This window comes from Chiloscyllium punctatum, chromosome 36 (genome assembly GCF_047496795.1).
Source record: "Chiloscyllium punctatum isolate Juve2018m chromosome 36, sChiPun1.3, whole genome shotgun sequence".
Classification (NCBI taxonomy): domain Eukaryota; kingdom Metazoa; phylum Chordata; class Chondrichthyes; order Orectolobiformes; family Hemiscylliidae; genus Chiloscyllium; species Chiloscyllium punctatum.
The window spans coordinates 33,446,781-33,590,959 of record NC_092774.1 but is presented as its reverse complement, the minus strand read 5'-3'; the positions used below and the strand labels follow the sequence as shown (position 1 = coordinate 33,590,959).

At 45.7% G+C, this 144,179-nt stretch overlaps 1 protein-coding gene and 12 non-coding genes across 13 annotated transcripts; 10 read left to right on the top strand and 3 right to left on the bottom strand.

Annotated features, from left to right (window-relative positions):
* The first annotated feature begins 4,884 nt into the window (after nucleotides 1-4,884).
* On the top strand, nucleotides 4,885-5,838 carry LOC140460060 (probable G-protein coupled receptor 139). Its single transcript, XM_072554466.1, has one exon. It carries the CDS (start codon nucleotides 4,885-4,887, stop codon nucleotides 5,836-5,838), a length of 954 nt encoding a protein of 317 aa, XP_072410567.1.
* A 38,230-nt stretch (nucleotides 5,839-44,068) lies between these two features.
* trnae-cuc (transfer RNA glutamic acid (anticodon CUC)) lies at nucleotides 44,069-44,140 on the bottom strand. The gene has a single exon. It is a non-coding gene; the product is annotated as a tRNA-Glu (tRNA).
* Nucleotides 44,141-46,658: 2,518 nt separating this feature from the next.
* On the bottom strand, nucleotides 46,659-46,732 carry trnan-guu (transfer RNA asparagine (anticodon GUU)). The gene has a single exon. It is a non-coding gene; the product is annotated as a tRNA-Asn (tRNA).
* A 19,548-nt stretch (nucleotides 46,733-66,280) lies between these two features.
* Nucleotides 66,281-66,352, bottom strand: trnae-cuc (transfer RNA glutamic acid (anticodon CUC)). Its single transcript has one exon. It is a non-coding gene; the product is annotated as a tRNA-Glu (tRNA).
* Nucleotides 66,353-82,841: 16,489 nt separating this feature from the next.
* On the top strand, nucleotides 82,842-82,915 carry trnan-guu (transfer RNA asparagine (anticodon GUU)). The gene has a single exon. It is a non-coding gene; the product is annotated as a tRNA-Asn (tRNA).
* A 3,264-nt stretch (nucleotides 82,916-86,179) lies between these two features.
* Nucleotides 86,180-86,253, top strand: trnan-guu (transfer RNA asparagine (anticodon GUU)). The gene has a single exon. It is a non-coding gene; the product is annotated as a tRNA-Asn (tRNA).
* Nucleotides 86,254-89,517: 3,264 nt separating this feature from the next.
* Nucleotides 89,518-89,591, top strand: trnan-guu (transfer RNA asparagine (anticodon GUU)). Its single transcript has one exon. It is a non-coding gene; the product is annotated as a tRNA-Asn (tRNA).
* Nucleotides 89,592-92,855: 3,264 nt separating this feature from the next.
* trnan-guu (transfer RNA asparagine (anticodon GUU)) lies at nucleotides 92,856-92,929 on the top strand. Its single transcript has one exon. It is a non-coding gene; the product is annotated as a tRNA-Asn (tRNA).
* Nucleotides 92,930-96,193: 3,264 nt separating this feature from the next.
* trnan-guu (transfer RNA asparagine (anticodon GUU)) lies at nucleotides 96,194-96,267 on the top strand. The gene has a single exon. It is a non-coding gene; the product is annotated as a tRNA-Asn (tRNA).
* A 3,264-nt stretch (nucleotides 96,268-99,531) lies between these two features.
* Nucleotides 99,532-99,605, top strand: trnan-guu (transfer RNA asparagine (anticodon GUU)). Its single transcript has one exon. It is a non-coding gene; the product is annotated as a tRNA-Asn (tRNA).
* Nucleotides 99,606-102,869: 3,264 nt separating this feature from the next.
* trnan-guu (transfer RNA asparagine (anticodon GUU)) lies at nucleotides 102,870-102,943 on the top strand. The gene has a single exon. It is a non-coding gene; the product is annotated as a tRNA-Asn (tRNA).
* A 32,399-nt stretch (nucleotides 102,944-135,342) lies between these two features.
* Nucleotides 135,343-135,414, top strand: trnae-uuc (transfer RNA glutamic acid (anticodon UUC)). The gene has a single exon. It is a non-coding gene; the product is annotated as a tRNA-Glu (tRNA).
* A 4,089-nt stretch (nucleotides 135,415-139,503) lies between these two features.
* Nucleotides 139,504-139,575, top strand: trnaw-cca (transfer RNA tryptophan (anticodon CCA)). Its single transcript has one exon. It is a non-coding gene; the product is annotated as a tRNA-Trp (tRNA).
* Nucleotides 139,576-144,179: the final 4,604 nt, after the last annotated feature.

Here is a 144,179-nt window from a genome sequence, read left to right as displayed (position 1 = left end):
ATACATGGGCATATTGTGCCCAAAGTCACACAGTGGCAGATGATCAGCCATTTCGTCTCAGATTTCAGAGACTCTGTGGAAACCCTATCTTGCAGATTCGGCAGGAATTGCTTTGGAAATTATTCATCTCTTCTTGGAACGTTCCTGAAATCTCCATTTCAATCGGAATCCATGGAGAGTTTCGGTGGAATTAAGAAAAGGAAACACTTTGGCAAAATATAAGCGGTGGTATTCTAAAGTAGAGAGTGCAATATCATTTAGTTTGAGTTTGGTTCTGCGGTTTTTTTGAGTGAATATTCAGTAGGCTTCTCTGTGCATCTGAAGGTTATGGTTAACTTCAAGTTATTTCTGAAATCACAACAATTGTTTTAAAAATTGCATTTGATGTTTGGCTACAGTGAACCTTCGTTTATTTTTGATGCTTTCAACCCAGCATGGCATTGATGGAGCCTGAAAGATTTGTTGAAGAGTTCTGGAATTTGTGATTAAGGAAGAAACCCTTAACTGAGAAAGCATTACTTTCACTTGAATCATTTTTGTCAGTTCTTTCAGTTCCTTGAAGACCCTGGAACTAAGTGAATGTATAGATCCGTGCTCATGTGAAGGAAATGAGAGTTTTAGTAAATTATATTGCTTTGGAATGAAAAGGTTGTATTAGTCCCAGACAAAAGTGTTGTGACAAGAAAAATCTCTGAAGAGATTGTTTCAAGCTAATTACGTTGACACTGTGGTAGCTCCATGAAGGAACTTACTGCAGTTCCAGTTTAGAAGTGACAGTGACTAGTCATTTCACCAAGTGATAGATACAGGGATTCTCGTGTAAATATTATGTGAGAGTTGTTTTGTTTGGAACGGTACTGGGGGTCATGTTTTGTAAAATATATCAAGGTCACGTGTTTTCTTTCAATTATGGATGTTTTGAGGGGAATGAGAATGAAACAGTTCATCCGTGTTCATTGCTCTTGAATCTGCGTTTTAAGTAAGTAGTTTGATTCATTCTACTTAATCGTATTTTCTTGTGCAAATAATATTCGCAGCATTGTGTGTTTGCGATTGAGCAAGAGATCACATTATTAAATCAAAATAAGTAAGGTTATCATCCATCAAACTGGATTTGTGTTTAGGATTTGGCTTGTTCTGTAACTAATCAGCTGGTATCAGAACAGAAGTGAGGCGATTAAAGACTAATACTAACTCCTGAGGAACTGATAAACTAACCCCACTCTTCATATAGTTTGCGCCTCAACTATATCCATCCAGATCCATTATATGGCCCAAAGCCTGATCAGTCATCCACACTGAGTTTAATACCTTATCACCCATCACAAAGTTATTACTCTCTCACTCTGCACCAGAGCCAACTCAAAATAAATTCCTCAGTCCCTGCCAGATCCGTAAGACTGCAACTGCATGAGACGCTGGTTGGCTCACACACATACGGTTTTGTGCACAGTACAGGTCATCACCGAACAGTGAGGACAGAATTACTTTGAGGAGAGTAGAGAAGATATTTACAAGAATGGTGTTAGTATGTGGAAATTCCGGGGTTCAAAATCACACAACACCAGGTTATAGTCCAACAGGTTTTATTCGAAGCACCCTGAATGCTGCGGACCAGGTGCTGGAAAGGGAGATCAGAGCAGCTTGTTCGTTTTTTCAATTGATGCAGACATGAATGACCTCTTTCAGTGCCATAACTTTCGTACATTCCTGTGCTATTGCAGAAAGATTGAGGAATGTTGAAGTGAATTCACTTGGTCGGTTAAATGGCCTGTTTCTATGTTTTCCATTTCCACTGTGGATTGTTACAGGTTGTGTCCATCTTCCAGTTGTTCCCTGAAGAAGTGTTTGTAGCTTCATAACTTTAAAATGCATAAATAAATTTTGCATGGGGAGGAATACTATTAATTAAAGTTAGAGCATAAGAATTTACCAAATCATTAAGTTAATATTACTTATCTTGTTTAGTTGTCTCATTACAATGTAAAAACTTAGAAAAGAAGGATTATGAAATATTGTATTGTCGATGAACTGTTGAGTATTCAGATCATCAATTTAAACATTAATTGCCCCGACACGATAGAACACAATAGACAGTCAGAGAGACCTGATTTTTAATCATATTTCATTATACATTGGATTGGAGCTGTCACATTCAGAAATTGCAGTTGGGAACTGTCTGTTTTGATTCGCATTGCATAGATAATTCATAAAATATCAACAAGCACCTTCCAAAAACTATTTGAGTCAGGTAGTGCAGAGAATGCAATAAAAATGTCACAGCTCCCTATTTGCATTTTGTATTATTTGCTGACTGAATATCAGCGAAATTAGAACATTTGCTAAACTTGACAAGGAATTGTTCACTTTCCGAACCAAACTATGTGGGATTCAGTGAGTTAACAGATCCTCAGTTTATCATCACAGAGAGGGCTCAGATCATGGATTACACCTTTAATGATGAAACAAACCTATCTCAGCTCTGTCAGCATTGAACATCAAACAGATGCATCTTCACAATTGTAACAAGAAATGGTTTTGTAATATAGTGACAAGACGTTTCGAGGTAACCCAAATTGGAGAAAGGGAAATAATTGTGACTGTGAGAGTGGCTCCTTTTTTGAGATAGTTCGGGTGTCAACGCTAACTTCCAAAAAAATGCTGGAAGAGTAAATTTTTTTTAATGTGCTATTACATTGCTTTGGAAATTTGGGGAAAAGAAAGATCAAAGCAACACAATGTAAAAAACGGAGGAAACTGTGGGAGAGTTCACAACACAGGAGCAGGTACGTTTATAGTTTTTAGTCTTGCTGAGTTTTTGGTGTATATCTGCAATATTCAGTAGAATGAATTATTTTTGGTTACAAGTTTTATTGAGATCTGTCTCTTGATTAAAATGTAAAAATATAAAACATCAGCACTACATTAGCCGGTAGCAGTGGCCTTTACAGCAGTAAGGCTGTAGTTTGTTCTGGGTGTGTAGATTGTTAAGTTGCAAAGATGGCGTTTAGAGGAGCGATGTACTCTTCCTGTCAGATGTGGTAGAGCTATGTTTGGTCGTGAATCCTATCATATCACTTTTCAGGAGCTATGGGGTCTGATGGATGGCAGCTAAAGGAAGAGACAACAAAAGCAGACATGATCAAGTAGACAGGTTACCTCCAGGAAAAGCAGGAGAGGCAGATAGGTAGTGCAGGAGTCTCCTGTGGCTATCCCCATTTTAAAGAGATATGTTGTTTTGGAAAATGTAGGGTGTGATGGACTCTTCGGGAAATGTATCATGAACAGCCAAGTACTAGCACCAAGACTGGCTCAAATGTAACGACTGCTACGCCAGGTTCCAAGTCACCAATTGTGATAGGAGACACTATCAACAGAGGCACAGACAGTCTGTTGCCACACTGTTGCCAGGATCAAGGATATCTCAGAGAGCGTGTAGAATATTCTGAAAGGGGAGTGGGATCAGCAGAAGGTCATTGTGTACATTGGGACTAACGACACAGGAAAAAATATGGACGAAATTCTAAAGGGAGAGTATGAGGTTAGACAGGAAAATGAAAGGAGGTCCTTGAGGGTAGTAGTATCTGGATCATTCTCAATGCCATGCGCTAGTAAGTGTAGGACTAGGAGAATGGAGCAGATGAATGTGTGGCTGAGGATCTGGTGCAGGGCAGAATGCTTCACATTTTTGCATCATTGGCATATTTCTTGGGGCATAAGTGATCTGTATAACAAGGACAGATTGTAACTGAATTAGAAAACAAACTAATTTACTGGCAGGGACATTTGCTCGAGATGCTCAGGGACATTGAAACTAGTCAGGTTGGAGTGGGGATTACGGTCATGTTGGGTGAGCGGGGGTGGAATCGCGTGATCAGACCGACAGTGAGGAAAGAAATCAGCCTGAGACTGACACAGAAGGGAAAACGAGCAAGTCCACTTGTCAGGCAGACTCAAAGCAGAGAACGACACAAGACTGACAAATTAAATTCCATTTATTTCTGCACAAGATGCCGAACAGAGAAAACAGATGAACTGAGCTCGTGGTGAGGAATATGGGGCTAGGATATCATAGCAATTACACAGATGTGGTTCAGGGATGGACAGGACTGGCAGCTGACAATTGTAGGATAGAAATGCTGTAGGAAGGAAAGAAAGGTGTCAAGAAAAAAGACGAGTTGCTTTTTGATAAGGGATAACATTACAGTTGGACTTAGGGAGAATATTCCTGGGAATACATCCACGGTTGTATTAGAGTCATAACTACGCCCAGCATGGTCGGAGCAGTCGAATAAATGTTCCATCATAGATAAATATCAACACGATGATTCTCAATTCCCTTTTCAAAATCAATCCCCGTCCTTTGTTTGTAATGTTGGGGCCTTGTGCGAGGAGAAAACCGAGTTGACGTTTGGATATCATTGACAAATGTTCCGAGGGATGTGTTCTGGTGAAGAATGATTGCATTAACGATGTTTCTCTCTCCACAGATGCTGCCATAGCTGTTGAGCTTCGCCTGTGATTTCTGTTTTTTTTATATATTTCTGGTATCCACAGCACTTCTATTGATTATGTGAAAATGTTTCACTTCCCAAACTACTTCCCAGAAGTACTTCTTAGAATTGTGGAACCCGCCTGTACTGAAGAGGTGCACCAGTCGTCAAGCTTGTGCTATCAAGGCTCGATGAAATCTGGTCTTGTCCCAGGTAGTTGTTAAAGGTTGTGAGGTTTCCTACATCAACAACCCTCCCAAGCACTGAATTATCAGAACACACACCACTCTCTGAGTGAAAGACCTTTCCTCAAATCCCCTCCAAACCTTTTGCTGTTCACCTTAAAATTTATGCACTTTTGCCATCTGTCAATTCTCTGTCCCAGTTAGATATGGAGATCTTCCATAGCTGTCTGGGCAGAAGTGGAGAATGCTTGATCAGTGACTTCCGATTTATATTTTATATTCTGCCTCTTTCAGTTAATTTCCTGCTGATGTTTGTTCTCTATCGGGGAAAGTGTGGCCTCTCTAACTGCACAACCCGCTGCCTGCTGGCTATGGCAGCCTCAGATCTACTGTTCATTTTCACTGAGATCATACTGTGGCGATTGAAAGTACTTTACTACCCAGGGTGCTTCCTGGACATCACCCCTGTGTGCAGTGCTGTCTATGTCCTGCTTCGTGCATCCACAGACTGTTCCGTCTGGTTCACTGTCCTTTTCACCTTTGATCGTTTTGTAACCATTTGCTGCTTGAAAATGAACAGAAAATATTGGACAGACAAAACCTTGGCTGTGGTTCTGGCTGCAACAAGCATTCTACTCTGTTCAAAGAATGTTCCCTTCTATTTTCGGTATAGACCTGGGAGGATATTTAACAATGTTCCAAAGTACTGCTTCATAAAGTCAAGTTACTTTACTGATCTAAGGTGGCGAGGGTTTCAGTGGTTTGATATCAGTTTAACGCCTTTCATCCCATTCATGTTGATTCTGTTGATGAACACTCTGACGGTCAGGTACATTTTAGTGGCCAGTCGAGTCCGCAAGAGCCTGATGGGTCAGAGCAAAGGAGAGAGTCGCAAAGACACAGAGATGGAGAGCCGGAAGAAGTCGGTGATTTGCCTCTTCACCATATCCATCAGCTTCATACTTCTTTGGGGAGTGTACATTGCAACCGTCTTATACTTCACCATTAAAGCAAGAGGTCCTTGGAAGAACGTTTACTTTATATGGACCGGAGAAATACTTCTGGATTTAAGCTGCAGCACAAACACATTATTTTATGCAGTGACTGTGCCCAGGTTTCGTGATAAGTTCAGGAATGCGGTGCAGCAACTGGTCACGTAAATTCTTCACTTAGGGTGGAAAGAGGATAGAAAGAGGCTGGTAGAGAGATTTGATATGATGGACTGGCTGTGAGTGATCGGTTCAGCTCGAACACTGTATCTTCATGGACTGTCCTTTGGATGAGTGTTATAGACCGGAAGAATGTGGTCTCTGCATTCCCCCTGCAGGGGAAGAGGGAGAGGGACAGAAACGGACCCTCCTGCACCACGATGATTGTCAGACTCTCCCTATTCAGCTCCCAATAAACACTTTATTACAACAAAGGAAAGGCTCCGGGTGTTGGTGATCCTCTCATCTGAATTGGCGATTGGAGATGAGCATTTGTATTGAAAGAGAGTTTATTCAGTCCACCTCCTGTCTACTCTCTTCAAGGGGTCTTTGCTTTCTCTCTCTCTCTCTCTCTCTCTCTCTCTCTCTCTGCCTCTTTCTGTCTGTGTTTGTTCCTCTCTTCCTCTCTCCACTGTTCCTATCTCTCAGAATCCTGCTCAGTCTCTCTGTCTCTCTCTCTCTGTCCGCTCTGTGTGGCGCTCCCTGTCTGTATCGTTCTCTCTCTCTCTCTCCACCTTTTTATCTGTTTGTCTGTCTCTCCATCACCCTCGATCTATCCTTCTTTGTCTTTCTGTCGATCTCTTTCTCTGTCTCTCTGTCTCTCCTTCTCGCTCTCTGTGTCTTTTTCTCACATTGACCATGCCAGACACTTGTTGTCTCAGTTCAGCACATGCTCACGTGCATTGACTGACCTCACTTCCCGATCACTCCGTTCACTGATCTTTCCACAGGCAGTGATTTTGCAAAGTTCAAAGTGCACAGATACAGCCAGCAATACCTTGACACATTACTGTAAGTAAGTCGGCTGGTCATCTCCCTTTCCTATCTCCGTGGCTGGGCGGGAAGTGTGTTCATGCGTTTACCTTTCAGTGCGTGACGGTGTTTGTGTGTGTCTGTGTGTGTTGCGGGGGGTTCATTGCCTTTGTGGGGATGTCACTCTGTGTGTGTGTCCCTTGATTTTTGTCGTTGGATATGTCCCTGACTGTGACACATTATGAGTGTGTTTATGCATCTGAGTGTGGGTTTCCCTTTGTGTGTATTTCTGTGAAAATATATTCATGCGTTTATGTCTTTGGGAATGTTATTCATTCTGTATGCGAGTGTTTCTGTGAAGTGAGTGTTTTTTTATGTGGGTCTATATTACTGTGCCTCTGTGACTTCATAAATGTTTGTGTTTTACATATGTGCATCTGTTGTGTTTGTGTCTGTGCATATGCTGTTTGTGGAGTTACATTCCTTTGACTGAGTGTGTGCGTGCGCGTGCGTGTATGTGTGTTTCACTGTCAGCATGCCATGATTGTTCTGTGACTCCGTGTGTGTCTCTCTGAGTGCCATTGTGGGGGTGCGGGTGTGTATCTGCCTGGCTGTGCTCTTGTTTAATCAGGTGAGTGTGTTGTTCAGACTGTGTTTTGCTGTCTGTTCGTGTGTCAAGATCTTTCTGTGCCCCCAGCAGGATCTCTCTGTGCCTCTCTACGTTTATATCTCTGTTTGTTTCTGAGTGTCGCTCTGTCTGTATCTAATTGTGGTTGTGTTTCAGTAACTGTGTTTGAATGTGCTTGTGTGTATGTATAAGACGTTTCTGTCAATATTTGCAGATTGGTGTGTATTGTCTCTTACTCTAAGTTCGCTTCTATGAGCGTGAGGCTGAGGGTGTGATTCTGTGTCTGTGAGTATATGTGTTCTTAAATCACAGCATGAATGGTTTTGTGTGTGTGATGTGTGTGCATTCAGCTAGATATGGGTGTGTTCCTATATGTATAAGGATGTCTTTTTTCTGGTTGTGTGTGTGTGCATGCATGCAAGTGTGAGTAGGTGTTTCTCCCTTCAGCACTCTGATTGTATTCTTGTGTTTGTTATCAGAGTGTGTGAATGTTTCTGCAGTTTTTGTGCAGGTGTGTTCCCACATTTTGGTTTGACTGTGTTATTGTGCGTGATTTCATGTTTGGGTTTGTGCGTGTATGTTTGTCTTTGTTCATCAGTACGCTCATGTTTGACTATTACTGTGGATGGGTGTGCTTCTTCGTGTTCGCCTATGTGTGAGGATGTGGGTGTGTTTGTGTGTGTTCCTCTATGTGTGGTTCTATCTTTGTCTGAGAACCTCTCCTGTAAAAAGACTAGAGAAACCTAGAGTAGGTCACGCTTCACAAATTGCTTTCAACGGCGTATTTCTGGAAGGCTGTGAAATATCTCAATATAAGTACGTCTGCCTCTTGCACCCTGAAAGCTGAACTGTTACTTCCGTTCAAAGAACTTAGCCTAATGAACGAAACAAGATAGTGGAATGTTCGATGAAATTACGGGTTCTTTCTGATTAGGCCTTACAATGTAGGAACAGAATTAGACCATTCAGCCTACTCAGCCTGTTCTGCCATTTGATCATGAAGGATCTGTTTTTCAATTCTATTATGCTGCCTTCTTTTCATAAATATCACTTACTAATCAGGAACCAATATCTTTCACATTTAAATACATTTGTAATGAATCAGGCCAGACCCTCTCCAAACATTTCAAGATGGCAATCCAGACCCTAAATTTTCGACTTGTTTTGAACAGGTGGAGAGTCGATATTCCAGGAGTGATGCAGGTGGTCAAAACCCCTTGTTTTCAAGTAAACAGAATTTATTTACAGAGTACCAAATGAAACACAAACAAAAGAGAACAGAATACAGAATAACATTAATTGATCTAATCCAAAAACCCAATAGACTATCCCAATTTAACGATTGTTGCACATTCCTCCAACAATCCACATAAACATCCCATGGCAAAACGGGTAAATTCAAACATAGCGTTTTACAGAAGAGAAGTCAGAGAGAGATTCAGCTTGGCACAACTTGTTCCATGTTGCTGTTCCTTCTACCAGCAGTCTAAACAAAACTAACTGTTTGCTAACACCAAACCAAACTGAACTAAACCAGAGGTAGGTTGAGCTAGTTGAACTGGCCACTTCCCATTCATTGTATAAGTGCTCCTTTTGCGCACTTGAAAGCCTAATACCCGAGGCATTATCTGTTAGATACAATCAAATTGGTCCTACAACCCATCCAAACTAGACACCCCTGAACCCCAGAGTTTCTGACCACACTAAAAAACAAAAGGACAACATAACCTTATGAAAGGAGCAGCATCATAACATCTCCCCCTTCCAAAAAAGTGAACCATCAATATCCAAAGATGGCTTTTTTTACAAGGCCTTAATCTTTAACTGTTTGTGCAATACAACACCCATGTGGATCATATTGACAATAACAATGCAACCCTTCACTACGATTTTCTGTTTCAATCTGTTTCCATCTTGCTATTGAGCACTTTGTTTCTCTTTCAAGTCTCGACAATCACATTTTCCCATCCTGTCACATACACATTTTCAAATTGAATGCCTGCAATAACAAACTCCCTCCAAACAGTCTGGAATTTTAGTCCTTAAATTTCAGTGCAGACTTCAATGGGTTATGATCAGTATGTATATTTGACTCAGACACGTTACTTGTAACATAAAAGTTGAAACGATTTAAAGCAAACACCAATCTCAAAGTCTCCTTCTCAACGTTCGAGTAATTCTGCTGACGTATGTTCAAATTCCTGTTGAAATACCTGAGATGTCTTTCAATCTTCTCATCATCTTCCTGTAAGAATAGAGGACGAACATCCAGATCACACGCATCGATAGCCACCTTGAATAGATTTGCATTATTCAGGATGTCTAACCCTGGAGCAGTGGTCAACAAAACTTTCTGACAGTTCCCTGTCAACGAAAACTTTTTGCCGTTCTTTAGTGATTCAGTGAGTGGAGAATCCACACTGCTAAATTTGGTGTGAATTTCCAGTAAAACCCATTCCATCCCAGGAAGTTTAGTATTGCTCTTTTTGTTGATGGTATGGGAAACTCCCTAATTATCTTTGCTTTTAATTCCATGTGGTCGTTTGTCCACGCCAAATAACATGGACCACGAAGGTGACTGGGACTTTGCCACATTCACGTTTAGTCAGTGTCATCACCACACCTGTCTCCCAAAGTCAATGTAACAATTCTGTTAAAATTTATCAAATGTTTCTTCCATGTGTGACGAAAAATCACTAGGTCATCTATATATAAATATATAAATATTATATATATATATAAAATTATATATATATATATATATATATATATATATATATATATATATATACACACACACATACACACACACACATATATATATATATATATATAACAATGCAACCTTATTGAAATAACCTTATTGGTTAGGCTCTGAAATGTGGCTGGCACATTTTTCATACCAAATGGTATGACTTTATATTGATAAGGGTCATTTTGCATGACGTAAGCTGAAACTGTCTTCACTCTTTCAGACCAAGAGTATCCTCTGAGCAAGGCCAAGTTCAAAATATAAGTTGCTTGTTTCACCTTCAGTGAATAATAGGGAAGGCAAATGGGAGGTTGGTTTTTAAATGGAGTATAGAAGTAGGGGTGTTATAGGTTCACACCTATATCAGACACCAATTAGTCCACAACTGAACACTGGGAAGAATTTTGGGCCTTTTAGTTAAGGAAAGTTATACTGGCATTGGAGGCAGTCCACAGAAGTTTGACCAGGATGATATCAGGGATGGAAATAATGTCTTATGAGGAGAAATGAGTAGGTTGGGCCTGTGGTTAATACAAGTTAGAAGATTTCGAGGTAACTTTATTGTCACAAACACGATTATGAGGAGACGTGACAGGCTAGATGTGGGAACGTTTCCCCTTTTGGGTGAGTTTAGAACCAGAGGGAATAACCTGCAAATAAGGGATTGGATGTTTAGGACAGCTGTTGAGCCTGGATTGTTAAGTGCATTCAAAACCAAGATTTTTTTTATATCAGAAAGGGAATTGAGGATTATGGGGAAAGCGGGAAAGTGAAGTTGATGCTTACCAGAACAATAGTGGGAGACAAAGTGCGACATCCCATGAATGAATAAAGGAAAATAGTCAGGAGAAAATAGTCATTGAAGGGAAGATTGGGATCTAGTGATAATGGTTGAGCAACCTGGAGATCTAGATCTTCTGAATACACAAATTCAAATCCCATCATGGCTGCTGGTGGAATTTATGTTCAGCTATTAAAAAGATCTGCAAGTGAAAGTTTCTCTCGGTCCTGGCAACCAGGAAACAGTTATTCACTAAAATAATGAATTGCAGATGTTGGAGATCAGCCACAAAAGGCAGAATTGCTGGGGAAACGCAGCAGGTCTGGCAGCATCTGTGGGGAGAAAACAATTAATGGTTTGAATCCAGCCAAGTTTTGAAGGACCACTGGACTCAAAGCAGTAACACTTGTCTCTTCATAGATGCTACCAGAACTGTTGTGTTTCTCCAGAAACTGTCCTTTTTAGGTCAGGAAATCTCCCATTCATGAACCCTGCATGCATGTATGCACGTGCGTGCACGCGCGCGCGCGCGCACACACACACACACACCTTGTGACTCCAGACCTGCTATAATGTGGTTGACTCTCAACTGCCTTCTAGCATTTAGTCACAATTACTCTGTCCAAGGGCCATGAGAGACAATGAGCAAATGTTGGATGTGCTCGCAATCATCACATCACATAAAATATTTTCTCATAACTGAAAAAAACAAGTAGATTAATGAGGGACAGCCAAAACAAACTACTGTGGGAAAGTCATGCCCAACTAACCTGATTTGCTTGTAGATATATTTTTTAAAATCCTCTTCAGAGAGGACATTGATTACACCACTGTTGGAATACTGCATGCAATTCTGGGCTCTTTGCTACAGGAAGGAGGCTGTGAAACATGAAAGGGTTCAGAAAACATTTACAAGGATGCTGCCAGGGTTGGAGGGTTTGGGCGACAGGAAGAGGCTGAATCTACTGGAGTCATTTTCCCGGACGGTTTGAAGGTGAGGGGTGACTTTATAGATGTTTATAAAATCATGAGTCCATTGATAGGGTAAGTAAGAAAGGTCTTTTATCTGGGGAAGGAGAGTCCAGAATTAGTTTGCATAAGTTTGAAGTTATTGGCAAATGGAGTTTAATATAGCTAAGTATGAGGTATTACATTTTGTATAGTCAAATCAAGGTCGGATGTACATGGTGAATGGTAGGACCTTGATTGTAGTTGAACAGAGGGATTTTGAAGCTTAGGTTTTGGCACATTGGACTTCATCAGTAATGGCATTCTGTATAAGATACCAAATTAGAGGAGAGATATGCTCCAAATATTAACGTCTACCAACAAGTACCAAATCTGTTTCATATGCAGTATTTTGAACCAAGAGATCGAGGGTTGCGGGTTATTAGCTCCTAGAAAATGGAGTCGTGGGTAGACAGGGTGGTGAAGAAGGCTTTTGGCATGCTTGCTTTCATTGGTCAGAGCATTGAGCGCAGGAATTGGGACGTCTTGTTGCAGCTGTCACACATGCCACACAACAACGATAGGCGTGGCGCTGCTCCACCCCTCCCCCCACCCAACCCCACCCCCCCCCCCCCCCCCCCGACTGGCTGTCCCTTTGAATGTCTGTGGGAAGTTTAGACCCACCTGCCTGTGTTTGGCTCATATGTACTTAACCAAATAATTTTAAACATTGTAACATTACCTGCATCCACCACTTCCTCTGACAGTTCATTCCACACACGAACCGCCTTCAATGTTAAAAACGTTATCCCCACCCTCGTCCTTTTTAAATCTTCTCCCTCTCATCTTAAAAGTATACTCCCAAACATTGAACTCCCCTACCCTTCGGGAAAAGACAAAGTTTGCTCACCATATCTTTGTCTCTCATGACTTCATAAACCTCCATAACCTCCATCCTCAAACATCTACACTCCAGTGAAAAATGTCCATGTCTATGCCGTCTATAAATCATTCTGGCAACTTAATAGTTAAAAAAGGTGAGCTTTCAGAATTGACTGAAAGGGCAGTGAAGATTCAACCAGCTGACAGTGGATCTGAAATCACATGGAGATCAGATCAGGTTCGGACAGCAGGAAACCAGATAAGTTTTTATAACAAACCACAGCGGTTTCATCATTCGACTCTGAATTCCAGATTTATATTGAATTCAGATTCCTCCATCTGCCGGGGTAGGTTTTGAACCCAGGTCCCTCGAACATTACCTGGGTGAATAGTCTGGTGACAATAAAGTCGACCATCGCCTCCCCTGAAAGCATTGGCATATTATGTTTAGAGGTAAGAGAGGACCAAGAGGTGACAGCAGCTGCTAAGTTGTTGATATTACACAAGGGAACATCAGCACTCTCAGTAATGGCACATACTGAAGCCAGGACCCTGTTTCAGAGGTAAGGGCTCGGGAAAAATAAGAAATAGGAACAGGAAAATGACATTCAACCCCTTGTGCCTGCTCCTCCATTCAGTAGGATAGTGGCTGATCTGACATTCCCCACATCCACTTTCCTGCCGTTTTCCTGTAACTGTTCATCCCCCAACTGATCACGAATCTATTGATCCTAGTTTTAAATGTGACATGAAAGCTGTCAACAGAGTTACTGGGATGGGGGAAGGGGGTGGCTCAGGACGAACTTGGGAACTAAAGCAATGGCTTCACACTGAGCAATATTTAAAAGGGAATGTTTATGGTTATCCAATGCTGGGCAGTCATTCAGATGAAAGTATTGGTAAATTATGAACGACAGAGGAGTCGGGAGAGAAATGGTGTTCAGGTACAGTTGGATATCATCAGTATAGATGCCAACACCAGCAGCTACGGTTAAACAAATAAGAACGGAAGACGCTAAAAGCAGACACTCCCAGAGGGTAGAGTGATGCTGGTGAGGGTCAGTACTGTCATTAACCCTGATCAAGGCTCTCCGCAGGTCGACGAGGGAATGATTATCCCTGTCACCGTTACAAAGGATGTCAAACATGACCTTGATAAGAACTGTTTCAGGGGAGGAAACCAGACTCGAGGGCTTTAAACACAGAATTCTGGAAAAGATGGGAATGGCTAATTCAACAATGTTACATCCAAACCTACACTTCCATTGTTGCGATAATAATAGAAGTGTTTTGGTTTGTATTTCGAAGATTCTCAGCAACACTGTGTAAGAAGCAACAAAATTAACACAAGAAATACTGCAATTGCTGCAATGTGCCTGCTCCCAATAGGAGGCCATCTGGTGTTCAACTAACTGTCTACAAGGGACAATATTGGAAAGGAATGGCCCAGTTCATAGCTATAAGAGGGGAGACACAGACTCCTTGATACAGACATACAATGGGTGGGAGTAGGCCACTAGGCCTTCGAGCCTGCTGAAACATTCAATAAGATCATGGCTGATCTGAATTCAACCTCAACTCTACATTCCTACACATCCCCGACAATCTTTCATCCACTTGGTTATCAAGAACCTATCTACCTCTGCCTTAAAGATTTTGAATCCACTGCCTTTTGAAGAAGACACACAACCCTCAGAGAGAAAATAAATTATCCCCATTTCTGTCTTATACTTTTAATATATGACCCTCTAGTTCCAGATTAAGATCAGGATACAACCTGCATTCAAATGACACCTGCGGGCAAGTAAACTATCACGGAGTGCTTCACGTGAACATATGAGAATTCCTTTAAAAATCACAACTGCAGAGCACAAATTAGGACAGGTGACCAAAGACTTGGTCAAAGGGACAGGTTTAGGGCAACCCTTCAAACAGGTTCAATTTCCCAAACATCAGAGGACAAAGACGTAAACAGCAAAACACAAAATAGCAACGAATGGGAAACAGCAATGTAGTGGTAATGTCACAGGATAAGTAATCCAGGGGACATGAGTTCAAATCCCACCACAGCAAGAGGTGAGGTGAGATGTGAATAATTCAATTCATAAATGGGGAACACAAAATTAGTCTCAGTATGGTATCGAAAACACAGACGTCAATTGTCATAAAAACCCATGTTCACCAATGTCCTTTCAGGTGGGGAACTGCCATCCTTACCTGGTCTGGCTTACATCTGACTCCAGACCGACAGCAATGTGGTTGACTCTCAAACTGCCCTCTGAATTGGCACAAGCAAGACACCTTGCACTTAGGGATGGATAACAAACATCAACCTTGTGAAAGTGTCACAACAGAAATTGCTGGAGAAACTCAGCCAGTCTGGCAATACTGATGGAGAGTGAGAGAGAGAGAGAGAGAGAGAGAGAGAGAAAGAAACAGAGGCAATATCCTGGCCTGAGTCCACATCAGTTGTGAAGAAGGGTCACAGCAATTGAAATGCTAATTCTGCTTCTCTCTCCACATGCGCTGCCAGTCCTATTGAGTTTCTCTAGCAATTTATTCATTTTTGTGTTTCAGATCTCCACAATCTGCAGTTCTTCATTACACTATGGGAAGCTCAAATCCAGTAAAAGGGTAAAGCAGAAGGGATGGAATTACTCAGAAGTCTGGCACCAGCTATGGAGATAAAAACAGTTCGTACTTCGGGTCATTGAATGATCTTACATCAGGGACAAACTTTTGGGGAAGCTGCAAGAGTAAAAGCCACTGGTGTAACTTCAACATCTGGGAGAACTCTCTCAGCCATGGGGGTCAGGCTGACTCAGCATTCTGGTCCTGCTCATTACCTGTTAAATTCTCCATTTGTTGTTCTTGTTATATGTCAACATGGTTGACACATTTCTAAAATGATATTCCAAACAGAGAGGAATTTTCCATGTAAGTAATCATGCATTAGAGGGTTTGGAACGTGAATGTAACATTTAAATAGAAAGTATTTATTCATGCATGGGGTGTGGTCATTGCTGGCAATACCAGCATTTTTTATCCATCCTTAACCACCCTGTGGTTGGTTGGAAAAGTGAATGAAGGTGTCTGAGATTGTCTTGATCAGCACAGCAATCTCAAAGATGGGTGTGCTAAGGTAGAAGTACCCTCCACTGCATTCATTGCAATTACAGATGTCATCTAAAACTCCCAGGACAAGGACAGCATGGGATTACAATCAGAATAACGCTTCCTCTACTCTTAAATTGAAAGTGAAGCTACCTCAACACTGTCCCCAACAAACACTGCCAAGACAGAGACAGCATTGGGTTAGATACAGAGTAAAACGCCCTCGACACTTCCCCATTCATCCAGTCCCTGGACAATGACAGCAGAGGGTTAAATAAACAGTAGAGCTTCTTCCATTCCGACTGAAACTTAGTACGTTCTGCCCCAATCCTCAAGGGAAATTCAGAACTGAGACTATTATCTGTTACTGAATTCACACATCCTAATGAGAATGACAGAAACAGAAAATCATGTAGTGAAACACAGATAAAGCACTCACAATGTACAACAAAACTAGACTTTTATTGGGATCAAACACATTTAAATGACAGAAGACATAGTCGCTGCAATGATCAGCATGTGAGCTGAACAACATTCTCACGTGAATAATATTCTCTGGGCATGCAATGTCCACCTCACCGCTGTCTGGTCAGTTCCTCTGCTCTCGTTCAGGGCTGAGTTGCGTCTGACCACATGGTGGCGTGGGGTCAATAGGTTAGAGAGTTAAGGTCAACTTGGATTGAGGGCATCCTGTGTCATGCCAGTGAGATCGAGGATCACTGATTTACTCAACTTATAATCGGGGACAAGGGGATGTCAGGCTGATTTTTTGAGCTTAGAAGAAACAGATGATATGATGGAGCTGTATAACATCTGGAGAAGACTAAACAATGTAAATGTAATCTGCACTCATTTCTAGCCAGACACTAGCCTCTCATTTAAGACAGGAGAGTTTTGTTTTTCTCTCAAGTGTTCCCAAGTCTTTGTTTTATGGTTACCGACATCCAATTACATTTGTGGTTTTAGTTATTTCATCTATCTTAGCTTGTCATATTCAACCAACTACAGCTTCGAGAAACTTGCCTAACTAAAATATCCAATAACTGCAGAGTACTTTTTCTCTTTGTAACGACCATTTGTACCGAAGTGTCTGTTTCCATGCTGTACGTCTCTGTGACTATGACTGACGTGTGGCCTCTTCGTTGCTGTCGAAGTTCCGTATTTGTCCCGACATAGTCATGGTTTTACTTTGTCGAATGTCTTCCTGGCTTTTGCAGTTAACACCCGATATTCTGCCGTCGTCAACACTTTCCCTTCCAATTCTGTACTAAGGATTTCATGAAAAACCTCAGAGTGTGGTGAGACTGTGGAACTCACTACCATAGTGAATAGTTGGGGTGAAAGACATTACAATAAGCGTAAGCAACCCAATACAAATGAGTGTTACTGTCACCAGATTCACAACACAGTGAAATTAAAACATGCAATGTCCCTCAATTTCTCAACTGTTCCTTCCCAGACTTGATGAAGAACAGATCTTGCACATCAACATGATAATTTCAACAAAAACCAACGACTATAAATACGGCAACTTTGCTAGGTCAAAGTTAAAGAAGATAATCTAATTAATAGCAATGATTTAAACGCTTTGATCAAGTCCCCCACCATCTCAGAGACAGAGACTTAAGCAACAAATTAAGAAAGATTTTTTTTAAAAAACTTATCAATTCAAACAAACAGTTTCCAACAATGGATTGCCAAACCTTTGTGCAATCCTTGGACTATGACTGTTTCACAGACACGTAACTGCAAATCTAATTTAAAAGTCTCTGCTGAATGTGAATAGACACCCCAAAGTATTCAGCTATTTCCTACAGGCTGGTACTCACTCCCAGCGAGAGCCAACAATTCTTTAACTGGACAGTAAAAACTAGAGAGAATAGCTCCTGGGCTCAACAAGCAGCAACTCCCAATGGAAGCAAAGTTGGCGGCAGGGCAAGGCGGGGCAAGGGCATAAAACAAAAAAGCCCATTGAATCTCGCACTGCATACACGCTCTCAGAATGCACAGGGGCTCAGTCCTGGGTGTGACCCACAGCAGTTTCACCAAGACAATCAGATTCTTAGGAGCACTGGTGCGCCCGCTGATGCTTCCACAAGTTGCAGGATGATGAGAACCGCCGCTCGCCCCATCAGGACAGGTGGACCCGCTGGTGCCTCAACCAGGCAGAGGAATTGCTGAAGCCCTTTCTGCACTCGGGACAGAAGAACAGCCTCTCCCCAGTGTGACTTCACTGAGAAGTGTCCAGGTCAGATGGAAAACAGCAGCTTTTCCCGCACTCGCCACACTTCCACGGTTTCTCCACAGGGGCAGGATTCCCTGGGTTTCTGCATGACTGAAGCTTCAGCCTTATACAGACGTGTGTACAGCCCCTCACCACAATCCCTCAAAATTTCTCAACTGTTCCTAACTAGACTTGATGAACAGATCTTGCACACCAGAATTATAATTTAAACAAAAACAAACAATTATGAATACCGCAAATTTACTAGGCCACATAACCGTAAATTTAATTTCAAAGCCACTGCTGAATGCGAATGGACACCCTGAAGCATTCAGCTATTTCTTACAGACTGGAGCACATTCCCAGACAGGGCCAACAATTCGTGAACTGGACAGAAAAAAAGAGAGAACAGCTCCTGGGCTCAACGAACAGCAGTGCCCACTGAAAGCAAATTTGCGGGGGTTGGGGGGGCGAGGAGGGCACGAGAGCATTAACCAAAAAAAAAACGGCCGACTCTCCCACTATAAGGACTGTCAGAATGAGCAGGGGTTCAGTCCTGGCAATGACCCACAGCAGTTTCACCAGCAGAATCACATTGTTGGGTGCACTGGTGTGCCCGCTGATGCTTCTGCAAGGTGCAGAATGATGAGAACCTCCGGTTACACTCGGGGCAGGTGAACGGTCTCTCCCCGGTATGGCCCCGCCTGTGCCTCAGCAGGTGGGAGGAATTTCTGAAGCCCTTTCCGCACTCTGGGCAAGAGAACGGTCTCTCCCGCATGTGGACCTGCTGGTTCATCAGCAGGTTGGAGGAATCATTGAAGGCCTTCCCACACTTGGCGCAGCTAAAGGGCCTCTCCATGGTGTGGACCCACTGGTGCCTCAGCAGGCAGGAGGAATTGTTGAAGCCCTTTCTGCATTCAGGGCAGGAGAACGGCCATGGCTGGCAAAGGAAGTCAGGAAATGTATCAACGAAAAAGAGAGCCTATCAAGTGGCCAGACCACTGGGAAATCAGAAGCTTGGGAAGACAACAAAAACAAACAGAAGATAACAAAGAGAGAAATAAGGAAGGAGAGGATCAAATATGAAGGTAAGCGGACCAGTAATGTTAGAAATGATAGTAAAAGTTTTTTGCAATACATAAACAAACAAGAGGCAAAAGTAGAAATTGGGCTGTCCCAAATTGATGCAGGAAGGCTAGTGATGGGAGATAATAAATAGCTGAAGAACCTAATTAATACTTTGTGTCAGTTGTCACAATGGTAGACATGAGTAATGTCCTAACATGTAAGGAGAGTTAAGGGGCAGAGTTGCGTATGGTAGCCATTACAAAAAAGAAAGTGCTAGAAAAGCTAATAGGTCTAAAAATTGAGAAATCTCGTGGCCCTGATGGCTACAGCCTAGCGTTCTGAGGGAGGTGGTTGAAGAATTAGCAGAGATGTTGGTTGTAATCTTTCAAAAATCACTGGAGTCAGGGAAAGTCCCAGATGATTGGAGAATCACTGACGTAAGTCCTTTGTTCAAGAAAGGATCAAGACAAAAGCTGGAAAATTATACGCCGATTAGCCTAACCTCAGTTGTAGATAAAATTCTAAAATCTATCATTAAGGATGAGATTTCTAAATTCTTGGAAGGGGATTAAAATAAGTCAGCATGGATTTAGTAAGGGGAGGTCGTGCTTGACAAACTTGAAGAGTTAACAAGTAGGTTAGACTTGGGAAACCCAGAGGATGTCATCTACCTGGATTGCCAAAAGGCCTTTTGTAAGGTGCCTCATAGGAGGCTGCTGAGTAAAGTGAGGGTCTATGGTATTGGAGCTGAGCGACTGGCATGGATTGAAGATAGGCTGCCTGAGAGAAGGCAGAGAGTTGGGATATAAGGTTCTTTTTCGGAATGGCAGCTGGTGACATTTGGTGTCCCGCAGGGCTCAGTGTTGGGGCTGCAGCTGTTCACTTTATATATTAATGATCTGGATAAAGGGACTGGGGGCATTCCCACGAAGTTTGCTGATGATACAAAGTTAGGCAGACAGGCAGGTAGTTCTGAGGAGGTGGGGAGGCTGCAGAATGATTTGGACAGTTTAGGAGTGTGGTCCAGGAAATGGCTGATGAAATTCAATGTAAGCAAATGTGAGGTCTTGCACTTTGGAAAAAAGAATACAGGCATGGACTATTTTCTAAACAGTGAGAAAATTCATAAAGTCAAAGTACAAAAGGGATCTGGGACTGGTGGTCCAGGATTGTCTAAAGTTTGACTTGCAGGTTGAGTCTGTGCTTAAGAAAGCAAATATAATGTCGTTATTTATCTCAGAGTTGGAATGTAAAAGCAGCGATGTGCTACTGAGACTTTATAAAGCTCTGGTTAGGCTCCATTTAGAATACTGTGTCCAACTTTGGGCCCCACACCTCAGTAAGGATATAATGGCACTGGAGCGTGTCCAGCGGAGATTCACAAGATGATCGCTGGTATCATAGGCCTAACAGACGATGAACACCTGAGGATCCTGGAATTATATTCATTAGACTTGAGAAGGTTGAGGGGATATCTAATACAAAGTTACAAGATAGTGCATGGCTGAAAGAGCGTGGATGCTGGTAAGATTTTTTCCATTAGGCAGGGAGACTAGGACCCATGGGCACAGCCTGATAATTAGAGGGAGTCAATTTAGAATGGAAATGAGGAGACATTACTGCAACCAGAGAGTGGTGGGCCTGTGGATTTCATTGCCATGGAGCGCAGTGGAGATTGGGACATTAAATGTCTTCAAGTTTGAGATTGATAAATTCTTGGTATCGCAAGGAATTAAGAGCTATGGGGAGAGTATGGGTAAGTGGAGTTGAAATGCCCGTCAGCCATGATTAAATGGCGGAGTGGACTTATGACCTTAATTCCACTCCTATGTCTTATTGTCCAAAGGAAGATCTATTTGCTATTCACTTTACCTCCACTTCTAATGATTTTATAAATCTTAGTAAGGTCACCCCTCAACCCCCTACACTCCAATGAAGACAGTCCCAGCCTTTCCTTATAACTCAAACCCTCCAGGCCTGGCAACATCCTGGTAAATCTTTACGGAACCCTCTCTAATAGTATTCTTCCTGTCACAGAGCCACCAAAACTGTACTCAGTACCCAGAAAGTGGCCTCACCAACGTCCTGTACAACCTCAATATGATGTCCCAACTTCTACACTCAATGGGGTGGACAGTGAAGGCAATGGTGCGAAATGCCTTCTCTTCCACCTGTCTACCAGTGATGCAACTTTCATAGAACTATATATCTGAACCCCCTAACCACGATACCCCCCCCCCCACCCTGCCAAAGTGTCTCTGTTCTACAACACAACCCAGGGACCTACCATTAACTGTACATAGCAATGCTGAAAATGCATGCATTCTTCTCCAGAAGCCCACTGAAGATGTTACCCAGTAGGTAACGAAACGTCTGTAAATGAACCTTGCAGCTCAGCAAGCAAACCTACATCCAAAACCTCAACCTGAGCTTCAAATCTTCTCAAAACTCTCTATGTCCAGCCCTTCCTTGTTTCCCAAAATGCAACCTCTCACTTTTATTCATACCTCTCTCATAGACACACACACACACGCCCCACAACACATTCACAGACTTAAACTCCATCACACTCACTTTACTCTTACGCACGCACTCACACACAAACTCGGATATAGACAGACACACACACACACAACTCTATGGAGTGAATTTGTATTGGCAGAATTATATTTGCAGATACTTTCAATTTTGCTCAAAAAGCACACAATCTGCAGGCAGTCAATCCATGCAATATTTTATAAATTCCTACTTTGGAAATAGAACCGGTCTGATTCAAGATTGGAATACTGACAGACTCGAACCTCACATCTTTAATGCATTGTCTGAGCTGAGATGTCACTTTTTTTTTATTAATCATTAAGTCATCTCAAGAACGCGACTTTAAAAATGTTGTGGGATTTACATATTAATGAACTAAAACCTGCAACCCATTCTAAAAGATGAAAGACATAACAACAATCTCGGTTTGTTCAATATATCCTATCAGTCGCATGACACTGTGATCTTTTGCTATACAATCGGTGTATTATTCCCCGGCCAACAGTTACCCGATGAAGGAGCAGCACTCTGAAAGCTAGTGCTTCCAAATAAACCTGTTGGATTATAACCTGGTGTTGTAACTTTATTTACCCCAGTCCAACACCGGCACCTCCACACCGTTTCCACTGAATGCAGCCCACATCTCCTGCTGCTGCCAATAAATGCTACAATGCTGATGAAACGGTGCAGTACTTGCACTTCTGAAAAATTTACAATTTCTAACGATACTAGCTACTCATTCACTGCTCCATCTGATACATGACATTGGAAACTTAGTGCAGAAGGCTGACATGAAATGAGCAGCTTTAAAACAAAAACCTCTTGGAGCTCAAAGCCTTCAATGAGAGTCTGAGCCCATGATAAGTTCAGGTAACCTTTATTGTGACCCAACGTTGTCACAGCTTCAGATCCCCCAGCAAAAATGTGTAGAAAAAGTAGCTGCTTTTAAAATAGCTTAAGGTCAAAGCGTGCACCCCCACCCCACACCACCTCACCTTCTTTACTATGGTCACCACCGAGTTGTCAGTTTGTAATTGGATCCTTGGTACAGCCTTAACTGTAGGAAGTATTGCCTCACTCAGAAATTTCAACCCATACCCTGTAAACAAGTAAGTCTTTCTCCACTCAATGACTGGTGGCAGTGGTGGGCAATGAAGAGTCGACCATGCTTTTGTGGGTCTGGAGTTACATGTAGGCCAGAACGGGTAAAGGATGCAGCTGGGACGACCGTGTGAATCCTTCCCCACATTAGCAGTTTCCTTCCCTAAAAAGGGATGGGAGTGAATCAGATGGGTGATGTCCCCCAAACAAACATTTCTTCATTAGGTTCTGAACTCCAGATTTCTGACCGAAAGTCAATTCCACCATCTGCCACGGCAGGATTCAAACCTGGCAGTCCCCGGAACTGGGTTGATAGTCCAGTCAATAACGCAATTGGCTAACCCTCCTTTAATCCCCCGGTGATGGCACATGAACTCGCTGGTGCCTCCGCAGATGGGATGCGCGGGTAAAGCCCTTCTCACACTGAGAGCAGGTGAACTGCCTCTCCCCATTGTGCACCTGCCGGTGGGCCAGCAGGATGGAGGAATTGCTGAAGGTCTTCCCACACTCAGTGCAGAAGAACGGCCGCTCTCCGGTGTGCCCCTGCCTGTGGGCCAGCAGGGTGGAGGCCTGGGTAAAGCCCTTCCCACACTCGGGGCAGCTGAAAGGCCTCTCCCCTGTGTGGACCCGCTGGTGCCTCAGCAGGTCAGAGGAATTGCTGAAGGCCTTCCCGCATTCGGGGCAGCTGAAGGTCCTCTCCCTGGTGTGGACCCGCTGGTGCCTCACCATGTCGGAGGCATAGCTGAAGCCCTTTCCGCACTCGGGGCAGGTGAATGGCCTCTCCCCAGTATGACTGCGCTGCTGAGTATCCAGGATAGAAGGGACACGGAAGGCTTTTCCGCAGTCGCCACACTTCCACGGTTTCTGCCCGGGGAGGATCCATTGGGTTTCTCCATGGCCGAAGCTTCAGCTGCACACAAACGCATGCACAGCCCCTCCCTGCCGTGAATTCCTCTTTCCAGGCCATATAACTGCTTCAGGTTCCACAATCAGTGCGCTGCAACAGTAGAGTCTCTCATCCAGTCCCATTGATGCTGAAGACGTGCTCCAACAGAAACCAAAAGGCTTTGCTCCTTCTCACAGAATCACGGTCAAAAATTGTTGCAGTCCTGATGGATTGAGTGACTGTTGGACATTGACGTCGAAGTGAGGACTGCAGAAGCTGGAGAGTCAGAGTTGAACAGTGCGGCGCTGGAAAAGTACAACAGGTCCGGCAGCATCCGAGGAGCAGGATAGTTGATGTTTCGGGCATCAGCCCTTCATTTGTTGATTTTGAAACTTCCGTCTTCAGATCATCAAATGCTTTGTAAAAAGAGATTACAAAAGTCATGACTGTCAGTGCAAGGTAGAAATTCTCAACAAGCAGTTCTACTTTCTGCAGAACATTCTTTTCTTTTGTTATTCCACACTGAAAATTGAAAGCACCATCCCACTCTCTCTCCCCCTCTGTTCTCACACCGCTCTAACTAATTCTCCTGAAGGCGTTGATTCAGGATCTTACAGGGGCAGAACAGCAAAAACTTCAAGACTGACATCTCTCTGAATATTGGATAACTCCACTGCTGAGAGTGAGCAGGTCTGATTTTGGGAAGCTCAAAAAATACTGTCAGTTCAGGCTGAACCTGCAATGCAAGTTCTTGAGGAACAACCAGACATGAAGTGGTTAACATCCCTGGAAAGAAGAGAGCAAAATGAGACATCAAAGGCATTAAAACCGACACCAGGGAGAAACTGAACACACAGATGTGGCAAGCCAGAGTCAGAGATATACAGCATGCAAACAGTCCAACTCATCGATGCCAACCAGATATTCTAAATTAATCTAGACCCATTTGCCAGCATTTGGCCCACATCCCTCTCAACCCTTCCATTTTATATTTCCATCCAGATGCCTTTCAAATGTCATAATTGTACAAGCATCCACCATTTCCTCTGGCAGCTCATTCCTTACACGCACCACTCTCTAAATGACAGAGTGAATTTAGCACAGTGAATCCATCTTACCCACAGTGCCCAGGGGTGTGGAGGTTAAGTTAGCACAGCCAATCCACCCTAACCTGCACATCCCTCGATGATATGGGTAACAGAACACTGCCAATCCACCTGAACCCGTCCAAAACAGAACACTATGGGTCATTTAACATGGCGAATCCACCCCAACATCGACAAAGTTACAAATAAAACAATACCAGGTTACACTCCAAGTTTATTTCAAAGCACCGGCTTTCAGAGTGCTGCATCTTATTCAGTTGGTTGTGGAGTACAAGATCATAAGACACAGAATTTATGGAAAAACTTTTCAGTGTCCTGCCACTGAAATTATATACTGAACAAACCTGGATTGTTAAGTCTTTCATCGTTTGGAATGGGTTGCAGGTATCAATAATATCCAAGTCCCAGAATTTCCTGTCAGGCTCCTTCTTGAGATAACTTAAGGTTTTATAAGAAAAGGTGACATCTCAGCTCAGATAATGCATGAAAGGAGTGAGGTCAGAGTCTGTCTGTCTCCCAATCTTGAGTCAGCCCACTTCGATTTGCCAAGTGGAATTTACAAAATATTACATGTATTGGCTGCCTGCATTGACTGCCAGCACATTGTGCATTTAGAGTTATACAGTCATAAATGGACAGCTTGGAAACAGACCCTTCAGTCCAACTCATCCATGATGACCAGATATCCCAACCCAATCAAGTCCCACCTGCCAGCAACTTGCCCATATCCCTCCAAATTCTTCCTATTCATATGCCCATCCAGACTAGCCTCCACCACGTCCTCTGGCGGCTCATCCCATGCACATACCACCCCCTGAGTGAAGACGTTGCCTCTTAGGTCCCATTCACCCTAAACCCTCTAGTTCTGGACTCCCCCACCCCAGGGGAAAGAATTTGTCCATTTAACCTATCCAAGCCCCTCATGATTTTATAAATCTCCGTAAGATCACCCCTTAGCCTCTGACGCTCCAGGGAAAACAGCCCGAGCCTATTCAACCTCTCCCGATAGCTCAAATCTTCCAATCCTAGCAACATCCTTGTAAATATTTTATGAACCCTTTCAAGTTTCACAACATCTTTCCGATAGGAAGGAGACCAGAATTGCACGTAATATTCCAACAGTGGCCTAACCAATGTCCTGTGCAGCCGCTATTTGACCTCCCAATTCCCGTATTCAATACTCTGACTATTAAAGGAAAGCAGACTAAATGCCTTCTTCACTATCCAATCACTATCCTTTTCTTCACTACCTGCGACTCCACTTGCAAGGAGCTATGAAACTGCACTCCAAGACCTCTTTGTTCAGCAACACTTTCTAGGACCTTACCATTAAGTGTATAACTGCTGCTAAGATTTGCTTTCTCAAAATGCAGCACCTCACATTTATTTGAATTAAACCCCATCTGCCACTTCTCAGCCCATTGGCCCATCTGATCAAGATCTCGTTGTAATCTGAGGTCACCTTCTTCGCTGTCCACTACACCTCCAATTTTAGTGTCATCAGCAAACTTTTAGCTATACCTCTATTGCTCACATCCAAATCATTTATATAAATGATGAAAAGTAGTGGACCCAGCACAGATCCTTGTGGCACTCCACTGGTCACAGGCCTCCTGTCTGAAAAACAACCCTCCACCACCACCTTCTACCTTTGAGCCAGTTCTGTATCCAAGTGGCAAGTTCTCCCTGTATTCCATGAAATCTAACCTTGCTCACCAGTCTCCCATGGGGAACCTTGTTGAACGCCTTACTGAAGTCCATATAGACCACATCTATTCTCTGCCCTCAGCAGTTCCCTTCAATAGTTCTTCAAAAAAACTCATTCAAGTTTGTGAGACATGATTTCCCACACGTAAAGCCATGTTGACTATCCCTAATCAGTCCTTGCCTTTCCAATACATGTACATCTTGTCCCTCAGTTGGATTCCCTCCAACAACACCGACGTCTGGCTCACTGGTCTATAGTTCCGTGGCTTGTCTTTACCACCTTTCGTTTACAGTGGCACAATGTTTATCAACCTCCATTCTTCCGACACCTCACCTGTGACTATCCATGAGACAAATATCTCAGCAAGAGGCCCAGCAATCACTTCTCTAGATTCCCACAGAGTTCTAGGGTACACTTGATCAGGTCCTGGGGATTTATCCACTTTTATTCATTTCAAGGCATCCAGCACTTGCTCCTCTGTAATATGGACATTTTTCAAGATGTCACCATCTATTTCCCGACATTCTATATCTTCCCTGTCCTTTTCCAAAGTAAACTCTGATGCAAAATACCCGTTTAGTATCTCCCCCATCTCCAGCGGTTCCATATAAAGGCTACCTTACTGATCTTTGAGGGGCCCTATTCTCTCCCGACTTATTCTTTTGTCCTTAATGTATTTGTAAAAACCCTTTGGATTCTCCTTAACTCTAGTTGCCAAAGCTATCTCATGTCCCCTGTTTTCCCCTCCTGATTTCTGTCTTAAGTATACTCCGACTGCCTTTATACTGTAAGGCTTCACTCGATCTATCCTGTCTATACCTGACATATGCTTCCTCCATTTTCTGAACCAAACCCTCAATTTCTCCAGTAATCCAGCTTTCCCTATACCAACCAGCCTTTCCTTTCACCCAAACAAGAATATACTTTCTCTGGACTCTAGTTATCACAGTCCTGAAGGCTTCCCATTTTCCAGCCGTCCCTTTACCTACAAACATTGGCGCACAATCAGCTTTTGAAAGTTCTTGCCGAATAGCATCAAATTTGTCCTTCCTCCAATTTAGAATTTTTGAGCAAAATAGAATGTATCTGCAAATGTAATGCTGCAAATACAAATTCATCCCCATGGAGAGTGTGGTTCTATGTGTGTAATAGAGAAACCCTGTTTCCATGCTGTATATCTATCCGTCTATTTGATAACAGATGCTTTATTTCTGTTGGTGCAAGTATGTTTGTAAATCATAGCTGGATATTAATAGTTAGATGTAAGGGAGTGAGAGTTCCTCAGGAAGAGCACGATCAGAATCCTGGGAGACCCCTACTTCAGATTTACTTGGACTGGTTAACAGTCTGCGAGATTATGTATTGGGTCTCGATTGACTAAATGTTTTACTTTTCCCGAACGTGTAAAAGGGGCGTTAAAGCTTCAGCAGAAATCCAGCAGAGCTGAGAACAGACCAACATCTTACTCTGTGGGAACAGGGAGATCAACAGAGGACAGAGAAATCCAGACCTGAAATCCAAGCTGACACCAGACTACCCTGTGATCAGTGTTTTGATGAGCAGCACCAACCCTCTACCTTTACTGAGCGTCCCATTTGACTACCTCCTCGATATTCAGGATCCAGTCCTTGCCATCCTGAAGCCATGTCCCTGTAAGGAGTCTCAGATCATAATTATTCCCTTCAATGTGTCAGTCAATTGATTCACTTCTGTTACAATGCAGCTCACATTCAGTTTTTAGTTTCAGTTTTTGTGATCTTCTGAATCCAGTTTTGATTGCTGGTATATTTGCTCTCCTTCTCCCTTTCTATCATTCTCTGATGTTCATTTCCACATCACGACATTGCTCACCAGCCTCGAGTTGGATTGGCCAGGCTAAATTGCCCAAAGTGTCCAGGGATGTGCAGGTTAGTTGGGTTAGCCATGGGAAATGCAGTGTTATAGGTTCATAGTAATAGAAGCAGGAGTCAGCCATTTGGCCCGTCCTGCCTGCTCTCCCATTCATTAAGATTATGGCTGATCTATCCATCATCTCAGCTCCTCCTCCCTGCAGTTTCCCAACTATCCTTAATTCCCCAATTATGCAGAAACCCATCTAACTGTGTCTTGAATATACTTAACGAAGCTGCCTTCTCTGCTTCCTTGGGCAGAGACTTCCACAGTTTCACTACTCCCCAGGAAAAGCAGTTCCTCCTCATCTTTGTCCTTAATCTACTTCCCCTAATCTTGGGGCCGAGTCTCATCTACCAGCAGAAATGACTGGATAGGGTAGCGTTTCATCCCCACAGTGCAATGAATTCCCACTTTCCACCAAATCCCAGATGTATTCACTCACTCACTCAGTTGCTGTCTCACAAATGAAAGATTTCATTGTAACTTCTTCTGCTCTGAGAAAGGGCAAAACATTTTTGAAAGCTGCTCTGAAAGTCCAGTCTTCACAACAACACTTCTGCTTTCACTGAAGATGATTAAAGTCATATAGCATAGAAACAGACCCTTTGTCCCAACTCATCCGTGCCAACTATACATCACAAACTAATCTCGTCCCGTTTGCCAGTATTTGACTCATTCCTCTAAATCCTTCCTATTCAAGTACCCATCCTTGAGTGGCTTTTAAATGTTGTCATTGTACCAGCCTCCCCACTTCCTCTGGCAGTTCGTTCCATACACGTTCCACCCTCTGTCTGAAAATATGTTGCCCCTCAGGTCCCTTTCCCTACTCACCTTAAACTTCTGCCCCTTTAGTTTGGACTCCCCGAAAATGGAGTAAATTCCTTGGATATTCACCCTATCCATGCCCCTTATAAACTTCTTTAAAGGTTACTACTCAGCCTCTGATGCTCCAAAGAAAATATCTCCCTGGCCTATTCAGCCTCTTCCCACACCTCAAACCCTCCAAATCTAGCAACAGCCTTCTAAATATTTTCTGACCCCCTCTCAAAGTTTCGTAACATCTTTCCTACATCAGAGAGACCAGAGTTGAATGCAGTATTCCAAAAGTGGCCTAACCAATGTCCTGTACAGCCGCAAAATGATCTCCCAGTTCCTATACTGAATACTCTGACCAATAAAGGAAAGCATACCAAACACCTTGTTCACTATACTGTCTATGTAAGACTCCACCTTCAAGGAACTATGAACCTGCACTCCAAGGTCTCTTTGTTCTGGGACACTCCCCTTAACTGTGTCAGTCCTGCCTGGATTGCTGGACCAAAATGCAACATCTTACATTTCTCTGAATTTAACCCCATCTGTCACTCCTTGACTCATCCAATCAATTCTAATTTATGCTAAATTCTCTTTCCTCTCTTATTCCCTCGAAGCTGAAAATCTCTGTCCCACATACTCTCCTTCCATTCTCTCATTGCTGAACCTAATCCCTGCTGTACCTCATCCTGAAGGGTCTGTTTCAATGTGATTAACAGGCCCACACTCAGGGGGATCTAATGGAAACATACAGAATACTGAATGGCCTGGACAGAGTAGACTTTCAGAGGATGGTTCCATTGGTAGGAGAGACTAGGACCTGAGGGCACAGCCTTCGAGTAAAGGGAGGGCGTTTTAGAATGCAGATAAGGAGATACTTCTTCAGTGAAAGAGTGGTGAATCTATGGAATTCATTTCTACAGAAGGTTGTAGAGGCCAGGTCACTGAGGATATTTAAGACTGAGGTAGATAGGTTCCAGAGTATCATGGGGATGGAGAGTTCCAGGGAGAGCCCGGGAGAATGGGGTTGAGAAACCTATCAGCCACGATTGAATGGTATGAACAGACCTGATGGGCTGAATGGCCTAATTTCTGCTCCTATGTCTTATGGTCTCTTGCTGTCCTGGCCAGAGTGAGAGAATTGGGAGCAGGAGTTGGCCACTTGGTATTTCGAGCCTGCACAAGTATTGAACAGATCATAACTGAATATGGATCTACTTACATCTCAGTGAATCGGCTGGAACTTTTTCACTGGAACATAGGAGGTCGAGAGGTGACCTTATTGAGGTTTATAAGATCACGAGGGGCATAGCTGAGGTCAACATCAGCTGTTGTTTCCAGAATAGGGAGCAATCTTTTTAAGGGGAGAGGAGAAAAATTTTAAAAAGACATGAGGAGCACATTTTTAGTTTAAGAGAGTGGAGTGCGTGTCAAATGAATGTCCAGAGGAAGTAGTGAATGCAGCTACAGTAACAACATTTAAAATAAGTTTGAATAAGTGCACGAATAGAAACGTTTCAGAAGGATATGGGCCAAACATTGGCAGGTGGGACTAGTTTAGTTTGTGAATATAGTCAGCATGGACTAGTTGGACTGAAGGGTCTGTTTCTGTGCTGTATGACTCTGTAACTGTTCTGTACTGGTCTTCAAACCATTTTCTTGCCTTCCCCCAAAACCATCCACTTCTTTGTTCATCAAAGTCAAATGATCTCAGCCTTGAATACATTCAATGACCGGCCTAATTGCTGAAAGACATCCACACGTCTGAACTCACAGCTCTCAATGAGAGTTTGAGCCTGACGGTAAGTTCAGGTAACCTTTACTGCGACCCAACTTTGTTACAGCTTCAGGTCTCCACATCACAAGGCGTAAAAAAAGTAGCTTTCTTAAAAAAAAAGCACCTCAATGTTAAAATCCACACACTCACCCCCACTCCCCCCACCACACTTTCTTTATTTTTGGTCAGTTGAGTTGTCTCTTTGTAACTGGATCCTTCGTACAGCCGGGTAAAGCATGCAGCTGGGATGACTGAGTGAATCCTTTCCCGCAACGGCAGTTTCCATCACTGAAAAGGACATGAGTGAATCAGATGGGTTTTTGCCCTCTGAAAATGGTTTCATCCTTAGATTCTGAAGTCCAGATTACTGACCGAATCCCAATTCTGCCATCTGCCGCGACGGGATTCGAACCTGAGAGTCCCCAGAGCTGGGTTGTTCGCGGTGCTCGGCCATCGCTCCTTCCAACCCCCTGCGATGGCACGTGAACGCGCTGGTGCCTCCGCAGGTGGGAGGAGCAGGTGAACCGCTTCCGGCACTGACAGCAGGTGAAGGGCCTCTCTCCGGTGTGGACCCACTGGTGGGTCAGCAGTGCAGCTGACTGAGTGAACCCTCTCCCGTACATGGGGCACGTGAATGGCTTCTCTCACTTGTGGACCCACTCGTGCGTCTCCAGATGGCTGATCCGACTGAAGCCCTTCCTGCACACCGAGCAGGTGAATGTCCTCTCCCCGCTGGGAATACGTCTGTGGGTTTCCAACACGGATGGGGAAGGGAATCCTTTCCCTCAGTCCCCATATTTCCACAGTTTCCCCATTGGGGGAGCTTTCCTTGTGTTGGTCTGGGTTTGAAATTACAATCAGAACGGGGACATAGTCTTTCCCACCGTGAGGGATGAGACTTTGATTCCCCCAAGCTGAGTAAATGGTGTCAAGCACTTTTCACAGTCAGCGCACTGAATCTCCCTCACTCGGTGTTTCAGTATTCTTCCTGCCGCACCAGTGTCCAAAATCTCTCAAGCAAACAAAAGCAACAATGTCTTCTTGAATGGAATGGCTTCTGATATTCAAGTCCCAATGAATCAAGTGGCTCTGTCAGAAGTTGATGTATCATTTGTTTTCAGATTTCTTTCGGCATGTCTTCCAAAAAAAAAAATCACAAAATAAGTGATCATTGGCAGTACACTTAAACGAACATAACATAGGTGTCAGTTCCTATAGTTTGCCAGATGCCTGCTGATCACATAATACCCAGCACACAGAAACCTGAAATCCCTCATGCAGCCAGATAGGCTTAGGTGTGTTTAGAGGAAAACTTCATTCAAATCTAATCTCATCTTAAGCTAAATACGTGTACATATATATATCAATATGGCAATCCTTTCAATGCGGCTCAGTTCCATGAGAAACTACACTTTTAATTGTGAACATGAGGAAAAAAGCAATCATTTTCAAGGGTGCAAACTGCATGCGTGCCAATCTGAGGGAATACACAAGGAAAATACCTAAAAGGGAGATAGAAAGTATTTGAGCACCTTTGCAGAATCTGCTCCCTCTCTGGATTCTCTCCAGTTGCTACAAGTAAACCTCCCTGGGGTCACGCAGCCCTGCATCGGGAAGCACTGAGATGGTCAACTACGACCAGTTTACATGGAGAACACATCTCAACATTAAACAGCCTCGAGGCAAACTTCCCTTCCTTCCACTGAAAGTTCAAAACCTCTCAAAGCGAAATTCCCCAGTTAAGTTTGGAAGAATTTCTTCCAGGTGTTCACTAATCATTTCTATGAGCACTTTGTTAAAGTTTGAATATTGCGAGTTTTGAAAATTAGTGATTCTGAGCGAAATCACAGTTCGAAAAACAGAATGTGGGAATTTAGACAGAGTTTATTTTTGCACATCGACGATATGTCTGCACAACAACAAATGACACGACAGCAGAGAAGATCTTTTGACGTCATTCTCAAACGTGCCTGCCACACGCCAGATGAAAAGCTAAATACTTCTCTGGAAAAACTGCCGAGCAATGCAGGAGAATGGCACAACGCGTGCTTATTGGGATCATAACCCAAAAGAGAGACCATTCTCTCCTATTCATTCAACGTCGTCTTTAGCAGCTTTCCCGTATAACGGCGCTCTGTTCTGCACCTTGCCTTCACATCCGCTTCCCAAAAAAGCTTCGACATAAATATTTTACAATGATATACTGGCCCAATGTGCACAGTTGAGAAGAAAACCTCTGAGTGGTCTCCAGTTCTCTGTATCCTATGTTGAGGAGGGCAATGCTTGTCACTGGCCACTCGGGTGTCAGAGAAAAGTTTCGAAACAGTGGAGGGAGCCTGTTTCCGGGGGACGGGACAAACAGCAGCAGGGAGACAGAATGAGAAGCAGCTGTTCTGGAAACTCTTCGTCACTTGCAATTCTGAGAGCAATGTCAAATGTATTTCACACTGAGCAAGTCTCAGATGGCTCAAGAGGTGTGTGGTGGGGAAATAGCCGCTGTTTGGCTTGTTGGTCTAGGGGCATGATTCTCAGGTAGATTCTTTAAATGTGCAGACTTGTGCGCGGTCCTAGATTCAACAAAAATACACTCATATCAATTTACCTGAGGGAAGAGTCTCCGGTGTCCATTTCTCTCTGTCCCGACAGCACAGCATCTTTCTGTCTCTCCGTTAACAAGACCTTTGGATCAAGTTCAAAGTTGCCCATTTCCTCCGCATGACTGTAACTGACTTCTCCTGCCTCACGTAATAGTGTGAGAGAGCAGAAGAGTGAATGGGCTCTGCCTTACACCAGCACAGCTTGCAAGTGGAAACAAAATGGTTCAATTATCCACCAGTGGAGAGAGCCCGGTCCCTGGGGATGGGACAAACAGCTGCGTCCTGGGAGCAGGGAGACAGATTGCGAAGCAGATGTTCTTGAAACTCTTCGCTGCTTGCGTTTGTGGGAGCAATGTACAATGAATTTCGTACTGAGCAAGTCTCAGCTGCTTCAGGAGCTGGCTGCACCCATGGCTGGTGGCTCGTTAGTCTTGGGATGTGATTCTAGCTTTGGGTCTTCGAGCATATGCAGCCGCGTGAGAGTTCCCGCGTTCCAATCCCAGGTGAACCATTATTCCTTAAATTGACATGAGCAAAAATGCCCGATCAATTTTCTCAAAGAGCCACTTCCTTAAATAAGATCGGACTGTCTGAATTAGGGACGGTGCAGAGCTGCCATTGCAGTGAACACGGCGAAGGGAAACACGTGTTGAAAGTGAGAACAAGTATTGCAGATTTTTCGCCCGCGCAATCCGAGTCTGAATGAATCCTCCACCTGTATTACGCTCAATTCTGAGGGTGATACTTCAGGAAGCGGGGAAGTGAAGTGATTGCAGACGGCGCTGAACAGGTTAACGTGAATGGCACCGTCCTGAGGAATGTCAGCAATGAAGGGAGACTGGAAAGTTTGGGGCAGCTCTGTTTGGAGAACAGAGGGCTGAAAGCTGGTCTGATTGAAGTTTACCACGTCATGAGGGTGTCAGACAGAGGAAATAATGCAGTGAAAATGCTCCCAGGCCTGAAAGGATCGAGAACGATTTGGCAGAGATTTAAGGTCATCAGGAAAATAAGTAAAAGTGACATTAGGAAGACCGTTTTCGCACAGGGAGTGGGGTCAGTAAGTCGCTGTCTGACAGTGACAAAGAGGCAGATTCAATGGACACAAAAGGGAATTCGGTGGGCATGTTCAATGTAACAATGTGCAGATTTACAGGGAGAAGGCGACAGAATGAGACACTTATTTACATATTGTGTTGAACCAGCAGAGCTAAGGTGGGCTGCATGGCCTCAGTCTGCGCTGTCACACATTTCGTGATTCTGAGTGAAATCGGAGTTGGACAAACAGAACGTAGGAAAATTGACAACGGATATATTCTGCACAACAGGATTATCCATCACAGCAATGAAGGTGTTTTGACATCATTCTCGAAGGTCCATGCCACAATGCAGATTCAAAACGGAGTATTCCTTTGAATCACTGAGTAATTTGTTTACAGTTATTCAGTTGAGGTGAGCGGAGTTGCGCATTGGGAGCCACTCCAGTTGATAGGTCGAAGCCTTTTCTCCTGTGTGATAGTCCCACCAGCACTCCAATTTGCTGTGCTTCCAGTCAGTAGATGCAGATTACTATCCCATACTGATACACGGGCCACGATGACCCAACTGTGGTGACAAGCTTGTGAAGGTCTGAGTGCTCTTCTCCCTCTCTCTGTCTGGCTGCTATGATCCGAATCATCAAACCTGTCTTCTCCGAGATAGGATTAAACTGGTGAAGGTGAAACACATCAGTTGCGGTGTGTTCCATACGCAGGAGGCCCTGCAGTAATTCCCCCCGCTGTTTCACACAGCAGTATCCTCTCGGTGAATTATGGTTGGGAAAACAATCGATTGAACTAAATCAGTGTCCGCCATTGGATTTTCCTGACACCGTTTATAAAATTCAGGCTCACCGTTAATGTGGAGAGGGGCCGTCAGACTGTAGTTTCCGCTCCTTCTGTTGAATAAAGATAATTTTAACTGTGTCCAGAGAGAGGAAAGGATTTGCTGTTGGTGGGAAATATTTCTATCTGAACTCGCTGTCACTCTCCTGATAGATTGAAACATAAAGACGGGAGTCTCTGGATTATGTTGTAAAAATATTGGTATTATATTGCTCAATCCACAAGGTCACCAACTGAAAGAAGCGGCTTCCCAGAGAGAGACGGCTGTAATTAATCGTCGTGATGAACTGGGGGAGATGAGCACTTGGTCCACCAACGACGTCAGTGAACCTGACGTGATTCGACCACGCTACCTTCTGATCTAGGAATCAGACGCGCTACCTTTCCGCTCCAAACTCACGGATGGCGCCAGCCCTCTATTCATACTTCAGGGAAGTGATCGCACTGCAATGATTTTACATTATGAGTCACAACGGAGATCAAAAGTTAATGTCTGTTCTGTCTCTCCCCCCTCTCCTTCTGTATCGCGAAACAATTGCCAACTCTACCTCAATAAAAAGTTGAAAGAACTGTGGATGCTGTATATCAGAAACAAAAAAAAACAGGAGTTGCCGGTGACCCTTCCACAGAACTGATGGTGATTGGGAAAACGTTGGTTTATATGCAGGAGATATTGTGGGAGGAAGACGAATGCAGTAAATGACAGATCAGGACAGACCCCAAAGCGAGGGAAGAATTGTTGGACAGGAAATGGAGTTGACAACGATCTGTGTGGGAGCGTGAGTGGAGACTGTTCGTGGCTAAGAATACATAGTGTACAATGACAGACTGCGTGATAACAATGCTTGGTGTGTGTGGTCGGGACGAGGATACTATGGATTTCAGGCCCTAGAGTTATTGAATTCGATATTGGGACCGGAGGGATGTATGGTCCCCAAGAGAAATATTCGGTGTTCTTCGTTCTGCAGGTGCTGAGCTTCACCGGAACACTACAGCAATCCTGAGACAGAGATGTTGGCCAGGGAACAGGATGGGGTGTGGAATTGGCAGGCAACTGGAAGCTCAGGGTCTTTTTGCGGGCAGAACGTAAATGTTCTGTGCAGCAGTCACCCAGTTTATGCTTCGTTTTCCCCATTGTAGATGAGCCCATATTGTGAGCAGCAAATGCAGTAGACTGGGTTGTGGGAAGAGCAGGTAAAGTGCCGCTTCACCTGGAAGGTAAGTTTGGCCCTTGGATAGTGAGGAGGGAGGAGGGAAATGGGCTGGTGTCACACATTCGGCAATTGCAAGGTAAAGTGCCGTTGGACTATTGGGGTGGGAATGGGGGTAGGGTTGATGGGAATGAAGGAAGAGTTGACCCAATTTATAACTTCTGCCCATTTACTTATCCGCCAAATAGAGAAATTTGTTAAGTGTGCACAAGGAAATTTTCTAATTCACAATGAGGATGTACATACTGGCGAAGGTGCAAAAGCTAAGGGCCAGCAACCATAATTCTATTAACATTACAATAGTGATTGAAAATAATATATCAGATCTAAAGGTTGAAGTTCTAAATTGGAGGAACACTCAGGTATTAGGCAAGATGTTTCAAAAGCTGATTGGGGGCAGTTGTTCGCAGGTTAAAGGTCTGCTGGAAAATGGGAAGCCTTCAAATATGAGATAACAAGAATCCACACACAGTATATTGCTGTTCGGGTGAAAGGAAAGGCTGGTAGGTGTAGGGCATGCTGGATGACCAGAGAAATTGAGATTTTGGTAAAGATAACGAAGGATTCATACGTCAGGTATTGACAGAGAGATCGAGTGAATCCTTAGAGATAAAGACAGTACAGCATACTTCAGAGAGAAATCATGAGGGATAAAAGGGGACATGAGATAGCTTTGGCAAATAGAGTTAAGGATAACCCAAAGGATTTTTTATAAATACGTTAAGGCCAAAAGTATAACAAGGGAGAGAATAGGGCCCCTCAAAGATCACCAAGGCAGCCTTTGTGTGGAGCTGCAGTCGATTGGATTGGGTGGGGAGGGGGGTGGGGGGATACTCAACGGATTTTGTGCATCAGTGTTTACTGTGGAGAAAGGCATGGAAGATATAGAATGTGAGAAAGTAGATGGTGACATGTTGAAAAAATTCCCATATTACGGATGAGATATTGCTGGATATCTTGAAATTCATAGAAGTGGATAAATCCCAAGGACCTGATCAGGAGTACCCTAGAACTCTGTGGGAAACTGGGGAAGTGATTGCTGGGCCTCTCACTGAGATATTTGTGTCATCAATAGTCACAGGTGAGGTTCCGGAAGTCGAGAGGGTGACTAACGTGGTGCCACTATTTAAGAAATGTGGTAAGGAAAAGCCAGGGAACTATAGACCAGTGAGACAGATATCCGTGACGGGCAAGGTTTTGGAGAGAATCCTGAGAGATAGGATTTACATGTATTTGGAAAGGCAAGAATTGATTAAGGATACTCAACATGGCTTTATGCTTGGGAAATCATGTCTCACGAACATGATTGAGTTTTTTGAAGAAGTACAAAGTGGATTGATGAGGGCAGAGCGATGGACGTGATTTATATGGACTTCAGGAAGGCATTCATCAAGGTTCCACAAGGGAGACTGGTGAGCAAGGTTTAATCTCATGGCATGCAGGGACAACTCGCCATTTGGATACAGAACTGGCTAGAAGGCAGAAGACAGAGGGTGGTGATAGAGGGTTGCTTTTCAGACTGAAGGCCTGTGACCAATGGTGTACCACAAGGATCGATGCTGGGTCCGCTAGTTTTTGTCATTTATATGATTTATATGTAAACGGAGGAGTATAGTTAGTCAGTTTGTAGATGACACCAAAATTGGAGGTGTTGTGGACAGCAAAGAAGGTTACCTCAGATTAAAATGGGACCTTGATCAGATGGGCCAATGGGCTGAGAAGTGGCAGATGGAGGTTAATATAGATAAATATGAGGTGCTGCATTTTGGAAAAACAAATCAGAACAGGACTTTTACACTTAATGGGAAGTTCCTTGGAAGTGTTGCTGAGCAAAGAGACCTTGGAATTCAGGTTGATCGTTCCTTAAAAGTAAAGACGCAGGCAGATTGGGTAGTAAAGAAGGTGTTTGGTATGCTTTCCTTTGTTGGTCAGAGCATCGAGGATAGATGTTAGGACCTCATGTTGCCACTGTACAGAACATTGGTCAGGCCACGTTTGGAATATTGCATGTAGTTTTGGTCTGCTTCCTGTCAGAAAGATGTTGTGAAACTAGAAAAGGTGGAGAAAAGATTTACAAGGGTGTTGCCAGGGTTGGATGGTTGAGCTATAGGCGAGGCTGAATCCACTCTTTTCTCTGGAGCGTCGGAGGCTAAGGGGTGACCTTATAGAGGTTTATAAAATCATGAGGGATATGGATAGGGCAAATAGACAAGTTCTTTTCCCTGTGATGGGGGAGTCCAGAACTAGAGGGAATATTTTTAGGAAGGGGAGGGGAAATATATAGAATGCACTTAAGAGGCAACCTTTTCCCGCAGAGGGTGATGCATGTACGGCATGAGCTGCTGGAGTAAGTGATGGAGGCTGTATAATTACAGCATTTAAAATGCATCTGGATGTGTATAAAAATAGGAAATATTTATGGGGATTTGGGCCAAGTGTTGGCAAATCGGACTTGATTAGGTTAGGATATCTGGGCTGCATGGACGAGTTGGACCGAAGGGTCTGTTTCCATGCTGTACATCTGTGTCACTCTGTGAGACTCCATGGGATTATTGAGGAGAAAGTGAGGACTTCAGATGCTGGAAATCAGAGCTGAAAATGTGTTTCTGGAAAAGCGCAGCAGGTCAGGCACCATCCAAGGAGCAGAAGAATCGACGTTTCGGGCATGAGCCCTTCTTCAGGAAGTTTTAGCTATAAACTATAAACATTCTCTTAGTTAAACATTGTGAAGTGTGAAGCCATTGTTTTAGTCCCGAAGTTCGACCTGAGCTCCCCGCTCCCCCATCCCAGTAACCCTGTTGACAGCCTTCGTGTCACATTTAAAACTAGGATCAATAGATTCGTGAACAGTTGGGGGATGAACAGTTATAGGAAAAGGGCAGGAAAGTGCAAGTGGAGAATGTCAGATCAGCCACAATCCTATTGAATGAAGAAGCAGGCTCAAGGGGTTGAATGGCTTTTTCCTGTTCCTATTTCTTATGGTTCCCGAGCCCTTACCTCTGAAACAGGGTCCTGGCTTCAGTGTGTGCCATTACTGAGAGTGCTGATGTTCCCTTGTGTAATATCAACAACTTAGCAGCTGCTGAAACCTCTTGCTCCTTTGTTACCTCTAAACACAATATGCCAATTTGTCCAGGGGAGGTGATGGCCGAATTTATTGTCACCAGACTATTCACCCAGGTAATGTCCTGCGGACCTGGGTTCAAAACCTACCACGGCAGATGGTGGAATCTGAATTCAATATAAAACTGGAATTAAGAGTCTAATGATGAAACTGTTGTGGTTTGTTGTAAAAACTTATCTGGTTTCCTGCTCTCCGAACCTGATCTGATCTGATCTACATGTGATTTCTGATCCACTGTCAGCTGGTTGAATCTTCACTGCCCTTTCAGTCAATTCTTAAAGCTCACCTTTTTTAACTATGATGTTGCCAGAATGATTTATAGACGGCATAGGCTGGGACTTTCTTTCACTGGAGTGTAGGAAGTTGAGGGTGGAGGTGATGGAGGTTTATGAAGTCATGAGGGACAAATATAAGGTGAATAACCAGCGTCATTTCCTGAAGGGTAGGGAGTTCAATGTCTGGGAGTATATTTTTAAGATGAGAGGGAGAAGATTTAAAAAGGACGGAGGGGGGCAACGTTTTTTACATTGAAGGTGGTTCGTGTGTGGAATGAACTGTCAGAGAACGTGGTGGATGCAGGTCATGTTACAATGTTTAAAATTATTTGGATAAGTACATATGAGCCACACACAGGCAGATGGGTCGAATCTTCCCCCAGATATTCAAAGGGACAGCCAGTCAGAGGGGGGCAGGGCCATGCCTATCGTTGTTGTGTGGCATGTGTGACAGCTGCAACAAGACGTGCCAACTCCTGTGCTCAATGCTCTGACCAATGAAAGCAAGCATGCCAAAAGCCCTCTTCACCACCCTGTCTACCCATGACTCTATTTTCTAGGTGCTAATAACCCGCAACCCTAGATCTCTCTCAGTTTTGGTCCCCTTGGTGTTCTGACTTCTGACTTCTCCAACTCTGGGTTTGTGTTGAACTTGATGGGATACTTTGTCCAACTCAGCATGTTTAAACAGTATCTCTCAGAGGGATTCATCTGAAACTTTTCAGGAGGTGAGCTCAACAAGATTGAACTATTCAAAGTTACTTGGACTCTATTTTAAAGTTACATTATTACCAGTCGTCAGAGAGACATACAGCATGGAAACAGACCCTTCGGTCCAACTTGTCCATGCTGACCTGATATCCTAAATTAATCTAGTCCCATTTGACAGCACCTGACCCATATACTCTGGCAGCTCATTTCATATATATACCACTCGCTGCATGAAGAAGTTGCCCATTTAATATATTTGTCTCTTACCCTAAACCTCTGCCCTCTAGTTCTGGACTCCCCCATCCCAGGGAAAAGACCTTGTCTATTAACCTGTCTATGCCCCTCATGATTTTGTAACCTCTATTAGGTCACTTCTCTGCCTCCGATTATCCAGTGAAAACATTCCCAGCCTATTCAGCCTCTCCCTGTAGCTCAAATCCTCCAAACCCCTGCAACATTCCCGTAAATCGTTTCTCACAGAGAAGTCAACGTTTCAGTCCGAAAGAAGGGTTAATACCCAAAACCCTGACTACTCCATAAACTGGTGCTGCCTGGTTTGCTGTATTCTCCCAACCTCCTCCTTGCCTATGGCGGCGTGCAGTATGTAGTGGCTCAGTGGTTACCACTGCAGCCTCATAGTGCCAGGGACCTAGGTTTGATTCCAGCCTTGGGTGACTGTCTGTGACTAATTTGCACATTCGCCCAGTGTCTGCTTGGGTTTTCTCTGGGTGATTCTGTTTTCTTTAATAAACCAAAGATGTGCAGGTCTTGTGGATTTGCCATGCTTTCTTGCCCGTAGAGATAGGTACATTAGTCAGATGGAAATGAGTCTGGATGGGTTACTCTTCCGAGGGTCGGTGTGGACTTGTTGGGACAAATGGCCTGTTTCACACTGAAGCTAATCTCATCTGCGCTACATTTGTCACTAACGAATTACAGAGTAGACTCGCCAGGCCGAATGGCCTAACTTCTGCTCCGATGGTCTTACGGTCTTAGGTTTCTCTGGATCATTTCATTTGGCAATGTGCAGTCCCGGGCTCAATGAGCAGCAGTGTCCACTGAAAGCAAAGCTCATAGGATGGTTGAACTCCGACAATGTGGAAACAGGTCCTTCAGCCCAACACATCTGCACTGATCTTTCGAATAGTAATTCAGTCAGATCCATTTTCCTACCCTCCCTAAATTGCACACAGACCCCGACGGGTGGAATTATTCCTGGGTTCTTGGTGCCATGAGGCAGCAGTGCAATCCATGAGCCACCATGGGGTTGTGGTTGTGGGTGTAGGGCAGGCAATTGAAGTCCAGCAGAAAACTAAAACAGCCCACCTCCTCTCCCACTGCACCCACTGTCAGGACTGGCAGGATGTTCAGTCCTGGGGGGTGACCCAAGGCAGCGTCGCGGGTGTGTTCTGATTGCTGGGAGCTTTGGTGCCCCTGCTGGTGCTTCCGCAAGTTGCAGGAAAATATGAACCTCTTTGCACACTCGGGAGAGCTGAAGGGCCTCACCCCAGTGTGGACACACTGGTGCTTCAGCAGAGCGGAGGAATTCAGGGCGCACTCAGGGCAGCAAAACGGCCTCCCTCCTCCGCCACCACCTCCCGCCTCCACCACCCTGGGTGGATCAGCTGGTGCTTCAGCAGTGTGGAGGAGTGGGTAAAACCCTTCCCACACTCGGGGCAGGAGAACGGCTTCTCCCCGGTGTGGATGGACTAGTGTCTCAGCAGGGTTGAGGAACTGCTGAAGGCCTTCCTGCACTTAGGGCAACTGAACGACATCTCCCCGATGTGGACCCACTAGTGGGCCAGTAGGTCGGAAGAAAGATCAAAGCCCTCCCTGCACTCGGGGCAGAAGAACTGCCTCTCCTCATTGTGGACCCACTGGTATCTCAGCAGGTGGGAAGAACTGCTGAAGGCCATCTCGCACTTGGGGCAGGAGAACAGCCTTCTCCGGTGTGGACCAACTGGTGCGTCAGCAGGGCAGAGGAATCACTGAAGGCCTTCCCACACTCAGGGCAGCAGAAGGGCCTCTTCCCCTCTGTGGACCAATTGGTGCTTCAGAACCCTTTCAAATTTCACAATATCCTTCTGATATGAGGGAGACCAGAATTACATACAATATCCCAAAAGTGGTCTAACCAATGTCCTGTACAGCCACAACATAACTTTCCAACTCCAACACTCAGTTAGAGGATTACGAAAGCTTTCAAAACCCACAAAAAACAAACAGGAAAGAATGGAGGGAAAAATCGAATTTTTGAGAGTCAGCTTGGAAGCATCAATGAGAAATCGGCAGACCTGGTTTATTGGGTACCTGTTCTCCTTAAATATACTATATACGTATTTCTCTTGTGCTCTTCGTAATTTCTCTGTGCTGCAGTGTGGAGCGGCTCGTTGAAATAATGTCCGGTTGAATCTTCGTTTGTGGGTGTTGGGATGATTGCTTCTGTGGTTTAGTATTTGGTTTGTGTGTGTTGTTTTTCTGTCGACGCTTGTTTGAAGTTCCCCATTGACTGTTCGCTCTAATGTGACATCTAGAAATGGCACTGTGTTGATGTTCTCCTCCCCTTCAAACCAGGAGCCCCCCTCAGGCCCAAAGTCTCACCACTTGGTACACCAATATACAGACTCGTCAAAGGCCTCCACTGAAGACTAAAACATCAAGTCGAAGATTCACACCACTCCATTTCCTCCATCCAAGAATTCCTGAAAACCAAAGACACTAAGATTGAAGAGGATGTAATAATGATGTCCTTTGACATAACAGCCCTGTTCAATCTATTAACATCTGCGTGGCCAAAGAAAACTGAAGACACTACTCGAACAAGCAAAGACACAAACACAGCACCAACTTCATCAGCAAACATAGCACTGTCAACCTCGTGGAACTGTGCCTTACCACCCACTTCATATTCAGTAACATGCCCTACAAACAAATCAACGAAACATCCATGAAACCACCAGTATCAGGATTCCTAGCAGAAGCAATAATGCAGAGACTCGAACAAACAGCCCTTTCGACAATCCAACCCAAACTTTGAGTCCGCTACAGCGATGACACTTTTGTCATCAGAAAATAAAACAAATTAAAGGAAACCTACAACACCATCAACAATCTCCTTACTGGCATAAAATTCACAAAAGAGGCGAACAACAACAAAGTGCCATTTCTAGATGTCACAGTAGAGCGAACAGTCAATGGTAAATTCAAAACAGCGTCTACAGGAAAACAACGCACGCGAACCAAGAACTTAACTACAGAAGTAATCATCCCTACACATAAAAACAAAACTGAAGCAGGTCAATATTTCAACGAGCCACTACACACTGCAGCACCCAGGAATTCCGAAGATCAATAAATCACTGTGCGGCTCATTTAAGAAGACCGGGCAACCTTGCAACGCCCTGAAAATTGCTTCCCTGAGCGGGAATCGAACCCGGGCCGCAGCGGTGAGAGCGCTGAATCCTAACCACTAGACCACCAGGGAGATGCGCCAAGACGCTGACAGCTCTACTGAAAATTTCTTCCCTGCCCGGAAATCGAATCCGGGCCACGGTTGTTCGAAGGCTTTCACCTGTGCATCCATCAATGTCATTTCTTGTATCAATTGCTCCCGATGCGGTCTCATCTACATTGGGGAGACTAGAGACTCCTCGCAGAGTCAAGTCACAGCGCTTGAAGGAACACCTTCAGGACACCCGCACCAATCAACCCCATCGCCCTCTGGAACAACATTTCAAACCCCCTCCCAGTCTGCCGAGGACATGCAGGTCCTGGGCCTCCTCCATCGCCGCTCCCTCCCCACCCGATGCCTGGAGGATGAACGTCTTACCTTCCGCCTCAGATAAATTCAACCACAGGCCATCAATGCGGACTTCGCCAGTTTCCTCATTTCCCCTCCTCCCACCTGACCTCAGTTCCAACCTTCCAACTCAGCGCTGTCCTCATGACCTGTCCGACCCGCCAATCTCTCTTCCCACCGACCCGCTCCACCCTCCTCTCTGACCTGTCACTTCCGTCCCCTCCGCCATTCACCTACTGTACTATTTGATACCTTCGGCCCAGCACCCTCCAATTTATCTTTCTACCCTGGAGGCGTCATGCCTTTATTCCTGATGAAGGGCTTTTGCCCGAAACGTCGATTTTCCTGCTCCTCGGAAGCTATCTGACCTGCTGTGCTTTTCCAGCACCACTCTGATCTAAACTCTGGTTTACAGCATCTGCAGTCCTCACTTTTGCCTACCCAATAAACTCAGTGTGCCAATTACACATCAACAAACTTACACAAGCAGACACAACGTCTGCAGAGGCCCTAGCCACATTACTTTACATTAAAGACATCTGGGAAATGATGTCCAGACAACTCAACCCTCTCAGCATCATGGCAGCCCACAAACCTACCAACAGACTGAAACAGCGGCTAATGAACCTGAAATACCCGATACAAACAACCAGCAAACGAATGTAATTTACAAAATACCATACAAGGAAATATATACATGAACTCTGCCACACAGTTCTCTGTGGCAAGAAACGCTGGGATGAGAGAAGGAAGATTTTTTCAGCCAAAACGAATCAGCACTGACTGGACAGCCATTTAAAATCAACGCTGTCAGCCCAGGATGGAAGATCCGAAGGGATGTACCGTTTTCTTATTTCCTGAAGATTTACAAAGCTGAGACTGGGTTTTGGTGTTTGTTCGCTTTCCACTCCCAAGAGCCGCAGTGGTTGGGGCGGTGTGTTGGGGAAAGAGCAATGTGCCGGTGAGCAGCGTGAGGGGCTATTTCAGCTTCCCCTCCTCTGACAGCGCTGTGACTTGACTCTGATGTTCTCAGGGACACTGACTGACGCGAGACAGTGAAAGGAGTCTTGTTCCTGCAGATCGGGAATTCAAACCGTATGCCGGCTTCAGCACAATGAGAAAGATTAATTGGGGTGTGTGAAGAAGCTGTGAGCTGCATTTCAAACAGGTAGGTGGAGTCAGAAGCGTCATCCATTGCGTCTTGGCACTGTGCGTTCCTGACGCCACCATGCTGCAGAGTTCTGACGTTAACACGGACATGCGCAGCAATGGGAACATTCACAATGTGAACAACCAAAGATAATCACCGTCACTGATTCCCTTCCACAGGCTCAACTTTGTGAAGCAGTATCTTTCACTGGCAAATAAAACACCTTTGTCCTCAGGTGCCTGCTTCATTCCGATCATGACTTCACGCCCCTCACTGTTCGAGTCTCATTTCCAAATACTTGGCTCATCGCCTCAAAAGCAGCTCTGTGGGTATCTGCTTGTTCCACCCTGACATGCAGTGGGCTACAGATTCCCGACCAGTCCCAATGTGATTGAAATACTTCAACCGCTCCACTGATTTGCATTTTTAAAAAACCGTGGAGCAATCTCTCTTTCTTTTTGACGACAGTTCTCAACTGTAGTCGGCAGGGTTCACACCTGCGTGGGGAAACCGCAATGGATTTCATGTCCATCGCATTCACCACTCGGCCCATCAATACAGAACCACACTGACAGCTTCATTTCCCAGGTCTCTCTGCCTGTGGAGCTGCGAAAGAGTGAATCATTGCAGAGTTTGTTTGAATCCAATCACTTCACAGGTTTCAAAAGGGTTAAATATCTGCAAATGGCGAGTCTGGATGTTTCATCCCAAAAGATGAAATGGACGGTCAGTTGAAAACAAGAACAGAAATTGCAGGAGCAATTCAGCAGGTCAGGCAGCATCCGTGAAAAGAGAATCAGAGACAACATTTCAGAATTCTTTTTTCCCTCATCCAGGTTCAGCCAAACCTGCTGAGTTTTTCCAGCAGTTTCGCTTTCTGTCTCGCATTCTCAGCACCCGCAGTCCTTCACGTTAGAAATTCAATCAATTCAGAAACCTCTTTGTGCTTCCTCAGTGGAAAAGATTTCCGTTTGGGAAACATTTTCCTGACACCATTAAAAACGTGCACTTTCGCAGCCAAGAAAGCGGTACGAGCGAGAATAAGAAGCACTCCGTCCCTGGGTGGTTTCGAACCACCAACCTTTCGGTTAACAGCCGAACGCGCTGACCAATTGCGCCACAGAGACAGGTCGGAGTTCCAGCCGCACAGTGTCTTTGAGGACGCTACTATTCAATTCATAATTCAACCCGCCCCGCCCAAAATTGCCATTGTCTTCTATCAGTGTTACTTTTCCATAATAAAGCCTTGGACATTCAGTATGGAGACATGGGAACAGCCTGATCCCACCATCTGCAGGCACATCCATGTCACGAGGAACGAGCTCTCCTACACTGGGACCGTCGCCCTCCGAGCCTTTCAGTGTTTTGCCTCTACCCGAATTTCCTCATTGGCCCCGAGCCGAGAAGGGGTTTGAATTCCTGATGTGCAGAGAATTCCTTCAATGTCTCGGGTCAGTTCATGTCCCGAGAATATCAGAGTCAATCAGCCTCTTAAACAAAGGGACGGTGTCTGGACTGTCTCTGCTCAGTCGGACAGTTCATCCTTCATTCTCCTCTAATTCCACTTCCCAAAGAGTTTCTAAAGATTCACAAAGCTGGAGACTAGGATTTGTGTTTTACTTCCTGAACATTTTTCCACCTGCTAACTGACAATATTTTGCCAAAACCTCTTCCCCATTGTAAAATTTGCATCATGTCCAGGGATGAGCAATTTCCATTTTGTGGAGACATTCCCAATTTTGGGAATGTTCTCTTTGGAGCAAAGATGGTTAACTGGGGATTTCCAGGGGTTCTTGTCAATGATGGGAGAAGACGTGGTGTTTTCGCTGCTCGTTGGATGCTGCCTGAACTGCTGTGCTCTTCCAGCACCACTAATCCAGTATTTGGTTTTCAGCATCTGCAGTCATTGTTTTTACCATGTTGATTTTACCCCAACTGCGAATCCTCTTGCAAGGATGCCTGCCTTGAAGAAGTTTTCCTCCTCTCTCTACAAGAATCTCAGGGAGTCCCTCTCCCACTGCAACTCCCAGGTCATTTCCTCTGCTCTGAAGCTCTTCAACCATGTTGTGAAACAAACTCGGTACCATAGCCACATTTGCCTAGTTTCAAACTTCCAGCTCAGTTACTGTCTCCTTGACTTGTCTGACCTGCCTGTCTTCTTTTCCACCTATCCACTCCACCCTCTCCTTCTTGACCTGTCACCTTCATCTCCTCCCCCACTCACCCATTGTACTCTATGCTACTCTCTCCCCACCCCCACCCTCCTCTAGCTTATCTCTCCATGCTTCAGGCTCACTGCCTTTATTCCTGATGAAGGGCTTTTGCCCGAAACGTCGATTTCGCTGCTCGTTGGATGCTGCCTGAACTGCTGTGCTCTTCCAGCACCACTAATCCAGTATTTGGTTTTCAGCATCTGCAGTCATTGTTTTTACCTTAATGATCAGAAGAACCTATTGCCACTGACTAGGGTCAGTTACCAGAGGACAGGGATTACAGTTCTTTAATGGAAAGCAGCATTTGTGTAGAACAAACACAGCGAATACTGCAGAAAGCCAACGGGTAGAGTAGCATCAGTGGAAAGGTAAACAGAGCCGACGTTTTGAGTGTGCTACGGTTTTTGTTCAGAACTCAGTGTTTTGCCTCTTCCCGAAGTTGGTCCAGGTCTGTGTCTCAATTGGCAAACACATGGCAAGTGCAGTGCTGCAATGTGAAGTTAGAGCCTTTGCTGTTTAAAAAAAAGCAGTGCATTGTTGAAATGGTGACATATTGAAATGTGGAGAAAGTGAGGACTGGAGGTGAAAGTCGAAAAATGTGGCGCTGGAAAAGCACAACAGGTCAGGCAGCATCTGAGGAGCAGGACAGGGAACGTTTCGGGCACAAGCCCTTCATCAGGAATGATGTATGGATGTACTAAGGGGTCTCAGAGTCCCTCCACACCAGTCAATGCCAGTTGTCGGGCAGATGCAGCAGGCAATGAGCGAGGCAAGTGATATATTACGAAGAGGAATTGAGTTTAGAAGTGGGGTCATTGAACAATAGACAATAGACAATAGATGCAGGAGTAGGCCATTCTGCCCTTCGAGCCTGCACCGCCATTCATAATGATCATGGCTGATCATTCCTAATCAGTATCCTGTTCCAGCCTTATCTCCATACCCCTTGACTCCACTATCTTTAAGAGCTCTATCCAATTCTTTCTTAAAAGAATCCAGAGACTGGGCCTCCACTGCCCTCTGGGGCAGAGCATTCCACACAGCCACCACTCTCTGGGTGAAGTAGTTTCTCCTCATCTCTGTCCTAAATGGTCTACCCCGTATTTTTAAGTTGTGTCCTCTGGTTCGGCACTCCCCCTTCAACGGAAATATGTTCCCTCCTGCCAGAGTGTCCAGTCCTTTCATAAGCCTATACGTTTCAATCGGATCCCCTCTCAGTCTTCTAAACTCAAGGGTATACAAGCCCAGTCGCTTCAGTCTTTCCGTGTAAGGCAATCCTGCCATTCCAGGAATTGACCTCGTGAACCTACGCTGCACTCCCTCAATAGCCAGAATGTCTTTCCTCAAATTTGGAGACCAGAACTGTACACAGTACTCCAGGTGTGGTCTCACCAGGGCCCTGTACAGCTGCAGAAGCACCTCTTTGCTTCTATACTCAATCCCTCTTGTTATGAAGGCCAGCATGCTATTAGCCTTCTTCACGACCTGTTGTACCTGCATGCTTGCCTTCATTGACTGGTGGACAAGAACACCCAGATCTCTCTGAACAGCCCCTTTACCTAATTTGATACCATTGAGGTAGTAATCTGCCTTCCTGTTCTTGCCACCAAAGTGGATAACCAGACATTTATCCACATTAAACTGCATCTGCCATGCATCTGCCCACTCACCTAACTTGTCCAGGTCACCCTGTAATCCCCTAACATCCTCATCACATTTCACCCTACCACCTAGCTTTGTGTCATCAGCAAATTTGCTAATGTTATTGCTGATACCATCTTCTATATCATTTACATATATTGTAAAAAGCTGCGGTCCCAGCACGGATCCCTGCGGTACCCCACTGGTCACTGCCTGCCATTTCGAAATGGAGCCGTTAATCACTACCCTTTGTTTCCTATTAGCCAACCAATTCTCTATCCAATCTAGTACTTTGCCCCCAATCCCGTGCGCCCTAATTTTACTCACTAACCTCTTGTGTGGGACTTTATCAAAAGCTTTCTGAAAGTCCAGGTACACTACATCCACTGGATCTCCCTCGTCCATCTTCCGAGTTACATCCTCAAAAAATTCAAGAAGATTAGTTAAGCATGATTTCCCCTTCATAAATCCATGCTGAATCTGTCCTATCCTGTTACTATTATCCAGATGTGCCGTAATTTCATCCTTTATAATAGACTCCAGCATCTTTCCCACCACTGAGGTCAGACTAACTGGTCTATAATTTCCTGCTTTCTCCCGCCCACCCTTCTTAAAAAGTGGCACAACATTAGCCGCCCTCCAATCCTCAGGAACCAACCCCGATTCTATTGAACTCTGGAAAATAATCACCAGCGCATCCACGATTTCCCGAGCCACCTCCTTCAGTACCCTGGGATGCAGGCCATCAGGTCCCGGAGACTTATCAACCTTCAGACCTAACAGTCTCTCCAACACCAAATCCTGGCAAATAGAAATTCCCTTAAGTTCAGGTCCTTCAGCCACTGTTACCTCAGGGAGATTGCTTGTGTCTTCCCCAGTGAACACAGATCTGAAGTACCCATTTAATTCCTCTGCCATTTCTTCGTTCCCAGTAATATATTCCCCTGCTTCTGTCTTCAAGGGCCCAATTTTTGTCCTAACCATTTTTTTGCCTTGGACATACCTAAAAAAGCTTTTACTATCCTCCTTTATATTCTTGGCCAGTTTACCTTCGTACCTCATTTTTTCTCTGCGTATTTCCTTCTTACTAATCCTCTGTTGTTCTTTAAAAGCTTCCCAGTCCTCCGTTTTCCCGCTTATCTTCGCTAAGTTATACTTTTTCTCTTTTAACCTTATATGTTTCTTTACTTCCCTTGTCAGCCACGGCCGCCCATGTCTCCTCCTGGGATCTTTCTTCCTTTTAGGAATGAACTGATCCTGCATCTTCTGCATTATACACAGAAATATCCGCCATTGTTCCTCCACGGTCTTCCCTGTTAAGGTATTAAACCATCGAACTTTGGCCAGTTGCTCCCTCATAGCTCCATATTTCCCTTTATTCAACTGAAATATTGTCACTTCAGATTGTACCCACTCCCTCTCAAATTGCAGATTGAAGCTTATTGTATTATGATCACTACTTCCCAATGGCTCCTTCACTTCGAGGTCACTGACCAATTCTGGTTCGTTACACAATACCAGATCCAGAATCGCCTTATCCCTGGTCGGCTCCAGCACCAGCTGCTCTAAAAATCCATCTCTGAGGCACTCCACAAAGTCTCTTTCTTGAGGCCCGATACCATCCTGATTCACCCAGTCTACCTGCATGTTAAAATCCCCCATAACAACTGTAGTAACATCTTTGCGACAAGCCAATTTCAGCTCCTGATTCAACTTACCTCCAACATCCAGACTACTGTTTGGGGGCCTGTAGATGACTCCCATGAGGGTCTTTTTACCCTTAGTGTTTCGAAGCTCTATCCACACTGACTCTACATCCCCTGACTCTAGGTCCGCCCGCGCAAGGGACTCAATATCCTCCCTTACCAACAAGGCCACCCCACCCCCTCTGCCCGTCAGTCTATCCTTACGATAACACGTGTAGCCTTGAATATTCATTTCCCAGGCCCTGTCCCCATGAAGCCACGTCTCAGTTATCCCCACAATATCGTATCTGCCAATTTCCAAAAGAGCCTCAAGCTCATCCACCTTGTGTCTAATGCTTCGTGCATTCATATATAGAATTTTTAATTTGTTACTGCTCTCACCCTTCCCCTCAACCCTTATTTCACTCAACTTTACAGCATGATGCCTTTTCCAGTTTTCTGCCTCCTTGATACAGTTGTCTTTCTTGACTTCTCTTGTTCTACCTACCCCTTCAATTTCCTTTTTAAACATCCAGCTTGTCCCCTCCCCCCCGCTACTTAGTTTAAATGTAGCGGTGTTGCAGCAGAAAACCTGCCTGCCAGAATGCCGATCCCTGTTGTATTAAGGTGCAAGCCATCTCTCTTGTAGAATTTATGGTTACCATAAAATATACCCCAGTGATCCAAGAACTTGAAACCTTGCTTCCTGCACCAGTTCCCCAACCACACGTTCAAGTCCATTATCTCCCGGTTTCTGGCCACACTAGCCCGAGGAACCGGAAGCAAACTGGAGATAACCACCTTGGACGTCCTGCTTTTTAGCCTTCTTCCTAGTTCTGCGAAGTCTCGCTGTAGTAAGGCTAAGTGCATCTGAGTTTTGAACAACAAAGAAGTGGATGATTATCGAGGGAGGTAAGAAAATGGTTTTACGACCAGTACAGGTCATTCACAGAGTCTGACAGCACTGAACAGACCCTTCATCCAACTAGCCCGTGCTGAGTATGTTCTCAAACTAAACTCAGCACACCTACCAGTGTTTGGCCCATAAACCTTCGAAAGTTTCGTATTCATGTACTTATCCAAATATCTTTTAAACGTTGTAACTGTACAGGTATAAAATCATGAGGGGCATGGATAGGATTAATAGACAAAGTCTTTTCCTGGGGTGGGTGAGTCCAGACCGAGAGGGCATGGGTTTCGTGTTAGAGGGGAAAGATACAAAGAGACCAAAGGGGCAACTTTTTCACGCAGAGGATGGTACGTTTATTGAATGATCTGCCAGAGGAAGTGGTGAAGGCTAGTACGATTGCAACATTTAAAATGCATTTGGGTAGGTGTATGATTAGGAATGATTTGGAGGGATATGGGGCCGTGTGCTCTCAGGTGGGACTAGATTGGGTTGGGATAGTTGGTCGGCATGGACAAGTTGGACCAAACAGTCTGTTTCTGTGCTGTACATCTCTATCTCAATGTTCAACATACTCAGTGACCTAGCCTCCACAGTTTTCTGTGACAATGAATTCCATAGATTCACCACTCTCTGGCTAAAGAAATTGCTCCTAATCTCCATTCTCCCTTTATGCTCAGGCTATGCCCATGGGTATTAGTCTCTCCTCCCAATGAAAACATCTTCCCAATATCCACTCTGTCCAGGCCGTTCAATGTTCTGTACGGTTCAGTTAGATCCCACTTGAATGTGGGCCTGTTAATCAGCATGAACCAAACCCTTCAGATTGAGGACATCCGTGATTAGATTCAACAAAGTAAGAACAGAGGGCGAGAGTTTGGGATGGAGATTTTCAGCTTTTAGGGAATAAGGTAGGAAAGAAAGTTTAATATAAATTATAATTGATCAGATGAGCCGATGGGCCAAGAATTGTGGATGGAGTTTAATTTAGACAAATATGAGCTGTTGCATTTTGATGAGGCAACTCAGGGCAGGACCAATGTGGTTAATGGTAAATTAATGGAATTCTGTGCTCAAGGAAGCAGTAGAGGCAGCTTCATTAAGACACTGTTGGATGGGTTTTTTGCGAGGTAAGGGAACTCAGGGAAGTTGGGATAATGCAACTAGGAGGAGCTGAGACGATTGATCGATCCGCCATGATTTTAATGAATGGCGGAGCAGGGTCGATGGGCCAAATGGCCTACTCCTTCTATTACTTTGAAACGATAACCCTGCCTTTCCCATGGCCAACCCACCTAACCTGCACATCCCTAAACACTGGGCAATTTAGCATAGCCAATCCAAATCAAGGCCAGTGAGCAATGTAGTGATGTGGAAACCAAACACCAGAGAATGATAGAAAGGGACAAGAAGAATAAATGTACTAGCAATCAAAACTGGATTCTAACCATCACAAAAAATAAGACGACAAGCTCAGTATATGAATGTGTGCTGCATTGTAACAAAAGCGATTTAATTGACTGCACACATTGTACAGAATAATTATGATCGGAGACTCCTTACAGAGATATGGCTTCAGAATGACAAGGATTGGATCCGGAATATCGAGGGGAGACGCGGCATTCAAGTCGAGTTAGGAGCTCAGTAAAGATAGAGGGTGGACACTGCTAATCAAAGCACTGATAGCATGGTAGTGTGGTGTCAGCTCGGATTTCAGGTCCTGAATTCTCTGTCCTCTAATCTCCCTGTTCCCACAGAGTTAAATGTTGTCTGTTCTCAGCTCTGCTCGATTTCTGTTGAAGCTTTAACCCCCTTTTACACCTTCTGGAGCAATAAAATATTCTGAGCCTCCTGGGAATGACACCTTATCTATACCCCTTCTGATTTTAAAAATCTCTATAAGGTTAACTGTCAACTTCCTCGGCTCCATTGGAAAAATGTCCCAGATTCTTCTTAACTCAAACCCGCCATTCCCTGCAACACGCTGGTAAAGTCGGGAATAGGGAATTGTATCAAATCACATAAACGTACTGTCTGAAACAATCTAGCTGTGTTCTGGCCTGAGATATTGTGAGTCCCTGGTGTAAGTAATTACGAATGCAACAATTTTGGTCACGGAATTGAACAATCATTTTGCAACAAAGGGATCTACTTTGATAAGGAGGTAGTGGTCATTTCTAGGGTAAGTGAACAATTTGTAGATCAGGGAGATGAAGTTCCAGACACTTGGGAACGGCAAGAAATGAATTTGATAAATAAGACAAAGAACGGTGGATGCTGGAAATCTGAAACAAAAACTGAAAACACTGGAAAAACTCAGCTGGACTGGAAGCATCTGTGAAGAGAAAGCAGAGTTAAAGTTTCGAGTCCAACAACTCCTCTTCAGGATTCTGAAATAGTTTGTGAGAACCCCTTAAGTTATCTGCCGAGCTTTAAGACCACAATACACAGGTGTAGGATGAGGCCATTTGGCCCATCGAGTCTGCTCGACCAGTCGATCATGGCTGATGTGTTTCTCTATCCCATTCTGCTGCCCTCTCCTCATAACCCTTGACCCCTTATTAATCAAGAACCTATCTCTGTCTTAAATGCCCTCAATGACTTGGCATCCTCAACCCTTCTCCTCGTGGAAACATCATCTCCACGTCCACACTGTCCAGTCATAGAGTAGCACAGCGCTGCCTGACCCACTGTGATCTCCAGCATTTGTTGTTTTCAGGAAGGATTCCAGCATCTCCAACAACGCGCTTCTAAATTTTGTGCCCAGTTGGTTAGCTCTCCCTGGAGCCCGTGAGATTTAACCTTACTCAACAATCCACTGTGTGGTACAATTAACAAAGTTCCCAGCCCCCACCTCTTTCTGCACACATGGGCCGCACGATGGATCAGTGGTTCGCACTGCTGCCTTACAGCACCAGGGATCCACTTTCGATTCCAGCCTTGGGGCGACTCTCTGTGTGGAGTTTGCACATTTTCCCTGCCGTGTCTGCTGGGTTTCACCCGGGTGCTCTGGTTTCCGCCCAAAATCTAAAGGTGTTCAGTTTCGGGAGAAGTGGCCATCCTAGATGGGCCCATAGTGTGCAGTAAGTGTAGTGGAATGGGATAGGGGAATGTGTCCACATGAGTTACTCTTTGGATGGTCGGTGTGGACTTGTTGGGCTGAATGGCGTGTTTCCACATTGCAGGAATTCTACGTGGCATTCCCCCAACTCCAGAGTCTCAGCAGCCTTGGCTTTTTCCATGGACAGTGTGGGGGAGGGAAACAATGTTTTACACGGGAGTAAGGTTCTGTGAGTGTGAAGCTAAAAGGAAACGCAGTGCATTGCTTAAGCTGTTTTCCCCGGTATACCAGAGGCTGAGGGGTGATCTTACAGACGTTTATTGAATCATGAGAGGCATGGATAGGGTAAATAGACAAGGTCATTTCCCTGGGATGGGAGAAGTCCAGAACAGGAGGATAATATGTTTGAGGTGAGGGAGGCAAGTGTAAGGAATGATCTGCCCGAGGAAGTGGTGGATGTAGGTCCAATTATAACATTTAAAAGGCATCTGGACGGGTATATGAATAGGAAGAGTTCAGAGGGATATGGGCCAAGTGCTGGTAAATGCGACGAGATTAATTTAGGCTATGTGGTCGGCACGAATGATTTGGCCTGAAGGACCTGTTTCTGTGCTGTGTATCTCTATGACTCTGGCTTGCCCGTAATGTTTGCCCTGCCTATGTGTTCAGTTTCTGTCTGGTGTCGGTGTCAATGCCTTGATATCTCATTTCCTCCATCCCCCCACTTCCACCTCCCCAGATGTTAACCATTTCGTGTCTGGTTGTCTCTCAAGAAGCTGCATTGAAGGTTCATCCTGAATTAACACTTTTTTTTGCTTCACAAAATCAGACTTACTCACTCCTAGATGTCGTGAAAGATACTAACTTTCAGGTGGAGGTATCCAAAATTCAGAGGTGTCTGTCTTGATGTTTTCACTTTTCGGTCTCTGTAAGATCCTGAATCAGTACCGTCGGGTGAATTAGTTTGAGCGGAGTGAGAATAGAGGGATGAAAGGGAGTGCGATGGGGCTTTCAATTTTGTGGAAATAGAAAAGAATATTCTGCAGAAAGTAGAATTGCTTGTTTGGAATTTCTAACCTGGACTGACAGTAATGTCTTTTGTAATCTCTTTTGACAGATTATTTGAAGATCTGAAGACGGACGTTTCAATATCAATAGATGAAGAGCTTTGCCTGAAACATTGACTCTGCTGCTCCTCAGATGCTGCCTGATCTGCTGTGCTTTGACTCTGACTCCAGCATTTGCAGTCCTCAATTTCACGTCAATGTCTGGCAGTCACTGAATCCATCGGGACGATAACAATTTTCGACTATGATTCTGTGAGAAGGAAACAAGCTTTTTGGTTCCTCTTTCAGTCCGTTTTCAGCATCAGTGAGACTGGATGAGAGACCCGACTATTGCAGCACTCTGACTGTGGAGCCAGTAAAAGTTATACATTTGGGAAAAGTAATTCACGGCGGGAAGGTGCTGTACATGCGTTTGTGTGCAGCTGAAGCTTCGGTCATGGAGAAACCCAAGGAATCCCGTCCCGTGGAGAAACCATGAAAATATGGCGACTGTGGGAAAGGCATCCGTTTCCCATCTGACCTGGAGACTCATGGGCGCCGTCACACCGGGGTGAGACTGTCCTCCTGCTCTGAGTGCGGGAAGACCTTCAGCAATTCCCATGCACTGCAGAGGCACCAGGGGGTCCACACAGGCGAGTGGTCATTCTCCTGCCCCGAATGCGGGAAGGCCTTCAGCTATTCCTCCGTCCGACTGACCCACCGCTGGGTCCACATATTAGAGAAGCCCTTCAGCTGTTCCAAGTGCGGGAAGGCCTTCAAAGATACCTCTGCCCTGCTGAGGCACCAGCGGGTCCACACCGGGGAGAGCCCGTTCTCCTGCCTGAAGTGTGGGAAGGGCTTTACCCAGGCATCCCACCTTCGGGTCCATACGGGGGAGAGGCCTTTCACCTGTCCAGAGTGCGGGAAGGCCTTCAGCAATTCCTCACACCTGCTGATGCACAGGTGGGGCCATACCGGGGAGAGGCCGTTCACCTGCCCCGAGTGGAAGCGGAGGTTCTCATCATTCTGCACCTTGCAGAAGCACCAGCGGGCGCACCAGTGCTCCCAACAATCTGATTCTGCTGGTGAAGCTGCTGTGGGTCACTGAGAGGACTGAACCCCTGCACATTCTGACAGTGCTTATAGTGGGAGAGTCGGTCGGTTTTTTTTTGTTTTATGCCGTCGTGCTCCCCCACCCCTGCAACTTTGCTTCCATTGGGCACTGCTGCTCGTTGAGACCAGGAGCTGTTCTCTCCAGATTCTACTGTCCTGTAAAAGAATTGTTGTCTCTTTCTGGGAATGAGTCCCAGCCTGTAAGAAACAGCTGAATACTGGGGTGTCTATTCACATTCAGCAGTGACTTTTAAATTAGATTTACAGTTACGTGTCTGTGAAACAGTAATAGTCCAAAGATTACACAAAGGCTTGGCAATCCATTGTTGGAAACTGTTTGCTTGAATTGGTATGTTTAAAAAATTTTTTTTTTTAAATTTGGCACTTAAGTCTCTGTCTCTGAGATGGTGGGGGACTTGATTAAATCATTGCTATTAATTAGATTATCTTCTTTAACTTTGCCCTAGAAAATTTGCCGTATTTATAATTATTCGTTTTTGTTTAAATTATAATGTTGATGTGCAAGATCTGTTCTTCACCAAGTCTCGTTTGGGACAGTTGAGAAATTGAGGGATATTGCATGTTTAAATTTCACTGTGTTGTGAATCTGGAGTCAGTGACAGTCATTTGTATTGGATTCCTTACCCTTAGTTGTCGTGTCTTCCAAACCAAGTATTCACTATGGTAGTGAGTTCTGCAGTCTCACCACACTCTGAGGTTTTTCGTGAAATCCTTAGTAGAGAATTGTAAGGGAAAATGTTGACGAGGGCAGAATATAGGGTCTTAACTGCAAATGTCAGGAAGACATTCGACAAAGTAAAAACATGACAATGTATAGACAAATAAAGAACTTTGACAGCAATGAGGAGGTCACACGTTAGAGTTCAAGATAATGTTCGTGACAAAAAGAAACAGTACTCGGCAGATCTTGGATATTGTAATTAAGCAAGTTTCTAGATGCTGTAGTTGGTTGAATACGATAATAAGAGATGAAATAACCAAAACCACTCATGTAATTTGATGTCGATAACCATAAACCAAGTGCATAGTATTGATTATTATAGGCCAATTGCGTGCAAGTAGGCCATTCAGCCCATCGAGTCAACATTGACTGACCGTCCCACCCAGACCCAGTTCGTTACCCTATCCCTGTAACCCTGCATCTCCCATGGTCAGTCTACCATCAACTGCATGTCCTTTGGACCGTGGGAGGAGGCCAGAGCACCACAGGAAGCCAACGCAGACACAAGTGGAGAATGTGCAAACTCCACACAGACAGTCGGCCCGAGGGTGGGATCAAATCCAGGTCACTGATGCCGTGAGGCAGCAGTGCTCACCACCGTGCCACCACCACATGCTGCTCTCTAAAGAAGTGAATTTCAAAGACTCGGGAACACTTGAGGGAAAACAAAACTCTCCTATCTAAAGTGAGAGACTAGTCTCTGGCTAGAATTGAGTTGACATTACATTTGCATTAAGTCCTCTCCAGATGTTATACAGCTCCATTGGGTCATCTGTTTCTTCTAAACTCAAACTGATGCAAGCCCAGCCTGACATCCCCTTGTCCCCGATTATAAGTTGAGTAAATGAGCGACCCTCGACCTCACTGGCATGACAAAGGATGCCCTCAATCCAAGTTGACCTTAACTGTCCAACCTCTTGACCTCCACGCCACAATGTGGTCAGCCGCAACTCAGCCCTGAACGAGAGCAGAAGAACTGAATAGACAGCAGTGAGGTGGACATTGCATTCCCAGAGAATATTGTTCAAGTGTGAAATTTGTTCAGCTCACATTCGGATCACTGCAGGGACTATGTCTTTGATCCAAATAACAGTCTAGTTTTGTTGTACATTGTGTGTGTTTTATCTGTGTTTCACTACATGATTTTCTGTTGCTGTCATTCCCATTAGGATGTGTGAATTCAGTACCAGATAATACTTCAGTTCTCAATTTTCCTTGAGGGTTAGTGTAGGACGTACTAAGTGTCAGTCAGAATGGAAGAAGCTCTACTGTTTATTTAACCCTCTGCTGTCATTGTCCTGGGACTGTATGAATGGGGAAGTGTAGAGGAAGTTTTACTCTGTATCTAACCCAATGCAGTCTCTGTCTTGGCAGTGTTTGTTGGGGACAGTGTTGAGGTAGCTTCACTTGCAATTGAAGAGTAGAGGAAGCTTTATTCTGATTGTCATCCCATGCTGTCCTTGTCCTGGGAGGTTTAGATGGCATCTATAATTGAAGTGAATGCAGACTTGGCTGTGGGAGTGGAGGGTACTTGGACCTGAGCACACCCATCTTTGAGATTGCTGTGCTGATCAAGACAATCTCAGACAACTTCATGCACTTTTCCAACCAACCACAGGGTGGTTAAGGATGGGTATAAATGCTGGCATTGCCAGCGATGCCCACACCCCATGCATGAATAAATACTTTCTGTTTAAAAGTTTACATTCACGTTCCAAACCCTCTAATGTATGATTACTTACATGGAAAATTCTTGTCTGTTTATAATTTCATTTTAAAACATAGGAATGTGTCAACCATGTAGAAATATAACAAGAAAAACAAATGGAGAATTTAACAGGTAATGAGCAGGAACAGAATGCTGAGTCAGCCTGACCTCCATGGCTGAGAGAGTTCTCCCAGATGTTGAAGTTACACCAGTGCCTTTTACTCTTGCAGCTTCCCCAAAAGTTTGTCCCTGATGTAAGATCATTCAATGACCCGAAGTACGAACTGTTTTTATCTCCATAACTGGTGCCAGACTTGCTGAGTAATTCCAGCCCTTCTGCTCGACCCTTTTATGGGATTTGAGCTTCCCTAAGTCAGTGTAATGAAGAACTGCAGATGATGGAGATCTGAAACACAAAAATGCGTCAAATGCTGGAGAAACTCAATAGGACTGGCAGCACATGTGGAGAGAGAAGCAGAGTTAGCATTTCAAGTGCTGTGACCCTTCTTCACAACTGTTCTGGACTCAAGCCAGGATATTGTCTTTGTTTCTTTCTCTGTCTCTCCACCAGTGTTGCCAGACTGGCTGAGTTTCTCCAGCAATTTCTGTTATGACACTTTCACACGGTTGATATTTGTTATCCATCCCTAAGTGCAAGGTGTCTTGCTTGTGCCAATTCAGAGGGCAGTTTAAGAGTCAACCACATTGCTGTCGGTCTGGAGTCACATGTAAGTCAGACCATGCAGGGATGGCAGTTTCCCTCTTGAAAGGACATTGGTGAACATGGGTTTTTAGGACAATTGACGTCAGTGCCATCGATACCATACTGAGACTTACTTTGTGTTCCCCATTGATGATTTGAATTATTCTCATCTCACCTCTTGCTGTGGTGGGATTTGAACTCATGTTCCCTGGATTACTCATCCTGTGACGTTATGACGACACTGTTGTTTCCCATTCGTTGCTATTTTGTGTTTGTTGTTCACGTCTTTGTCTTCTGATGTTTGGGAAATTGAACCTGTTTAAAAGATTGCCCTAAACTTGTCCCTTTGACCAAGTATTTTGTCACCTGTCTCATCTGTGCTCCGGTCTTGTGATTTTTAAAGGAATTCTCATAATGTTCATGTGAAGCACTTTGACATAGTAAACTGAACCACAGGTATTATTTGAATGCAGCTTGTGTCCCTATCTTAATATCTGAAAGTACATGGTCATATTTTAAATGTAGAAACACAAAAATGAGGATGATTTCTTTTCTTTCTGAGGGTTGTGTGTCTTATTCAAAAGGCAGTGGATTCAAAATCTTTAAGGCAGAGGTAGATAGGTTCTTGATAACCAAGTGGATGAAAGATTGTCGGGGATGTGTTGGAATGTAGAGTTGAGGTTGAATTCAGATCAGCCATGATCTTATTGAATGCTGCAGCAGGCTCGAAGTGCCGAGTGGCCTACTCCCGCCCATTATATGTTTGTATCAAGCAGTTTGTGTCTCCCCTCTTATAGCTATGAACTGGGTAATTCCTTTCCAATATTGCCCCTTGTAGACAGTTAATTTCACACCGATGGCCCCCTATTGGGAGCAGGCACATTGTAGCAATTGCAGTATTTCTTGTGTTAATTTTGTTGCTTCTTACTCAGTGTTGCTGAGAATCTTCAAACATAAAACCAAAGCACTTCTAGTATTATCGCACGAAAAGAAGTGTTAGTTTGGATGTAACATTGTTGAATTAGCCATTCCCATCTTTTCCAGAATTCTGTGTTTAAAGCCCTCGAGTCTGGTTTCCACCCCTGAAACAGTTCTTATCAAGGTGATATTTGACATCCTTTGTCACTGTGACAGGGATGAACATTCCCTCGTCGACCTGCGGACAGCCTTGACCAGAGTTAATGACAGTACTGACCCTCTCCAGCATCACTCTATCCTCTGGGAGGGTCTGCTTTTAGCGTCTTCCGTTCTGATTTGTTTTACCGTAGCTGCTGGTGTTGGCATCTATACTAATGATATCCAACTGTACCTGAACACCACTTCTCTCCCGACTCCTCTGTCATTCATAATTTACCAATAATTTTACCTGAATGCCTGCCCAATTTCCAGCATTGGATAACCATAAACATTCCCTTAGTTAAATGTTGTGAAGTGTGAAGCCATTGTTTTAGTCCCCAAGTTCGACCTGAGCCCCCGTACCCCCCCCCCCCCCCACCCCCACCCCAGTAACTCTGTTGACAGCCTTTATGTCACTTTAAAACTAGGATGGATAGATTTGTGAAGAGTCAGGGGATGAACAGTTGCAGGAAAAGGGCAGGAAAGTGACTGTGGGGAATGCCAGATCACCCAGAATCCTACTGAATGGAGAAGCAGGCTCAACGGGCTGAATGGCATATTCCTGTTCCTATTTCTTATGGTTCCCGAGCCCTTACCTCTGATCCAGGACACTGACTTCAATATGTGCCATTACTGAGAGTGCTGATGTTCCCTTGTGTAACATCAACAACTTAACAGTTGCTAAACCCTCTTGTTCCTTTGTTACCTCTGAACACAATAAGCCAATGTGTTCAGGGGAGGCGATGGCCGACTTTATTGTTACCAGACTATTCACCCAGGTAATGTTTTAGGGACTTGTGTTCAAAACCTGCCACGGCAGATGGTGGAATCTGAATTCAATATAAATCCGGAATTAAGAGTCTAATGATGACCTCGTTGTGGTTTGTTGTAAAAATTTATCTGGTTTCCTGCTGTCCGAACCTGGTCTGATCTACATGTGATTCAGATCCACTGTCAGCTGGTTGAATCTTCACTGCACTTTCAATCAAAACCTCCACTATAACCTCCCTACTTTTATACTCCATTTAAAGGCCACTCTCCCTTCTGCCTTCCCTATTAGTCACTGTGCACCCAGAAGCAGGATTGTGGTTCAGTTTAAAGTAGGTCCTATATCTCTGATTACATCGATACACAATGCAATGAAGAAAGGTTTAGGTACACTAACCTTCATCAGTTCGGGAATTGAGTATAGATATAGTTATGTTGTAGTTATACAGGACGTTCATGATGCTGCACCTGGAATATTATTATCAGTTTTGGTCCCCTTGGTGTTCTGACTTCTGACTTCTTCAACTCTGGGTTTGTGTTGAACTTGATGGGATACTTTGTCCAACTCAGCATGTTTAAACAGTATCTCTCAGAGGGATTCATCTGAAACTTTTCAGGAGGTGAGCTCAACAAGATTGAACTATTCAAAGTTACTTGGAGTCTATTTTAAACTTAGATCAGGACTCGTAGTCAGAGACACATACAGCATGGAAACAGACCCTTTGGTCCAACTTGTCCATGCTGACCTGATATCCTAAAGTAATCTAGTCCCATTTGACAACACCTGACCCAAATCCTGTGAAGCTGTCCCTTTAATATATTTCGCATCTCACCCTACACCCTTGCCCTCAAGTTCTGGACTCCCCCATCCCAGGGAAAATAGCTTGTCTATTAACCTGTCCATGCCCCTCATGATTTTGTAACCTCTATTAGGTCACTCCTCTGCCTCTGATGGTCCAGTGAAAACAGTCCCAGCCTATTCAGCCTCTCCCTGTAGCTCAAACCCTCCAACCCCCAGCAACATTCCCGTAAATCGTTTCTCACAGAGAAGTCAACGTTTCAATCATGAAGAAGGGTTAATACCCAAACCGCTGACTACTCCACATCCTGGTGCTGCCTGGTTTGCTGCATTCTCCCAACCTCCTGCTTGCCTACTTCGGGTTGCAATATGTAGTGGCTCAGTGTTTACCACTGCAGGCTCACCGTGCCAGGGACCCAGGTTTGATTCCAGCCTTGGGTGGCTGTCTGTGAGGAGTTTTCATATTCTCCCAGTGTCTGCGTGGGTTTTCTCTGGGTGGTCCTGTTTTCTTCCATCGTCCAAAGATGTTCAGGTCATGTGGATTGGTCATGCTTAACTGCCCATAGAGTTAGGTACATTCGTCAGAGGGAAATGGGTCTGGATGGGTTACTCTTCGGAGGGTCTATGTGGACTTGTTGGGACAAATGGCCTGTTTCCACACTGTAGCTAATCTCATCTGCGCTACTTTTGTCACTAACGGATTGCTGAGTAGACTCGATGGGCCGAATGGCCTAACTTCTGCTCCGATGGTCTTGCGGTCTTACGTTTCTCTGGATCATTTCATTTGGCAATGTGCAGTCCCTGGCTCAATGAGCAGCAGTTTCCAATGAAAACAAAGCTCATATGTTGGTTGAACTCCGACAGTGTGGAAACAGGTCCTTCAGCCCAACACATCTGCACAGATTCTCCGAAGAGTAACACACTCAGATCCATTTTCCTACCCTCCATAAATTGCACACAGACCCCAAGGGTGGAAGTATTCCGAGTTCCTGGTGCCATGAGGCAGCAGTGCTAACCCTGAGCCACCATGAGGTTGTAGTTGTGGGGGGTGGGGCAGGCAATTGCCGTCCAGCAGAAGACTAAAACAGCCTACCTACTCTCCCAGTGCACCCACTGTCAGAACTGGCAGGAGGTTCAGTCCTGGGGGGTGACTAAAGGCAGCGTTACCGGTGGGATCTGATTGCTGGGAGCGCTGGTGCCCCCGCTGATGCTTCCGCAAGTTGCAGGAAAACATGAACCTCTTCCCACACTCGGGCCAGCTGAAGGGCCTCTCCCCCGTGTGGACACACTGGTGCTTCAGCAGGGCGGAGGAATTGCTGAAGGATTTCCCGCACTCCGGGCCACAGAGAGGCCTCCCCTCTCCAACCCCCATCCCCCCGTGTGGACCAGCTGGTGCTTCAGCAGTGTGGAGGAGCGGGTAAAGCCCTTCCCACACTCGGGCAGGAGAATGGCATCTCCCCGGTGTGGACGGACTGGTGTATCAGCAGGGCTGAGGAATTGATGAAGGACTTCCTGCACTTAGGCAACTGAACGGCCTCTCCCCCATGTGGACCCACCAATGGGGCAGCAGGTCGGAGGAAAGTGCAAAGCCCTTCCTGCAGTCGGGGCAGAAGAACGGCTTCTCCTCAGTGTGGACCCACTGGTGTCTCTGCAGGTGGGAAGAACTGCTGAAGGCCATCTCGCACTTGGGGCTGGAGAACATCCTTCCCCGGTATGGACCAACTGGTGCGTCAGCAGGGCAGAGGAATCACTGAAGGCCTTCCGACACTCAGGGCAGCAAAAGGACCTCTTCATCTCTGTGGACCCTTTGGTGCTTAAGAACCCTTTCAAATTTCACAATATCCGTCTGATCGGAGGGAAACTGGAATTGTGCACAATATTTCAAAAGTGGTCTAAAAAGTGTCCTGTACAACCACAACACAACCTTCCAACTCCAATACTCAGTCAGAGGATTGCGAAAGCTTTCAAAACCCACAAAAAACAAACAGGAAAGAATGGAGGGATAAACCGAATTTTTGAGAGTCACCTTGGAAGCATCAATGAGAAATCGGCAGAGAGGGTTTATTGGGGACCCGTTCTCCTTAAATACACTATATACGTATTTCTCTTGTGCTCTTCGTAGTTTCTCGGTGCTGCAGTGTGCAGTGGCTCGTTGAAATAATGTCCTGATGCAGCTTCGTTTGTGGGTGTTGGGATGATTGCTTCTGCAGTTAAGTACTTGGTTTGGGTCTGTTGTTTTTCTGTAGATGCCAGTTTGAAGTTCCCCATTGACTGTTCGCTCTACTGTGACATCAAGTAATGGCACTTTGTTGTTGTTCTCCTCCCCGTCAAACGAGGAGCCCCCCTTAGACCATAGTCTCACGACTTGGAACAGCAATATACAGACTAGTCAAAGGCTTCTACTGAAGGCTAAAACATATGTCGAAGATTCACTCCACTCCATTTACTCCATCCAAGAATTCCTGAACACCAAAGACACTGAGATAGAAAAGGATGGATTAATGTTGTCCTTTGACATAACAGCCCTGTTCACATCCATTAACATCAACGTGGCCAAAGAAAACTGAAGACACTACTCGAAGAACCAAAGACACAAACACAGCATCAACTTCATCAGCAAAGATAGCACTGTCAAGCTCGTGGAACTGTGCCTTTCCATCCACTTCATATTCAATAACAAGCCCGACAAACAAATCAACGAAATACGCACGAAACCTCCAGCATCAGGATTCCTTGCAGAAGCAATAATGCAGAGACTCGAACAGACAGCCCTTCCAACGATCCAACCCAAACTTTGGGTCCGCTACAGCGATGACACTTTTCTCATCAAAAAATGAAACAAATTAGAGGAAACCTACAACACCATCAACAATCTCCTTACTGGCATAAGATTCACAAAAGAGGAGAACAACAACAAAGTGCCATTTCTTGATGTCACAGTGGAGCGAACAGTCAATGGTAAATTCAAAACAGCGTCTACAGGAAAACAATGCACGCGAACCAAGAACTTAACTACAGAAGCAATCACCCCTACACAATCAAACACATCTGAATCAGGACACTATTTCAGTGAGCCACGACACACTGCTGCACCCAGGAACGACGAAGATCAATAAATAACTGTACAGAGCATTTCCGAAGAACGGGGAGCCCCTAAACCCCCTGAAAACAGTTTCCCTGACCGAGAATCGAACCCGGGCCGCGGCGGTGAGAGCGCTGAATCCTAACCACTAGACCACCAGGGAGATGCAAGCACAGCCTGACAGCTCTACCGAACATTACTTTCCTGCCCGGAAATCGAATCCGGGCCATGGTCGGCCGAAGGCTTTCACCTGTGCATCCAACAATGTCATTTCCTGTATCCATTGCTCCTGATGCAGTCTCCTCCACATTGGGGAGACTAGAGACTCCTCGAAGAGTCAAGTCACAGCGCTTGAGGGAACATCTTCAGGACACCCGCACCAATCAACCCCATCGCCCTCTGGCCCAACAGTTCAAACCCCCTCCCACTCTGCCGAGGACATGCAGGTCCTGGGCCTCCTCCATCGCCACTCCCTCCCCACCCGATGCCTGGAGGATGAACGTCTCATCTTCCGCTTGGGGTAAATTCAACCCCAGGCCATCAATGTGGACTTCATCAGTTTCCTCATTTCCCCTCCCCCACCTTACCTCAATTCTAGCCTTCCAGCTCAGCGCTGTTCTCATGATCTGTCCTACCTGCCAATCTCCCTCCCCACCTATCCACTCCACCCTCCTCACTGATCTGTCACCTCCATCCCCACCGCCATTCACCTATTGTACTTTTTGCTCCCTTCGGCCCAGCACACCTCAGCCCCAATTTATCTCTCCACCCTGGAGGGGTCCTGCCTCTATTCCTGATGAAGGGCTTTTGCCCGAAACGTCGATTTTCCTGCTCCTCGGAAGCTGTCTGACCTGCTGTGCTTTTCTAGCACCACTCTGATCTAAGCTCTGGTTTCCAGCATCTGCAGTCCTCATTTTTGTCGACCCAATAAGCTCAGTGTGCCAATTTCACACCAACAAACTGACACAAGTAGACACAACGTCTGGAGAAACCCTAGCCACATTGCTTTACATTAAAGACATCTGGGAAATGATGTCCGGAAAACTCAATCCTCTCAGCATCATGGTAGCCCACAAACCTACCAACACAACTTAAACAGCGGCTAATGAACCTGAAATACCCGATACAAACAACCAGAAAACGAATGTAATTTACAAAATACCATACAAGGAAATATATACATGAACTCTGCCGCACAGTTCTCTGTGGCAAGAAATGCTGGGATGAGATAAGGAAGATTTTTTCAGCCAAAACGAATCGACACTGACTGGACAGCCATTTAAAATCAACGCTGTCAGCCCAGGATGGAAGACCCGAAGGGATGTACAGTTTTCTTATTTCCTGAAGATTTACAAAGCTGAGACCGGGTTTTGGTGTTTGTTCCCTTTCCACTCCCAAGAGCCGCAGTGGTTGGGGCGGTGAGTTGGGGAAAGTGAAATGTGCCCATGAGCAGCATGTGGGTCTCTTTCAGCTTCCCCTCCTCTGACAGCGCTGTGACTTGACTTTGATGTTCTCAGGGACATTTACTGACGCGAGACAGTGAAACGATTCTCATTCCTGCAGATTAGGAATTGTACCCATACGCCGGTTTCATGACAATGAGAAAGATTAATTGGGATGTGTGAAGAAGCTGTGAGCTGCAGTTGAAACAAGTAGGTGGAGTCAGATACGTCATCCATTGTCCCCATGGTCCTGAAGAAATGTTTGCTTTTGTCTGCTTGAGAGACTTTGGACACTGGTGTGGCATGGAGAATACTGAGATACCGAGTGAGGGAGATTCAGTGCGCTGACTGTGAAAAGTGCTTCAAACCATTTACTCAGATTGGGGAATTAAAATCACACCCCTCGCGGTGGGAAAGACGATGTCCCCGCTCTGTTTGTAATTTCAAACCCAGAGCAACACAAGGAAAGCTCCACCCAATGGGGAAACCGTGGAAATGTGGGGACTGTGGGAAAGGATTCCCTTCCCCATCAGTGCTGGAAACCCACAGACGCATTCACAACGGGGTGATGACGTTCACCTGCTCAGTGTACAGGAAGGGGTTCAGTCAGAGAGAAGCCATTCACGTGCCCCATGTGCAGGGGAGAGGTCACTCAGTCAGCTGCACTGCTGACCCACCAGTGGGTCCACACTGGAGAGAGGCCATTCACCTGCTGTAAGTTCCAAAAGGGCTTCACCTGCTCCTCCCACCTGAGGAGGCACCATCGAGTTCACGTGCCAGTGCAAGGGGATTGAAGGAGCGATGGCCAAGTGCTCCGATCAACCCAGCACTGGGGCGTCCCAGGTTCGAATCCCACTGCGGTGGATGGCAGAATTGGAGCTCGTTCAGTAATCTGGACTTCAGAATCTCAGGATGAAACCACTTTTAGGGGGAAAAAACACCATCTGATTCACTCATGACCTTTTTAGTGAAGGAAACTGCCGTTGCGGGAAAGGGTTCACTCAGTCATCCCAGCTGCATGTTTTACCCGGCTGTACCAGGGATCCAGTTACAAAGGGTCAACTCAGCTGACCAACAAAGAAAGGGGGGGGGGGAGAGAGTGGGTGCATTTTGAGCTGGAGGTGTTTTCTTTAAAAACTACTTTTTGTATGCCCTTTTCCTGGGGAAATCTGAAGCTGTAACAAAAGAGGGTCGTAGTAAAGGTTACCTGAACTTACCACCCGGCTTAGACTCTGTGACGTCCAACAGGTTTTTGTTTTAAAGCTGCTCATTTCTTTCAGCCTCCAGCACTAATGTCATGTCTCAGAAGGATCAGTGAATGAGTCGCTAATATTGTTACAAATTGTATATTTTTTCAGGACTTCAGGTTCATTGTTTCATTGGAATTGCAAAGTTTACTGGCAACAGTGGGAGGTGTGGGCTGTATTCACTGGAAACAAAGTTTTAAAATCTCACAAACACCAGGGTATATTCTAACAGGTTTATTTGGAAGCACTAGGTTTCGAAGTGCTGCTCCTTCTTCAGGTAGCTGTGGTGTAGAATCACAAGACACAGAATATATCACAAAAACATTATAGTGTCATTCAACATAAGTGACGTATTGAAGAAACCTAGATTGCTGTTAAATCTTTCATCTTTTAAAATGGGTTGCAGATTTCGGTTCATTAATATGTACATTCCAGAACTGTTAAGTCACGTTCTCCAGGAAACTTGATGTTTTATACAAGGAGGTAACACCTCACATCAAACAACGCATGAAAGCTGTGAGGTGAGTCTGTCTGTATCCCAATCTTGAGTCAGACTGTTTCTATTTCCAAATATATAATCCTGCAAAAGCAAATTCATCCCAAATGTGTGAGTGAATGCATGAGAGAGAGAGTGTGTATGTGCTTGTGCATGCTGGGTAAAGTGTGTGTGTGATGGAGTGTCATCATGTGCGAAGATGTATGCGTGGGTGTGAGTGGGGGGGGCGTATTAGTGTGTGTCTGAGAGAGAGCATGTCTATCGGAAAGGCTCTGCATGAGCGTGTGAGTATGGAAGAGTGAGTGTGAGAGTGAGAGAGTGAGAGAGAGAGAGCGTAACAGTGAAGTGGGGTTACCTGTCATGTGACATGAACCCAAGTTCGCGATTGAGGCCATCCTCCTGGTTTCCGAACTTGGTTATCAGCGTTTGCTGGGCCACTAAAAATGATTAAGCAGTTACACAACACACATTGGAGAGGGCAGGGTGGGACTTGTCTTTCGATTTGCAGAAGGTGAGACGTTCTGGGTGCTGAAAACGAAGGAATACACATACTGGAGGACCTTCGGCACAGAGAGATGGAGCTGGAAACCAGTCTGCAGACACGTTGGGGGATTCACTGTGGAAACAGGCCGTTTGATCCACCAAGTCCACACTGACCCTCCGAAGAACATACCCCCACTCCCCGACCCACCAGTTAACCACACAGCTAATCCCTGAATTTCGAACGCCCAATCCACTCTAGCCTGCACATCTTTGGAACATGGGAGAAAACCCGAGCACCCAGAGGAAACCGACGTGAACAGGGGGTGGGGGAGGGGTAGGAAAGTGCAAACTCCACACAGTCACTGTGCGGGTCGGACCGAACCCAGGTCCCTGGCGCTGCGAGGAATCCCCTCTCCAGCTCTATGCATTCGATTGGCTTCTCCCCAATCTTGGTGACACTCCAATCAGTTTGAGGAATTCAATTTGCTTTCACAGAGTTTCCACGGGGAAGGGGTCGTTGTTACTCGGCAGATTGAATGATCCAATGAAGGGCTCGTCTATAGCGAGAACACTGGTCCACATTTCGTTGAAAAATTAAAGTCCTCTCCGCAATTAGAACCCTTGAGTACTCCCACGCAGGCTGCGTGTATTCAGGGGGATTCTCAATGCATGTTGATATTTGAAATCATTTCCTGCAGACAAACATTTCACCTCCTGGATTCAAACACTGCTGATATTCAGGCCCTGATTAAATTTCTATTCCATGCCTGAAAAGCAAATCCTCCTCTGCTAATAACTTGAGAAAACAGATCACTGCTGTCAGTGCAGGGCAGAAAATAGGATGAGAGAATTTTGGTTTGCACAGAACAGCCTTCTCTATCTTCTACCCGAAATCTCTGTCTCTCAATTCCTAAGCCTTTCAATGTATTCCAACCCAAATTCATCCTTCCATCCTCCTCCCTTTGCCCAGCTCCCCTCTCCTGAAAGTGCTGACCATCTGTTCAGTTTCTCAGCCGCATCTCGCCATCCTTAGTATATAGCCCACATCTTTATTTAGTTTTTGAGACAGAAAGGCAGTGGTTTGCTGATGCCTGGATGTGATGGTGATTGCATTCACAGTGTTCCAGACTCGTCTCTCGTGTCATTCAGAAAAGTCTGCACTGCACATGTGCAGAGAAGGGGATGCTGGGTGTAGGTGGGATGCATTCTCACCTCCCGATCCAATCATCCCCATAGCGTCCCCTGTCCATTCCCTCACCGCCACCCATAGCATCCCCTGTCCATTCTCTCTCTCTACCCTAACCTACCAGTCCCTTCTCTCTCTCTACCCACATGCCACTCTCCCCACCCCGTCCATTCTATCTCTGCACCCTCTGCCCTCTGTCCAGTCCCTCATCCACCCTCTGTCCCCATCCATTCCCTTTATCGCTCCACCCTCTGCCTTCCCCAATCCAGTCCCTTCCCTTACACTCATTTTCTCTCACCTCCCACACGCTCCCCTCATCCATTCCTTCTCTCCCCCACCTTCTCCTGCCATTCATTGTTGCTCTCTTTCTCCACCCTCTACCCCTTCCATTCTCACCCCAACCTTTGCCCCGTCCATTCTGTCCCCACCCACTGCCGCCCGTCCATTCTCTCCCCACCCACTGCTCCCCGTCCATTCTCTCCCCACCCATTGACCCCATTCATTCTCTCCCCACCTACTGCCCCATCCATTCTCTCCCCGCCCACTGCCCCGTGTCCATTCTGTCCTGATCCACTGCTCCCCGTCCAATCTCTCCCCATCCACTGCCCCATGAATTCTCTCCCCACCCATTGCCCCCGTCCATTCTCTCCCCACCCACTGCCCCGTCCATTATCTCCCCACCACAGACCCCCGTCCATTCTCTCCCCACCCACTTCCCCGTCCATTCTCTCTCCCCACACTCTGGAACCAATTTCTTTCACTTCACACTTTGCAACTCTGCATTCTCTCTCTCCTCCCCAATCCTCTTCACCAAATTCTCTCTCTCTGCTCCCACCCTGTGTACCCCCATGCATTCTCTACCACCAATGCTCTGCTCTTCTACCTATTTTCTCTCTTTCTCTTCCCCAGTCTCTGCGCCCCCCCCCGTTCAATCTCACTCTGAGTACCCTCCCCCGTCCTTTCTCGTGCCTCGAGCCCTCTTTGATCTCTGTATCAAACCCTTCTAATGATAGAGAGAGAATGGATGGTGATGGCGACCTGGGGTGGGGGTGGGGAAGGGAAACGTGAGAAATGGCTGACCTTTAACATTGAGAATAGCTAAAATGATGTATTCAGAAACATCAGTAATGTCTGAAAGCACATTCAAATGTTTAAAAAAAAGCTACAGACATCTTTCTGAAACTTGCATTGAAATCTGCGCAGTTAGGCCACAATTGAGGACAGCCGGTAAACTTGGAATGGCCTATTCCTAGTCTTGTGAATTGGTTCAGAATATGTAGAAATGCAGTCATAGACTTGCAGAGATCAGAAACAAACCTTTCGGTCCACGCCGACAACATTTCCTACATTACCCTCGTGATCCATTTGCCAGCATTTGGCCCATATCTCTCTCAGCCCTTCCTATTCATACCTCCATCCAGATGCCTTTTAAATGTTGTAATTCTACCAGCCTCGACCACTGCCTCTGGCAGCTTATTCCAAACGCATGCCACGCTCTGTGTGAAAAAGTTCCCCCGTTCAGTCCCTTTTAAACCTTTTCCCTCTCAGCCTAAACACCTCTAGTTTTGGACACCCTCTACTCTGGGGAATAGATATACAAAAGTTGAGCTGCCAGACAAAATCATAGAGTCACAGAGATGTCCAGCATGGAAACAGACCCTTTAGTCTAACTCATCCATGCCGACCAGATATCACAACCCAATCTAGTCCCACCTACCAGCACCCAAATATATCCTTCCAAACCCTTCCTATTCATAGAGCCATCCAAAAGCCTCTTAAATGTGGCAATTGTACCAGCCTCCACCGTTTCCTCTGGCAGCTCATTCCATACACGTACCACCCTCTGCGTGATTCAGTTGCTCCTTCGGTCTCATTTCTATCTTTCCCCTCTCACCCTAAACCTATGCCCTCTCGTTCTGGACTCCCCGAACCCAGAGAAAAACCTTTGCCTATTTATTCTATCCATGCCCCTCATAATTTTGTAAACCTCTATAAGTTCACCCCTCAGTCTCTGATGCGCCAGGGAAAACAGCCCCAGCCTGTTCAGCCTCTCCCTCTCGCTCAGATCCTCCAACCCTCAACATCCTTGTAAATCTTTTCTGAACCCTTTCAAGTTTCACGACATCTTTCCAATTGGAAGGAGACCAGAATTGCACGCAATATTCCAACAGCGGCCTAACCAATGTCCTGTACAGCCGCAACATGACCGCCCAAATGCTGTACTCAATACACTGACCAATAAAGGAAAGCATACCAAACGCCTTCTTCTCTATCCTATCTACCTGCGACTCCAATGTTCAGGAGCTATGAACCTGCACTCCAAGGTCTCTTTGTTCAGCAACACTCCCTAGGAGCTTATGATTAATTGTAGAAGTCCTGCTAAGATTTGCTTTCCCAAAATGCAGCACCTCACATTTATCTGAATTAAACTCCATCTGCCACTTCTCAGCTCCTTGGCCCATCTGGTCCAGATCCTGTTGCAATCTGAGGTAACCCTCTTTGCTGTCCACAACAGCTCCAATTTTGGTGTCATCTGAAAACTTACTAACAGTCCCTTTTATGGTCGCATCCAAATCATTTACGTAAATGACAAAAAGTAGAGGGCCTAGCACTGATCCTTGTGGAACTCCACTGGTCACAGGCCTCCAGCCGGAAAAACTGCCCTCCACCACCACCCTCTGCCTTCTACCTTTGAGCCAGTTCTGTATCCAAATGGCTAGTTCTCCCTGAGATCTAACCTTGCTAATCAATCTCCCATGGGGAACCTTGTCGAACGCTTACTGAAGTCCATATAGATCACATCTACTGCTCTGCCCTCATCAATCTTCTTTGTTACTTCTTCAAAAAACTCAATCAAGTTTCTGAGACATGAATTCCAATGCACAAAGCCATGTTGAGTATCCCGAATCAGTCCTAGCCTTTCCAAATACATGTACATCCTGCCCCTCAGGATTCCCTCCAACAACTTGGCCACCACCGTGGTCAGGCTCACCGGTCTATGGTTCCCTGTACTGTCTTTACCACCCTTCTTAAACAGTGGCACCACATTTGCCAACCTCCAGTCTTCCGGCACCTCACCTGTGACTATTGATGATACAAATAACTCAGCAAGAGGCCCAGCAATCACTTCTCTAGCTTCCCACAGAGTTCTTGGTTACACCTGATCAGGTCCTGGGGATTTATCCATCTTTAACCGTTTCAAGACATCCAGCACTTCTTCCTCTGTAATCTGAACTTTTTGCAAGGTGTCACCATCTATTTCCCTTCAGTCTATATCTTCCATATCCTTGTCCACAGTAAATACTGAGGCAAAGTATTCATTTAGTATGTCCCCCATTTTCTGTGGCTCCACACAAAGACCGCCTTTCTGATCTTTGACGGGCCCTATTCTCTGAGTAGAAAGTGAGGACTGCAAATACTGGAGATCAGAGCTGAAATTGTGTTGCTGGAAAGGCGCAGCAGGTCAGGAAGCGTCCAAGGAACAGGAGAATCGACGTTTCGGGCATAAGCCCTTCTTCAGGATGCATAGTTGGGCCACAACCAAGGACAGGCTGTAAGAGTGAATGAGTGAATAAAAGAAAAGTCCCACCTCGCCCATGAGGAGAAAGTGAGAAATGCAGATGCCGGAGATCAGAGTCGAGAGTGTTGTGTTGAAAAAGCACAGCAGGTCAGGCAGCATCCAAGGAGCAGGGGAGTCAACGTTTCAGACATCAGCCCTTCACCTTGCCCTCTCTAGTGTGTGTTGTGAAACTGCTTAACTGCTTAATCATTTCTAGTGGCCGAGCAGAGGCTAATAACAAGTTTGGAACACACGAGAATGACCTCAGCTGAAACCTTGGATTCATGTCTCACTACAGGAGAACCAGCTCCACAATACACACAAACCCTATCTCTCTCTCTGAATCTGTCTCTCTCTCTCTCTCTTCTCTCTCATACACACACACACACACACACACACACACACACACACACACACACACACAAGTCCTCACACGGTCGTGCAGACCCTCTCTGATAGACAGGGGTCTCTCTCAGACACACATGGATACACCCCTCACACTCTCATCCATGCACACTCCTTCTCACACAATTATACACCATTACACGCACACTTTACCCAGCATGCACACACACACAGACACACTCAGACGCTCTGTCTCATGAATGCACTCACACATAGAAGTCTTTGGGGTGAATTGCATTTGCAGGATTGTATGTTTGGAAATAGAAAAAGTCTGACTCAAACTGTGATACAGAACGACTCTAAACTCACAGCTTTCATGCGTTATCTGAACTCAGGTGTCACCTCCCTTTATAAAACATTAAGTTACCTGGAGAATATTACTAAAAAGAATTTCTGGGATTTACAGATTAATGAACCGAAATCTGGAACCTATTTTAAAAGATGAAAGACTTAACAGGTTTCTTCAATGTATTAGTGGGTGTGGACCCACTGGTGGGTCAGCAGTGCAGCTGACTGAGTGAACCCCCTTCCGTACATGGGGCACGTGAATGGCTTCTCTCACTTGTGGACCCACTCGTGCGTCTCCAGATGGCTGATCCGAATGAAGCCCTTCCTGCACACCGAGCAGGTGAATGGCCTCTCCCCGCTGTGATTACGTCTGTGGGTTTCCAACACGGATGTGGAAGGGAATCCTTTCCCTCAGTCCCCACATTTCCACAGTTTCCCATTGGGGGAGCTTTCCTTGTGTTGGTCTGGGTTTGAAATTACAATCAGAACGGGGACATAGTCTATCCCCACTGTCAGGGATGAGACTTTGATACCCCCAAGCTGAGTAAATGGTGTAAAGCACTTTTCACAGTCAGCGCACTGAATCTCCCTCACTCGGTGTCTCAGTATTCTTCCTGCCGCACCAGTGTCCAAAATCTCTCAAGCAAACAAAAGCAACCATGTCTTCTTGATTGGAATGGCTGCTGATATTGAAGTCCCAATGAATCAAGCGGCTCTGTCAGAAGTTGATGTATCATTTGTTTTCAGATTTCTTTCGGCACGTCTTCCTGCAAAAAAAAGTCACAAAATAAGTGGTCATTGTCAGTATACTTAAACGAACATAACATAGGTGACAGTTCCTGTAGTTTGCCAGATGCCTGCTGATCACATAATACCCAGCACACAGAAACCTGAAATCCCTCATGCAGCCAGATAGGCTCAGGTGTGTTTAGAGGAAAACTTCATTCAAATATAATCTTTTCTTAAACTAAATACGTGTACATATATATATATCAATATGCCAATCCTGTCAATGCGGATCAGTTCCAAGCGAAACTACACATTTAATTGTGAACATGAGGAAAAAAGCAATCATTTTCCAGGGTGCAAACTGCATACGTGCTAAACTGAGGGAATACACAAGGAAAAGACCTAAAAGAGAGATAGAAAGTATTTGAGCACCTTTGCAGAATCTGCTCCCTCTCTGGATTCTCTCCAGTTGCTTCAAGTAAACCTCCCTGGGGGTCAGGCAGCCCTGCATCGGGAAGCACTGGGATGGTCAACTACGACCAGTTTACATGGAGAACACATCTCCACATTAAACAGCCTCGAGGCAAATTTCCCTTCCTTCCACAAAGTTCAAGACCCCTCAAAGCGAAATTCCCCAGGTAAGTTTGGAAGAATTTCTTCCAGGTGTTCACTAATCATTTCTATGAGCACTTTGTTAAAGTTTGAATATAGCGAGTTTTGAAAATTAGTGATTCTGAGCGAAATCACAGTTCGAAAAACAGAATGTGGGAATTTAGACAGAGTTTATATTTGCACATCGACGATATGTCTGCACAACAGCATATGACACGACAGCAGTGAAGATCTTCTGACCTCATTCTCAAACGTGCCTGCCACACGCCAGATGAAAAGCTGAATACTTCTGTGGAAAAACTGCCGAGCAATGCAAGAGAATGGCACAACGCGTCCGTGTTGGAACCAGAACCCAAAGGAGAGACCATTCTCTCCTATTCATTCAACGTCGTCTTTAGCAGCTTTCCCGTATAATGGCGCTCTGTTCTGCACCTTGCCTCCGCTTCCCAAAAAAGCTTTATCATAAATATTTCACAATGATATACTGGCCCAATGTGTACAGTTAAGGTGACAACCTCTGAGTGGTCTCCTGTTCTCTGTATCCTATGTTGAGGAGGGCAATGCTTGTCACTGGCTATTCTGGTGTCAGAGAAAAGTTTCGAAACAGTGGAGGGAGTCCGATTCCTGGGGACGGGACAAACAGCAGCAGGGAGACAGAATGAGAAGCAGCTGTTCTGGAAACTCTTTGTCACTTGCAATTCTTAGAACAATGTCAAATGTATTTGACACTAAGCAAGTCTCAGCTGGCTCAAGAGGAGTGTGGTGGATGAGGAATGAATCGCTGTTTGGCTTGTTGGTCTAGGGGCATGATCCCAGGTAGAGTCTTTAACAGTGCAGACTTGTGTGCGGTCCTGGATTCACATCCCAGACGAGGCTGCGTCGCTTAACTTGATTTGGGCAAAAATGCCCCATTAATTTTCTCAAAAAGCACCTTCGTGAAACGAGGTTGGGCTGCCATGAATACGAATGAGGCAGAAAACAGGCAAGTGAAATGGTTGGAGATCGCGTTGAACAGGTTGACGTGAGTGGTGCGGTGTTTGCGGAATGTCAGCAATAAAGGTAAATTGAAATATTGGGCCAGCTCTCCTCGGAGAACCGAAGTTTTCCAAGTCAGTAGAGGCCGAGAAACAGGAAATAATGCTGTGCAATGCTCCCATGCCTGAAATGATCTATAGTGATTCGGCAGAGATTTAAAGTCACGAGGACGAGCGAATGCAGTCGACGAGGTAGCAGCAAATGTGCAGGTAAAGAGCTGCTTCACCTGGAAGGATATCCAGGAGGGAGCAGGTAAATTGTGCTTCTGAGTGAAATCACGGTTCGTAAAAACAGAATGTGGCAATTTAGACAGAGTTAATATTTGTTCGTCGCCAATATGTCTGCCGGTGCACGATGGGAGCATAACCCAGAAGGGAAACCATCTCCCCTATTCACTCAATGTCGAGTTTAGCAGCTTTCCCGTATAACGGCGCACTGTTGTGCACCTCGCCTTCTCATCTGCTTCCCAAAAAACTTCGACGTAAATATTGATACACAGGCCCAGTATGCAGAGTTGAGATGCCACACCCGTGGAGGTCTGCGGGGTCTTCTCCTGTTCTCTGTGCCCTATGTTGAGGAAGGCAATACTTGTCACTGGTCACTCCGGTGTCAGAGAAAAGTTGAGAAAGAAAACGGTTTAATTTTCTGCCAGTAGAGAGGGCCCGGTTCCTGGGGACGGGCAAACAGCAGCAGAGAGACAGAATGAGAAGCAGCTGTTCATACAGTCATAGGGATGTACAGCATGGAAACAGACCCTTCGGTCCAACCCGTCCATGCCGACCAGATATCCCAGCCCAATTTAGTCCCACCTGCCAGCACCCGGCCCATATACCTCCAAACCCTTCCTATTCATATATCCATCCAAACGCCTCTGAAATGTTGCAATTGTACCAGTCTCCGCCACTTTCTCTGGCAGCTCATTCCATACACGCACCACCCTCTGCGTGAAAAGGTTGCCGCTTAGATATCTTTTATATCTTTCTCCTCTCACCCTAAACCTATGCCCTCTAGTTCTTGACTCCCCGACCCCAGGGAAAAGGCTTTGCCTATTTATCCTATCCATGCCCCTCATAATTTTATAAACCTCCATAAAGTCACCCTTCAACCTCCGACGTTCCAGAGAAAACAGCCCCAGCCTGTTCAATGTCAACTGGACTTTCCTCTGAGCAAGACTCAACTGGTTCAAGAGGTAGGGTGGGGGCAGGGGCCCCAGCGCGCTAGCCGTGTGGCTCGTTGGTGTCGGGGTGTGATTTTTGCTTTGGGTATTCATTGACGCAGGCGTTCGAGAGATCCCGGGTTCAAATCCCGGAGGAGCCCGCGTTTCATGACTTGTGCGAAAGTGCTGTTTAATTTCCTCAAAAAGCACCTTCGTAAAACGAGGTTGGGCTCCCTGGAGAACCAATGGGACAGAAAGCAGCGAAGTGAAATGATTGGAGATAGCGTTGAAGAGGTTGACGTGAGTGGTGCAGTGTTTGAGGGATGTCAGCGATGAGGGTCGATTGGAAATTTGGGAGAGCTCTCTTCGGAGTACAGAAGTTTGAAATCTGGCCCGATTGAAGCTTTTCAAGTCATGCAAAGTCTAGACAGAGAAAGTAATGTCGTCAAAATGTTCCCACGTCTGAAAGGATCGACAACGATTCGGCAGAGTTTAAAAGTCATGAGGAAAAGAAACAAAAGTGACATTAGGAAGAACGCTTTTGAAAAGGGACTGGTTGGGGTCAGTAAATCCCAAACTGACAAAGAGGCAGATTCATTATACGCAAACGGCAAGACTTGGCCAAATGATACACGGAGTCAACGGACTCCTTTCGTGATTTGAAACGTAAGGAGTCGACGTTATGGAGCCATTTGAGATTCAAACATACAACTTTCGGATCTCGAGTCAGACGCGCTACCGTTGCGCCACAAGCTCACACATGCCCTGACGCTGAAGCTGTGCGCTTTTAATGGGGTCAGGAAAATGTTCCCCAAACGGAAATCTTCTCCACAAAGGGGTTTCTGAATTGAATGAATGTCTCACGTAAGGGACTGCGTCTGCTGAGAAGCCGAGACCAAAAGAGAAACTCGGTAGGTTTGACAGTACCTGTCAGAGAAAACAAAATTCTGAAATGTTGTCGCTGATTCTCTTTCCACAGACGTTGCCTGACCTTCTCAGTTTCTCCTGCAATTTCTAGTTTTGTTTTTTACTGAAAGTTCATTTCATCTTTTGGGACGAACCAACTGGAGTCGCCGTATGCAGATATATAACCCTTTCGAATCACTGTGACGTGATTGGAGTCAAACAAACTCTGCGATGATGCACTCTTTCTCAGCTCCACAGGCAGACAGACAAGGGGAAGGAAGCTGTAAGTGTGGTTCTGTATTCGTGGGCTGAGTGGTTAATGCGATGGACTTGAAATCCATTGCAGCTTCCCAACGCAGGTGTGAACCCTGTGGAGTACAAAATGAGAAGTGTCGTCGAAAAGAAAGGGAGTTTGCTCCCCCGCTTCTTCTTTAAGATTCAAATCAGTGGAGGGGGGAAAATATTTCACTCAAATTGGGACTGGTGGGAATCTGCAACCCACTGCCTGTTCGGGTGGAACAAGCAGATACCCTCAGAGCTTCTTTGGAGTCTATGAGCAAAGTGTTTGGAAATGAGACTAGAAGACAGACGAGCTTGTAATCGTGATCGAAATGAAGCAGGCACCTGTGGACAAAGGCGTTTCCTTTGCCAGTGAAAGATACTGCTTCACAAAGTTGGGCCTGTGGAAGGGAATCAGTGACGGTGATTATATTTGGTTGTTCACCTTGTGAATGTTCCCATTGCTGCGCATGTCCGTGTTGGCGTCAGAACTCTGCAGCATGGTGGCGTTGGATGCGCACAGGGACTGGCGCACCAAACTCCACCTACCTGTTTGAAATGCAGCTCACAGCTTCTTCACACACCCCAATTAATCTTTCTCATTGTCCTGAAGCCGGCATACGGTTTGAATTCCCGATCTGCGGGAATGAGAATCCTTACACTGTCTCGCGTCAGTAAATGTCCCTGAGAACATCTGAGTCAACTCACAGCGCAGTCAGATGAGGGGAAGCTGAAATAGCCCCACACGCTGTTTACGGGCACATCTTATTCTCCCCAACTCAACGCCTCAACCACTGCGGCTCCTGGGAGTGGAAAAGAAACAATCACCAAAACCCCTTCTAAGCTCTGTGAATCTTCAGAAAATCAGCAAACGTTCATCCCTTCGGATTTTCTATCCTAGGCTGACAGCGATGGGTTTTGTCACTCTTTTGTAGGACATTGCAAGTAGATGTTTTGCAGAATAGCACCACAATGCCATCTGATTAATCAGGACCTGGATGTTTTCGGTCTTTGAATGTCAGTGTTGTGCTGCAGAACTTTGTTGTTGCCAGTTTCTAATACTTATCTTCCCAGTCCCCTGTATCACTTGTCGAAAATGTTTAATTTGTGTCTTGTAATCCTTTCACTGTCTGCTAATGAGGATAGTGTTTCCATGTTTTACCTAAATTATCTTGACCTTGCATACCTCAAGCCTCAAGCTAATTTCACGAGAAACCCTCTCCAGTTCAAAAGCCAACTGTTAATGATGGCTCTGTTCCTTGTCACGTGTCCAATTTCAGATCGATGTTGTTAATGTCCCTTCTACTCCTTCAGATCCAGGTTTCGCTCACAGGGCTAGAACAGAACTGTCACCAAATACATTGACCAATCTACGTTCATCCTATCGATTGTATTAGCATCATCAACACTTCTCATCAAAATAACTCGAGAGACTTTCATCACAATTTTCTGTGAACAGTTCTACATTAGCTTTGCTGAATGAACCCCAAATTTCTTGAAGTGGCTCCTTATTTTCGGCCCTGATTATTAATCTCTCTACGCATGGGAATAGATCCTTCCCACCCGCTCTATCTTTCATCAAGGTGTGTAGTTCAATTCGATCTCCCATCAGCCTCCTCTGTCCTGATCAAATCCAGGGGAACAGGAAACGTTGGGACTATGGCGCGGACAGGACAAGCCCAATACTCACCTTTCCTGTTAGAACTATTCCATGAGAAAGTTTAGACCTCAACTTTGGGCGTGTAGTTGTGGCCGAACACTTAAGGTGTTGGCGTAGAGATCATTTGGGGCTCCCCGCCCAGGGTGTTAACCTGCTGGCTATGCTTTCTTCACTGGCGATTTTAAATAACTTCCTGTTGGTTGCATTATCGCTCAATCTTCACAAAACCCGTCTCAATAAAGACCCGTTTTCTCATGTCTGGGAATTGATTGCCATGCAGGAAACTCGGGTTCTGAACAAACAACGTATCAGACTCACAACGTCAGCTCTGTTTACCTTTCCACAGATGCTGCTCGACCTGTTGGCTTTCTGCAGTATTCTCTGTGTTTATTAGGCACAAGTGCTGCTTTTCATTCAAGAACTTCAATCCCTGTCCTCTGGTAACTGACTCTGGTCAGTGGCAATTGGTTCTTCTGATCATTAATCTGCCCATTCCCAACGCTTCTTCTCCCATCATGACCAACAGCCCCAGGAAATCTCCAGTTATCCTTGTTTGCTCCAAAGCGAACATTCTCAACATTGGGAATGTCTCCCCAAAATGGAAATTCCTCATCCCTGGACATGAGACAAGGCGTACAATTGGGAAGAGATTTTGGCAAAATATTGTCAGTTAGGAAATGGAAAAATGTTCAAATGTTCATGAAGCAAAACAGAAATCCCAGTCTCCAGCTTTGTGAACCTTTAGAAACACTTTGGGAAGCGGATTTGGAGGAGAATGAAAGATGACCTGTCCGACAGTCCAGACACCGTCCCCTTGTTGAAGAGGCCGGGAGGTTGATTCTGATGTTCTCGGCACACGAACTGATCTGAGACATTGAAAGAATTGTCGTTCGTGTACATCAGGAATTCAAACCCCTTCTCGCCTCCGAGCCAATGAGAGAACTCGGGAACAGGCAAAACACTGAAAGGCTCGAAGGGCGACGGCCCCGGAGTAAGAAAGCTAGTTCCTCGTGACATGGATGTGTCTGCAGACAGCCCCCGGTATCTCCAGAATGCATCTCCCAGGCTTGATTATGGAAAAGTTAAACTGATAGACGACAATTGTAATTCTTGGCGGGGAGGCTGAATTATAAAATCACTAAGCGATGGTGCCGCCCCCATCTGCACCTGTCTCTGTGGCGCAATTGGTCAGCGCGTTCGGCTGTTAACCGAAAGGTTGGTGGTTCGAGCCCACCCAGGGGGGGTGTGTTCGCTGCTCTCCTTTGGCTTCGAAGCTGTGCGCTTTTAATGGTGTCAGGAGAATGTTCCCCAAACGGAAATCTTCTCCACACAGGGGGGTTGCGAGTTGACTTCATGTCTTACCTAAGGGACTGCGTATGCTGAGAAGACGAGACCCAAACAGAAAATCAACAGGTTTGACAGTACCCGTCGGAGCAAACAAAATTCTGAAATGTTGCCTCTGATTCTCTTTCCACAGATGTTGCCTGCCCTGCTGAATTCCTCCTGCAATTTCTCACTGAAAGTTCATTTCATCTTTTCGGGAGAAACACCGAAATATCTGCAAACACCATGTGCAGATATTTAACCCTTTCGAATCACTGCGAAGTGATTGGAGTCAAACAAACTCTGCGATGATTCACTCTTTCTCAGCTCCACAGGCAGACAGACCTGGGAAGTCAAACTGTCAGTGTGGTACTGAATCGTGGGCCGAGTGGTTGATGCGATGGACTTGAAATCCATTGCGGCTTCCCCACGCAGGTGTGAACCCTGCCGAGTACAAAATGAGAAGTGTCGTCGAAAAGAAAGGGAGTTTGCTCCCCCGCTTCTTCTTTAAGATTCAAATCAGTGGAGGGGGAAAAACATTTCACTCAAATTGGGACTGGTGGGAATCTGCAACCCACTGCCTGTTCGGGTGGAACAAGCAGATACCCTCAGAGCTTCTTTGGAGGCTATGAGCAAAGTGTTTGGAAATGAGACTAGAAGAGTGAGGGGCTTGAAATCGTGATCGAAATGAAGCAGGTACCTGTGGACAAAGGCGTTTCCTTTGCCAGTGAAAGATACTGCTTCACAAAGTTGGGCCTGTGGAAGGGAATCAGTGACGGTGATTATATTTGGTTGTTCACCTTGTGAATGTTCCCATTGCTGCGCATGTCCGTGTTGGCGTCAGAACTCTGCAGCATGGTGGCGTTGGATGCGCACAGGGACTGGCGCACCAAACTCCACCTACCTGTTTGAAATGCAGCTCACAGCTTCTTCACACACCCCAATTAATCTTTCTCATTGTCCTGAAGCCGGCATACGGTTTGAATTCCCGATCTGCGGGAATGAGAATCCTTACACTGTCTCGCGTCAGTAAATGTCCCTGAGAACATCTGAGTCAACTCACAGCGCAGTCAGATGAGGGGAAGCTGAAATAGCCCCACACGCTGTTTACGGGCACATCTTATTCTCCCCAACTCAACGCCTCAACCACTGCGGCTCCTGGGAGTGGAAAAGAAACAATCACCAAAACCCCTTCTAAGCTCTGTGAATCTTCAGAAAATCAGCAAACGTTCATCCCTTCGGATTTTCTATCCTAGGCTGACAGCGATGGGTTTTGTCACTCTTTTGTAGGACATTGCAAGTAGATGTTTTGCAGAATAGCACCACAATGCCATCTGATTAATCAGGACCTGGATGTTTTCGGTCTTTGAATGTCAGTGTTGTGCTGCAGAACTTTGTTGTTGCCAGTTTCTAATACTTATCTTCCCAGTCCCCTGTATCACTTGTCGAAAATGTTTAATTTGTGTCTTGTAATCCTTTCACTGTCTGCTAATGAGGATAGTGTTTCCATGTTTTACCTAAATTATCTTGACCTTGCATACCTCAAGCCTCAAGCTAATTTCACGAGAAACCCTCTCCAGTTCAAAAGCCAACTGTTAATGATGGCTCTGTTCCTTGTCACGTGTCCAATTTCAGATCGATGTTGTTAATGTCCCTTCTACTCCTTCAGATCCAGGTTTCGCTCACAGGGCTAGAACAGAACTGTCACCAAATACATTGACCAATCTACGTTCATCCTATCGATTGTATTAGCATCATCAACACTTCTCATCAAAATAACTCGAGAGACTTTCATCACAATATTCTGTGAACAGTTCTACATTAGCTTTGCTGAATGAACCCCAAATTTCTTGAAGTGGCTCCTTATTTTCCGTCCTGATTATTAATCTCTCTCCGCATGGGAATGGATCCTTCCATCCCGCTCTATCTCTCATCAATGTGTGTAGTTCAATTCGATCTCCCATCAGCCTCCTCTGTCCTGATCAAATCCAGGGGAACAGGAAACGTTGGGACTATGGCGCGGACAGGACAAGCCCAATACTCACCTTTCCTGTTAGAACTATTCCATGAGAAAGTTTAGACCTCAACTTTGGGCGTGTAGTTGTGGCCGAACACTTAAGGTGTTGGCGTAGAGATCATTTGGGGCTCCCCGCCCAGGGTGTTAACCTGCTGGCTATGCTTTCTTCACTGGCGATTTTAAATAACTTCCTGTTGGTTGCATTATCGCTCAATCTTCACAAAACCCGTCTCAATAAAGACCCGTTTTCTCATGTCTGGGAATTGATTGCCATGCAGGAAACTCGGGTTCTGAACAAACAACGTATCAGACTCACAACGTCAGCTCTGTTTACCTTTCCACAGATGCTGCTCGACCTGTTGGCTTTCTGCAGTATTCTCTGTGTTTATTAGGCACAAGTGCTGCTTTTCATTCAAGAACTTCAATCCCTGTCCTCTGGTAACTGACTCTGGTCAGTGGCAATTGGTTCTTCTGATCATTAATCTGCCCATTCCCAACGCTTCTTCTCCCATCATGACCAACAGCCCCAGGAAATCTCCAGTTATCCTTGTTTGCTCCAAAGCGAACATTCTCAACATTGGGAATGTCTCCCCAAAATGGAAATTCCTCATCCCTGGACATGAGACAAGGCGTACAATTGGGAAGAGATTTTGGCAAAATATTGTCAGTTAGGAAATGGAAAAATGTTCAAATGTTCATGAAGCAAAACAGAAATCCCAGTCTCCAGCTTTGTGAACCTTTAGAAACACTTTGGGAAGCGGATTTGGAGGAGAATGAAAGATGACCTGTCCGACAGTCCAGACACCGTCCCCTTGTTGAAGAGGCCGGGAGGTTGATTCTGATGTTCTCGGCACACGAACTGATCTGAGACATTGAAAGAATTGTCGTTCGTGTACATCAGGAATTCAAACCCCTTCTCGCCTCCGAGCCAATGAGAGAACTCGGGAACAGGCAAAACACTGAAAGGCTCGAAGGGCGACGGCCCCGGAGTAAGAAAGCTCGTTCCTCGTGACATGGATGTGTCTGCAGACAGCCCCCGGTATCTCCAGAATGCATCTCCCAGGCTTGATTATGGAAAAGTTAAACTGATAGACGACAATTGTAATTCTTGGCGGGGAGGCTGAATTATAAAATCACTAAGCGATGGTGCCGCCCCCATCTGCACCTGTCTCTGTGGCGCAATTGGTCAGCGCATTCGGCTGTTAACCGAAAGGTTGGTGGTTCGAGCCCACCCAGGGGCGGTGTGTTCGCTGCTCTCCTTTGGCTTCGAAGCTGTGCGCTTTTAATGGGGTCAGGAGAATGTTCCCCAAACGGAAATCTTCTCCACACAGGGGGGTTGCGAGTTGACTTCATGTCTTACCTAAGGGACTGCGTATGCTGAGAAGACGAGACCCAAACAGAAAATCAACAGGTTTGACAGTACCCGTCGGAGCAAACAAAATTCTGAAATGTTGCCTCTGATTCTCTTTCCACAGATGTTGCCTGCCCTGCTGAATTCCTCCTGCAATTTCTCACTGAAAGTTCATTTCATCTTTTCGGGAGAAACACCGAAATATCTGCAAACACCATGTGCAGATATTTAACCCTTTCGAATCACTGCGAAGTGATTGGAGTCAAACAAACTCTGCGATGATTCACTCTTTCTCAGCTCCACAGGCAGACAGACCTGGGAAGTCAAACTGTCAGTGTGGTACTGAATCGTGGGCCGAGTGGTTGATGCGATGGACTTGAAATCCATTGCGGCTTCCCCACGCAGGTGTGAACCCTGCCGAGTACAAAATGAGAAGTGTCGTCGAAAAGAAAGGGAGTTTGCTCCCCCGCTTCTTCTTTAAGATTCAAATCAGTGGAGGGGGAAAAACATTTCACTCAAATTGGGACTGGTGGGAATCTGCAACCCACTGCCTGTTCGGGTGGAACAAGCAGATACCCTCAGAGCTTCTTTGGAGGCTATGAGCAAAGTGTTTGGAAATGAGACTAGAAGAGTGAGGGGCTTGAAATCGTGATCGAAATGAAGCAGGTACCTGTGGAAAAAGGCGTTTCCTTTGCCAGTGAAAGATACTGCTTCACAAAGTTGGGCCTGTGGAAGGGAATCAGTGACGGTGATTATATTTGGTTGTTCACCTTGTGAATGTTCCCATTGCTGCGCATGTCCGTGTTGGCGTCAGAACTCTGCAGCATGGTGGCGTTGGATGCGCACAGAGACTGGCGCACCAAACTCCACCTACCTGTTTGAAATGCAGCTCACAGCTTCTTCACACACCCCAATTAATCTTTCTCATTGTCCTGAAGCCGGCATACGGTTTGAATTCCCGATCTGCGGGAATGAGAATCCTTACACTGTCTCGCGTCAGTAAATGTCCCTGAGAACATCTGAGTCAACTCACAGCGCAGTCAGATGAGGGGAAGCTGAAATAGCCCCACACGCTGTTTACGGGCACATCTTATTCTCCCCAACTCAACGCCTCAACCACTGCGGCTCCTGGGAGTGGAAAAGAAACAATCACCAAAACCCCTTCTAAGCTCTGTGAATCTTCAGAAAATCAGCAAACGTTCATCCCTTCGGATTTTCTATCCTAGGCTGACAGCGATGGGTTTTGTCACTCTTTTGTAGGACATTGCAAGTAGATGTTTTGCAGAATAGCACCACAATGCCATCTGATTAATCAGGACCTGGATGTTTTCGGTCTTTGAATGTCAGTGTTGTGCTGCAGAACTTTGTTGTTGCCAGTTTCTAATACTTATCTTCCCAGTCCCCTGTATCACTTGTCGAAAATGTTTAATTTGTGTCTTGTAATCCTTTCACTGTCTGCTAATGAGGATAGTGTTTCCATGTTTTACCTAAATTATCTTGACCTTGCATACCTCAAGCCTCAAGCTAATTTCACGAGAAACCCTCTCCAGTTCAAAAGCCAACTGTTAATGATGGCTCTGTTCCTTGTCACGTGTCCAATTTCAGATCGATGTTGTTAATGTCCCTTCTACTACTTCAGATCCAGGTTTCGCTCACAGGGCTAGAACAGAACTGTCACCAAATACATTGACCAATCTACGTTCATCCTATCGATTGTATTAGCATCATCAACACTTCTCATCAAAATAACTCGAGAGACTTTCATCACAATTTTCTGTGAACAGTTCTACATTAGCTTTGCTGAATGAACCCCAAATTTCTTGAAGTGGCTCCTTATTTTCGGTCCTGATTATTAATCTCTCTACGCATGGGAATGGATCCTTCCCAGCCGCTCGATCTCTCATCAATGTGTGTAGTTCAATTCGATCTCCCATCAGCCTCCTCTGCCCTGATCAAATCCAGGGGAACAGGAAACGTTGGGACTATGGCGCGGACAGGACAAGCCCAATACTCACCTTTCCTGTTAGAACTATTCCATGAGAAAGTTTAGACCTCAACTTTGGGCGTGTAGTTGTGGCCGAACACTTAAGGTGTTGGCGTAGAGATCATTTGGGGCTCCCCGCCCAGGGTGTTAACCTGCTGGCTATGCTTTCTTCACTGGCGATTTTAAATAACTTCCTGTTGGTTGCATTATCGCTCAATCTTCACAAAACCCGTCTCAATAAAGACCCGTTTTCTCATGTCTGGGAATTGATTGCCATGCAGGAAACTCGGGTTCTGAACAAACAACGTATCAGACTCACAACGTCAGCTCTGTTTACCTTTCCACAGATGCTGCTCGACCTGTTGGCTTTCTGCAGTATTCTCTGTGTTTATTAGGCACAAGTGCTGCTTTTCATTCAAGAACTTCAATCCCTGTCCTCTGGTAACTGACTCTGGTCAGTGGCAATTGGTTCTTCTGATCATTAATCTGCCCATTCCCACCGCTTCTTCTCCCATCATTACCAACAGCCCCAGGAAATCTCCAGTTATCCTTGTTTGCTCCAAAGCGAACATTCTCAACATTGGGAATGTCTCCCCAAAATGGAAATTCCTCATCCCTGGACATGAGACAAGGCGTACAATTGGGAAGAGATTTTGGCAAAATATTGTCAGTTAGGAAATGGAAAAATGTTCAAATGTTCATGAAGCAAAACAGAAATCCCAGTCTCCAGCTTTGTGAACCTTTAGAAACACTTTGGGAAGCGGATTTGGAGGAGAATGAAAGATGACCTGTCCGACAGTCCAGACACCGTCCCCTTGTTGAAGAGGCCGGGAGGTTGATTCTGATGTTCTCGGCACACGAACTGATCTGAGACATTGAAAGAATTGTCGTTCGTGAACATCAGGAATTCAAACCCCTTCTCGCCTCCGAGCCAATGAGAGAACTCGGGAACAGGCAAAACACTGAAAGGCTCGAAGGGCGACGGCCCCGGAGTAAGAAAGCTAGTTCCTCGTGACATGGATGTGTCTGCAGACAGCCCCCGGTATCTCCAGAATGCATCTCCCAGGCTTGATTATGGAAAAGTTAAACTGATAGACGACAATTGTAATTCTTGGCGGGGAGGCTGAATTATAAAATCACTAAGCGATGGTGCCGCCCCCATCTGCACCTGTCTCTGTGGCGCAATTGGTCAGCGCGTTCGGCTGTTAACCGAAAGGTTGGTGGTTCGAGCCCACCCAGGGGCGGTGTGTTCGCTGCTCTCCTTTGGCTTCGAAGCTGTGCGCTTTTAATGGGGTCAGGAGAATGTTCCCCAAACGGAAATCTTCTCCACACAGGGGGGTTGCGAGTTGACTTCATGTCTTACCTAAGGGACTGCGTATGCTGAGAAGACGAGACCCAAACAGAAAATCAACAGGTTTGACAGTACCCGTCGGAGCAAACAAAATTCTGAAATGTTGCCTCTGATTCTCTTTCCACAGATGTTGCCTGCCCTGCTGAATTCCTCCTGCAATTTCTCACTGAAAGTTCATTTCATCTTTTCGGGAGAAACACCGAAATATCTGCAAACACCATGTGCAGATATTTAACCCTTTCGAATCACTGCGAAGTGATTGGAGTCAAACAAACTCTGCGATGATTCACTCTTTCTCAGCTCCACAGGCAGACAGACCTGGGAAGTCAAACTGTCAGTGTGGTACTGAATCGTGGGCCGAGTGGTTGATGCGATGGACTTGAAATCCATTGCGGCTTCCCCACGCAGGTGTGAACCCTGCCGAGTACAAAATGAGAAGTGTCGTCGAAAAGAAAGGGAGTTTGCTCCCCCGCTTCTTCTTTAAGATTCAAATCAGTGGAGGGGGAAAAACATTTCACTCAAATTGGGACTGGTGGGAATCTGCAACCCACTGCCTGTTCGGGTGGAACAAGCAGATACCCTCAGAGCTTCTTTGGAGGCTATGAGCAAAGTGTTTGGAAATGAGACTAGAAGAGTGAGGGGCTTGAAATCGTGATCGAAATGAAGCAGGTACCTGTGGAAAAAGGCGTTTCCTTTGCCAGTGAAAGATACTGCTTCACAAAGTTGGGCCTGTGGAAGGGAATCAGTGACGGTGATTATATTTGGTTGTTCACCTTGTGAATGTTCCCATTGCTGCGCATGTCCGTGTTGGCGTCAGAACTCTGCAGCATGGTGGCGTTGGATGCGCACAGAGACTGGCGCACCAAACTCCACCTACCTGTTTGAAATGCAGCTCACAGCTTCTTCACACACCCCAATTAATCTTTCTCATTGTCCTGAAGCCGGCATACGGTTTGAATTCCCGATCTGCGGGAATGAGAATCCTTACACTGTCTCGCGTCAGTAAATGTCCCTGAGAACATCTGAGTCAACTCACAGCGCAGTCAGATGAGGGGAAGCTGAAATAGCCCCACACGCTGTTTACGGGCACATCTTATTCTCCCCAACTCAACGCCTCAACCACTGCGGCTCCTGGGAGTGGAAAAGAAACAATCACCAAAACCCCTTCTAAGCTCTGTGAATCTTCAGAAAATCAGCAAACGTTCATCCCTTCGGATTTTCTATCCTAGGCTGACAGCGATGGGTTTTGTCACTCTTTTGTAGGACATTGCAAGTAGATGTTTTGCAGAATAGCACCACAATGCCATCTGATTAATCAGGACCTGGATGTTTTCGGTCTTTGAATGTCAGTGTTGTGCTGCAGAACTTTGTTGTTGCCAGTTTCTAATACTTATCTTCCCAGTCCCCTGTATCACTTGTCGAAAATGTTTAATTTGTGTCTTGTAATCCTTTCACTGTCTGCTAATGAGGATAGTGTTTCCATGTTTTACCTAAATTATCTTGACCTTGCATACCTCAAGCCTCAAGCTAATTTCACGAGAAACCCTCTCCAGTTCAAAAGCCAACTGTTAATGATGGCTCTGTTCCTTGTCACGTGTCCAATTTCAGATCGATGTTGTTAATGTCCCTTCTACTACTTCAGATCCAGGTTTCGCTCACAGGGCTAGAACAGAACTGTCACCAAATACATTGACCAATCTACGTTCATCCTATCGATTGTATTAGCATCATCAACACTTCTCATCAAAATAACTCGAGAGACTTTCATCACAATTTTCTGTGAACAGTTCTACATTAGCTTTGCTGAATGAACCCCAAATTTCTTGAAGTGGCTCCTTATTTTCGGTCCTGATTATTAATCTCTCTACGCATGGGAATGGATCCTTCCCACCCGCTCTATCTTTCATCAAGGTGTGTAGTTCAATTCGATCTCCCATCAGCCTCCTCTGTCCTGATCAAATCCAGGGGAACAGGAAACGTTGGGACTATGGCGCGGACAGGACAAGCCCAATACTCACCTTTCCTGTTAGAACTATTCCATGAGAAAGTTTAGACCTCAACTTTGGGCGTGTAGTTGTGGCCGAACACTTAAGGTGTTGGCGTAGAGATCATTTGGGGCTCCCCGCCCAGGGTGTTAACCTGCTGGCTATGCTTTCTTCACTGGCGATTTTAAATAACTTCCTGTTGGTTGCATTATCGCTCAATCTTCACAAAACCCGTCTCAATAAAGACCCGTTTTCTCATGTCTGGGAATTGATTGCCATGCAGGAAACTCGGGTTCTGAACAAACAACGTATCAGACTCACAACGTCAGCTCTGTTTACCTTTCCACAGATGCTGCTCGACCTGTTGGCTTTCTGCAGTATTCTCTGTGTTTATTAGGCACAAGTGCTGCTTTTCATTCAAGAACTTCAATCCCTGTCCTCTGGTAACTGACTCTGGTCAGTGGCAATTGGTTCTTCTGATCATTAATCTGCCCATTCCCAACGCTTCTTCTCCCATCATGACCAACAGCCCCAGGAAATCTCCAGTTATCCTTGTTTGCTCCAAAGCGAACATTCTCAACATTGGGAATGTCTCCCCAAAATGGAAATTCCTCATCCCTGGACATGAGACAAGGCGTACAATTGGGAAGAGATTTTGGCAAAATATTGTCAGTTAGGAAATGGAAAAATGTTCAAATGTTCATGAAGCAAAACAGAAATCCCAGTCTCCAGCTTTGTGAACCTTTAGAAACACTTTGGGAAGCGGATTTGGAGGAGAATGAAAGATGACCTGTCCGACAGTCCAGACACCGTCCCCTTGTTGAAGAGGCCGGGAGGTTGATTCTGATGTTCTCGGCACACGAACTGATCTGAGACATTGAAAGAATTGTCGTTCGTGAACATCAGGAATTCAAACCCCTTCTCGCCTCCGAGCCAATGAGAGAACTCGGGAACAGGCAAAACACTGAAAGGCTCGAAGGGCGACGGCCCCGGAGTAAGAAAGCTAGTTCCTCGTGACATGGATGTGTCTGCAGACAGCCCCCGGTATCTCCAGAATGCATCTCCCAGGCTTGATTATGGAAAAGTTAAACTGATAGACGACAATTGTAATTCTTGGCGGGGAGGCTGAATTATAAAATCACTAAGCGATGGTGCCGCCCCCATCTGCACCTGTCTCTGTGGCGCAATTGGTCAGCGCGTTCGGCTGTTAACCGAAAGGTTGGTGGTTCGAGCCCACCCAGGGGCGGTGTGTTCGCTGCTCTCCTTTGGCTTCGAAGCTGTGCGCTTTTAATGGGGTCAGGAGAATGTTCCCCAAACGGAAATCTTCTCCACACAGGGGGGTTGCGAGTTGACTTCATGTCTTACCTAAGGGACTGCGTATGCTGAGAAGACGAGACCCAAACAGAAAATCAACAGGTTTGACAGTACCCGTCGGAGCAAACAAAATTCTGAAATGTTGCCTCTGATTCTCTTTCCACAGATGTTGCCTGCCCTGCTGAATTCCTCCTGCAATTTCTCACTGAAAGTTCATTTCATCTTTTCGGGAGAAACACCGAAATATCTGCAAACACCATGTGCAGATATTTAACCCTTTCGAATCACTGCGAAGTGATTGGAGTCAAACAAACTCTGCGATGATTCACTCTTTCTCAGCTCCACAGGCAGACAGACCTGGGAAGTCAAACTGTCAGTGTGGTACTGAATCGTGGGCCGAGTGGTTGATGCGATGGACTTGAAATCCATTGCGGCTTCCCCACGCAGGTGTGAACCCTGCCGAGTACAAAATGAGAAGTGTTGTCGAAAAGAAAGGGAGTTTGCTCCCCCGCTTCTTCTTTAAGATTCAAATCAGTGGAGGGGGAAAAACATTTCACTCAAATTGGGACTGGTGGGAATCTGCAACCCACTGCCTGTTCGGGTGGAACAAGCAGATACCCTCAGAGCTTCTTTGGAGGCTATGAGCAAAGTGTTTGGAAATGAGACTAGAAGAGTGAGGGGCTTGAAATCGTGATCGAAATGAAGCAGGTACCTGTGGACAAAGGCGTTTCCTTTGCCAGTGAAAGATACTGCTTCACAAAGTTGGGCCTGTGGAAGGGAATCAGTGACGGTGATTATATTTGGTTGTTCACCTTGTGAATGTTCCCATTGCTGCGCATGTCCGTGTTGGCGTCAGAACTCTGCAGCATGGTGGCGTTGGATGCGCACAGGGACTGGCGCACCAAACTCCACCTACCTGTTTGAAATGCAGCTCACAGCTTCTTCACACACCCCAATTAATCTTTCTCATTGTCCTGAAGCCGGCATACGGTTTGAATTCCCGATCTGCGGGAATGAGAATCCTTACACTGTCTCGCGTCAGTAAATGTCCCTGAGAACATCTGAGTCAACTCACAGCGCAGTCAGATGAGGGGAAGCTGAAATAGCCCCACACGCTGTTTACGGGCACATCTTATTCTCCCCAACTCAACGCCTCAACCACTGCGGCTCCTGGGAGTGGAAAAGAAACAATCACCAAAACCCCTTCTAAGCTCTGTGAATCTTCAGAAAATCAGCAAACGTTCATCCCTTCGGATTTTCTATCCTAGGCTGACAGCGATGGGTTTTGTCACTCTTTTGTAGGACATTGCAAGTAGATGTTTTGCAGAATAGCACCACAATGCCATCTGATTAATCAGGACCTGGATGTTTTCGGTCTTTGAATGTCAGTGTTGTGCTGCAGAACTTTGTTGTTGCCAGTTTCTAATACTTATCTTCCCAGTCCCCTGTATCACTTGTCGAAAATGTTTAATTTGTGTCTTGTAATCCTTTCACTGTCTGCTAATGAGGATAGTGTTTCCATGTTTTACCTAAATTATCTTGACCTTGCATACCTCAAGCCTCAAGCTAATTTCACGAGAAACCCTCTCCAGTTCAAAAGCCAACTGTTAATGATGGCTCTGTTCCTTGTCACGTGTCCAATTTCAGATCGATGTTGTTAATGTCCCTTCTACTCCTTCAGATCCAGGTTTCGCTCACAGGGCTAGAACAGAACTGTCACCAAATACATTGACCAATCTACGTTCATCCTATCGATTGTATTAGCATCATCAACACTTCTCATCAAAATAACTCGAGAGACTTTCATCACAATTTTCTGTGAACAGTTCTACATTAGCTTTGCTGAATGAACCCCAAATTTCTTGAAGTGGCTCCTTATTTTCGGCCCTGATTATTAATCTCTCTACGCATGGGAATGGATCCTTCCCACCCGCTCTATCTCTCATCAAGGTGTGTAGTTCAATTCGATCTCCCATCAGCCTCCTCTGTCCTGATCAAATCCAGGGGAACAGGAAACGTTGGGACTATGGCGCGGACAGGACAAGCCCAATACTCACCTTTCCTGTTAGAACTATTCCATGAGAAAGTTTAGACCTCAACTTTGGGCGTGTAGTTGTGGCCGAACACTTAAGGTGTTGGCGTAGAGATCATTTGGGGCTCCCCGCCCAGGGTGTTAACCTGCTGGCTATGCTTTCTTCACTGGCGATTTTAAATAACTTCCTGTTGGTTGCATTATCGCTCAATCTTCACAAAACCCGTCTCAATAAAGACCCGTTTTCTCATGTCTGGGAATTGATTGCCATGCAGGAAACTCGGGTTCTGAACAAACAACGTATCAGACTCACAACGTCAGCTCTGTTTACCTTTCCACAGATGCTGCTCGACCTGTTGGCTTTCTGCAGTATTCTCTGTGTTTATTAGGCACAAGTGCTGCTTTTCATTCAAGAACTTCAATCCCTGTCCTCTGGTAACTGACTCTGGTCAGTGGCAATTGGTTCTTCTGATCATTAATCTGCCCATTCCCAACGCTTCTTCTCCCATCATGACCAACAGCCCCAGGAAATCTCCAGTTATCCTTGTTTGCTCCAAAGCGAACATTCTCAACATTGGGAATGTCTCCCCAAAATGGAAATTCCTCATCCCTGGACATGAGACAAGGCGTACAATTGGGAAGAGATTTTGGCAAAATATTGTCAGTTAGGAAATGGAAAAATGTTCAAATGTTCATGAAGCAAAACAGAAATCCCAGTCTCCAGCTTTGTGAACCTTTAGAAACACTTTGGGAAGCGGATTTGGAGGAGAATGAAAGATGACCTGTCCGACAGTCCAGACACCGTCCCCTTGTTGAAGAGGCCGGGAGGTTGATTCTGATGTTCTCGGCACACGAACTGATCTGAGACATTGAAAGAATTGTCGTTCGTGTACATCAGGAATTCAAACCCCTTCTCGCCTCCGAGCCAATGAGAGAACTCGGGAACAGGCAAAACACTGAAAGGCTCGAAGGGCGACGGCCCCGGAGTAAGAAAGCTCGTTCCTCGTGACATGGATGTGTCTGCAGACAGCCCCCGGTATCTCCAGAATGCATCTCCCAGGCTTGATTATGGAAAAGTTAAACTGATAGACGACAATTGTAATTCTTGGCGGGGAGGCTGAATTATAAAATCACTAAGCGATGGTGCCGCCCCCATCTGCACCTGTCTCTGTGGCGCAATTGGTCAGCGCATTCGGCTGTTAACCGAAAGGTTGGTGGTTCGAGCCCACCCAGGGGCGGTGTGTTCGCTGCTCTCCTTTGGCTTCGAAGCTGTGCGCTTTTAATGGGGTCAGGAGAATGTTCCCCAAACGGAAATCTTCTCCACACAGGGGGGTTGCGAGTTGACTTCATGTCTTACCTAAGGGACTGCGTATGCTGAGAAGACGAGACCCAAACAGAAAATCAACAGGTTTGACAGTACCCGTCGGAGCAAACAAAATTCTGAAATGTTGCCTCTGATTCTCTTTCCACAGATGTTGCCTGCCCTGCTGAATTCCTCCTGCAATTTCTCACTGAAAGTTCATTTCATCTTTTCGGGAGAAACACCGAAATATCTGCAAACACCATGTGCAGATATTTAACCCTTTCGAATCACTGCGAAGTGATTGGAGTCAAACAAACTCTGCGATGATTCACTCTTTCTCAGCTCCACAGGCAGACAGACCTGGGAAGTCAAACTGTCAGTGTGGTACTGAATCGTGGGCCGAGTGGTTGATGCGATGGACTTGAAATCCATTGCGGCTTCCCCACGCAGGTGTGAACCCTGCCGAGTACAAAATGAGAAGTGTCGTCGAAAAGAAAGGGAGTTTGCTCCCCCGCTTCTTCTTTAAGATTCAAATCAGTGGAGGGGGAAAAACATTTCACTCAAATTGGGACTGGTGGGAATCTGCAACCCACTGCCTGTTCGGGTGGAACAAGCAGATACCCTCAGAGCTTCTTTGGAGGCTATGAGCAAAGTGTTTGGAAATGAGACTAGAAGAGTGAGGGGCTTGAAATCGTGATCGAAATGAAGCAGGTACCTGTGGAAAAAGGCGTTTCCTTTGCCAGTGAAAGATACTGCTTCACAAAGTTGGGCCTGTGGAAGGGAATCAGTGACGGTGATTATATTTGGTTGTTCACCTTGTGAATGTTCCCATTGCTGCGCATGTCCGTGTTGGCGTCAGAACTCTGCAGCATGGTGGCGTTGGATGCGCACAGAGACTGGCGCACCAAACTCCACCTACCTGTTTGAAATGCAGCTCACAGCTTCTTCACACACCCCAATTAATCTTTCTCATTGTCCTGAAGCCGGCATACGGTTTGAATTCCCGATCTGCGGGAATGAGAATCCTTACACTGTCTCGCGTCAGTAAATGTCCCTGAGAACATCTGAGTCAACTCACAGCGCAGTCAGATGAGGGGAAGCTGAAATAGCCCCACACGCTGTTTACGGGCACATCTTATTCTCCCCAACTCAACGCCTCAACCACTGCGGCTCCTGGGAGTGGAAAAGAAACAATCACCAAAACCCCTTCTAAGCTCTGTGAATCTTCAGAAAATCAGCAAACGTTCATCCCTTCGGATTTTCTATCCTAGGCTGACAGCGATGGGTTTTGTCACTCTTTTGTAGGACATTGCAAGTAGATGTTTTGCAGAATAGCACCACAATGCCATCTGATTAATCAGGACCTGGATGTTTTCGGTCTTTGAATGTCAGTGTTGTGCTGCAGAACTTTGTTGTTGCCAGTTTCTAATACTTATCTTCCCAGTCCCCTGTATCACTTGTCGAAAATGTTTAATTTGTGTCTTGTAATCCTTTCACTGTCTGCTAATGAGGATAGTGTTTCCATGTTTTACCTAAATTATCTTGACCTTGCATACCTCAAGCCTCAAGCTAATTTCACGAGAAACCCTCTCCAGTTCAAAAGCCAACTGTTAATGATGGCTCTGTTCCTTGTCACGTGTCCAATTTCAGATCGATGTTGTTAATGTCCCTTCTACTCCTTCAGATCCAGGTTTCGCTCACAGGGCTAGAACAGAACTGTCACCAAATACATTGACCAATCTACGTTCATCCTATCGATTGTATTAGCATCATCAACACTTCTCATCAAAATAACTCGAGAGACTTTCATCACAATTTTCTGTGAACAGTTCTACATGAGCTTTGCTGAATGAACCCCAAATTTCTTGAAGTGGCTCCTTATTTTCGGCCCTGATTATTAATCTCTCTCCGCATGGGAATGGATCCTTCCCACCCGCTCTATCTTTCATCAATGTGTTTAGTTCAATTCGATCTCCCATCAGCCTCCTCTGTCCTGATCAAATCCAGGGGAACAGGAAACGTTGGGACTATGGCGCGGACAGGACAAGCCCAATACTCACCTTTCCTGTTAGAACTATTCCATGAGAAAGTTTAGACCTCAACTTTGGGCGTGTAGTTGTGGCCGAACACTTAAGGTGTTGGCGTAGAGATCATTTGGGGCTCCCCGCCCAGGGTGTTAACCTGCTGGCTATGCTTTCTTCACTGGCGATTTTAAATAACTTCCTGTTGGTTGCATTATCGCTCAATCTTCACAAAACCCGTCTCAATAAAGACCCGTTTTCTCATGTCTGGGAATTGATTGCCATGCAGGAAACTCGGGTTCTGAACAAACAACGTATCAGACTCACAACGTCAGCTCTGTTTACCTTTCCACAGATGCTGCTCGACCTGTTGGCTTTCTGCAGTATTCTCTGTGTTTATTAGGCACAAGTGCTGCTTTTCATTCAAGAACTTCAATCCCTGTCCTCTGGTAACTGACTCTGGTCAGTGGCAATTGGTTCTTCTGATCATTAATCTGCCCATTCCCAACGCTTCTTCTCCCATCATGACCAACAGCCCCAGGAAATCTCCAGTTATCCTTGTTTGCTCCAAAGCGAACATTCTCAACATTGGGAATGTCTCCCCAAAATGGAAATTCCTCATCCCTGGACATGAGACAAGGCGTACAATTGGGAAGAGATTTTGGCAAAATATTGTCAGTTAGGAAATGGAAAAATGTTCAAATGTTCATGAAGCAAAACAGAAATCCCAGTCTCCAGCTTTGTGAACCTTTAGAAACACTCTGGGAAGCGGATTTGGAGGAGAATGAAAGATGACCTGTCCGACAGTCCAGACACCGTCCCCTTGTTGAAGAGGCCGGGAGGTTGATTCTGATGTTCTCGGCACACGAACTGATCTGAGACATTGAAAGAATTGTCGTTCGTGTACATCAGGAATTCAAACCCCTTCTCGCCTCCGAGCCAATGAGAGAACTCGGGAACAGGCAAAACACTGAAAGGCTCGAAGGGCGACGGCCCCGGAGTAAGAAAGCTCGTTCCTCGTGACATGGATGTGTCTGCAGACAGCCCCCGGTATCTCCAGAATGCATCTCCCAGGCTTGATTATGGAAAAGTTAAACTGATAGACGACAATTGTAATTCTTGGCGGGGAGGCTGAATTATAAAATCACTAAGCGATGGTGCCGCCCCCATCTGCACCTGTCTCTGTGGCGCAATTGGTCAGCGCATTCGGCTGTTAACCGAAAGGTTGGTGGTTCGAGCCCACCCAGGGGCGGTGTGTTCGCTGCTCTCCTTTGGCTTCGAAGCTGTGCGCTTTTAATGGGGTCAGGAGAATGTTCCCCAAACGGAAATCTTCTCCACACAGGGGGGTTGCGAGTTGACTTCATGTCTTACCTAAGGGACTGCGTATGCTGAGAAGACGAGACCCAAACAGAAAATCAACAGGTTTGACAGTACCCGTCGGAGCAAACAAAATTCTGAAATGTTGCCTCTGATTCTCTTTCCACAGATGTTGCCTGCCCTGCTGAATTCCTCCTGCAATTTCTCACTGAAAGTTCATTTCATCTTTTCGGGAGAAACACCGAAATATCTGCAAACACCATGTGCAGATATTTAACCCTTTCGAATCACTGCGAAGTGATTGGAGTCAAACAAACTCTGCGATGATTCACTCTTTCTCAGCTCCACAGGCAGACAGACCTGGGAAGTCAAACTGTCAGTGTGGTACTGAATCGTGGGCCGAGTGGTTGATGCGATGGACTTGAAATCCATTGCGGCTTCCCCACGCAGGTGTGAACCCTGCCGAGTACAAAATGAGAAGTGTCGTCGAAAAGAAAGGGAGTTTGCTCCCCCGCTTCTTCTTTAAGATTCAAATCAGTGGAGGGGGAAAAACATTTCACTCAAATTGGGACTGGTGGGAATCTGCAACCCACTGCCTGTTCGGGTGGAACAAGCAGATACCCTCAGAGCTTCTTTGGAGGCTATGAGCAAAGTGTTTGGAAATGAGACTAGAAGAGTGAGGGGCTTGAAATCGTGATCGAAATGAAGCAGGTACCTGTGGAAAAAGGCGTTTCCTTTGCCAGTGAAAGATACTGCTTCACAAAGTTGGGCCTGTGGAAGGGAATCAGTGACGGTGATTATATTTGGTTGTTCACCTTGTGAATGTTCCCATTGCTGCGCATGTCCGTGTTGGCGTCAGAACTCTGCAGCATGGTGGCGTTGGATGCGCACAGGGACTGGCGCACCAAACTCCACCTACCTGTTTGAAATGCAGCTCACAGCTTCTTCACACACCCCAATTAATCTTTCTCATTGTCCTGAAGCCGGCATACGGTTTGAATTCCCGATCTGCGGGAATGAGAATCCTTACACTGTCTCGCGTCAGTAAATGTCCCTGAGAACATCTGAGTCAACTCACAGCGCAGTCAGATGAGGGGAAGCTGAAATAGCCCCACACGCTGTTTACGGGCACATCTTATTCTCCCCAACTCAACGCCTCAACCACTGCGGCTCCTGGGAGTGGAAAAGAAACAATCACCAAAACCCCTTCTAAGCTCTGTGAATCTTCAGAAAATCAGCAAACGTTCATCCCTTCGGATTTTCTATCCTAGGCTGACAGCGATGGGTTTTGTCACTCTTTTGTAGGACATTGCAAGTAGATGTTTTGCAGAATAGCACCACAATGCCATCTGATTAATCAGGACCTGGATGTTTTCGGTCTTTGAATGTCAGTGTTGTGCTGCAGAACTTTGTTGTTGCCAGTTTCTAATACTTATCTTCCCAGTCCCCTGTATCACTTGTCGAAAATGTTTAATTTGTGTCTTGTAATCCTTTCACTGTCTGCTAATGAGGATAGTGTTTCCATGTTTTACCTAAATTATCTTGACCTTGCATACCTCAAGCCTCAAGCTAATTTCACGAGAAACCCTCTCCAGTTCAAAAGCCAACTGTTAATGATGGCTCTGTTCCTTGTCACGTGTCCAATTTCAGATCGATGTTGTTAATGTCCCTTCTACTCCTTCAGATCCAGGTTTCGCTCACAGGGCTAGAACAGAACTGTCACCAAATACATTGACCAATCTACGTTCATCCTATCGATTGTATTAGCATCATCAACACTTCTCATCAAAATAACTCGAGAGACTTTCATCACAATTTTCTGTGAACAGTTCTACATTAGCTTTGCTGAATGAACCCCAAATTTCTTGAAGTGGCTCCTTATTTTCGGCCCTGATTATTAATCTCTCTACGCATGGGAATAGATCCTTCCCAGCCGCTCTATCTCCCATCAATGTGTGTAGTTCAATTCGATCTCCCATCAGCCTCCTCTGTCCTGATCAAATCCAGGGGAACAGGAAACGTTGGGACTATGGCGCGGACAGGACAAGCCCAATACTCACCTTTCCTGTTAGAACTATTCCATGAGAAAGTTTAGACCTCAACTTTGGGCGTGTAGTTGTGGCCGAACACTTAAGGTGTTGGCGTAGAGATCATTTGGGGCTCCCCGCCCAGGGTGTTAACCTGCTGGCTATGCTTTCTTCACTGGCGATTTTAAATAACTTCCTGTTGGTTGCATTATCGCTCAATCTTCACAAAACCCGTCTCAATAAAGACCCGTTTTCTCATGTCTGGGAATTGATTGCCATGCAGGAAACTCGGGTTCTGAACAAACAACGTATCAGACTCACAACGTCAGCTCTGTTTACCTTTCCACAGATGCTGCTCGACCTGTTGGCTTTCTGCAGTATTCTCTGTGTTTATTAGGCACAAGTGCTGCTTTTCATTCAAGAACTTCAATCCCTGTCCTCTGGTAACTGACTCTGGTCAGTGGCAATTGGTTCTTCTGATCATTAATCTGCCCATTCCCACCGCTTCTTCTCCCATCATTACCAACAGCCCCAGGAAATCTCCAGTTATCCTTGTTTGCTCCAAAGCGAACATTCTCAACATTGGGAATGTCTCCCCAAAATGGAAATTCCTCATCCCTGGACATGAGACAAGGCGTACAATTGGGAAGAGATTTTGGCAAAATATTGTCAGTTAGGAAATGGAAAAATGTTCAAATGTTCATGAAGCAAAACAGAAATCCCAGTCTCCAGCTTTGTGAACCTTTAGAAACACTTTGGGAAGCGGATTTGGAGGAGAATGAAAGATGACCTGTCCGACAGTCCAGACACCGTCCCCTTGTTGAAGAGGCCGGGAGGTTGATTCTGATGTTCTCGGCACACGAACTGATCTGAGACATTGAAAGAATTGTCGTTCGTGAACATCAGGAATTCAAACCCCTTCTCGCCTCCGAGCCAATGAGAGAACTCGGGAACAGGCAAAACACTGAAAGGCTCGAAGGGCGACGGCCCCGGAGTAAGAAAGCTAGTTCCTCGTGACATGGATGTGTCTGCAGACAGCCCCCGGTATCTCCAGAATGCATCTCCCAGGCTTGATTATGGAAAAGTTAAACTGATAGACGACAATTGTAATTCTTGGCGGGGAGGCTGAATTATAAAATCACTAAGCGATGGTGCCGCCCCCATCTGCACCTGTCTCTGTGGCGCAATTGGTCAGCGCGTTCGGCTGTTAACCGAAAGGTTGGTGGTTCGAGCCCACCCAGGGGCGGTGTGTTCGCTGCTCTCCTTTGGCTTCGAAGCTGTGCGCTTTTAATGGGGTCAGGAGAATGTTCCCCAAACGGAAATCTTCTCCACACAGGGGGGTTGCGAGTTGACTTCATGTCTTACCTAAGGGACTGCGTATGCTGAGAAGACGAGACCCAAACAGAAAATCAACAGGTTTGACAGTACCCGTCGGAGCAAACAAAATTCTGAAATGTTGCCTCCGGGACAAGTGGTGGGCTTGTTAGTGGGTGAACATTTTGGTGATGGCGACCACAATTCTGTCACTTTCACCTTGGTTATGGAGAGGGATAGGTGCACACAACAAGGAAGTTTTTACAATTGGGGGAAGGGAAATTACGATGCTGTAAGACAGGATTTGAGGAGCATACGTTGGGAGCATAGGCTGTCAGGGAAGGATGTGGTGGAAATGTGGGACTTTTTCAAGGAGCAGATACGACGTGTCCTTGATATGTATGTACCGATCAGGCAGGAAAGAAATGGTCGTGTGAGGGAGCCTTGGTTGACGAGGGAGGTTGAATGTCTAGTAAAGAGGAAGAAGGAGGCTTACATAAGGTTGAGGAAACAAGGTTCAGACAGAGCAGTGGAGGGATACAGGATAGCCAGAAGGGACCTGAAGAAAGGGATTAGGAGAGCTAAGAGAGGGCATGAAAAATCCCTGGCGGATAGGATCAAGGATAACCCCAAGGCATTCTATGCGTATGTGAGAAACCTGAGAATGACGAGAACGAGGGTAGGTCCGATCAAGGACAGTGGTGGGAGACTGTGTATTGAGTCGGAAGAGATAGGAGAGGTCTTGAACAAGTACTTCTCTTCAGTATTTACGAACGAGAGGGACTGTATTGTTGAAGAGGAGAGTGTGAAACGGACTGATAAGCTAGAAGAGATATCTGTTAGGAAGGAAGATGTGTTGGACATTTTGAACAACTTGAGGATAGACAAGTCCCCCGGGCCTGACGGGATATATCCTAGGATTATGTGGGAAGCAAGAGAGGAAATTGCAGTACCGTTGGCAATGATCTTCTCGTCTTCACTGGCAACGGGGGTGGTACCAGGGGACTGGAGAGTAGCGAATGTTGTGCCCCTGTTCAAAAAAGGGAATAGGGATAACCCCGGGAATTACAGGCCAGTTAGTCTTACTTCTGTGGTAGGCAAAGTAATGGAAAGGGTACTGAGGGATAGGATTTACGAGTATCTGGAACGGCACTGCTTGATTAGGGACAGCCAGCACGGATTTGTGAAGGGTAGGTCTTGCCTTACAAGTCTTATTGAATTCTTCGAGGAGGTGACCAAGCATGTGGATGAGGGTAGAGCAGTGGATGTAGTGTACATGGATTTTAGTAAGGCATTTGATAAGGTTCCCCATGGTAGGCTTATGCGGAAAGTCAGGAGGCATGGGATAGAGGGAAATTTGGCCAATTGGATAGAAAACTGGCTAACCGGTCGAAGTCAGAGAGTGGTGGTAGATGGTAAATATTCAGCATGGAGTCCAGTTACAAGTGGAGTTCCGCAGGGATCAGTTCTGGGCCCTCTGCTGTTTGTAATTTTTATTAATGACTTAGATGAGGGAGTCGAAGGGTGGGTCAGTAAATTTGCAGATGATACAAAGATAGGTGGAGTTGTGGACAGTGAGGAGGGCTGTTGTCGGCTGCAGAGGGACTTAGATATGATGCAGAGCTGGGCTGAGGAGTGGCAGATGGAGTTCAACCCTGCCAAGTGTGAAGTTGTCCATTTTGGAAGAACAAATAAGAATGCGGAATACAGGGTTAATGGTAGGGTTCTTGGTCAGGTGGAGGAACAGAGGGATCTTGGGGTCTATGTACATAGATCTTTGAAGGTTGCCACTCAGGTGGATAGAGTTTGTAAGAAGGCCTATGGAGTATTATCGTTCATTAGCAGAGGGATTGAATTCAAGAGTCGTGAGGTGATGTTGCAGCTGTACAGGACTTTGGTTAGGCCACATTTGGAGTACTGTGTGCAGTTCTGGTCGCCTCACTTTAGGAAAGATGTGGAAGCTTTGGAGAGGGTGCAGAGAAGATTTACCAGGATGTTGCCTGGAATGGAGAGTAGGTCATACGAGGATAGGTTGAGAGTTCTCGGCCTTTTCTCGTTGGAACGGCGAAGGATGAGGGGTGACTTGATAGAGGTTTATAAGATGATCAGAGGAATAGATAGAGTAGACAGTCAGAAACTTTTTCCCCGGGTACAACAGAGTGTTACAAGGGGACATAAATTTAAGGTGAAGGGTGGAAGGTATAGGGGAGATGTCAGGGGTGGGTTCTTCACCCAGAGAGTGGTGGGGGCATGGAATGCACTGCCCGTGGGAGTGGTAGAGTCAGATTCATTGGCGACCTTTAAGCGGCATTTGGATAGGTACATGGATGGGTGCTTAATCTAGGATAGAAGTTCGGCACAACATCGTGGGCCGAAGGGCCTGTTCTGTGCTGTATTGTTCTATGTTCTATGTTCTATGTTCTATTCTCTTTCCACAGATGTTGCCTGCCCTGCTGAATTCCTCCTGCAATTTCTCACTGAAAGTTCATTTCATCTTTTCGGGAGAAACACCGAAATATCTGCAAACACCATGTGCAGATATTTAACCCTTTGGAATCACTGCGAAGTGATTGGAGTCAAACAAACTCTGCGATGATTCACTCTTTCTCAGCTCCACAGGCAGACAGACCTGGGAAGTCAAACTGTCAGTGTGGTACTGAATCGTGGGCCGAGTGGTTGATGCGATGGACTTGAAATCCATTGCGGCTTCCCCACGCAGGTGTGAACCCTGCCGAGTACAAAATGAGAAGTGTCGTCGAAAAGAAAGGGAGTTTGCTCCCCCGCTTCTTCTTTAAGATTCAAATCAGTGGAGGGGGAAAAACATTTCACTCAAATTGGGACTGGTGGGAATCTGCAACCCACTGCCTGTTCGGGTGGAACAAGCAGATACCCTCAGAGCTTCTTTGGAGGCTATGAGCAAAGTGTTTGGAAATGAGACTAGAAGAGTGAGGGGCTTGAAATCGTGATCGAAATGAAGCAGGTACCTGTGGACAAAGGCGTTTCCTTTGCCAGTGAAAGATACTGCTTCACAAAGTTGGGCCTGTGGAAGGGAATCAGTGACGGTGATTATATTTGGTTGTTCACCTTGTGAATGTTCCCATTGCTGCGCATGTCCGTGTTGGCGTCAGAACTCTGCAGCATGGTGGCGTTGGATGCGCACAGGGACTGGCGCACCAAACTCCACCTACCTGTTTGAAATGCAGCTCACAGCTTCTTCACACACCCCAATTAATCTTTCTCATTGTCCTGAAGCCGGCATACGGTTTGAATTCCCGATCTGCGGGAATGAGAATCCTTACACTGTCTCGCGTCAGTAAATGTCCCTGAGAACATCTGAGTCAACTCACAGCGCAGTCAGATGAGGGGAAGCTGAAATAGCCCCACACGCTGTTTACGGGCACATCTTATTCTCCCCAACTCAACGCCTCAACCACTGCGGCTCCTGGGAGTGGAAAAGAAACAATCACCAAAACCCCTTCTAAGCTCTGTGAATCTTCAGAAAATCAGCAAACGTTCATCCCTTCGGATTTTCTATCCTAGGCTGACAGCGATGGGTTTTGTCACTCTTTTGTAGGACATTGCAAGTAGATGTTTTGCAGAATAGCACCACAATGCCATCTGATTAATCAGGACCTGGATGTTTTCGGTCTTTGAATGTCAGTGTTGTGCTGCAGAACTTTGTTGTTGCCAGTTTCTAATACTTATCTTCCCAGTCCCCTGTATCACTTGTCGAAAATGTTTAATTTGTGTCTTGTAATCCTTTCACTGTCTGCTAATGAGGATAGTGTTTCCATGTTTTACCTAAATTATCTTGATCTTGCATACCTCAAGCCTCAAGCTAATTTCACGAGAAACCCTCTCCAGTTCAAAAGCCAACTGTTAATGATGGCTCTGTTCCTTGTCACGTGTCCAATTTCAGATCGATGTTGTTAATGTCCCTTCTACTCCTTCAGATCCAGGTTTCGCTCACAGGGCTAGAACAGAACTGTCACCAAATACATTGACCAATCTACGTTCATCCTATCGATTGTATTAGCATCATCAACACTTCTCATCAAAATAACTCGAGAGACTTTCATCACAATTTTCTGTGAACAGTTCTACATTAGCTTTGCTGAATGAACCCCAAATTTCTTGAAGTGGCTCCTTATTTTCGGCCCTGATTATTAATCTCTCTCCGCATGGGAATGGATCCTTCCCAGCCGCTCTATCTTTCATCAATGTGTGTAGTTCAATTCGATCTCCCATCAGCCTCCTCTGTCCTGATCAAATCCAGGGGAACAGGAAACGTTGGGACTATGGCGCGGACAGGACAAGCCCAATACTCACCTTTCCTGTTAGAACTATTCCATGAGAAAGTTTAGACCTCAACTTTGGGCGTGTAGTTGTGGCCGAACACTTAAGGTGTTGGCGTAGAGATCATTTGGGGCTCCCCGCCCAGGGTGTTAACCTGCTGACTATGCTTTCTTCGCTGGCGATTTTAAATAACTTCCTGTTGGTTGCATTATCGCTCAATCTTCACAAAACCCGTCTCAATAAAGACCCGTTTTCTCATGTCTGGGAATTGATTGCCATGCAGGAAACTCGGGTTCTGAACAAACAACGTATCAGACTCACAACGTCAGCTCTGTTTACCTTTCCACAGATGCTGCTCGACCTGTTGGCTTTCTGCAGTATTCTCTGTGTTTATTAGGCACAAGTGCTGCTTTTCATTCAAGAACTTCAATCCCTGTCCTCTGGTAACTGACTCTGGTCAGTGGCAATTGGTTCTTCTGATCATTAATCTGCCCATTCCCACCGCTTCTTCTACCATCATTACCAACAGCCCCAGGAAATCTCCAGTTATCCTTGTTTGCTCCAAAGCGAACATTCTCACCATTGGGAATGTCTCCCCAGAATGGAAATTCCTCATCCCTGGACATGAGGCAAGTCGTACAATTGGGAAGAGATTTTGGCAAAATATTGTCAGTTAGGAAATGGAAAAATGTTCAAATGTTCATGAAGCAAAACAGAAATCCCAGTCTCCAGCTTTGTGAACCTTTAGAAACACTTTGGGAAGCGGATTTAGAGGAGAATGAAAGATGACCTGTCCGACAGTCCAGACATGGTCCCCTTGTTGAAGAGGCCGGGAGGTTGATTCTGATGTTCTCGGTACACGAACTGATCTGAGACATTGAAAGAATTGTCGTTCCTGCACATCAGGAATTCAAACCCCTCCTCGCCTCCGAGCCAATGAGAGAACTCGGGAACAGGCAAAACACTGAAAGGCTCGAAGGGCGACGGCCCCGGAGTAAGAAAGCTAGTTCCTCGTGACATGGATGTGTCTGCAGACAGCCCCCGGTATCTCCAGAATGCATCTCCCAGGCTTGATTATGGAAAAGTTAAACTGATAGAGGACAATTGTAATTCTAGGCGGGGAGGCTGAATTATAAAATCACTAAGCGATGGTGCCGCCCGCATCTGCGCCTGTCTCTGTGGCGCAATTGGTCAGCGCGTTCGGCTGTTGATTAGAAGGTTGGTGGTTTGAGCCCACCCAGGTGCGGGGTGTTCGCTGTTCTCCTTTGGCTTCGATGCTGTGCGCTTTTAATGGGGTCAGGAAAATGTTCCCCAAACGGAAATCTTCTCCAAAAGGGGTTTCGAATTGACTTCATGTCTAACCTAAGGGACTGCGTATGCTGAGAAGACGAGACCCAAACAGAAAATCAACAGGTTTGACAGGAACTGTCGGAGAAAACCAAATTTTGAAATGTTGCCTCTGATACTCTTTCCACAGATGTTGCCTGCCCTGCTGAGTTCCTCCTGCAATTTCTCACTGAAAGTTCATTTCATCTTTTAGGGAGAAACACCTAAATATCTGCAAACACCATGTGCCGATATTTAACCCTTTCGAATCACTGTCAAGTGATTGGAATCAAACAAACTCTGCGATGATTCACTCTTTCTCAGCTCCACAGGCAGACAGACCTGGGAAGTCAAGCTGTCAGTGTGGTACTGAATCGTGGGCCGAGTGGTTGATGCGATGGACTTGAAATCCATTGCGGTTTCCCCACGCAGGTGTGAACCCTGCCGAGTACAAAATGAGAAATGTCGTCGAAAAGAAAGGGAGTTTGCTCCCCCGCTTCTTCTTTAAGATTCAAATCAGTGGAGGGGGAAAAATATTTCACTCAAATTGGGACTGGTGGGAATCTGCAACCCACTGCCTGTTCGGGTGGAACAAGCAGATACCCTCAGAGCTTCTTTGGAGACTATGAGCAAAGTGTTTGGAAATGACACTGGAAGAGTGAGGGGCTTGAAATAGAGTTCGAAATAAAGCAGGCACCTGAAGACATGGGTGTTTCCTTTGCCAGTGAAAGGTACTGCTTCACAAAGTTGGGCCTGTGGAAGGGAATCAGTGACGGTGATTATCTTTGGTTGTTCACTTTCTGAATAAACCCATTGCTGCGCATGTCCGTGTTAACGTCAGAGCATGGTGGCGTTAGGTACTCTCAGGACCATGGGGCAATGGATGACGTATCTGACTCCACCTACTTGTTTCAAATGCAGCTCACAGCTTCTTCACACATCCCAATTAATCTTTCTCATTGTCCTGAAACCGGCGTATGGGTACAATTCCTAATCTGCAGGAATGAGAATCTTTTCACTGTCTCGTATCAGTAAATGTCCCTGAGAACATCAGAGTCAAGTCACAGCGCTGTCAGAGGAGGGGAAGCTGAAAGACCCTATACACTGCTCACGGGCACATTTCACTTTCCCAACACAGAGCGTTGATTTTAAATGGCTGTGCAGTCAGTACCGATTCGTTTTGGCTGAAAAAAATCTTCCTTATCTCATCCCAGCATTTCTTTCCACAGAGACCTGTGTGGCAGAGTTCATATATATATTTCCTTGTAAGGTATTTTATAAATAACAAACTTTTCTGGTTGTTTGTATCGGGTATTTCAGGTTCATTAGCCGCTGTTTAAATGTGTTGGTAAATTTGTGGGCGACCATGCTGCTGAGAGGTTTGAGTAGTCTGGACATCATTTCCCAGATGTCTTCAATGTAAAGAAATGCGGCTAGGGTTTCTGCAGACGTTGTGTCTACTTGTGTCAGTTTGTTGATGTGAAATTGGCACACTGGGTTTATTGGGTAGGCAAACGTGAGGACTGCAGATGCTGGAAACCAGAGTTTAGATCAGAGTGGTGCTGGAAAAGCACAACAGGTCAGACAGCTTCCGAGGAGCAGGAAAATCGACGTTTCGGGCAAAAGCCCTTCATCAGGAATAGAGGCAGGACCCCCTCCTCCTCCCCCAGGGTGGAGCGATAAATTGGGGGTGGGGTGTGCTGGGCCGAAGGTAGCAAAACGTACAATAGGTGAATGGGGGTGGGGATGGAGGTGACAGATCAGAGAGCAGGGTGGAGCGGATAGGTGGGGAGGGAGATTGGCAGGTAGGACAGGTCCTGAGGACAGCGCTCAGCTGGAAGGTTGGAACTGAGGCAAGGCGGAGGGAGGGGAAATGAGGAAACTGATGAAGTCCACATTGATGGCCTGGGGTTGAATTGACCCCAAGCGGAAGATGAGGCGTTCATCCTCCAGGCATCGGGTGGGGAGGGAGCGGCGATGGAGGAGGCTCAGGACCTGCATGACCTCGGCAGAGTGGGAGGGGGTTTGAAATGTTGGGCCATAGGGCAATGGGGTTGATTGGTGCCGGTGTCCTGGAGATGTTCCCTCAAGCGCTGTGACTTGACTCTGCGAGGAGTCTCCAGTCTCCCCAATGTAGAGCAGACTGCATCAGGTGCAATGGATACAAGAAATGACATTGTTGGATACACAGGTGAAAGCCTTCGACCGACCATGGCCCGGATTCGATTTCCAGGCAGGGAAGAAATTTTCAGTAGATCTATCAAGGCAGGGCTGCATCTAGTGGTTAGGATTCGGTGCTCTCACCGCTGCGGTCTGGGTTTGATTCCCAGTCTGGGAAGCTATTTTCAGGGGGTCTATAGGCTACCCGTTTTTCTTAAATGCTCACTGCAGTTTTTTTTTGTTCTTCGTAGTTTCTGGGTGCTGCAGTGTGTAGTGGCTCGTTGAAATAGTGTCCTGATTCAGATTTGTTTGTATGTGTAGGGATGATTGCTTCTGCAGTTAAGTTCTTGGTTCGTGTGCATTGTTTTCCTGTAGACGCTGTTTTGAATTTACCATTGACTGTTCGCTCTCCTGTGACATCTCGAAACGGCACTTTGTCGTTGTTCTCCTCTTTTGTGAATTTTATGCCAGTAAGGATATTGTTGATGGTGTTGTAGGTTTCTTCGAATTCGTTTCATTTTTTGATGACAAATGTGTCATCGCTGTAGCGGACTCAAAGTTTGGGTTGGATCGTTGGAAGGGCTATTTGTTCGAGTCTCTGCATTATTGCTTCTGCTCGGAATCCTGATGCTGCTGGTGGTATCATGGGTATTTCGTTGATTTGTTTGTAGGGCTTGTTATTGAATATGAAGTTGGTGGTAAAGCACAGCTCCACGAGCTTGACAGTGTTATCTTTGCTGATGAAGTTGGTGCTGTGTTTGTGTCTTTGGTTCTTCGAGTAGTGTCTTCAGTTTTCTTTGGCCACGTTGATGTTAATGGATGTGAACAGGGCTGTTCTGTCAAAGGGCAACATTATTCCATCCTCTTCTATCTTCGTGTCTTTGGTGTTTCGGAATTCTTGGTAGGAGTAAATGGAGTGGAGTGAATCTTCGACTTGCTGTTTTCGTCCTCAGTGGAGGCCTTTGACAAGTCTGCATATTGGTGTTCCAAGTCGTGAGACTATGGTCTGAGGGGGTTGGGGGGGGGGTTGGTGGTGGTGGTGCTCCTGGTTTGAAGGGGAGGAGAACAACAAGGTGCCATTCCTAGATGTCACAGTAGAGCGAACAGTCAATGGGGAACTTCAAACTAGCATCTATAGGAGAACAACACACACAAACCAAATACTAAACCACAGAGGCAATCATCCCAACACCCACAAACGAAGCTGCATCAGGACATTATTTCAACTAGCCACTACACACTGCAGCACAGAGAAACTACGAAGAGCACAAGAGAAATACGGATATAGTGTATTTAAGGAGAACGGGTCCCCAATAAACCCCCTCCGCCGATTTCTCATTGATGCTTTCAAGCTGACTCTCAAAAATTCGGTTTATACCTCCATTCTTTCCTGTTTGTTTTGTTTGGGTTTTGAAAGCTTTCGCAATCCTCTGACTGAGTATTGGAGTTGGGAAGTTATGTTGTGGCTGTACAGGACAGTTTTTAGACCACTTTTGGAATATTGTGTGCAATTCTGGTCTCCCTGCTAGCAGAAGGATATTGTGAAATTTGAGAGGGTTCTGAAGCACCAATGGGTCCACAGAGGGGAAGAGGCCCTTCTGCTGCCCTGAGTGTGGGAAGGCCTTCAGTGATTCCTCTGCCCTGCGGACGCACCAGTTGGTCCACACCGTGGAAGGCTGTTCTCCGGCCCCAAGTGCGAGATGGCCTTCAGCAGTTCTTCCCACCTGCTGAGACACCAGTGGGTCCATATTGAGGAGAAGCCGTTCTTCTGCCCCGATTGCAGGAAGGGCTTTGCTTTTTCTTCCGACCTGCTGGCCCATTGGTGGGTCCACATGGGGGAGAGATCGTTCAGTTGCCTAAGTGCAGGAAGGCCTTCATCAATTCCTCAGCTCTGCTGATGCACCAGTCCGTCCACACCGGGGAGAAGCCGTTCTCCTGCTCCTCCACACTGCTGAATCACCAGCTGGTCCACCTGGGGGGATGGAAGGGGCGGAGGGGGGAGGCCTTTCGGCTGCCCTCAGTGCGGGAAGTCCTTCAGCAATTCCTCCGCCCTGCTGAAGCAGCAGTGTGTCCACACCGGAAGAGGCGCTTCAGCTGGCCCGAGTGTGGGAAGAGGTTCATGTTTTCTTGCAACTTGCAGAAGCACCAGCGGGGGCACCAGCGCTCCCAGCAATCAGATCCCACCGGTGACGCTGCCTTTAGTCACCCCCAAGGACTGAACCTCCTGCCAGTTCTGACAGTGGGTGCAGTGGGAGAGTAGGTGGGCTGTTTTTGTTTTCTGCTGGACTGCAATTGCCTCCCCCACCCCCCGAAACCACAACCTCATGGTGGCTCAGGGTTAGCACTGCTGCCTCATGGCACCAGGAACCCATGAATACTTCTACCCTTGGAGGTCTGTGTGCAATTTATGTAGGTAAGGAAAATGGATCTGAGTAGGTTGCCATTCGGAGAATCAGTGCAGATGTGTTGGGCTGAAGGACCTGTTTCCACTCTGGAGGAGTTCAACCATCATATGAGCTTTGTTTTCATTGGAAGCTGCTGCTCATTGAGCCAGGGACTGCACATTGCCAAATGAAATGATCCAGAGAAACCTAAGACCGCAAGACCATCGGAGCAGAAGTTCGGCCATTCGGCCCGTCGAGTCGACTCTGCCATTCATTAGTGACAAAGTAGTGCAGATGAGACTAGCTACAGTGTGGAACCAGGCCATTTGTCCCAACAAGTCCACATCGACCCTCCGAAGAGTAACCCATCCAGACCCATTTCCCTCTGACTCATATACCTAACCCTATGGGCAATTAAGCATGACCAATCCACATGACCTGAACATCTTTGGACTATGGAAGAAAACAGGATCGCCCAGTGAAAACCCACGCAGACACTGCGACAATGTGCAAACTCCTAACAGACAGTCAGCCAAGGCTGGAATCAATCCTGGGTCCCTGGCGCTGTGACGCTGCAGTGGTAAACACTGAGCCACTACATATTGCAACCCGAAGTAGGCAAGCAGGAGGCTGGGAGAATGCAGCAAGCCAGGCAGCACCAGGATGTGGAGAAGTCAGCGTTTTGGGTATTAACCCTTCTTCAGAACTGAAACGTTGACTTCTCCATGAGAAACGATTTACAGGAATGTTACTGGGGGTTGGAGGGTTTGAGCTACAGGGAGAGGCTGAATAGGCTGGGACTGTTTTCACTGGAGCATCGGAGGCAGAGGAGTGACTTAGTAGAGGTTACAAAATCATGAGGGGCATGGACAGGGTTATAGACAAGGTCTTTTCCCTGGGATGGGGGAGTCCAGAACTAGAGGGCATAGGTTTAGGGTGAGAGGCGAAATATATTAAAGGGACAACTTCTTCATTCAGAGGGTGGTACATATATGAAATAAGGTGCCAGAGTATATGGGTCAGGTGCTGTTAAATGGGACTAGATTAATATAGGATATCAGGTCAGCATGGACAAGTTGGACCGAAGGGTCTGTTTCCATGCTGTACGTGTCTCTGACTACTGGTCCTGATGTAAGTTTTAAATAGAGTCCAAGTAACTTTGAATAGTTCAATCTTGTTGAGCTCACCTCCTGAAAAGTTTCAGATGAATCCCTCTGAGAGATACTGTTTAAACATGCTGAGTTGGACAAAGTATCCCATCAAGTTCAACACAAACCCAGAGTTGAAGAAGTCAGAAGTCAGAACACCAAGGGGACCAAACCTGATCACAATATTCCAGGTGCAGCCTCATCAACGTCCTGTATTCCTGCAACATAACTTGCCGAACTGATGAAAGCCAGTGTGCCTAAACCTTTCTTCACTGCCTTGTGTACCGATGTAATCAGAGATATAGAACCTACTTTAAACTGATCCACAATCCTGCTTCTGGGAGCACAGTGACTAATAGGGAAGGCAGAAGGGAGAGTGGCCTTTAAATGGAGTATAAAAGTAGGGAGGTTATCGTGGAGGTTTTGATTGAAAGGGCAGTGAAGATTCAACCATCTGACAGTTGATCTGAATCACATGTAGATCAGACCAGTTTCCGACAGCAGGAAACCAGATAAGTTTTTACAACAAACCACAACGATTTCATCATTAGACTCTTAATTCCAGATTTATATTGAATTCAGATTCCACCGTCTGCCGTGGCAGGTTGTGAATCCAAGTCCCCGGAACATTACCTGGGTGAATAGTCTGGTGACAATAAAGTCGGCCATCGCCTCCCCTGAACACATTGGCATATTGTGTTTGGAGGTAATAAAGGAGCAAGAGGTTTTAGCAGCTGCTAAGTTGTTGATATTACACAAGGGAACATCAGCACTCTCAGTAATGGCACACACTGAAGTCAGTGTCCTGTATCAGAGGTAAGGGCTCGGGAACCATAAGAAATAGGAACAGGAATATGCCATTCAGCCCCTTGAGCCTGCTTCTCCATTCAGTAGGATTCTGGGTGATCTGGCATTCCCCACATTCACTTTCCTGCCCTTTTCCTGCAACTGTTCATCCCCCGACTCTTCACGAATCTATCGATCCTAGTTTTAAAGTGACATGAAGGCTGTCAACAGAGTTACTGGGGTGGGGGTGGGGACGGGGGTGGGGGGACGGGGGCTCAGGTCGAACTTGGGGACTAAAACAATGGCTTCACACTTCACAATATTTAACTAAGGGAATGTCTACGGTTATCCAATGCTGGAAATTGGGCAGGCATTCAGATAAAATTATTGGTAAATTATGAATGATAGAGGAGTCGGGAGAGAAGTGGTGTTCAGGCACAGTTGGATATTATCAGTATAGATGCCAACGACAGCAGCTACGTTAAAACAAATCAGAATGGAAGACGCTAAAACCAGACCCTCCCAGAGGATAGAGTGATGCTGGAGAGGGTCAGTACTGTCATTAACTCTGATCAAGGCTGTCCGCAGGTCGATGAGGGAATGTTTATCGCTATCACCGTTTCAAAGGATGTCAAATATGACCTTGATAAGAACTGTTTCAGGGGTGGAAACCAGACTCGAGGGCTTTAAACACAGAATTCTGGAAAAGATGGGAATGGCTAATTCAACAATGATACATCCAAACCTACACTTCCATTGGTGCGATAATAATACAAGTGTTTTGGTTTTTATTTCGAAGATTCTCAGCAACACTGAGTAAGAAGCAACAAAATTAACACAAGAAATACTGCAATTGCAACAATGTGCCTGCTCCCAATAGGGGGCCATCTGGTGTGAAATTAACTGTCTACAAGGGGCAATATTGGAAAGGAATGACCCAGTTCATAGCTATAAGAGGGGAGACACAGACTGCTTGATACAAACATATAAGGGGTGGGAGTAGGCCAACCGGCACTTTGAGCTTGCTGCAACATTCAATAAGATCATGGCTGATCTGAATTCAACCTCAACTCTACATTCCAACACATCCCCGACAATCTTTCATCCACTTGGTTATGAAGAACCTATCTACCTCTGCCTTAATGATCTTGAATCCACTGCCTTTTGAAGAAGACACACAACCCTCAGAAAGAAAAGAAATAATCCTCATTTTTGTCTTCTACATTTAAAATATGACCCTGTACTTTCAGATATTAAGATAGGGACACAAGCAGCAATCAAATAATACCTGTGGTACAGTGAACTATGTCACAGTGCTTCAAATGAACATAATGAGAATTCATTTAAAAATCACAAGACCGGAGCACAGATTAGGACAGGTGACCAAAGATTAGGTCAAAGGTACAGGTTTAGGGCAATCTTTTAAACAGGTTCAATTTCCCAAACATCAGAGGACAAAGACGTGCACAGCAAACACAAAATAGCAAAGAATGGGAAACAACAGTGTAGTCATAATGTCACAGGATGAACACAGCAAGAGGTGAGATGTGAATAATTCAAATCATAAATGGGGAACACAAAGTTAGTCTCAGTATGGTATCGATGGCACTGACGACAATTGTCATAAATCCCATGTTCACCAATGTCCTTTCAGGAGGGAATCTGCCATCCTTGCATGGTCAGTCTTACATGTGACTCCAGACCCACAGCAATGTGGTTGACTCTTAAACTGCCCTCTGAATTGGCACAAGCAAGATACCTTGCAATTCGGGATGGATAACAAACATCAACCTTATGAAAGTGTCATAACAGAAATTGCTGGAGAAACTCAGCCAGTCTGTCAACACCGGTGGAGAGAGAGAGAAAGAAACAAAGACAATATCCTGGCCTGAGTCCAGAACAGTTGTGAAGAAGGGTCACAGCACTTGAAATGCTAACTCTGCTTCTCTATCCACATGTGCTGCCAGTCCTATTGAGTTTCTCCAGCATTTGATGCACTTTTGTTTTTCAGATCTCCAGCATCTGCAGTTCTTCATTACATTGACTTAGGGAAGCTCAAATCCCATAAAAGGGAAGAGCAGAAGGGTTGGAATTACTCAGCAAGTCTGGCACCAGCTATGGAGATAAAAACAGTTCATACTTCGGGTCATTGAATGATCTTACATCAGGGACAAACTTTTGGGGAAGCTGCAAGAGTAAAAGGCACTGGTGTAACTTCAACATCTGGGAGAACTCTCTCAGCCTTGGGGGTCAGGCTGACTCAGCATTCTGGTCCTGCTCATTACCTGTTAACTTCTCCATTTGTTGTTCTTGTTATATTTCTACATGGTTGACACAATCCTATGTTTTAAAATGAAATTCTAGCAGACAGGAATTTTCCATGTAAGTAATCATACATTAGAGGGTTTGGAACGTGAATGTAACATTTAAACATAAAGTATTTATTCATGCATGGGGTGTGGGCATCCCTGGCAATGCTAGCATTTATACCCATCCTTAACCACCCTGTGGTTGGTTGGAAAAGTGAATGAAGGTGTCTGAGATTGTCTTGATCAGCACAGCAATCTCAAAGATAGGTGTGCTCAGGTAGAAGTACCCTCCACTCCCACAGCCAAGTCTGCATTCACTTCAATTATAGATGCCATCTAAACCTCCCAGGACAAGGACAGCATGGGATGACAATCAGAATAAAGCTTCCTCTACTCTTAAATTTCAAGTGAAGCTACCTCAACACTGTCCCCAACAAACACTGCCAAGACAGAAACTGCATTGGGTTAGATACAGAGTAAAACTTCCTCTACACTTCCCCATTCATACAGTCCCAGGAGAAGGACAGCAAAGGGTTAAATAAACAGTAGACCTTCTTCCATTCTGACTGACACTTAGTACGTCCTACACAATCCTCAAGGAAAATTCAGAACTGAAGTATTATCTGGTACTGAATTCACACATCCTAATGGGAATGACAGCAACAGAAAATCATGTGGTGAAACACAGATAAAACACACAAAATGTACAACAAAACTAGACTGTTATTGGGATCAAAGACATTTAAATGACAGGAGACATAGTCCCTGCAGTGATCCGAATGTGAGCTGAACAAAATTCACACTTGAACAATATTCTCTGGGAATGCAATGTCCACCTCACTGCTGTGTATTCAGTTCCTCTGCTCTCGTTCAGGGCTGAGTTGCAGCTGACCACATTGTGGCGTGGGGGTCAAGAGGTTAGACAGTTAAGATCAACTTGGATTGAGGGCATCCTTTGTCATGCCAGTGAGGTCGAGGGTCGCTCATTTACTCAACTTATAAGCGGGGACAAGGGGATGTCAGGCTGGGCTTGTATCAGTTTGAGTTTAGAAGAAACAGATGATCCGATGGAGCTGTATAACATCTGGAGAGGACTTAATGTAAATGTAATGTCAACTCAATTCTAGCCAGAGACTAGTCTCTCATTTAAGATAGGAAAGTTTTGTTTTTCTCACAAGTGTTCTCGAATCTTTGAAATTCACTTCTTTAAAGACCAGCATGTGGTGGTGGCGCGGTGGTTAGCACTGCTGCCTCACGGCATCAGTGACCTGGATTTGATCCCACCTTCCGGCCGACTGTCTGTGTGGTGTTTGCACATTCTCCCCTTGTGTCTGCGTGGGTTTCCTCTGGTGCTCTGGCCTCCTTCACAGTCCAAAGGACGTGCAGTTGAGGGTAGACTGACCATGGGAGATGCAGGGTTACAGGGATTGGGTAACGAACTGGGTCTGGGTAGGATGGTCAGTCAATGTTGACTCGATGGCCTGAATGGCCTACTTGCATGCAATTGGCCTATATCAATCAACAGAATACACTTGTTTTCTGGTGACCGACATCAAATTACATTCGTGGTTTTGGTTATTTCATCTTTTACCTTATCGTATTCAACCAACTGCAGCATCTAGAAACTTGCTTAATTACAATATCGAATATCTGCAGAGTACTTTTTCTTTTTGTCACGACCATTATCTTGAACTCTGACGTGTGACCTCTTCATTGCTGTCAAAGTTCCTTATTTGTCCCTACATAGTCATGATTTTACTTTGTCGAATGTCTTCCTGGCTTTTGCAGTTAAGACCCTATATTCTGCCCTCGTCAACATTTCCCCTTACAATTCTCTACTAAGGATTTCATGAAAAACCTCAGAGTGTGGTGAGACTGCGGAACTCACTACCATAGTGAATAGTTGGGGTGGAAGACACTACAACTAAGGGTAATCAACCCAATACAAATGACTGTCACTGCCACTAGATTCACAACACAGTGAAATTAAAACATGCAATATCCCTCAATTTCTCAACTGTTCTGAACCAGACTTGATGAAGAACAGATGTTGCACATCAACATTATAATTTAAACAAAAACCAACAAGTATAAATATGGCAAATTTTCTAGGGCAAAGTTAAATAAGATAATCTAATTAATAGCAATGATTCAAACCCTTTGATCAAGTACCCCACCATCTCAGAGACTGAAACTTAAGTGGAAAATTAAGAAAAAATTTTTTTTAACTTACCAATTCAAGCAAACAGTTTCCAACAATGTATTGCCAAACCTTTGTGCAATCGTTGGACTATGACTGTTTCACAGACACGTAACTGTAAATCTAATTTAAAAGTCACTACTGAATGTGAATAGACACCCCAAAGTATTCAGCCATTTTTTTACAGGCTGGGACTCATTCCCAGAAAGAGCCAACAATTCTTTAACTGGACAGTAGAATCTCGAGAGAACAGCTCCTGGGCTCAACAAGCAGCAACGCCCAATGGAATCAGTTGGCTGCGGGGCTAGGTGGGGCAAGGGCATAAAACAAAAAAGCCCACTGACTCTCCCACTTCACACACACTGTCAGAAATCACAGGGGCTCAGTACTGGGAGTTACCCACAGCAGTTCCATCAAGAGAACCACACTTGATGAACAGATCTTGCACACCAGAATTATAATTTAAACAAAAACAAACAATTACGAATACCACAAATTTACTCAGGCAAAGTTAAACAAGATAATCCAGTTAATAGCAATGATTTAATCCCTTTGATCAAGTCCTCCACCATCTCAGAGGCAGAAACTTGAAAGGTAAATTAAGGAAGAGAATTTTTAAAATTATCAATTCAAGCAAACAGTTTCCAACAATGGCTTGCCAAGCCGTTGGGCAATCCTTCAATGATGAGTTCTTCACAGGCACATAACCATAAATTTAATTTCTAAGTCACTGATGAATGCGAATGGACACCCTGGAGTATTCAGCTATTTCTTACAGACTGGAGCTCGTTCCTAGTCAGAGTCAATAATTGTTTAACTGGACAAAAAAAACTGAAGAGAACAGCGCCTGGTCTCAATGAGCAGCAGCTCCCACTGGAAGCAAAGTTGCAGGGGTGGTGGAGCACGACGGCATAAAACAAAAAAATCCGACTGACTCTCCCATTATAAGCACTGTCAGAATGTGCAGGGTTTCAGTCCTCGCAGTGACCCACAGCAGTTTCACCAGCAGAATCAGATTGTTGGGAGCACTGGTGTGTCCGCTGGCGCTTCTGCAAGGTGCAGAATGATGAGAACCTCCGCTTCCACTCGGGGCAGGTGAACGGCCTCTCCCCGGTATGGCCCCACCTGTGCCTCAGCAGGTGGAAGGAATTGCTGAAGGCCTTCCCCCACTCTGGGCAGGGGAAGGGCCTCTCCCCCGTATGGACCCGAAGGTGGGATGCCTGGCTAAAGCCCTTCCCACATTTGAGGCAGGAGAACGGGCTCTCCCCGGTGTGGACCCGCTGGTGGTTCAGCAGGGCAGAGGTATCGTTGTAGGCCTTCCCGTACTTGGAGCAGCTGAAGGGCTTCTCTAATATGTGGACCCGGCGGTGGGTCAGTCGGAAGGAGGAATAGCTGAAGGCCTTCCCGCATTCGGGGCAGGAGAATGGCCTCTCGCCTGTGTGGACCCCCTGGTGCCTCTGCAGTACAGAGGAATTGCTGAAGGTCTTCCCGCACTCAGGGCAGGAGAACAGTCTCACCCCGGTGTTACTGCGCCCATGAGTCTCCAGGTCAGATGGGAAACGGAAGCCTTTCCCACAGTTCCCACATATTCATGGTTTCTCCACGGGACGGGATTCCTTGGGTTTCTCCATGACCGAAGCTTCAGCTGCACACAAACGCGAATACAGCACCTCTCTGCCGTGAATTCCTCTTCCCAGTCCGTATAACTTTTACTGGCTCCACAATCAGAGTGCTGCAACAGTCAGGTCTCTCTTCCAGTCTCACTGATGCTGAAAACGTACTGAAAGAGGAACCAAAAAGCTTGGTTCCTTCTCACAGAATCATAGTCGAAAATTGTTATCGTCCCGATGGATTCAGTGACTGCCAGACATTGACGTGAAATTGAGGACTGCAAATGCTGGAGAGTCGGAGTCAAACCACAGCAGATCAGGCAGCATCTGAGGAGCAGCAGAGTCAATGTTTCAGGCAAAGCTCTTCATCTATGGATATTGAAACTTCCGTCTTCAGATCTTCAAATAATCTGTAAAAAGAGATTACAAAAGTCATTACTGTCAGTCCAGGTTAGAAATTCCGAACAAGCAATTCTACTTTCTGCAGAACATTCTTTTCTTTTTCGACAAAATTGAAAGCACCATCCCACCCCTTCTCACCCCTCTATTCTCACTCCGCTCAAACTAATCCTCCTGACGGTCCTGATACAGGATCTTACAGAGACCGAAAACTGAAAACATCAAGATAGACACCTCTGAATTTTGGATCCTCCACCTGAGAGTTAGTATCTTTCACGACATCGAGGAGTGAGTAAGTCTGATTTTGGGAACCAAACAAAGTGGCAATTCAGGATGAACCTTCAATGCAGCTTCTTGAGAAACAACCAGACACGAAATGGTTAACATCTGGGGAGGTGGAAGTGGGGAGATGGAGGAAATGAGATATCAAGGCATTGGCACCGACACCAGACAGAAACTGAACACATAGGCAGGGCAAACATTACAGGCAAGCCAGAGTCACACAGATACACAGCACAGAAACAGGTCCTTCAGTCCAACTCATCCATGCCGACCAGATAGCCTAAATTAATCTCGTCTCATTTACCAGCACTTGGCCATATCCCTCTGAACTCTTCCTATTCATATACACATCCAGATGCCTTTTAAATGTTATAATTGGACCTACATCCACCACTTCCTCCGGCAGATCATTCCTTACACTTGCCTCCCTCACCCCAAACATAATATCGTCCTGTTCTGGACTTTTCCCATCCCAGGGAAATGACCTTGTCTATTTATCCTATCCATGCCTCTCATGATTCTATAAACGTCTGTAAGATTACCCCTCAGCCTCTGGTCTACCGGGGAAAACAACTCAAGCAATGCACTGCGTTTACTTTTAGCTTCACACTCACGGAACCTTACTCCCGTGTAAAACATTGTTTCCCTCCCCCACACTGTCCATGGGAAAAGCCAAGAGTGCTGAGACTTTGGAGTTGGGGGAATGCCACGTAGAATTCCTGCAATGTGGAAACACGCCATTCAGCCCAACAAGTCCACATCGACCATCCAATGCGTAACCCATGTTGACACATTCCCCTATCCCATGCCACGACACTTACTGCACACTATGGGCCCATTTAGTATGGCCACTTCTCCCGAAACTGCACATCTTTAGATGTTGGGAGGAATCCAGACCACCCGGAGGATACCCAGCAGACACGGCAGGGAGAATGTGCAAACTCCACACAGACAGTCGCCCCAAGGCTGGAATCGAAAGCCGTTCCCTGTCGCTGTAAGGCAGCAGAGCGAACCACTGATCCATAGTGCTGCCCATGTGTGCAGAAAGAGGTGGGGGCTGGGAACTTTGTTAATTGTACTACGCAGTGGATTGTTGAGTAAGGTTAAATCTCACGGGATCCAGGGAGAGCTAACCAACTGGGTACAAAATTTATAAGCGCGTTGTTGTAGATGCTGGAATCCTTCCTGAAAACAACAAATGCTGGAGATCACAGTGGGTCAGGCAGCGCTGTACTACTCTCTGACTGGATAGTGTGGGCATGGAGATGATGTTTCCACTAGGAGAAGGGTTGAGGATGCCAAGTCATTGAGGGCATTTAAGACAGAGATAGGTTCTTGATTAGTAAGGGGTCAAGGGTTATGAGGAGAAGGCAGCAGAATGGGATGGAGAAATATATCAGCCATGATCGACTGGTGGAGCAGACTCGATGAACCAAATGGCTTCATCCTGCTCCTGTGTATTATGGTCTTAGAGCTGGGCAGATGACTTAAGGGGTTCTCACAAACTATTTCAGAATCCTGAAGAGGAGTTGTTGGACTCGAAAGTTTAACTCTGCTTTCTCTCCACAGATGCTTCCAGTCCTGCTGAGATTTTCCCGTGTTCTCAGTTTTTGTTTCAGATTCCCAGCATCCACAGTTCTTTGTCTTATTTATCAAATTCATTTCTAGCCCTTCCCAAGTGTCTGGAACTTCATCTCCCTGATCTCCAAACTGTTCACTTACCCTAGAAATGAACACTCCCTCCTTCTCAGAGTAGATCACTTTGTTGCAAAATGATTGTCCAATTCTGTGACCAAAATAATTGCATTCGTAATTACTTACACCAGGGTCTCTCAATATCTCAGCCAGAACAGTATGATCCTCTATCACTCACACACTTTATCAAGCACGCACACACTCACACATACTCTCATGCATGCACACTTACATATAAGGCTTTGGTGTGATTTGTATTTGCAGATACATTGTGCGCTTTTTGAGCCAAATACAATCTACAGGCAGTCAATCCATGTGAGATTTTATAAATTCCTAATCAAGATTGGGATACAGACCTTAAGTTGTCTCGAGAATGTGTCTTCAAACAAGTTCTGGGATTTACATATTAATGAACCAAAACCTGCATCCCATTCTAAAAGATGAAAGACTTCACAACAATCTCGGTTTGTTCTATATCATCATTTCTGTTGCATAAAACTGCGATCTTTTGCTATAGTTTCTCCAATGATCCTGCTCCACAAACACCTGATGAAGGAGCAGTGTTCCGAAAGTTAGTGCTTCCAAATCAACATGTTGGACTATAACCTGGTGTTGAATGATTTTTAAATTTGTTTCTCGTGAATACATCCCACACTTCCAGGTGCTGCCAGTAAACCTTACAATGTGAATGAAACGATGCAATACCTGCAGAGATGAAAACTTTACAATTTCTAGCGATATTAGCTACTCATTCACTGCTCCTTCTGAAACTTAGTGCAAGAGGTTGAAAGAATTGAGCAGCTTTAAAACAAAAACCTATTGGATCTCATAGGTTTCACTGACAGTCTGAGACTGGGGTTAAGTTCAAGTAACCTTTATTGTCACCCAACTTTGTTACAGCTTCAGATCTCCCCAGCAAAAAAAGTGTGTGAAAAGAAGTGTTTTTTTTTAAAAACAGCTCAAAGCTCACATACTCCTCCCAACTCCACTTGCTTTACTGTTAGTCAGCACCGAGTTGTCCCTTTATAATTGGTCCTTGGGAGAGCCTTAAGCTGAAGGAAGTATTGTCTCACTCAGCAATTTCAACCCACACACTGTATCCATTTAAGTTACTCCCACTCATTTGCCATGGAGGGGGGCAGTCAAGAGTCAACCATGCTGCTGTGGGTCTGGAGTCAGGTGTAGGCCAGACCGGACAAAGGATGCAGTTGAGATGACTGAGTGAATCATTTCCCACAATGGCAGTTTCCTTTCCTAAAAGGGACATGAGTGAATTAGATGGCAGTTTCTCCCCCCAAAAATGGTTTCATTCTTAGATTCAGAACTCCAAATTTCTGACCGGATTCCAATCCCACCATCTGCCTTGGCGTGATTCAAACCCCGGGAATTCCCGGAACTGGGTTGATAGTCCAGTCGATAATGGCACTCAGCCGTCGCTCCTTCAATCCCCCTGCAATGGCACATGAACTCAATAGACAATAAACAATATGTACAAGAGTAGGTCATTCTGCCCTTTGAGCCTACACGACCATTCATTATAATCATGGCTGATCATTCTCAATCAGTATCCTGTTCCTGCTTTATCTGCATAACCCTTGATTCCACAATCCTTGAGAGCTCTATCCAACTCTTTCTTCAACGAATATAAAGACTGGGCCTCCACTGCCTTCTGAGGCAGAGCATTCCACACACCTACCACTCTCTGGTGAAGAAGGTTCTCCTCAACATTGTCCTAAATGGCCTACCCCTTATTTTTAAGCTGTGTCCTCTGGTTCGGGACTCACCCATCAGTGGAAACATGTTTCCTGCCTCCAGAGTGTCCAATCCTTTAATAATCTTATATGTCTCAATCAGATCCCCTCTCAGTCTTCTAAACGCAAGGGTATACAAGCCCAGTCGCTTCAATCTTTCAACGTAAGATAGTCTCGCCATTCAAGGAATTGACCTCGTGAACCTACGCTGCACTCCCTCAATATTCCAGGCCACTATGCTATTGGCTTTCTTCACTACTTACTGTACCTGCATGCTTGCCTTCTTTGACTGGTGTACCAGAAAGCCCAGATCTCTTTGTACTGCCCCTTTACCTAACTTGACTCCATTTAGGTAGTAATCTGCCTTCCTGTTCTTGCCACTAAAGTGGATAACCATATATTTATCCATATTAAACTGCATCTGCCATGCATCTGTCCACTCGCCTAACCTGTCTAGGTCACCCTTTAATCTCCTAACATCCCCCTCACATTTCATCCTGCCACCCAGCTTTGTATCATCAGCAAATTTGCTAATATTACTATTAATACCATCTTCTATATCATTCATGTATATTGTAAAAAGCTGCGTTCCCAGCACTTATCCCTGCGGTACCCAACTGGTCACTGCCTGCCATTCCGAAAGGGAGCCATTTATCACTACTCTTTGTTTCCTGTCAGCCAACCAATTTTCAATCCAAGTCAGTACTTTGGCCCCAATACCATGCGCCCTAATTTTGCTCACTGTGTGGGACTGAATGAATCATTTCCTATGTGGGACTTCATCAAAGGCTTTCTGAAAGTCCAGGTAGACTATGTCCACTGGATCTCCCTTGTCCATCTTCAGAGCTACATCCTCAAAAATTTCCAGAACTCGCTGGTGGGAGGAGCGGGTGAAGCACTTTCCACACTGAGAGCAGATGAACGCCCTCTCCATGATATGGACCCTTATGTCGATTGCAGTGTAGATGTCTGACTGAACCCCTTCCCGCACACAAAGCATGTGAATGGCCTCTCCGTTGCATGGATCGGCTGGTGCCTCCACAAGTTGCCCACATGACTGCACATTTCGCAGTCTCGCACTTCGGGCAGGTGAACGGCGTCTCTCCGATGTGGATCTGCTGGTGGGTCAGCAGGGTGTAAGAATCGACAAATCCCTTCCTGCACTCAGAGCAGGTGAATGGCCTCTCCCCCATGTGAACCCACTGGTGTTTCAGGAGGTGGGATGCATCGATGAATCGCTGCCCATACAGAGAGCAGGTGAATAGCCTCTCTCTGGTGTGTACCTGCTGGTGTATCTGCAGGTGGGACGACTGAATGAATCATTTCCCACAATGGCGGCAGATGAACGGCCTCTCCCTGGTGTGAACTCGCTGGTGTGTCTGCAGTCTGCACAGCCAACTGAATCCCTTCCCGCATACTGAGCAGGAGAACGGCTTCTCCCCAGTGAGAACGCATCTGTGGGTGTCTAGCTCCAATGGGGAAGGGAGCCCTTTCCCACAGTCCCCATGTTTCCATGGTTTCCCCATGAGGGGAGCATTCTTTGTGTCGCGCTGGGTTTGACATTAAAAACAGAATGGATACATAGTCTCTCCCCACTGTGAGGGGTGAGATTTTGATCCCCCAAGCTGAGTAAATTGTTTGACACATTTTTCACAGACAGCGTACTCAATCTCCCTCACTCGGGTGTCTCAGTATTATTCCTGCCATACCAGTGTTCAAAATCTCTCATACAGACAAAAGTAAACATTTCTTCTCGAATGAATGGCTGCTGATATTCAGCCCCATTGATTCAAGTGGCTCTGTCAGAAAATAATGTGTCATTTGTTTTCAGATTTCTTTCTGCATGTCTTCCTGCAAAAAAAATCACAAATTGAGTGATCACTGTCAGTACTGTTAAATGAATATAACATCGGTGGCAATTCCTGTCGATCACTAGATGAGTGCTGACCATATATTATGCAGGACACGGAAAACCCTCATGCAACAAGATAGCCTTAAGTGTGTATCGAGGAAAACTTAATTTAGATCGCAATAACCTGGAACAAGCTATCGACAAAGGTGCTGGAAATCGAGCTGAATCAAGAATATGATAATGAAATGTCAAGGCTGCTTGGGAAAAGAAAGCCAGTGAAGTTAATGAATGACTTCCTGCTGTCCTAGTAAATAAAAAAAGACAAGAAATATAGAACGTGACTCTATTACTGCATTAGAAGGTGAACAATTATAGCCACAAAGATTTTATAATAGCCAACAATATTAGATATACACCATATGAAGCAATATATGTCTACATTTGAAATCAATGTGCCAATCCCTTAAATACTGCTCAGTTCCAAGAGAAACTACCCTTATAATTCTGAGCATGAGGAAAGAAGTAACCTTTTCCGGGTACAAACTCTTTGGGTGCCAAACTGAGGGAATACACAAGGAAAATACCTTTGAGAGGGACAGAGAGCATCTGAGCACCTTTGGAGAGCCTGCTCCCTCCATGGAGTCACTCCAGTTGCTACAAGTGAACAGTCTCCACCTCACTCCACACCCACCCCCACCCCCACGCCTCTCTCTCTCCCCCTCCCAGGATGAGGAATGGAAAAGGGGAGACATTGTTTTGCTCCCAGATGTTGCCCAGAGGGAGGGAGTTTCTCTCTGAAATTGACAGGGCTACCTCCACATTGTGACGTCCACAATGGGGGGAGGGGGGGTCGCACTGCGCCTGCGCTGCCTTGCAGATGAGGCACATGGGGAGGGGAGGACACTTTTAAAACTCCTTTCGCTCTCCTCCACGTCAATGCGGTTTGAGTTCAAGCAAATCACGGGGTTTAATTTTAGCTTTACACTCTCAGAAGACGCCCACCTCTGTGAATCCAACACTTTACTCTCCCCTCCACTCCATGGAAATACCGATTTGAGAGACTCCAGAGTTGGAGTTGCTGCCATACCTGCTGTAGGGGGTTTGGTAGAAGCTGTTTATTTCAATGAACCATTTCAATTCAACTTCATCCTTGCCATTCAAATACTAATTTTACACAGAGAGTGGTTGATGTGTGGAATGAACCTCCTCAGGAAGCAATGGATGCGGGTACAAAAAAATACATTTGTTTTAGTACATGAATAGGAAAGGTTTGGAGGGATACAGGCCAACAGCAGGCAGGAGAGACTGAATTAGTTTGAGATTATGGTTGGCATGAACTGGTTGGACCAAAAGTCCATGATCATGCTGTATGATTCGATCGTAGGTTCATAGTTCCTTGAAAGGGGAGTCGCACATCAACAGAATAGTGAAGAATGCGTTTGATATGCCTGACCTTATTAGTCAATGCACTGGGTGCAGGAGTCGTGAGGTCATGTTGCGACTGGAGTATTGCATGCAATTCTGGTACCAGTGATCCCACCCTGACACACCATAAACCAGAGACAGTGACTGCAATTGACTCTAGTACAAAATCAAATCATTAAATCGCTGCAGTGCAGAAATAAGCCATTTGGCTCATTGAATGCATTGGGTATAGGAGTTGGGAGGTCATGTTGTAGCTGTACAGGACATTGGTTCGCCCACTTTTGGATTATTGCATTCGATTCTGGTCTCCCCACTGTTGGATAGGAACAACGTTGTGAGACATGAAACTGTGCAGAAAAGATTGACAAGGATGTCGCCAGGGTTGGAGGGTTTGTGGTATAAGGAGAGCCTGAATAGGATGGGGCTGCTTCCCTGGAGTGTCGGAGGCTGAGGGGTGATCTTATGGACATTTATAAAATCATGAGGGGCATGGATAGGGTAAATAGGCTCAAGGACGTGGTGGAAGCTGGTACAATTACAACATTTAAAGGGCATCTGGATGGGTGTGTGAATAGGATAGGTTTGGAGGGATATGGGCCAAATGCTGGCAAATGGGACACTAGATTTATATAGGACATCTTGTCAGCATGGATGTGTTGGATCAAAAAGTCTATTTCCGTGCTGTATATCTCTATGTCTATTTGATAGTCGATGCTTTATTTCTGTTGATGTAAATGTTGTTAGGGAGAGGGAATTCCTCAAGGGGGGGGGGGGATGATAAGAATCCTGGGAGACCCCTAATTCTGGTTTACTATCTAATGAACACACTTTAAGCAACAAATGTGCATTTATGTCTAATTTTGTTTCATTTTTCTTGTTTTATTCCCTGCTCCGATGACTCTCTCAGTCTGGATGGTTGTCAGGCTGAGAATATTTTGGATTACGCCTTGATGAACTGAATGTTTCATTGCTCTGGAAGGTGTAAAAGGGGTTCAAAGTTTCAGCAGAAAGCCAGCTGAGCTGAGAACAGACAACATCTTACTCGTGGGAACAGGGAGAAGAGGACAGAGAAATCAGGACCTGAAATCCGAGCTGACAACAGACTACCATGTTATCAGTGCTTTGATTAGCAGTGCCCACCCTCTACCTTTAGTGAGCCTCTCACTCGAATTGAATGCCACGTATCCCCTCAAAATTCTGGATCCAATCCTTGTCATTCTGAAGCCATATCTCTGTAACGAGTCTCAGATCATAATTATTCTCTTCAATGTGTGCAGTCAATTAATTCGCTTTTTTTTTACAATGCAGCTTATAGTTTTATTTTTTGTGATGGTGAGAATCCAGTTTTGATTGCTAGTACATTTATTCTCCTTGTCCCTTTCTCTCATTCTCTGGTGTTTGGTTTCCACATCACTACGTTGCTCACTGGCCTTGATTTGGACTGGCCATGCTAAATTGCCCAGTGTCCAGGGACGTGCAGGTTAGGTGGGTAGGCCATGGGAAACGCAGGGTGTCGTTTCAAAGTAATAGAAGGAGTAGCCCATTTGGCCCGCCATTCATTAAAATCATGGCGGATCGATCAATCGTCTCAGCTCCTCCTAATTGCATAAATCCCAACTACCCTTAATTCCCTTGCCACGCAAAAAAACCCATCCAACAGTGTCTTAATGAAGCTGCCTCTACTGCTTCCTTGAGCACAGAATTCCATTAATTTACCTTTAACCACATTGGTCCTGCCCTGAGTTGCCTCATCAAAATACAACAGCTCATATTTGTCTAAATTAAACTCCATCCACTACTCCTTGGCCCATCGGCTCATCTGATCAATTATAATTTACATTAAACTTTCTTTCCTACCTTATTCCCTAAAAGCTGAAAATCTCCATCCCACACTCTCACCCTCCATTCTCACTTTGTTGAATCTAATCCCTGCTGTCCTCATCCTGAAGGGTTTGGTTCATGCTGATTAACAGGCCCACATTCAAGGGAGATCTAACTGAAACGTACAGAACGTTGAACGGTCTGGACAGAGTGGACATTGGGAAGATGTTTTCATTGGGAGGAGAAACTAATACCCATGGGCATAGCCTCAGCATAAAGGGAGAATGGAGATTAGGAGAAATTTCTTGAGCCAGAGATTGCTGAATCTATGCAATCTGTTGTCACAGAAAACTGTGGAGGCCAGGTCACAGAGTATGTTCAACATTGAGATAGAGATGTCCAGCACAGAAACAGACTGTTTGGTCCAACTTGTCCATGCCGACCAACTATCCCAACCCAATCGAGTCCCACCTGACAGCACACGGCCCCATATCCCTCCAAACCCTTCCTATTCACAAAACCTATCCAAATGCCTTTCAAATGTTGCAATCGTATTAGCCTTCACCACTTCATCTGGCAGATCATTCAATAAACGTACCATCCTCTGCGTGAAAAAGTTGCCCCTTAGATCTCTTTTGTATCTTTCCCCTCTAACGCGAAACCCATGTCCTCTCGTTCTGGACTCACCCACTCCAGGGAAAAGATTCTGTCTATTTATCCTATCCATGCCCCTCATGATTTTATACACGTATAGTTACGACGTTCAAAAGACATTTGGATAAGTACATGAATAGGAAAGATGGAAGGGTTATGGGCCAAACACTGGTAGGTGGGACGAGTTTAGTTTGAGAACATACTCAGCATGGACTAGTTGGATGAAGGGTCTGTTCAGTGCTGTCAGACTCTGTGACTGACCTGTACTGGTCTTAAAATCATTTTCTTACCTCCCCCCATAACCATCCACTTCTTTGTTGTTCAAAACTCTGATGAACTTCGCCTTAAATATGTTCAATGACCCCACTTCTGAACTCAATTCCTCTTCGTAATATACCACTTGCCTTGCTCATTGCCTGCTGCATCTGCCCGACAACTGGCATTGACTGGTGTGGAGGGACTCTGAGACCCCTTAGTACATCCATATTCATTCCTGATGAAGGGCTTGTGCCCGAAACGTTCACTGTCCTGCTCCTCAGATGCTGCCTGACCTGTTGTGCTTTTCCAATGCCACATTTTTCGACTTTCACCTCTAGTCCTCACTTTCTCCACATTCCAATATATCACCATTTAAACAATGCACTGTTTTTTTTTGTAAATAGCAATGTTTATAACTTCACATTGCGGCACTGCACTTGCCATGTGTTTGTCAATTGAGACACAGACCTGGACCAACTTCGGGAAGAGGTAAAAGACTGAGTTCTGAACAAAAACCGTAGCACCACTCAAAACGTCGGCTCTGTTTACCTTTCCACAGATGCTGCTCGACCCCTTGGCTTTCTGCAGTATTCGCTGTGTTTGTTCGACACAAATGCTGCTTTCCATTAAAGAACTTCAATCCCTGTCCTCTGGGAACTGAACCTAGTCAGTGGCAATAGGTTCTTCTGATCATTAATCTGCCCATTCCCACCACGTCTTCTCCCATCATTGACAACAGCCCCTGGGAATCTCCAGTTAACCTTCTTTGCTCCAAAGAGAACATTCCCAAACTTGGGAATGTCTCCACAAAATGGAAATTCCTCATCCCTGGACATGATGCAAATGTTACAATGGGGAAGAGGTTTTGGCAAAATATCGTCAGTTAGCAGGTGGAAAAATGTTCAGGAAGTAAAACACAAATCCCAGTCTCCAGCTTTGTGAATCTTTAGAAACTCTTTGGGAAGTGGAATTAGAGGAGAATGAAGGATGAACTGACGGACTGAGCAGAGACAGTCCAGACACTGTCCCCTTGTTTAAGAGGCTGATTGACTCTGATATTCTCGGGACATGAACTGACCCGAGACATTGAAAGAATTCTCGGCACATCAGGAGTTCAAACCCCTTCTCGGCTCGGGGCCAATGAGAAAATTCGGGAAGAGGCAAAACACTGAAAGGCTCGGAGGGCGATGGCCCCGGTGTAGCAGAGCTCGTTCCTCGTGACATGGATGTGCCTGCAGATGGTGGGATCAGGCTGTCCCCATGTCTCCATAATGAATGTCAAAGGCTTTATTATGGAAAAGTAAAACTGATAGAAGACAATGGTAATTTTGGGCGGGACAGGTTGAATTATGAATTGATTAGTAGGTTCCTCAAAGACACTGTGCTTGCGGGGCCCAGGCCTATCTGTGTGGCGCAATTGGTCAGCGCGTTCGGCTGTTAATCGAAAGGTTGGTGGTTAGAGACCACTCAGGGACGGAGTGTTTCTTGTTCTCGCTCCTACCGCTTTCTTGGCTGCGAAAGTGCACGTTTTTAATGGTTTCAGGAAAATGTTTCCTAAAAGGAAATCTTTTCCACTGAGGCAGCACAAAGGGGTTTCTGAATTGATTGTGTTTCTAACGTAAAGAACTGCGGATGCTGAGAATCCGAGACAGAAAGAGAAACTGCTGGAGAAACTCAGCAGGTTTGGCTGTACTTGGTTGAGGAAAAAAACGAGTTCTGAAATGTTGTCTCTGATTCTCTTTCCACAGATGCTGCCTAACCTGCTGAGTTGCTCCTGCAATTTCTGTTTTTGACTGAACGTCCATTTCATCTTTCGGGATGAAACACCCAGACTCGCCATTTGCAGATATTTAACCCTTTCGAAACCTGTGAAGTGATTGGATTCAAACAAACTCTGCAATGATTCACTCTTTCTCAGCTCCACAGGCAGAGAGACCTGGGAAATGAAGCTGTCAGTGTGATTCTGTTTTGGTGGGCCGAAGTGGTGAATGCGATGGACATGAAATCCATTGCGGTTTCCCCACGCAGGTGTGAACCCTGCCGACTACAGTTGAGAACTGTCGTCAGAAAGAAAAGGAGATTGCTCCACGGTTTTTTTAAAAATGCAAATCAGTGGAGGGGTTGAAGTATTTCAATCACACTGGGACTGGTCGGGAATTTGTAGCCCACTGCCTGTCAGGGTGGAAACAAGCAGATACCCACAGAGCTGCTTTTGAGGCTATGAGCCAAGAGTTTGGAAATGAGACTAGAACAGTGAGGGGCGTGAAGTCGTGATCGAAGTTAAGCAGGCACCTGAGGATTAATGTGTTTTATTTGCCAGTGAAAGATACTGCTTCACAAAGTTGGGACTATGGAAGGGAAGCAGTGACGGTGATAATCTTTGGCTGTTCCTCTTGTGAATGTTCCCATTGCTGCGCATGTCCGTGTTAATGTCAGAACTCTGACCCATGGCGGCGTCAGGTTCGCACATTGCCAGGGGCGCAATGGATGACGCATCTGACTCCACCTACCTGGTTGAAATGCATCTCACAGCTTCTTCACACACCCCAATTCATCTTTCTCATTGTCCTGAAGCCGACATATTGTTTGAATTCCTGATCTGCAGGAACGAGACTCTTTTCATTGTCTCGCGTCAGTAAATGTCCCTGAGAACATCAGAGTCCCGTCACAGCGCTGTCAGAGGAGGGGAAGCTGAAATAGCCCCACACGCTGCTCACGGGCACATTTCACATTCCCCAACTCACCGCCCGAACCACTGCGGCTCTTGGGAGTGGAAAGGAAACAAACACCAAAACCCAGTCTCAGCTTTGTAAGTCTTCAGGAAATAAGAAAACTGTCCATCCCTTCGGGTCTTCCATCCTGGGCTGACAGCCTTGATTTTAAATGGCTGTCCAGTCAGTGCCGATTCGTTTAGGCTGAAAAAAATCTTCCTTATCTCATCCCAGCATTTCTTGCTACAGAGAACTGTGTGGCAGTGTTCATGTATATATTTCCTTGTATGGTATTTTGTAAATAACATTCGTTTGCTGGTTGTTTGTATCGGGTATTTCAGGTTCATTAGCCGCTGTTTAAGTGTGTTGGTAGGTTTGTGGGCTACCATGATGATGAGAGGGTTGAGTTGTCTGGACATCATTTCCCAGATGTCTTTAATGTAAAGTAATGTGGCTAGGGTTTCTGCAGACGTTGTGTCTACTTGTGTCAGTTTGTTGATGTGAAATTGGCACAATGGGTTTATTGGGTAGGCAAAAGTGAGGACTGCAGATGCTGGAAACCAGAGTTTAGAACAGAGTTGTGCTCGAAAAGCACAGCAGGTCAGACAGCTTCCGAGGAGCAGGAAAATCGACGTTTCGGGCAAAAGCCCTTCATCAGGAATAGAGGCAGGACGCTTCCAGGGGTGGCGAGATAAATTGGGGGGTGCTGGGCCAAAGGTAGCAAAGAGTACAATAGGTGAATGGGGTTGGGGACGTAGTTGACAGGTCAGAGAGGAGGGTGGAGCGGATAGGTGGGAAGGGAGATTGACAGGTCCTGAGGACAGCGCTGAGCTGGAAGGTTGGAACTCAGGTAAGGTGGGGGGAGGGGAAATGAGGAAACTGGTGCAGTCCACATTGATGTCCTGAGGTTGAATGTATCCGAGGCAGAAGTTGGGGCGTTCTTCCCCCAGACATCGGGTGGGGAGGGAGGGACGATGGAGGAGGCCCGGGTCCTGCATGCCCCTGGCAGAGTGGGAGGGGTGGTTGAAATGTTGGGCCACAGGGCGATGGGGTTGATTGTTGCGGGTGTCCTGGAAATGCTCCCTCAAACGCTGTGACTTGACTCTGCGACGGGGCTCCAGTCTCCCCAATGTAGAGGAGACCGCATCGGGAGCAATGGATACAAGAAACAACTTTTGTGGAAGCCTTCTAACTACCGTGACCCGTGTTCGATTTCCGGGCAGGGAAGCAATTTTCAGTAGAGCTGTCAAACTTCGCTGCCGTCTCCCTGGTGGTCTAGTGGTTAGGATTCGGCGCTTTCACCGCTGCGGCCTGGGTTTGATTCCCGGTCAGGGAAGCAATTTGCAGTGTGTTTCTCTCCATGCTTCAGGCTCACTGCCTTTATTCCTGACGAAGGACTTATGCCCGAAACGTCGATTTCGAAGCTGCTTGGATGCTGCCTGAATTGGAGTTGCGCAGTTATGTTGTGGCTGCACAGGACATTGGTGAGACCACTGTTAGAATATTGTGTGCAATTCTGGTGTCCCTCCAAGCAGAAGGATATTGTGAAATTTGAAAGGGTTCTGAAGCACCAATGGGTCCACAGAGGGGAAGAGGCCCTTCTGCTGCCCTGAGTGTGGGAAGGCCTTCAGTGATTCCTCTGCCCTGCTGACGGACCAGTTGGTCCACACCGGGGAAGGCTGTTCTCCGGCCCCAAGTGCGAGATGGCCTTCAGCAGTTCTTCCCACCTGTTGAGACACCAGTGGGTCCACACTGAGAGGCCGTTCTTCTGCCCCAACTGCAGGAGGGGCATTGCTCTTTCCTCCGACGTACTGGCCCATTGGTGTATCCAAATGGTAGAGAGGTCGTTCAGTTGCCCTATGTGCAGGAAGGCCTTCAGCAATTCCTCGGCCCTGCTGAGGCACCAGTCTATCCACACCGGGGAGAAGCCGTTCTCCTGCCCCGAATGTGGGAAGGTCTTTACCCACTCCTCCACACTGCTGAATCACCAGATGGACCACACGGGGGTTTGGGGGGGGGGGGGACAGTGGCGGAGGAGGGGAGGCCATTCTGCTGCCCTAAGTGTGGGAAGGCCTTCAGCAATTCCTCCGCCCTGCTGAAGCACCAGTGTGTCCACCCTGGGGAGAGACCCTTCAGCTGGTCCGAGTGTGGGAAGAGGTTCATGTTTTCCTGCAACTTGCGGAAGTACTAGCGGGGGCACCAGCGCTCCCAGCAATCAGATCCCACCAGTGACGCTGCCTTCGGTTACCCCCCAGGACTGAATCTGCTGCCAGTTCTGACAGTGGGTGCAGTGGGAGAGTAGGTGGGCTGTTATTGTTTTCTGCTGGAATGCAATTGCCTCCCCTACACCCCACAAACCCAACCCCAAGGTAGCTCAGGGTTAGCACTGCTGCCTCATGGCACCAGGAACTCAAGAATAATTCCACCCTTGGGGTTCTGTGTGCAATTTATGGAGGGTAGGAAAATGGATCTGAGTGGGTTAGTTTTCGGAAGATCAGTGCAGATGTGTTCGGCTGAAGGACCTGTTTTTCCACATTGTGGGTGTGCTATGATTCTATGAGCTTTGCCTTCAGTGGACACTGTTGCTCATTGAGCCCGGGACTGCACATTGCCAATGAAATGATCCAGAGAAACCTAAGACCGCAAGACCATCGGAGAAGAAGTTTGGCCTTCTCTGCCATTCGTTCGTAACAAAAGTATTGGATGAGATTAGCTACAGTGTGGAAACAGGCCATTTGTCCCAACAAGTCCACACCGACCCTCCGAAGTGTAACCCATCCAGACCCATTTCCCTCTGACTAATGTACCTAACTCTATGGGCAATTAAGCATGGCCAATCCACAAGACCTGCACATCTTTGGTTTATGGAAGAAAACAGGACCACCCAGAGAAAACCCACGCAGACATTGGGAGAATGTGCACACTCCTCACAGACTGCCACCCAAGGCTGGAATAAAACCTGGGTCCCTGGCACTGTGAGGCTGCAGGTGTAACCACTGAGTCACTACATATTGCAACCCGAGGTTGGAAAGCCGGGGGTTGGGAGAATACAGCAAGCCAGGCAGCACCAGGATGTGGAGTAGTCAGCGTTTTGGGTATTAACCCTTCTTCATTACTGAAAGAGTGACTTATCTATGAGAAAAGATTTACATGAATGTTGCTGGGGGTTGGAGGGTTTGAGCTGCAGGGAGCGGCTGAATAACGTGGGGTTGTTTTCACTGGAGCATCGGAGGCAGAGAAGTGACCTAATAGCGGTTACAAAATCATGAGGGGCATGGACAGGGTAATAGACAAGGTCTTTTCCCTGGGCTGGGGGAGTCCAGAACTAGAGGGCATAGGTTTAGGGTGAGAGGCGAAATATATTAAAAGCGACGACATCTTCATGCAGAGGGTGGTACTTATATGAAATGAGCTGCCAGAGTATGTGGGTCAGGTGTTGTCAAATGGGACTAAATTAATATAGGATATCAGGTCAGCATGGACAAGTTGGACCGAAGTGTCTGTTTCCATGCTGTACGTGTCTCTGACTACTGCTCCTGATGTAAGTTTAAAATAGAGTCCAAGTAACTTTGAATACTTCAATCTTGTTGAGCTCACCTACTGAAAAGTTTCAGATTAATCCCTCTGAGAGATACTGTTTAAACATGCTAAGTTGGACAAAGTATCCCATCAAGTTCAACACAAACCCAGAGTTGAAGAAGTCAGAAGTCAGAACACCAAGGGGACAAAAACTGATCACAATATTCCAGGTGCGGCCTCATCAACGTCCTGTATAACTGCAACGTAACTTGCCAACATCTGTCCTCAATTCCCTAACTGATGAAGGCCAGTGTGCTGAAACCTTTCTTCACTACCTTGTGTACCGATGGTGTCAGAGATATTGGACCTACTTTAAACTGATGCAGAATCCAGCTGCTGAGTGCCCAGAAGCAGAGTAGTGCTGAGTGAGTGTGCTGGGCTTTAGATTTTGATACCACCTCCCCACACCTCTAGAGACCTCAGGTCTGTAGCTTGCCTTCTTATCTTTGAGGGTTTTCCACCTGTTTGAAACAGCCTGTCCTGCAATTAACCCCTTTATGCCAAGGCGTTCCTTCTACAGGCAGAATTAATTGTCCTTCTGTCACACAGTTATTAAACACCATTATCTCATCTGTCCAAAGGAACTGCTCATTGTTTTGCCTCCTCCTTCCCAGTGATAGTTAATGTATGTTATTTGTTAACTCCCTTGTAGCAGTTTCTCATTGGCCCTTTCGTTTCTTGGTCCAGAAAGAGTTATTGCTGACTCATGAAGTTTTCAAAGTTCTGGAGTTTACAGGACCACACCACATTCCTCTCTGCCTCCCCCAGGAATAACGATTGCTCCTGAGGTACTCACAGTTCCTGACGTTCCTTGATATCCCCAAATACAATCCATATGTCAGGAAATCACTGGTGCTGCCCTGACATAGATAGTCAATGTTTGAACAGAAGATTATGGGGAGAAAATGCAGAAATCCGAAATGTAAAGAGACTTGGGAGTTCAAGTCCAGGATTTTCTCAAAGTAAACTTGCAGGTTGAGATGCACTTTCCCCTGCAAGTGCCGAATGTGTGACACCAGCCCATTTACCTATTCCCTCCTCGCTATCCAAGGAGCCAAACTTACATTCCAAGTGAAGTGGCCCTTTACCTGCACTTTCCACAACCCAGTCTACTGCATTTGCTGCTCACAATGTTGCCTCATCTACATTGGGGAAAACGAAGCCTTAACTGGGTGACTGCTGCACAGAACATCTACGTTCTGCCTGCAAAAAAGACCCTGAGCTTCCAGTTGCCTGCCAATTCCACACCCCACCCTGTTCCCCGGCCAACATCTCTGTCTCCGGTTTGCTGTTGTGTTCCAGCGAAGCTCAGCACCAGCAGAACGAAGAGCACCGAATATTGCACTTGGGGACCATACATCCCTCTGGTCCCTATATCCAATTCAATCATTCGAGGACCTGAACTCCATAGTATCCTCGTCCCTTCCACACACACCAAGTCTTGTTATCACATAGTCTGTCATTCCACACTACTTCGCCACGAACAGTCTCCATTAACAGTTATTCACCCTCCCACGCAGATCGTTATCAACTTCTTTTTCTGTCCAACAGTTCTTCCCTCGCTTTGGGCTCTGTCCTGATCTCCGCCTTCCTCCCACAATATCTCCTGCATATAAACCGACAATTTCCCAATCACCATCTGTTCTGTGGAAGGGTCACCGGCAACTCCTGTTTTTTGTTCCTGATATACAGCATCCGCAGTTCTTTCAGATTTTTATTGAGAGAGAGTTGGAAATTGTTTCGAGAGACAGAAAGAGAAGGGGGAGAAACAGAACAGACATGAACGTAAAATCATTGTAGTGCGATCACTTCCCTTAAGCATCAACAGAGCGCACAGACCATCCGTGAGCTTGTGGCGCAACGGTAGCGCGACTGACTCCAGATCAGAAGGTTGTGTGTTCAAATCACGTCAGGCTCACTACAATCAATATCGAACATGTCGAATGAAGAAAAGAGTACGTTGTGTTGAAAGTTCTTTGCGGAAACTTTCGATCACACGTGAATCTTTGCTGTCAGTTTGATTTGTGAACACTGTGTCAGGGAGGTGGTGTGCCCATTGTTTGGGTAAATGCTCAGCTCCCCGCAATGTGAGAAGTAAAACACAAACTGTTCATCACGGGATTAAAACACACAGCCGCTTCGTTCAGTTGGTGACAGCGCAGTGTGAATCACATTATACCGATATTTTTACAACATAATCTAGAGATTTCCATCCAGGTTTTAGTCACATCAAACTGCCACGTAATGCTGTCATGGCCTCAGTAAACTATAATAACGTGAAGATCGCTGGGATGATTTTCTACATCCGACTGCAATATAAACACAGATCATTGTTTCCAATTTTGGTGGAACAAAAGACATCATATTGGTGGATAATTACAGTTAGTGCAAACACAGCTAGCCATCGATAAATATTAATCCTGTTCCCTTCAATGGCCAAATTTCAATTCAGAAACCAAGTGCACTCGGCTGCTTGTAACGGAGACAACATGACAAAATGGCTCATAGGAGGAGAAATGGGACATTGAGGAGAAGTGAAATGTTTGCTTTTGGTCACCTCCACAATTGTTAGAAAAACAGGTTGAAAGGATTCTTAAAAGGTGTCTGAAGGAGTGGTGAGGGATAACACTTCAGACAGCGCAAAGTGGAAGACCACTTTCTAGGGGAAGGAAAAGACATTCCTTATTTCTGAAAGAACTGGGAAACAGAAGAGGGAATGAAATCTCACTTGGGAGCTATTTCCTATTTGTTGAGGATGTTGCTTCATCACAGTCTTGGTTTCGAGCATAAGCTCTTCATCAGGAATAAAGGGTGGCCCAAGAGGGCTGAGAGATAAATGGGAAGGAAGTGAGGCTGGAGGGAAGGCAGCTGGGAGTGCAATAGGTTGATGGAGGTAGGGATTGATGGTGATAGGTCAGAGATGAGGGTGGAGCAAATAGGTGAGAAGCAAATTGGACAGGTATGACAGGTCAAGGGGTTGGTGTCGAATTGGAAGGTTGGATCTGGGACAAGGTGGGGGAGAGGAAATAAGGAAACTGATGAAATCTACATTGATACCATGTGGTTGGAGGGTCTGAAAGCAGAAGTTGAGGTGTTTTCCTACAAGTGTCGGGTAGCAAGAGTTTGGCAGTGGAGGAGGCCCAGGACTTGCATGTCCTTGGTGGAATGGGACGGGGAGTTAAAGTGTCCCGCCACAGGGCGGTGTGTCGTTTAGATTTAGATTCCCAGAGTTGTTCCCTGAAATGTTCCGCTAGTTGGCGTCCAGTTTCCTCAATGTGGATGAGACCATATTGCGAGCAATGGACATAATCTTATAAATAGATTGCATAAATCTTAGCTTGCCAGAGTTATTTTCTTTAATTAAATTAAAGAATTTTTTTATTCAATTGGATGACTGCATGAAACGGTTTGTTGGTCAGATTTGAATCATCACACCCAAATGAGACGATGCCATGAATATCAGTGAACTGCTCTTTTTGTTAAAAACCACAAGTTCTTGATTTATTTTCACAACTTACTGGTATTCACACCTGCACATTCAATGTCAAACTCTGACATCAGATATGACATGACACCATTAATTTTGACTTATAATATTCAAACAAACAAATTAATAGCACACAGTGAATCGCAAGTCTGATTAATATGAAATTAAATTTGACCAAAAAAATATAAAATCAAGATGGGAGATAAGAAATGGGGTAAGGGCAGAAGGCAAGAAATGCAGCATCATATAAAGTGCTCCCCCAGAGAGTGCATTTTACCAACTACCACTGCTAAATATAAACACTCTGATATGATCCTCCGGTTTTAATGTAAACCATAGCCCCATACAGTAGGTACCATTAAAATGAGTTAAAAATACAAGCCTTGAGCAAATCCTGCTTCCAGCCTTACCCCGCGCTTCTTGGAGCTTGGAACTTCCTCCAGCTCCGGGGGGTTGTTGAACGCCTGGGCTCCAGCGGCCACGCCTCCACTGAAGAAGCTTTGGGAACCAGATGCACAGAACCTTTGTATATGAAAGCAGCTTACAGAGACATTGAGCAATAGCATCACATGGTTTTTACCCATCGACCTCTGGGTTATCGACCCAGCACACTCACGCAGCACTACTCTACTTCTGTGCTACCAGCAGCTAGATCGTGGATCAGTTTAAAGTAGGTCCTATATCTCTGAGTACATCGGTACACAAGGCAGTGATGAAAGGTTTCACCACACTGGCCTTCATCAGTTAGGGAATTGAGTACAGATGTTGGCAAGTTATGTTGCAGGAATACAGGACGTTGATGAGGCTGCACCTGGAATATTGTGATCAGTTTTGGTCCCCTTGGTGTTCTGACTTCTGACTTCTTCCACTCTGGGTTTGTGTTGAACTTGATGGGATACTTTGTCCAACTCAGCATGTTTAAACAGTATCTCTCAGAGGGATTCATCTGAAACTTTTCAGGAGGTGAGCTCAACAAGATTGAACTATTCAAAGTTACTTGGACTCTATTTTAAACTTACATCAGGCCCAGTAGTCAGAGACACGTACAGCAAGGAAACAGACCCTTCGTTCCAACTTGTCCATGCTGACCTGATATCCTAAATTAATCTACTCCCATTTGACAGCACCTGACCCATATACTCTGGCAGCTCATTTCATATATGTACCACCCTCTGCATGAAGAAGTTGTCCCTTTAATATATTTCGCCTCTTACCCTAAACTTATGCCCTCTCGTTCTGGACTCCCCTACCCCAAGGAAAGGACTTTGTCTATTACACTGTCCATGCCCCTCATGATTGTATAACCGGTATTAGGTCACCTCTCTGCCTCCGATGCTCCAGTGAAAACAGCCCCACGCTATTCAGCCTCTCCCTGTAGCTCAAACCCTCCAACCCCCAGCAACATTCCTGTGAATCGTTTCTCATGGAGAAGTCAACGTTTCAGTCCTGAAGAAGGGTTAATACCCAAAATGCTGACTACTCCACATTCTGGTGCTGCCTGGCTTGCTGTATTCTCCTAACCTCCTGCTTGCCAACTTCGGGTTGCAATATGTAGTGGCTCAGTGGTAACCACTGCAGCCTCATAGCACCAGGGGCCCAGGTTTGATTCCAGCCTTGGGTGACTATCTGTGAGGAATTTGCACTTTCTCCCAGAATCTGCGTAGGTTTTCTCTCTGTGATCCTGTTCTCTTCCATAAACCAAAGATGTGCAGGTCATGTAGATGGGCCATGCTTAATTGCCCATAGAGTTAGGTACATTAGTCAGAGGGAAATGGGTCTGGATGGGTGACTCTTCGGGGGGTGGCGGGGGGGGTCGGTGTGGACTTGTTGGGACGAATGACCTGTTTCCGCAGTGTAGCTCATCTCATCCAATACTTTTGTTACTAACGAATGGCAGAGTAGGCCGAATGGCCTAACCTCTTCTCCGATGGTCTTGCGGTCTTCGGTTTCTCTGGATCATTTCATTGGCAATGTGCAGTCCCAGGCTCAATGAGCAGCAGTATCCACTGAAGGCAAAGCTCATAGAATCATAGAACTCCCACAATGTGGAAACAAGTCCTTCAGCCGAACACATCTGCACTGATCTTCAGAAGACTAACCCACTCAGATCCATTTTCCTACCCTCCATAACTTGCACACAGACCCCAAGAATGGAATTATTCCTGGGTTCCTGGTGCCATGAGGCAGTAGTGCTAAACCTGAGCCCCCTGGAGTTGTGATTGTGGGGTGTGGGGGAGGCAATTGCAGTCCAGCAGAAAAGAAAAACAGCCCACCTACTCTCCCACTGCACCCACTGTCAGAACTGGCAGGAGGTTCAGTCCTGGGAGGTGACCGAAGGCAGCGTCACCGGTGGGATCTGATTGCTGGGAGCGCTGGTGCTTCCGCAAGTTGTAGGAAAACATGAACCTCTTCCCACACTCGGGCCAGCTGGAGGGCATCTCCCTGGTGTGGGCACATTGGTGCTTCAGTAGGGTGGAGGAATTGCTGAAGGCCTTCCCGCACTGAGGGCAGCAGAATGGCCTCCCCCCTCCTCCACTGTCTCCCCACCCCCCAAAACCCCCGTGTGGTCCAGCTGGTGATTCAGCAGTGTGGAGGAGCAGGTAATGACCTTCCCACATTCGGGGCAGGAGAACGGTTTCTCCCCGGTGTGGATGGACTGGTGCCTCAGCAGGGCAGAGGAATTGCTGAAGGCCTTCCTGCACATACGGCAACTGAACGACCTCTCCACCATGTGTACACACCAATGGGCCAGTAGGTCGGAGGAAAGAGCAATGCCCCTCCTGCAGTTGGGGCAGAAGAACGGCCTCTCAGTATGGACCCACTGGTGTCTCAGCAGGTGGGAAGACCTGCTGAAGGCCATCTTGCGCTTGGGGCCGGAGAACAGCCTTCCCCGGTGTGGGCCAACTGGTGCGTCAGCAGGGCAGCAGAATCATTGAAGGCCTTCCCATACTTAGGGCAGCAGAAGGGCCGCTTCCCCTCTGTGGACCTATTGGTGCTTCAGAACCCTTTCAAATTTCACAATATCCTTGTGATAG

Excerpts from the sequence above, each read along its gene's own strand:
- LOC140460060 (XM_072554466.1), top strand. The coding sequence starts at position 4,885 with ATGGAGATCTTCCATAGCTGTCTGGGCAGAAGTGGAGAATGCTTGATC.